We start from the raw sequence: 138,100 nt of genomic DNA, 5'->3' as shown, positions 1-138,100 counted from the left end.
CACTTTGCACCCAAGGGCTGGGGAGAGCATTGCCAGGGGTGGGCTGGGGGCTTCCATGGAAGGTCAGCTTCTCAAGGGGGCACTAGTTGAGAGCTGGAGACAGGCCTAAGGAAGGAGCGGCAGCGTCCTCGGGCCTCTCCACCGGGCCCCACTGCTGGCAAGGAGGCAAGTTAAGCCAGGCTGCCCACCTGACCAGGAGAACTGCCCTAGAACCCCAGCTCCCTTGGAATAGAGAGGGTGGGTCCTTCCCTAGGGAGCCCAGCAGGGCAGGGAGGGAAGCTCTTGGGCCTAGGGAAGGGGCCGTGCTGTGCCCAGGTGTGGCTGGTGTGGCCTGGGCCTGTTAAATGTCTGTAAGCGAAGGGACACTCCATGGGGCCTGGGATCCTTGGGTGAATGCATGGCCCCTAGCCCACCTTCCTCTTTGTACAGAAGAGGAAACTGAGGCTCGGAAAGGAGCAGTCACTTAGCCAACATCACACTGCCACCCAGCTCCCTCTCTGAGCCCCAGCTGCCTCCTCTGCCTCCCAGGTGGGGAGGCCCCCCGCCCCATGCCAGGTGCCGCGACCTGGGTCTGGGGCGGGCAGCAGAAGCTCCATGAGGTGAGGGGGCAGGGGGTGGGTGGCGTCCTCAGGCGCAAGGCCAGGCTTGGGATCCCATGGGAGGAAGCCGCTGTTCTGCCTGCGCAGGGAGGGGAGCCTGGAGGCAGGGAGGCAGCCGGCCTCGCCACCTGGCAGCCGCATTCATTACCTTATAAGGTGCTTTCTCCTCTCCCTCCAGCAGCGTGGGTTGGACAAAGAACCCGGTGGGGCTGTGGGTGGAGGGGGTGGAGCCAGCTCTCCCAGCCGCGCCCTACTCACCCGCCCAATGGCACCAGGGAAGCCCTCTCTGGGGGCCGCAGGGTCCGATGCAGCCCCCTGGTCTGTCGGAGAAAATCCACCAACCTAGGAGTGCCTGAGGACCCAAGCCTGGCCTGGGAGCCAGGACACCCGGGTTCCCATCCTTGCTCCGCAGAAGGCTGTCCATGGGCAGTTCAGGGTCCACGTGCCCTTAACCTGCACTGCTTCCTCTCACCCCCAGTTACAGCCACTCTGGCTGTCCTGCCCCTCACACTCACAGCCACCTGTGGGGCAGGGCCAGGGGTCTGAAACCACACTTCCTGTCTTTCCCTGGGGGCAGTCGGGCCTGGCTTCCCAGGAAGGGGCTGCCCTCAGGGCCCCAGGCCTCCTGTCCCCGTCCAGAGAAAGCAGGTTGCCACTGCCCCGGAGACCAGCAGGGCTAGGGGTGTCTCCATCCTCAGAGGCATGGAGGCACCTAGGACCCAGGCCCAGTGGCTGCCCGGGGCCACAGAGCTGCTCATTCACTTGACCCTGCGGGGCTCCTGCCTGACCCTGAGTGAGGGGCAGTGTCAAGGTCTCCCAGTGATGGGCTGCACTGAGGCAGAGGGCCGGGGCCAGGCCACCATCACTGATGCACCAACACCTGGCACAGGATAGGCCACAGCGGATGCCCAATGAGGAGGTTTAAGGCCAGCTGGCCACTCACTATCTGGGTGACTGTGGGTGACTCTCTGCCTCCCGAAGCCCTGGTTTCCTCCTCTGTAAGGTGGAAGTGATAGTTCCCTCAGCTCACAGGGGTTGTACGGGTCCACTGGGTTAACGTTTTGGATAGTGGCACATAGTGACCTGCAAATTACCTGATTGGACAGCTAGGGGAGGGTCAGTGTGTCCCCCAGGGTCTCTGGCTGTGTCTGTGGGTGCCAAACCCCCTTCCAGCCCCTCCAAGCCCTAACTGGAGGGAGCTCCAGAGCACAGGGCCCTCGTCACCAAGGAACACCTGAGAAGGGCTCAGCACATCAAGAAAAAGGCATGCGGACGGTGCCCACACCAGGCAGGGCCCTCTGCCACAGGTCCCTGTGTCCAGGCCCCAGAGCGTGGCTGGCTGTGCATGTGGCTGTGTGTATGTCTGGGGTGCCGCCAGGCCGGCTGGACCACACCCTGGTGACTCAGGGCTGCGGCATGCATCCTCCTCGGCTAGTGGGAGAACACAGCCACCAGCTCAGGGCCTCGGCATCCAGCCTGAGTCACACGCAGACACACCCAGCCAGGTGTCCCCATGCCTCCTGGGCCGGTCCCACCCAAGGGATAGTGAAGTCACCCCCAACCTCCTCCTGTGGTGGTGGAGTGGAGGCAGCCCCGCTCACTCACCACAGGGGCATGCCCAGGGCAGTTGGCTGACAGGCAGGAGCCAGGCCCAGGGAAGCCTGGAGGTCTCAGCCCAGACCAGGAGCACCCTTGCTGGGCCCCCAGACTCCAACTCGGCCCAGGCAGCAGAGAACCAGCCCCTCGGAGCCACCGGCTGGGCCCAGGATCCTCCTAGGGTGCTAGACTCAGAAGGAAGGTAATGGAGGAGAGAGGAGAGGCCCTCCATGAGGGCCAGGGGCCCTGGTCAGCCTGGGTCATGCTGTGGATACAGCCCTGACCCTGGGCTCCCAAGTCTGGCCCTGAAATGTGTGGGAATCATGACAAGGTGAGAGGCCTTCTGGTTACCACTACAGTTAAGGCCAAGCGAGGAGCCGGCCCAGTTTCCCTCCCTGGACCTGGGAGTGGGGTTTGTCAGGAGAGGGGCTGGGTTAAGCACTGCCCCCTGCCCGCCCCCCCCCGCCCCCCCCCCGCCAGCAGCAGCAGCTCAAAGAAGGAGCTGAGGCTCCCAGTCAAGTGTCCAGAGTGTGAGAGGAAGCCATGGCAGGAGGTCAGGGAGCTGGCCAGGGGGCGGGGGCACTGCATTCACTGGCAGGGAGGAGCCCCAACCCCAGGTCCAGCCCGGAAAGACGGGGCCCCTGCTTCAGCTGATCCCCAGGCCCTGGAGAATCAGGGCTCAGGTGCAGAATGTTGCCTCCTGGGCCCCTGCCTGGCTCAGAGGGTGGAGGGGGTCCTGCCACCACCTGGGGCCAGAGGACCCAGACTCCAACCAAGGCCATAGCTGAGAGCAGCCCACCAAGAAGGGAGAAGACAGAGCCAGCAGGGGCACCACAGGCAGAACAAGTGGATCCCCAAACCCCCAACAGACCACACCTAAACCTAACATGGAAACCCTGAGCCAACCTGAGCCCAAACTGTGCCTCCTGCTAACCTGTGCCTGCCCCCGACCCCTGAACCCCCTCTGATCTGACACTGCACTAACCCCAGCCCCAACCCCAAATCCGAACATACCCCAATTCTACCCTTCACCACCTTCACTCCAAATCTGGGTGCTTCCCTATGCCCACACCCTACCCCATCCTCCAACCCAGCCCTGAACCATCCCATCCCAAACCCCGGCTCTGACCCGCACCCACTCTCAGACATGCCCCAAATTCCAGCGTCAGCCTTACTCCTGCCCCAAACCCACAGCATTCCTGCAAACCCTGCCTTCCCAGGCCCTACCCGAACCCTAATCCCTATTCCACACCCCTGCAGCACCCCACACCCTGCCTCTACCCTCACCACCAACCCTACCCTAAGCTCCCAAGCTCCCCACAAAGCCACTTCTACCCCTACTGCCCTCATTGCACCCTCCCCATGTCCACTGACAGTCAGGGACCTCTGCTGGATCCGGGTGTGCTGGGAGCATCAGGCCGGGCACAGACCGGAGCAGTGGGTCAGATCCCCCATGCCTAGGCTGGGAGTCGAGGTCCAAGGGCAGGGGCAGGGGTCAGGACATCCCCCAGGCACAGCCCCTGCACTCAGGGCTCCCGGCGGCCCCTTGCGTGCACCATATGGGGGTCCTTCAGACCCCGGGCGGCCCTAGCCTGTCTATCCTGCCAGCAGGGATGGGGGCAGCTCAGAGCAGTCTGGGTACCCACTGCGCCCACCCAGCTCAGAAACCCACTGCAGTACAGCCCCAGCCCACCCTCTACCCTAGACCCTGGGGTGCCCACACTTTAGGGCAGGGAGTCAAGCCTAGGTCCCTGGAACTTGTGCCAACATCCCCAGGGGGCCCCAGCACCCAGCCCCTGCCCCTGGTCTAGAGTTGGAGTTGAGGCCCTCCGTCTGTGGTCTGGGGAAGAGGGAGCAGGGCTGGCTGCCTGGTTTCGGCCTCCCCTCCCCTCTTCCCAGGCCCCAGCTGCATTCCCAGCAAGCCAGGACCTGCTGCTCGGGAAAAACAGGCGAGCTCAGCTCCCTCCTCCACCCAGCCCCCACAAGGGGGCCGCTGCAGCCAGGAGCTCTAGGCTGAGGCCTTCCTGCCGCAGTTTCTGTCACAAGACTCCCCAGGACCCCTCTCAGGCAGGCCCAAGGGCCCCAAACTCCTCAGGCCTGCACAGCCTTCCCTGCCCACTCGGCCCTTACATCCCAGAGGCCCTGGGCCCACAGCCACAGGACCATCCTGAGTGGGTCCCTTCCTGTCAGAAGGCCCAGCCTACAGAATGGGACAGCAGGGAGCTGTGGCCCCATGCCCCCCACCAAAGTGGGCAAAGGAGACCCAGAGAGGTCCCAACCCATCACCTATCACCCAGGAGGGTTGGCGTGTGGACTCCCTTGCCCCACCTCAGGCTGGGCCAGTCCAGGGCTCACCCCAGAAGCCTGGATAAGCATATGGGGTATCTGCAGGCAGTGGGAGCTAGGGAGAGGCAGGGGACTCAGGGCTGGGTATGGCAGGGCCAGGCCCCTGGGCCCAGAAAGTTTCTCCAGTCGTCCAACCTGATTCCTTACAATGCAATCCAAGGGGAGTTGGAGGTTTCCCTCATCTCCATTCCTCCAGGTGCCAGCCAGGTCGAGGCCCAGGCAGCTCCGGCCTGGTGACCACTCAGGTCACCCACCCCAGCTGGTGTCCCTGGCCTGGCCCTGTGCCCTCTCCCGTCCAGTCCCCATGCGGGCAGAGGGACCCAGCCCTGCCTGCTCCCGCGGTCCAGGCTGCCCAGAGTCTTCCAGAAGCTCAGCTCTGCCATGGCACCATCTCCTCTGCAGACACCTCTCCTGGCTGCCTGCGCCCCAGGAATTCCCTGCAGACCTCATCACTGGCAGTCAAGGGCCCCCACAACATGCCCACCCACCCTGGCCACCTGACCCCCACTGTTCTCCACCCACCCCTGCCCTGGCCATGCGGGACTCAGATGCTCTCCAGAGAGGCCCGGCAGTTCAGCCTCCTGGCTTTTCGGGGCTGTCCACGCTGGGAGCGCCCTCACCTCCACCTCCCTATCTGTCCTTCAAGCTTCGACTCAACTGCGCCACCGCCCCTCAAGAGGCCTCTGCTGGTTCCCTCCTCCTCCGTAAGGGGGCGCACCTTCTCTGGTGCCCAGACCACTGTGCTGTCTCGGATGTCTGTCCACCTCCCTCCCGTCCTGCAGCTTTCGGGTGGGGCTTTGCGATGCCCCCACCTCTCCCTCCCTGGTGCTGCACGCAGGAAAGGGGGCCATGATTTCAGGTGGTCTGGGCTGACAATTCCATCCCGCCCCAGCCGCTTCAGAAAGCTCCAACTCTTGTGACATTGGTGTTAGTGTCCCCATTTACTTGCAAAGACACTGAGAGTACAACACGGTAAATGACTGCCCCTGTGGCAGAGTGGGAATTAGACCTCAAAGCCCACCCTCCAAAGAACAGAGGACCTGCCCCAAGTGGGTGTGGACGTGGGGTCTCCTGGGGATCAGCCAGGAGGGGTGGGCAGGGCCAAGGCCAGACTTTCAACTTAGTCCTTGTAACCCTACAGTGGGGTCCTCAGGCCCGGGGGGGGCCAGCTAGGACCCCAGGGCACCTGCACCACAACCCGTAAGGTGAGCGACACCCTGCCCTACGCCCCCTTCAAACACACTCCAAGCCGCATGCGCAAACCCAGCTCCCGTAGCCCCGCCCCCACGCGTCCTCGCCCCGCCCCCGCTCCCGGCCTCCGGCGCCCACACCCAGACCAGCCAGACAGGCTGCTCCCGCCCAGGCGAGAAGCTCCCCGCCCCCACGGGGAGCCGGGGCAGGGAGTCCGTGGGGCAGCAGCGCCCCCAGCTGACCAGTGCGGGACAGGCAGGGCCCGGGCACCCAATCCAGGCCCCGGGATCCCTACCCACCCTCCGTTTTTTGACCTTCTGGAGCCCCAGGGCCAAGTCAGAGGTGAGCGAGGAGCAGAGAGGAAAGGGCAAGCCTGGGACCGCGTGAGCACAGACACGGAGGGGGAAGAGCAGAGCAGAGGCAGATCCTGTGGCTGGAGCCTGGTTTTCCGCTTCAGACTTGGGGATGGATTCGGCCAGGCCGGAAAAGAGACTACCAAATGCATCTCCCAGATTCCTGGCACCCGCGGATGGGGAGCCCAAGACTGGAGCCACCGGGGAAGACAGGTCTGGGAAGGCGGCTGACGGACTCTTCCAGGACATGCTGCCTTGAGGGACCTGAGGGACATGGATGGAGACCCGCAGGAGCTAGACACTCGCGTCTGAAGCCCTAGAGAGTCCGCGGACATGGCGGGGAAGCAGGGACATCCGTTGCAGCGCTGTTCCCCTCTCTGGTTTCTGACCCTGTCCTTGGGCAAGTCTAGTCTCAGGATGGCCTTGGTGTGGACAAGCTGCCCCTATGGTCCCTTCCTGCCCTTGCAGTGGCCGTTCCTGCCCAGCCCCTCTCCCCCGAGCCTCAGTCCCTCAGAGCCCTCCTGAGGACGCACGGGTCACGTTAACTGTGTTTATGGAGCCTCGCCAGCCTGTGGGGCAAAACTGGCCACTCTGACACCAGTATCCAAATCAGAGGAGCCCCAGGGCCCCACCTCTGTGTGGCAGGGCCTTGTGCTGTCCCCTGAAAGTCCCCTCAGTTACTTCCAGGGCCCCCAGGGATGCTGTCTTGCATGTGGGCAGGAGCATGTGGAGGCACACTGCCTCGGGGTCTCAGTGTCCTCGGCGGCCAGCATCCTCAGTGAGCGCTCTCCTCCAGAGAGCACCCCCGTCCTCCGCCCACAGCCAGCTGAGTCCTCAGACCCCTAAGCCTTACAAAGGCTGCGGCAGGGGGCTGAGGGGGACGACAGGGGGCAAGGCTTCCCTTTCTAAGCACCTTGCTCCCGAGGCCCCACTGTTTAGGCCCAGAATCTCAGAGGCCTTCGAAAGTGAGGCTCCTTCATCCTCTGGGGTCTATCCCTGAGCCTCTCTCTCTGAAGGGGCCCCACGGCAGTGCTCCAGGCCCGTGGGACCGACACTAAGTCTGCTGCCCCCACTGTCTCCCTCCCTCATCTCTCCCAGACACCTCGAGCACAGATCTCCACCCTTTTCCCCCCACCCGGACACCAAATGCACCCTATATCGTTACTGTCCCTTATACTTTACCATATACTCTGTGCTATATACTATACTATATTTTCTATTAGTCCTATAATAAGGAAGACTGAGGAGGAGCTTTAAGGTCAGAGAGGTTAAGTACCCTGCCCAGGGTCACACAGACAGGTAGGGACAGAGGCACATCCAGCCCCAAGCATTCAGGGTGATATACTCAGGCATAACGCCCTCCGGGACCTGCTCCTGCCTGGGGTCCTAGCAAGCAGCAGCAGGCCCGGGGGTGTGCAGGCCCACACTCTCTCACCCCTGGCTTAGGGCTCGTTGTTCCCACAGTTCCCCAGGCCCCCAGCCTCCCCTGCCAGCTTTCCCAAGCCAGCTGCATGGTACCTCTTCCCTGAAGCCTCTCCCTCCTTCTCCAGCCTGACCCCTGGTGTGACACCTTTCATCCTTCATCATCTCATCAACACGGAGCACCTGCTCCTTTCTAGATGCTGCAAAAACCACGCGGGCCAGCCCCAGATGCCCCCATGGAGCTCACGTCCCAGCGGGATAGAAGGACCATGAACACACACGTACATTTGTATGTGTTGTTGGGGCCTCTTCCCGGGGGTGAACCACGCAGCTGCCCGGGGCCCCGCGCTCAGTCCAACGCTCTGCTGGCCTGTCTGGGAATTCTCAATGATTCTTGAACCAGGGGCTCACATGCTCATTTTGCCTCCTGCCTGCAGACCATGTACCAGTCTTAAACATAGTATGCTAGGTGATAGTTGCTGTGGAGAAAAATAACAGAAAAGGGGAATGGGGTGACGACAAGGAGGAACCGTAAATCTAAACGAAGCGGTCAGGGGAGGCATCATGGGAAGCGCTGTTTCGTGAAGACCTGAAAGAGGAGAGGAGCCAGGCGTGCTGTCTGGCGAGGGAAGGGCAAGGACGGAGGCCCCGAGGTGGGAGGCAGGAGGCCAGCGCGGCCAGAGGAGAGAGACAGAGGCAGGGCCAGCAGGAGGTGAGGCCTCAGAGCCCCAGGGCTGGGTCAGGACTTGGCTTTACCATGAAGGAAACAGGAGAGGCTGGAGACGCGGGAGCAGGGAGCCGCCGTGGTCCGACTTAGGATTTACCGGGACCCCTCCTGCAGGCAAGGCCAGAACAGGGAGACAGCTCTGACACTTGACTGGGACCCTGTTACTCTTCTTTCTCCCCAGTAGACCCGGTAGACTGGGGGTGGGGAGGGAAGTGGAGGCGTTGGGGGCGATGCCCAAGTGTCTGGTTTGGGGACCCAGGTGGGCAGAGGAGCCTTTCCGCAAACCAGGACAGGGACCATCAGAAGAGGGCAGTGTGGACAGGCTGGATCGGGAGATGAGGGGTCCACAGGCTGCAACTTTCACCTGGGAAACTGACCGCAGGCCTGGCCAGGATCCAGGGTCCACCCACAGACACCCACCCCCAGCCCCACACTCAAGCTCCTCCGTTCCTAGATATTGATGGAGAGATAAAAGCCAGGAACTGCCTCGCCGTCTCCCCCTCCCCTCCTAGCCCCCTCCTACACTCGAGGAAGCCTTCTCCCCCGACCCCCTCAGCTCTGCCCCACCCTCCCTGTCTCTCTCACACCCTCAGGAAGATGATGGCTCCAGCAAGTTCACTTAGAAATAGGACCGCCAGCCAGGGCCACCCAATCCAGCCTTGAACCAGGGTCCCCTCGGCAGCATCTTGTGATGCTGCGTCCTGCTTGCATGCCTCCAGGGCCCAGGAGCTCACTCCCTCACTAGGAAGCCCTTCCATGCTTGGACAGCTCAGACTGTCAATCAGCCGCCATTCACCTCTCTGTCAGTGCCCACCTGCTCTTCTCCTCTGAAGCCACATGGAGCACAATGGCTCCCTTCTCTGTGTGTTGGGGGCCGGCGGAGAGAGGAATAGCTTCCTAAGCTCCTGTCCTGTGCCGGGCACTGGGGATGCAGAGGTGAGTGGCAAGCCGTGGTCCCTGCCCTCAGGGAACGTGACAGGTCCCTGCAACACCAGTTGAAAAGGAAGAGAACAGCAAATGTCAGCGACACTTCTCTGTGCCAGACACTGTTAGTTTATGTGAAGTAAATCATTTAGTTATCCCCGAAGCCCTCAAAGTTGGGCTCTGTTGCTACCGTTGCCTCTGCAGTCACCCCAGAGTCCTGTGGACGCTGCAGTGGAGCAGAATTCAACCTCTGGAGCCCGCGCTCAGAGGAGCAGGCGGCTGGAATTAGCAACTAATTCTGCCTGTTTTGAGCATTGACCAGAGTTTCACTTCTCATTTTAAAGCGTTTCTCTCTCCCATCATCTCCACAGTACAAGATGCCTGTTCTTCCCAGAATCTCCCAGCAGTTGGCAAGGGGCATGGTCCGGGGCCGCCATCTAGGAGCAGAAACGAGCATTGCAGAGGTTTAAGCACAGTGCAGCCGGTGCATCTCACAGGACCTCTAGGACCAAGTGCAGAAGAAGATGCTGTTAGAACGTCAAGCCCCAGCCACCTCCCCCAGCACACGTGTGCCCTGCAGGACTGCACACGTGACCTGCTTCATGCAGCCACGCATCAGGAGACAGCTGGCTCTAGAACTGTGTCACTAAAACGCTGCTGTTTCTCCTGGGTCCCAAGTCCTTTTCAGTATGAACGCAGGTGACTGTAAGCATTCTGAGACCCAAAGCTCTGACAGGCTCCACCCGTCCCTGCGCACGGTTAAATCCTGTTTCTGGAGCGAGGGATGCATGTGAGGAGCGTCACACGCAACGTTGGCAACGCTCTCTTCCTTAGGCTGGGGGGTGCGTACACAGATAGTCACTTTATTATTCTTTAAACTTTGTTTATAATATTTTTAGAGATACGAAATAGTTTACTTAAAATGTATTACTTCTTGAATGCCCAGTGTTTGAGACCTACAGTTGTACAGAGAACCCACGATCAGCCACAAACAGCCCTGGAGGGGAGGACCGCAGGGAACTCTGTCTCTGGCCACACACCAGCCGCCCAGAGAATAAAACCAAGCCCCGAGGTTGGGAAGCCGTGTCCTGAGAACGCTGCCCCTTGAGCTACTGAAGTATAATGTGCAGGAACTACAACAGGCTTTTCCTCATTTGAAAAATACTTAGTAAGCACTTACTGTGTGCTAAGCACTATGTGAGGTGCTGGGAATCCAAAAGCGAGCTGGAAGCGGCTCCTTCAAGTGGAGAGCTGACTCTATATTGGAAATGAGTCTTGACCATAGACAACAACGGGACGAGATAGAGAGCAGGAGATGTCATAAGAGGGACAAAATGATCACTTCCAACTTGGAAAATCTGGAAAGGCTGCCTGGAGGAAGAAGCATAGAGCTGGGTCTTTAAAGAGGGCTAGCATTTGGATTTTCCGGAAGGAAGACCCACTCTACAAGAAGAGAACAGTGTCAGGAAAAGCCCAGATGGAGGGATCCAGGGGAAGTTTTGGAGAACAGAAAGAAGGAGATGGATTTTGGTAAAGAAATCCTGGATTTTCAGGCTGGAGAAGAAGCTTAGTTCCCCATGGCAGGCCTTGAAGGAGTTTAGGCTTGACTCAGGAGGAGTGGGGAGCCATGGGAGGTATTTGAGCAGGTGAGTGCCCACCAGAGTTGCAGCTGTGTACTTGGGTGGTCAGAGCAGGGAACAATTAGAGGCAAGGAGGCCATGAACACTGACCAGTGAGCTGACAGTGGGCCTGGGCTGGGGGGGTGAACAGAGGGAGAAAGGAGCCCCACCGTGGGTCTGTCTCTGTCAGTGAGTCTGTCCAGGGTGAGGAGTCACTTGCAGACCCTTCCCGGGCCAGAGGAGGTGGAAGTTCACCAGCCCAAAGCCGAGGATGCCGTCCCTTTCCTGCCTGACTCCGTCTACCCAACTCCTAGTCCCCCTCTCTCAACGTTCTTCTCGCACCCTCAGCCTCGTGCCACCTCCAGTCTTCCAAGCACCTCAGAGAGAGGCAGACATTTCCGCATGCCCTGAGACCTGGGGCCCTGAGACCTGGGGCCCTGAGCACCTGGGGGCCTGAACACCTGGGACCCTGAGCACCTGGGGGCCCTGAGCATCTGGGACCCTGAGAACCTGGGTGCCCTGAGCACCTGGGACCCTGAGAACCTGGGTGCCCTGAGCACCTGGGACCCTGAGCACCTGGGGGCCCTGAGCACCTGGGACCCTGAGCACCTGGGATCCTGAGAACTTGGGGACCCTGAGCACCTGGGATCCTGAGCACCTGGGGGCCCTGAGCACCTGGGACCCTGAGAACCTGGGGGCCCTGAGCACCTGGGGCCCTGAGCACCTGGGGCCCTGTGGGGGCCCAAGAGAAGCAGGATGAGAAGCTCAAGCCTCAGCCTTGGGAGCTGCCATCTGGACAACCAGAGGCGGCTCTGCGGAAGAGCTGGGGTCTACATGGTGGATGCTGCCTATGCCCTCTCCTCCCGCCAAAAAAAGTCTCCCACCCATCTACCCGCCCAGGACTGTCTCCCCACAAAAGATGCATTGCTTAGATCCAAAACTTTAGTCCTGGTGGTGGATTGAAGGGTGGCCTCCAAAATATATGCCCACATCCCAGAATCTGCGAATGTGCCCTTATTTGGCAAAAGTATCTTTGCAGATATAATTCAGTTAAGGATCTCAAAGTGGATTATCAAGGTGGGTCCTAAATCCAACAATAAGTGTCCTTATAAGATACAGAAGAGGAGACATGGACACACAGAGAGGAGAAAGCAATGTGAAGACAGAAGCAGAGAGTGGATTGATGCAGCCACAAGCCAGCAGTGACTATTTCTATACCGATGCACAGAGAGGCTAAGTGACTCACCCAGGGTCACACAGCTTCCAAGGGATGGAGCTGGGATCAGTGCCCAGGTTCTGCCTCCGCCCTGAACCATTGCAGGGGCCCCTCCCATTAGCTAAGGGCTGCCACTCTGCTTCTCTCTCAACATTGCTCTGCTTCCTTCTTTCTGAGGACAGCCTGTAACCACCCCTTTCTGCCCAGCTGCCAGGAAACTCAAGTCACCCCTGACACTGAATATAACAATGGGACCACCCCTTGTGGCCACCAGTCTTGTTTACTTCCCAATTAAGGGGCCCTGGTTTTCCATTTTATCCTTCATGATAGCCTGCTTCGGCTGATAGAGAATGTGGCAGGTGACATGTGCCAAAGACATGAACGTCAGCCCAACACAGAGCTGAAATGCTGGGCCCACAGAAAGCAGAGATTGCGAAAGGCTGACCAAGTGGCCACCATGCTGTGACTCTGCCTCAAGGCAGCGGGAGAGACAGGAAACCTGATCTGTCACTATCTGCAGGAAGCAGCCTCTCTTCTCTGCAGGGACGAAGTTTTCCCTTATAATAAATTCTGGTGAAAATTGCTCCCACGAGCCTTGATAAAGGGAACGCTGAGGGACGCCGTGGACTGACTGTGTCCTGAAAAAGCATTCTTGCAGTAAAAGGAAAGCATATTTCATGCGACTGTTGGCCAATGCCAAGGGCGGTGTGCCAAGCAACACCCGGGGAGGGGAGTCCTCCAGGAAACAGACCAATGTGGTCCAAGGTCAGGCTATCCCGGGGCAGGACGGTCAGCTCAGGGCCAGACCTCGGAGACTGGGCCCACGGGACAGCTCGGCCCTCCCAAGCCGAGCCCTAAAAACCCTCCACCGGCTTTGGTTCATGAGGAAATGTTTGTTCCTCCAGGGCAGCGTCGCGTCCTTTCTTGTCTGGAAGCCAGCTCCTGGCTCAGTGGCCCCAGTGGCCAAGCTGGTACAAAGGTGGGCAGATGGATGGTTGGGGCTGGCCCCCACAGCCCCTGCCTGGCCTGACAGACACTCGCTATGTCCCCTGATGTCTGCTCTTCCCTCTGTGGACGGAGTGGGGCCCTGATATGTAGTCAGACATGAGGCGCCCCTGATGTTTCCCGGCACCCTGGCAGCAGGGTGTGGCCATGGCACTGAGGCTGGCCGAGGGGGTGTGGGTGGAGGTCAGGAGTTTGACCTCCACGTGAGGGGCACGCCTTCCCCTGCCTTGTCCCCTCCTGCTGGCTGGAACCCAGAGGTGGTGGTGGCAGGTCAGCTTGGATCAAACTTGCCATCAGCCTGTGAGGCAACAGGACAGAAAGACCCCGAGACCCAATTCTGTGCAGCTGCTGTTCCCATGCCGGAGGCTCTGACTTTTGGTCCGAGGAACCCTGGCTCCATCTTGTTCAAGCCACTGTTACCCGAGTCTCCGATGCAGTAAGTGAACGGAGAGCCTGATACCCCGGGAGAATCCAGGAGTGAGACGAAAAGCCACCGCCTCTCCCCCGTGGGCACTGGCTCCAACCACGTGGCCTCCCCGAGGCTGTTCCCCCCTCAGCAGCTCCAATGGCAGGTCGGCTGCTCCTCCTGGGCCATGCACCGTGTCTGGGGCTTTTCACATGTCACTTCATCCTCACAGCGCCCCTGCAAGGGACTTACTATCCCTGTTTTACAGATGGGGAAACTGAGGCTCAGAGACATGACCAAACCTGCCAAAGGGCTCGGAGGGCTGCCCGCTCTAGAATCTTGGCTCCCGTCTCAGAAATGAGAAGCGTTGCTCACCTGCTTAGCAAAACGCAGACTCTTCTCCCAGCAGGAGGGCCCGAGTGTGTGCGAACTGCCTGGTACCCTGCCCGGGGTCTAAGCTGAGAGCCCCAGGTCTGGGTGACAGCTGTGACAAGACTTCAGAGGGAAGCCACTCCGCCTTATAAAGGGAGGAACGTGGGATGGGATGGAGGGAGAGGGGAGGAGAGTCGGGGGGGATTGAGAAGACTACTGAGAACAGGGGCAGGACGCTGCCCCCCCACACACACACTGAATTCCAGTCACGTCCTCCAGCATCACAGAGCGCTGGGGATGGCTGGACCTCTCGTGGAAATGGGTGAGAACGCCGAGCCCTGTGCGGGGGCCCTCAGGGGCGGGGTGGCCTGGGCTGCCGTCTGCCACCAGTGGAAGGGCAGGCCTGGATCCTGCTCTGTCACCGGGACCTTCCCGTGTCGGCCAGTCCATCGGCAGGTCTCACAATGGGTGCCTGGGCTTTGTCCCCACGGCAGCCCGCTGAGTGTGGGGCTGGCAGGGCTCCCATGGAAGGGCCCTCACTGGGCCACGAGCCCAGGCTGCCATCAGCTCCCGCAGTGTTTCAACCCACCCCCAACTTTCTGGCAGAAACAGCACCCATTTTGTGTTCACAGGGTCTGTGGGTCAGGGGTGGAGCCTGGAGCCTCAGCGGGGAGGACTCGAATGGGTGGGGGGCTCTGACATCTGGGGCTGGAATCATCTTTCCAGCTTCTTCATTCACACATCTGGACTGGATGATTTCAGGGCTGGCCTTGCTCGGAGGCTGTTCACAGGGCCTCTTCATGTGGCTTCTCACAGCATGGCAGCTGGGTCCCAGGATGGTGTGTCCAGAGAGCAGCATTCCCAGAGGCCTAGGCCAATGCTGCCTGGCTTTTTTTTTTTTTTTTTTTTGGTGTGGAAGACTGTCACTGAGCTAACATCTGTGGCAATCTTCCTCTATTTTGTATGTGGGATGCCACCACAGCATGGCTTGATAAGCAATGTGTACAGATTTCTGTGCCCGGGATCCAAACCCGCAAAGCCCAGGCCACTGAAGAGAAGTGTGTGAATTTAACCACTATGCCACCAGGCCGACCCCTGCCTGGTCTTTTGTGACCTAATCTTAGAAGGCACATGGCATCGCATCCACTGTCATCTACTGGTGAAGCGGTCACAGCCCACCCAGTTTCAAGGGGGGGGGGCCATAGGTCCCATGTCAGTGGGAGGAGGTGAGAGAGTCACCAGGTCTTTCCACAGAGGGCGGGGGCTAACAGAGCAGGGACGCCCTGGGCCACTGTGTTTCACCAAGTCCATCCTGACTGGATGCCTGGGAAGGCGGAGCGGAGGGAGGAAGGGAGGTCTATGGCCCTGAGGTAGAGTTGGCCAATGTGGCCATTCAGCCAGAGGCTGGTCCTTCCTCGAGCTTCTGCTTCACCTCCCCCCACCCCTCCTACACTCTCCCTGCCCCCATCTCACCGGCTTCTGTGAAACAGGCCTTCCACCCAGCGCTGTACCTCTGAGGTCCCTCCCCACCTCACATGCCCCATCCAGGGGGCCCTCTCTTTTAGAGCCAAGGGCCCCAGAGATCTGATTTGGGAGCAGATTCAACATTCTGTTTTCATGCATTCAAACCAGCCTCCCCTGTGTGCCTACTGCACCGGCAGTGCAGAAAACAAAGCACTCCAGGTGTAAAAAGGGACTCAACCCAGGTAATTAGGTCCTCATAAAATCGTGGGTGGAGGCAGGAGGTGGCCATGGAGAGGGGGGAGTCGGGAGGCCTCCAGTGGGACAGGGACAGACCAACAGACCACCCTGTCCACCATCCACAGATCAGCAATCCCTGCAGCGGACACTGCCGCCACCACGACTACCGGCTGATGCCCCGGACGGTTGTGACCAGACGCTGGGACACAAATGCCAGACACCAAGGCCAGACACCATCCCCATCTCCCAGCACCTTGCTGGTCAGCAGAAGCAGTGGCAGGAAGATGGCCTCCACTGCACCCCCATCTTCCGGACCCTGCACCGGCACATCTATGCGGGGCACCCGAAGTGCTCCGGCTGCAGGGAGTCTGAGAAGTGTGGTGTCTGGCTTCCGGCCTCCGCAGTATGGAGGGCACATCGAAGGAGCAGGGAAGGGATGGCGGGATCTGGTGCATGAACCCAGCACGGACCTAGGAGGCAGGGATTCGCTGGACCTGATCCCTTCTCTGGGGGCGCCAGGGCAGAGCTCTCTATTCTCTGGGCTCCCTCAGAAGGTGGAGCTCTTAGCCCCCCAGCACATGGCCCTGGGTTTATTTTCCTGCCATTGCTTTGCCACCTCGAGAGGCATCGATGGTGGACCTCTTGGCCTCAGCAGCTGACGTCCTCTCTGCTGGAAAGTAGCAGGAATTGGAGTGACACTGGGTCCCTTTGCCATCGTGTCCCTTAAATCTCCCCCAAAGGCATATTTACTCCATATGCAAATTTGCTTACTGAAATGTTTGCTGTCTACCTTACAGGAAGCGCTGGGGGACGGGGCTTGGAGGAGGGGGCTGCAGTCCCGGTCGTCCCCGCCCCCAGCCCTCCGCTCTCCCCAACAACGGCAATGACGGGAATCCTCCCATCAGTTTCCTTTGCAGGATTCCCACTAGAGGGAGCTAGAGACCCACCAGTTCCTTCTCAGGTGGCTCCAGCCTAGATGACTATCAGAACATCCCCCTGGGACTAGGAGTTCAGACAGATGAGATTGTGGGAAGAGCGTTTCCACATTTGCAAGGCGCCTGTCCTGCTCCGGAGCCCATCCGGTCCCCATTATTCTGTCTAGAATCCTTTACTTCTTCCTGGCCCCCCAGGGCCCACTGGAAAGAGAAGGAGAGCACCGCTCTGGGCTGGATTACCTTCCTTGATTCAGAGCTTCCCTCTGGGGAAATGAGGGGTCTTTCACCTCCCCGGCACACTCTCGGGGTGCCTTGAGAGCCTCTACCAGGGAGTTTAAGCTGCGATAAACGGCCTCCCTCACTCCCACCCGTTGCATAAGTAAGGGGTGCAGGCGGGTTCGGGGAGCAGGGTAGGAGGAAGTGTTCCAGGCTGTACCGCAGCCTCTGAGACGCCTCAAGGCTGGAAGGGCTGGCGGCTCAGAGCAGGAGCGAGGAGACAGAGTGGCTGGAGCTGGGGTGGCGGAGGGGGCAGGGGAGGGGGGTCTCTTTGATGGGCTCCGCAGGCTCGACCTCCCCAGATTTCTCCATTATGCAGCTGTGGACAGAGGTTGCCCTTCCCTGAGGCTGGGGGAGGGACAGAATGGGGTGCCCGGCCAATGTTCACCCACTCCTACTAACCCTCAGGGGAGAGTCTGGCTTTGTGAGGCGCTGACTCCTCCATGGGTTCCAAGGTGGGCAAAGACCATGCCAATCCCCCACCAGTTACAGGGTCAGGCTGGGAATATATGAGCCGTCTGGGCGGAGGAGAGTTTGGCTCTGGGTTCCTCAGAGAGTCGCTTCCCCCGCTCCTAGAAGACCCTCCCAAAGGCTCCCTCCCCCAGTCGGGGGCCTGGACCCGGGAGCCTCAGCCCCGGGAGCTGCTGTACCCCTTTGGGCCACACGGGGGCACCAGTCTCAGGCGGATGCTGTGCAGCTCGTGACTGGAGAGACCACAGACTCCCAGGCCTTGACCAGCTGAGCCGGAGTCAAACCAGCCCTGAGGTCCATCCTTCCTGGCACTGGCCAGCTGGGAGCTTCATAAACCCCCTTTCCTGCCTCACCCAGTGTGAGCGAGGTGTGTCCTTGCAAAGGAAAGCCTCCTGCTAAGTTTAGGGTGCTTCTCAGGATCGTGTTCCCCAGTCTCTCCTGACCCCACCCCAACCCCCTACCCCGGCGCCCCCTACTGGGCTAGGCCAGGGCTGCAGACAGGAAGGAAGCACCTCTGGACCTCACAGAGAGGGGCAGGCAACTCAGCAGCAGGGTGCTAAGTGCTCGAGTCAACCCGTGCCAAGGGTGTTAAGAGAGCGCATACTCAGGTGTGTGGGCCTGGGGTGCAAGCCACAAAACGCTAAGCAGGAGCAGTGTTTGAACCCAGCCCAGGTTACGCAGGTAAACAAGGGGCTCCAGGCTGCAGGACCAAGGGTGCCCAGGCGTGCAGGCAGGAAGAGTCGACACAGGCAGGGGGCTGCGGGAAGCTGGGGTGGCTAGAGCGGAGGGTGCGTGCGGGGACAAGACGGGAGGGGCAGCTGGACAGGTGCATCCAGACAGGGTGGAGGTGTAAACTGGGTTAAGGAGACTGGACGACCCCGGAGGTTTGAGGCAGTAATGTGAGCTCAGAGCAACACTGTCCAGTAGAATTTTCTGCAGTGATGGAAATGCTCTGCATCTGCACTGTCCAAAATGGAAGCCACTAGCCACAGGTGGCTATTGAGTACTTGAAAGGTGGCCACTAAGACTGAGGAACTGAATTTTTTAATTTAATTTAATTTTAATTAATTTCCATTTAAACAGTCACAGGTGGCTAGTGGCTACGATACTGGACAGCACAGCTCTGGAGGAAGGACGGGAAGGGGGATGACTGGAGGCAGGGACGCCTGTGGAAATGGTCCAGGTAAGCGAGGAGGGGGGCCTGAAGACAATGGCAGAGAAACGCAGAGGATGGCATGGACGTGGAGATGGTTAACAACTAGAAGCAGGAAGTAGTCTGGTGATGAACTGGGGGGCCCTCGGAGGACTCCCCCAGGGACCTGGGTGATTGGATGCTTGCTGAGTCATCACTGAGAACAGGAACCCAGGACAATAGGCATGGAAGATATAACAAGGTCAGTTTTGGACGTGCAGAAATTGACATGCCTTGGGACATCCAGGTGGAGGCATGTGGCAGCCCATGGGTCAGCTTAGGCCACAGATGGACTTTGAATTGTCTTGCATCATCTTTTTTTAATGGAACCTACATTTTAAAATCAGTTGAATTTACATAAAAGTCTAGATTTCCAACTCCTCTTGAAAAACCAGAAGATCTGACACCATCGGGACTGAATTCCCTCAGGCAACAGTCACCTGGGGTCCCTCCCTTATAGGGGTCCCGCCTATCCCTGTGGACAGCATGTGGACCACCCCGATAGTATATTTGGTGTTGCAGTAGACTGTTTCAAAGGAGACTCCCAACCCCCACCTCCCCATCCCTCAGGCCCGTTTCCAATGACTTTGCACTCCACTCATCAAGAGGTGCCATCTCTGTCCCCTTGAATCTGGGCTGACCTTGTGACTTGCTTTGACCAAAGGCAGCAGAGGTGACACTGATTGATTTCTTAGGACCCAGCACCATGTTAAGACCCTCAGGCTAGACTACAGAATGAGAGACCAAGAGGCGAGAAAGACACCCAGCCAGTCCCCACCCCATCTGAGGCACCAATTGTGGGCGCCAAGGTGTCCTGGCTCCTCCAACCCCAGGGGAGCTGCCCAGCGCCCCCCTCGGAGCCCTGCCCACCTGCAGAAGCAGGAGCACATAGCAAACCAATGGTGGTGTTTCAAGCCACCACAATTTGGGGTGGTTCGTCGTGCAGCAATAGAAAACTGAAACAGTCGTCAAAAATGTGGGATGCACAAGGTTACCCAGAGAAAGAGAGAGTGAAGACAATGCAGGGCAGAGCCTAGGGTGAGAAGACAGAGAGGCCGTCCTGCAAGGGCAGGGCCAGATTCTCTCTTTACAGCTTTGAGACTTGTCCATCGTGTATTTTCCGCATTAACTTTGATTTCTTAAAATATTGTGCTAAAATAGTCCTAATCTTGATTCCTGAGTGTTTTGTGCTCAAGGCAAGGACCTCACTGGACTCGCCTGTGTCTCGGCCTTGGAAGAGGGAGCACACACTAACCCCGCGGGCACCTGAACCCACGGACACCCAGGGAGCTGAGATCAGGAGCCCTGTGGAGGCCAGGAGGCCTGGGAGCCTCAGAGGCCAGCAGGTGAGGGGTGGCTCCTTCAGGCTCCGGGAGGGAGGAGCATCTGAAGAAAGAGTCGGCACCCAGCACCTCTGGAGGCCAGGCCATGACGTGACCAGCCCCACGGGGGTGGCGGGACACAGGTGACCTGGATGTGCGAGGGAGAGGCCCCTCTCTGAGGGAAACTGAACTCAAGAGGAAAGAAGTTTAGTGAGAAATTTTCAAGTTAAATTCTTCCCAAAGGGTTACTTACTTTTTAATAATAAAATAGTTCCATAAAGAATCTGCTCATTGCCATCATTTTAGTCCAGCCCCAGAGCCAACTGGACCACCTCCCACCATAACCACAGGGGCCGGAATTATGACTCAGAAACTAAAGCGCAGCCTGTAGAGCCCACTCAGACACACCGAGGCGAGCTCAGATGCGGCTGGGGAAACACGCCCAACCTCCCAGCCAGCGCCACCAGCTTCCCCGCAGCCGCCCGGCTGGCCTCCCGGCTCCTCGGCTTGGCCTCCGGTCCCTGCTCTGCAGCCAAAAGCCCAGGCCACTGACCCCAGTCTCTGGGTCAGTGCATTTCAGGCAACAAGGTCACTGACCCACTGTAGAGATAGGTCAAACCAAAGCACACAAAATAGCCCTTTGAGGAACGGGCTTTCTTGCTGGTGACAGCCTCGCTGAAGGAGACCCAGCCAGCATTCATGGCGTGGCATCCGTCGCGTGGCAGGAACCACAGAGCACAGTGAACGCTGGGTAAAACAGTTGCAGCAGAACTGAAATTCTGGGATCACATTTGCATCCCGGATAAAGTTCTTGAACATATTTGGCTATTGCTCCCTGTAGAGGTTTGTTTCACAGAAGGAGTGGTTCCGAAATGTGTTCTTTAAGACACTCTTTGGGGAAAAAGTGGATTTAAATTTAGCAATGTGGCATTACAGTCCTTGGAAATAAAATTAATTTTATCCTGTTGTTCTGACAAAGTCAGGGAAATGTACTATCTGAAGTGGCATAATTTTTTCCAAAACTTTTCTTCCCTTCGAAAGGGAAGATTTTAAGCGACGTTTCCCAAAGTATATTTGTTGGAACGGTGGTCCCATGAGATGCTCCATTTAAAAAACAAAACAGGAGGAGGAGGAAGGGGAAAAAAGAATTCCTGGGTCAAAGTGGCTTGGAAACCCTCCTTGCCTCTCTTAGCTTCATTATCATGTTGGCATATTAATGCCTCTTAAAAGAACTGCCACAAAGAAGCCTGTTTAACTTTGCTTAACACAATAATCCCCAAACAGATTAGACCATGGAACCCTTTTTTCAAGTAACACCCATTAAAGCCCATTGAGGTGAGAGCACCACGGAACCCACTTTAAGAAATACTGCCTTGGGGCCGGCCCCATGGCATAGTGGTTGGGTTGGCATGCTCCGCTTCAGCAACCTGGGGTTCGCAGGATCAGATCCTGGGTGCAGACCTACACACCACTCATCACGCCATGCTGTAGGGGCATCCCACATACAAAAGTGGAGGAAGGTTGGCACAGATGTTAGCTCAGGGACAATCTTCCTGATTGACAATGGATGTTAGCTCAGGACCAATCTCCCTCACTAAAAATAAAGGAACACTGCCTTCACCCCTGGGGAGGGGAAGAGGGGCCATCATCCCCTGCTTTCTGCCAAATGGTTTTGGAATATTCATCATTTCTCTCAAATGACAAAGGACAAAATATTGTTTCTACTTTTAATTCATTTCACCTACAATTCCTGTAACATTTGGTATCTGATAAAGACATTTTAAACAAAAAGATACATTCAAAATTGGGAACTATCAGTGAGCGAACTGTTCCACTCGCCAGCCACCTGTGCGTTTGAAGGGGCTGGTTCTGCTCTCCGGCTCCATAACCTCTGGAACGCCCTCCCAGGGCAGAGCCTGCTGTGCAGATCTTCAACCCACCACACAGGCCGGTCCCTCTCCTCCCAGCTTGCCTACTGGGAAAAACCGAGCCGATCCTTTTTTGCAAACCCATGAAAAGTGGTGTCTAAAGAACGGACGGTGTCGGTGTTGAAAGCATTTGGGAGTTCCTTGATTTCCTCACAAAACTTCATTGTTGCTAAATCCGAAGATGAGCATGACAATATCTGCAAGTCTTTCAACCTCGCTGTTGTCTCTCCACGGCGTCCTTCATGCCAGCAGCGCATCACAGGATGCGCTCCAACGTGCCTCACTTAGCTTCTAGCACACTTCTGGGAGTGAACACGCATTTTCCCGAGAGAACTAAGGGGCTATGATGCATTTATAGTTTCTCTCTCCTCCCCACCCTGTGATCAAAGAAGAAATTTAAGGGAGGATGCTATTCATTCAAAAATATATTTCCTAAAATAGACATATATATATATACTTCCTAACGGCCCTCAATGTGCAATTAAAGAAAACAGCAAAAATCCCTATCCTAATGGGGCTGACGTGAGAGCAGATGGCTCAGCAGAGAAGTTTCCAGCTAATAGGGTGGATCTTATCATGAAAACCAGTCCGAGAAGGAGGCAAATCTCCCTTTAGCCAGGTGGTTGTTGTGCAAGGACGGGGTCCAAAGTCTGACGGCAAGAGGAGGGTTTACACAGACCATCACCTGCGAATGAAGAGCAGCTCTTGGGGCGAGGGAGTCCAGGCTGCCGGGGAGGAGAGAGACCCTGGCAGAGAAACGGAGCGGGGGTTGAAGCCACCAGCATGTCCCCCTGTGGAAACAGCAGAGGCCCAGCCTGAGGTTGCCTCCATGACAGCCCCCTGAAGCCTGGGGTGGCAGCTTAGCAAGAGGCGAGGTGGCTGTGCGAGGAACACAAGGGACAGTGAAGTGAAAACATTAGGGACCCTCCGGCGGCACCACGAGCGAGGCAGTAAAGTCGAGTTGCCCGCACGGCTCTGGAACCCTAACTCGATCCTTCGCTAAAATACCTCCCGGGCCTCCAGCAAAGTCCAGTGTGTTCTGGGCCAGGGGAGGGTGGCAGCCAGGGACAGGGACAGTGTTCAAGAAGAAGCTGTCCCACTTGCTGGCCATCTGCGGATTCTTGGATGAGAAGAGCACCCGCCAGCAGTCACCAGGCCCGAGAGCTCATGGGACAGCGGTCAGCCCTCCCTCCCAGGGTGTGACAGCACTGCTGGGCGGCTCTCCCCGCCCAGGGCCCAGGTGCCATCATGCCTGGCTCACTCGCAGGTTGGAGCAGAGCACAGTCTTCAGTGGCTCTCTGCAAAAACGCACGAGAGGCACATGGGCTGCCTCTCCACCAAGGGCCAGGAGCCTGGGGTGTCTGAGTTCTCAGTGCTTCCTGACTCCCAGCTCTCATCACGGTGTCCTCACTCCCTGGGCCTCCTCGCTGTTCGTTCCTCAAGTACAGAGGCCAGCTCCTTCCTCAGGGTCTCAGCACTTGCTGTTCCACTGCCCGGAGCGCTATCCCCTACGTATCTCTATTGATCTTTCTCATTCAGGTCTTTGCTCAATGTCACCTTCTCGGTGACACCTTCCCTGATGACCCCACATAAAATCTCAACCTTTCCCCACACTCTCCATGCACCCTCCCTGTTAGATAAAAATGAAGTTACACTGGAATAGGATGGGCCCCTAACCCAATAGGACCGGCGTCTTTCTAAGAAGAAAGAAAGTGGAGACAGAGGCACACAGGAAAACACCACAGGATGACAGAGATTGGAGTCCTATAAGCCAAGAAACACCCCAGAGTGCCAGCAGACCCCAAGAAGCAGGAAGAGGCAAGGAAGGGCCCCCAACACACTGTAGAGGGAGCGAGGCTCTGCCCACGCCTTGGTCTCGGACTTCGGGCCTCAAGAACTGTGAGAGAATACATTTCGGGTGTTTTCAGCCACCCAGCTTGTGTGACTTTGTTAGGACAGCCCAGGAAATCCAATCCACCATCCGATATCATCTATTTTTAAATAACATATGTGGTTTATCATCGGTCTCACCTCACAAGAACGCCAGCAGCACAGGGCAATGATCTCCATCTGTTTTCTTCACATCTGTGCTCTCAGTGCCTACTGCAGTGCATGGCACATGATAAGTGTTTATAATATTGGTGGAATGAATGAATTAATGAATGAATGAAACCTGTCACGCCTCCACACCCAGTGAAGACTAGCACCCGGCTGCTGATCTGCCTCTCCCTCCCCACTCCAGAGCACCTTCCATGAAGGATGGTAACCCCGCCAGCACCCTCCCCTTCCATGCAGTTCCAGTCCCCTGCCGCTCCACCCTGCCTGAGCCACCTGCACCCTACCCCTGAAATTTGATGTCACCTGGAACTGTCCCATCTGGGCTGACGTTGGGGCTGGACCCAGGATCTGGCTATGTTGGGTGCAGACATCTCCCAGAGAAGCTGTTGGCATCCAAGAAGTGAGAACAATGAGGACTGGCCCAGTGGCACAGCAGTTAAGTTTGCACGTTCCGCTTTGATGGCCCAGGGTTCACCAGTTTGGATGCCAGGTGTGGACATGGCACCACTTGTCAAACCATGTTGTGGCAGGCGTCCCACATAGAAACTAGAGGAAGATGGGCATGGATGTTAGCTCAGGGCCAGTCTTCCCCAGCAAAAAAGGACAGTTGGCAGCAGATGTTAGCCCCAGGCTAATCTTCCTGAAAAAAAAAAAAGAAGTGAGAACAATGGTAGTCAAGAAGAACCCAAGGCCTGTGCCCAGGGAGCAGCATCCTCCCGCAGCGCTGAGGGTGGAAGATGAGCTGGGTGGAGAACAGGAGAGGGACGGGAAGCAGAGCTGGAGGGAGCCAGGGGCAAACAGCTCCAGACAGAGGCCACGAAGCCCAGGCTCCCCTTGTTGGGTGAGCAAATGAGTGTGGTAGAGGGCGGCCAGCTTCGAGGAGCAGGGCCCGGCCTGAGATTCCTCTCCATCCTCCTCTCCCAGGGCCCTCTGTAGAACTCGACCCTCCATTCACTCAACACATATTTACCGAGCACCCTACTATGTGCTGGGCATATGATAGTCCCTGGGGGAGCAGGGGAGACACACACAGTCACGGGCCTGCCCTCACGGAGCTCCCAGGGGACTAGTCATGTAACTAAAACATGAAGGGGGCCTCGCAGGAGCAATCCCAGGCTGCTGTGGGAAGGCCTGACAGGGGCCCCAGTTAGTCTGGAGGAGGTCAGGAAAGGCTTCCCCGAGGAAGGGACCCCCCCAGACCTGAAGGAGAAGGGGCCAGCCAGGCAATGGGAGAAGGGGCAGGAACAGCTTTCCAAAGGCCCAGAGGACACGATGGAGAATGGCGAGAGACGATGCATGAGAGGGAGCAGAGACCCTAGAGGCAACAGCTTGGGGACCGTGTTTTGGACTCTATGCTTTGAGCAATGAGAAACCATGCTAGGGAAGGGGGAGACATTAAACAGGAAAGTGGCTCAACAGCATATTTTTTTTTAAAGACCACTCTGGTGACTGGAGAATGGGCAGGCTGAGAAGCACTGATGGACATGGGGGACCACGTGAGAGGTGACGGAGCCAGGTGAGAGGTGATGGAGCCAGGCGAGAGGTGAGGATGGTGGCCAGGGGGATGGAGCAAAGCTTCCTATATTTGGTGCTGGACTGGCTGTGGAGAGGAAGGAGAGGGAGGAATTGAGGACAGCTGCTAGGGAGGAGGTGGTACCACACACCGAGAGCCAGCACATGCCAGGAGTGAAGATGATGCGCTTGGAACAAGGCTGCCCTTGCCGAGAGCCTCCGTGCTCTGGCCCGGCCTTCCTCCCCGACACACCACTCCCTCCCGCTCCCTAGGGTCCTGCGGCCTAGCCTGCTTTCAGCCTGCAAGCCGTGCCAATCACATTCTGGGGCAGGGCCTTTTCACCTCTTGTCTCTCTGGCAGGAACACCGTGCCCCAGCCCTTGGGTTGGCTGGATCCTCCTCCTAGGTCAAGTCTCGACTCATGCCACCTCCTCGGGGAAGCTTTCCCTGACCACCTCCACCTAAAGGAGCCCCACAGGTCCCCATCCCCTTGCTCTGCTGTATTTTCTTCTTAGCACAATCACTATTTGCAGTTACCTTGTGTATTTGTTCACACATCCATCAAATGTCCCTTCCCACCAGAACGGAGGCTCTGGAGACAGGGACATCTCTGCCCCGTTTACCACGTGCACCCTGCACCTGGAGCAGTGGGTGCTCAGTAAATCAGCATAGATCGGACCAACAGGTTACTGCAGCGCCCAGGAGCCAGGTTAGGCTGGGGCTGCAGATTCCAGAGCCTGGCACAGGGATGGCCATTTCAGCTCCAGGAGGGGGGCACCCAGAGCCAGAGGGCATGTGAGCACTCGGGAAAGAAAGAGGAGATGCTGGCTCAGGACCCTCAGAGAGACGTGAGACAGGGACGAGCTGGGAGCCGGATCCAGCCAGGCAGGGGCTCTGGAGTCCAGGCTCCTGAGTCCACATCATCTCCGGAGTTTCCTGAAGTGGGTATTATCCTCATCCCATTTCACTAAGGAGGGAGAGGATTTCGGTCACCCAGCGAGGGGCAGCCCCAGCATGTGGACTCAGCATTGTCCTGGAACTCAGGGTCTCAGCCTCTCCTCTCCTCCTCACCAGCTTCTGTCGCAGAGGGGCAAGCTGTGAGGAGGGGGGCCGGCAGCGGCAGGAGGGGCCAGGAGACCTGAAAAGCAGGTGGGAGCAACCAGCCAGGGGCTGGAGATTCTGACCGCTCCCGCAGAGGGAAGCCAGGTTGGAGAGGGGCGAGGGGCGAGCAGAGCTGAGGACAGGGACAGGACGGGTCGTGGAGAAGATTGGCCGCAAAATGAAGTGAGACGGGGGTGGGGGGGGGGGAGGGTGGTAACTGGAGGAGCCCCGCAGGCAGAGGAGGGCTATTTTAAGGTGGAAGAAACCCGAGTGTGGTTTTGAAGTTGGAGCCAGCAGAGAAGGAGCGATTTAAGAGGCGTTAAGAAACCCAAGAGGAGGAGGACACTCAGCGCCCCAGGAGTGCGAGGGGTGCCGAGGGGAGAGCGCATCCTTAGGGCGGGGACGCAGGGAAAGCCCCTGGCTCCAGAGGAAGTGCTGGTCCAGGTCTGGGGACAGAAGTGCCGGCGCCTCTGTTCTGTGGGAAGTCAGAGGCGAGCGCATCGGAGCAGAATGCAGGGGAGGGTCGGGGTTTGAGCGCAGGGATGGTTTGCATCACTCAGCATTAGGAGAGAGAGCTGGCGGGAGCGGGCGTGGGTGTGGCGAGGGTCCAGCAGGGCTGGGGGCCAGTCTTGGTGCCACCGGTCTGCCCAGGGCTGGGATGTTCCTCCAGAGCACGCAGCAGCCCGGGTGCAGGTTCCAAGAACAGAGAGTTGCAGCCATCAAGGGCTGAGGTGCCACCAGGAGGGCTCGGAGGAGGAGGGCAATCGGGCAGTGGGCAGGAGCGAGGCTGAAGTAACACACCCCGGACTCTAACTGGGGGAGGGGAGTGGGGACCGGAAGGGGCTCAGGGACAAGGAGGGAGCAGAGACGGATGAGCTCAAGGGACCATCATGAAAATGTTTGAGAACAGAGGGTGTGGCCAGAGAGCACAGCAGTATCTGAAGCAGGGGGTTTAGAGACTGGTAGTTCTGAGCCCTGTCAAGGTAGACAGGCAGACAGACAGACAGACGACTCGGAGGGTAGGGGGGTGGCTGAAGTCTAAGTCTGCTGAGCTTAGAAGGGAAGCCAGTAGCTGGGGAGTGGGATGTGTGCGTTCCTTTGTGCCTGCTTGTTTGGGTATTTATTGTTTCATTTTGTAGCCTAGCTGTGACGTGTGTGTGGGTGAAGCACTCACACAGGACAAGGGAGCGTGCGACAAAAAATAAACCCATCCCTATACACACACACACACACACACACACACACACACACACACACACAGCCCAGAGGGAAGCCTGTCCCCACCAGCCTCTGTTTGGGGTTCCTTTCTTCCTCTCCCCCTGAGGCAGAGCTCCCCCGCCCCCAAGCCTCTGGCTGCAGGCCTCTTCCCAGGCCCCAGAACTGCTGGGGGTGTGGAACCTCCTGGACACCCCTCAGTCCTGAAACCCTTTCTTCACTCCCCGGCTTCCCCCCCCTCCCCACCCCCGCCCTGCCTGTAAGCGGTGGCCTCCTGCAGGGTTGCATGCAGCAGGTCACCCCACCCCAACCTGAGCCATTCCCACAGCTCCATCTTCTGCCTCTAGCAACATCATGGCCCAGACCTCTCTGCTGAGCCCCAGGCCCATATGCTAATCGTCCACCTGACAGCGCCCCATGGATGTCCCTGCTGTGCTTCAAACTCAACACACAAGAACTGGGCTCATCACCTGCCCCCTGCCTGTGGCCCCCTATCTGCAGCAGCCATGACCCCGGCATCTGTTCACCCCAGGGCTGAAACAGGACTAGATTTGGTGAGGAAACATGCCCCTCCCTTGGGCCCTGTGGTTTGGGGTGTCTTGACACCCCCCCACTCTGAGTAGAGCATGTGACTGAGGCCTAGAACATTCCACACTGACAGCATAGTGATTCAGGGTTAGCAGAGTCCAACAGGCCCAGTCACAGCTGCTCCCAGGGTTTGGCCTGAGTGACCTGGGAGATGCCCCCCTTTCCTGAAAGATTTGAACCTGAGAGGCCCTGATGCCAACACTGAGCCTCCCCTGGCGTCTGAAAGTGAAAATATGCACACTTACCGTGTATTCGCCCTGTGCCAGGTGCTCCATACCTGTGAACCTCACGTCATCCTAACAAAAACTGCACTAGCTAGGCCCTGCTTTTCCCCCTTTAAAGAGAAGGGAATGGAGCCACAGAGAGTTAAGCACTTAGCGTGAGTCACACAGCTAGTGAATGTGGTGCCAGCACTCAAATCCAGTGGTGCGATTCCAAGTCCTTGCTCGACCACTAGGCCACCCTGCAGAGGCTGACACAGGTGAGCAGACCAGGCCATGGAAGGGAGGGACGCAAGGCCTGCTCTCATCGACTGAGACCCGAGTCACTGAGCCCAGAGACAGCCCTAGGCTTTCCAGGCACATGTTTGGGTTACACGTTTGTTTGGGTTTCCAGTAAATTCAGACCAAAAAAGTCCTAACTGGTAACACATCACCTGGGTGGGCGGCAGGCATCCCCACTCCCTCAGTGACCCCGCCCTGGCCCCTGGCCTCCCCCCGCCCAGACTAGTCACCAAAGCCCGAATCCCGGATATCCCTGGGACCTGTCCCCTTCCTCTCCATCCTTGTCAGGGCCCCTAGCATTTTTGCCAGTTATTGACCACAGCCTCCTTGCTGTCTATCTACCTCCGTCCTGCTCCCACCCCAAGATGTACCCCCCCAGGTCCCTAAGGTCCAGATCCCACCAAGCCACTTCCCCGGCTTGAAACCCTGCAGGCACCTGGCTGCCCCCAGGGTAAATTCTACTCCTCCTCAGATGTCCCCCCTCTGGTCTCCTCTCCCTTCACACCCCTGCTTCCAGAGCAGCCTGGCCCCACCCCCTCTGCACCTCTGCCCAGAATGTCCTTCTCCCACTCGGACGCCGCCTCCTCTACTAGCCCGTCCCCCTCTGCACTTGGCTCCATCGATGCTGGGCTCCTCCAACTGTCGACTTCAACTCAGTGTTCTGAGCAGCTCTTCCCTAGACTGTGAGCTCCCGGGGGCAGGGACTCTGTCTCAGTCACCTCCTCATGCCCAGCTCCCAGAGCACGCCTGGCACACAGCAGTCACCCAGTAAACACTCACAGAAAAGATGAACAAAGGAGGAGTTCCCAGGAACAGGGTGGGAGGCTCTACTCCTCTCCTCTGGGGACGGTCAGAGTCAGGGAAAATAATAACAAGGTCACGTGGTAATTACAGCGTAGGAAGCCTTTTATCTACAGTCAAGCACATTACCTATTTGATCCTTACAATGACATCATTGCCTCCACTTTATGGACGAAGAGATTGAGGTTCAGGAAGGTTTACAATCTAGAATTAAGTGCACACGATGACAAAATTCACTCCATTTCAAACCCCCCCCCTCGGGGCTCAGGCTGGACTCCTGTCTGACCCCAATATTCCTGCTGGATGAAGCGGTGCTGTTGCTCACGTGGGCCACAGGGGGGCAGCCGAGTGCCGGCGTGAGAGTCACCGTCGGCCTCACCTCCTGCCACCCTTAGGAAGATTTGGATCCGGGAGTGGAGGGGAATAGCCGCCACTGAGGAGAGACCAGGGGAGAGGGGCATGGCTGGGCTGCTACTTCAGTATCTGCCAGACACAGTTCAAACTGGAGTGGGGGTGGAGAGTCAGGAGCTGGAAACATAGACTGTATACCTAAGCTTGCATGACCAGCCACAGGAAGTGATGGGGCATTGCTGGGGCACCCAAGACCTCCAAATGGGTGACATGACCCACAGCCCTCAGCAGGGACATGTCACTGGCCTGTCAGACCACAACCACCCTGCACCAGAGACAAGACATGTTCATGTCCCCCGAGGCCCGGTGGGCCGGGGGCAAGGCCAGCGTCTGCTGCACCGAGCATCCAGGGTGTGTGGCCACTTCAGTGCCCAGGACACACAGCAGTCCCCCAGGGGCTTTCATTCCTGAAGCACGGACCTCCCGGACCCACACCCATGAGTACTTCAGGAGGCTGAGTGGAGCAGGTGAGAGGCAGCAGCCGAGTGCAAGGGTCCCAGGTGGGAGGTCATGCCACAGTCCGGGTTTCTCCCAGTCTGTCATTCGCACCGCGTGGATCAAAGGCAGCAGGAGTTCCCATGGCAGCAGGCTGGAGGGAGAGCTGTCTGGGGGACAGACCACGCAAGGCTCAGGAATCTGTAAGAGATCGCCACCCCCATCTTTGCTGGAAAGGGAGCTGTGCCATGTGGAAGCCAAGGAATAAACTGGATAAATCCCCAACAGCCTTTTCCAGCTGAGGGTGAAACTCAGGGGCTGGAGGAAATTTAGGCAAGATCTCCACCCACTGTCGTCCCAGCCTTTCCCCCACGGATGCTGCAGGCTGACAGAGCTTGCTGAGGAGCCAGATGCCCAGCCTCATCCCCCGGCTCTCAGCCCTGCACCCATTCCCCCATCTCTCACTCCAGCTGGAGCCTGAGAGATGGGCTAACAGCAGCACCCATCTTTTTCTAAATTTTCTAAATTCTTCTTCTTCCCACGCAGTCTGACAGCCTTGACCAGGGTCAGAGTTCCATAGCAAGCATCTCCGCATCTTCCCCAGGAACATCGAGGTCCCCAGCGCACGCCACACTCGGCTCTCCAAACACAGAGCCAAAGGGACAGCAAAGGCAGGAAGTTGGATAAAGAAAGCCTTTGCCTCGCCCCAGCCCTGCCTTGGTGTGAGAAGAAACCATGATACTGGAGCCACAGCTCCTGCCACCACCAAACCTCTCTGTGCCCCTGCCACCACCCGGATTTGATCTCAAAGGCCAATCTAAAGTCATTGCCCTTGCCTCTGATCCCTCTTCTCTGACCGCGGGGCTTTTTCTCCATAGATGTACATTCCAGCTGACCCCCCCCAGCCCACCCCCACCCTCAGGCTCAGGCCAGGAAAGCTGAGCCCGGCTGGCTGGGGGCTGCTGCCGACCTCTGGAAGACTGTCCCCAGCAGCAAGAAGGGATCTAAAAAGGCCAGTGGAGAATCAGGGACAGGAGGGAGGCAGGACACAGGGGTTTGGGTTCCAGTCTCAGAAACCATGCGCCAAATGTGTGCGTGAAGATTCATTCCTTTGGGGACGGAAAGGCCATATTTTGCATCAGCATCTCAAAGAAGGGGAAAGGGAGCCAGACGGAGCAAGAAGGGCAACCCAAGGGAGGCCTTCTCACTCAGGGATGCCACCCCCAACCCCTGAGCTCGGGATCAGGAACCCCGGGGTGACTTCCAGCTCTATGTGTCACTTGAGAAGGTCACTTCCTTCTCTCAGAGCTTCCCCATTTGTAAAATGAAGGGTTCCTGGTGGACATGGGGACTCCTCGGCCCCAGCTGGGGAAGGAGAGGAGAGCACAGGGAGAGCAGATGGAAAAGCAGCAGAATGTAGGCGGCCACGGGGTAGATGACCCCAGATACCATAGAGAGAGGGAGTTCCCACCCCTCCCGCAGGACGCGGCAAAGGAGGTGAGGAATGTCCCCAGGCCCAGCCCATGGCCCTTGTGCCAAGAGCAGTCACACACAGACACACACAGACACTCACACACACGTACCCTCACCGCCCTGGACAGCCCTCTCTCCAAGGGGGGGGGTGCGGCGTCCCGGAGGTGAGAAGTCCACGGCTCAGCGGGGCCAGGATGGCACGGCTGCCGGGATTAGCACCAAATCCTGGGCTGCTCCACACGAGGATCACCCGTCGTCAGCTTCACAGCTGCTCAGCTTCAGCCGCCTGCCCGTCGGCCCCCCACCCCTCACCGGCCCCTCCTCACCTGTGCCGACTCCCTTCTCAGCCGGGAGCTGGGCCCCTGCCTCTGCCCCTGGCAAGCAGGGAGGGGCTGCTGCATAGGAGGGACAAGGAGGGTCAGAGCCACCCCCAGCAACCAGCCCCACTCACAGAAACCTCCCAGGAGCCTCTAGGTATGACGCTGGACAGAGGAGAAGGACAGTCAAGGCTTCCCCCCACAACCCCGGCTCTGCCCGGGGTGGCCTTGGCCTGGAATTACCTTGTCTTAGGCCACCCAGGCCCTTCCTCCAGATGGTTCCTGTCCTGGGAGATGCAGAGGCAGGAGGGCCAGATGGAGCCCCCACAGCCAGGAATCCTCAGCCCCAGCTTCCTGGAGCAACGAGCTCCTGAGGCCCCCCAGCTGTTGGGAACCTTGCCATCTACACCCCACCCCCCAAACACACACACACACACACACACACACACACACACACACACACACACGCCGACAAAGCTCCTTGCTCTGGGCCACAGCCCTCTTCACAGCCTGAGCAGGGGCTAAAGGAGTGGGTCCCAGCACAGCAACCCATCGCCCAGGGTCATCCAGACCCCTGGCTCCGGCCTAAAACACTACCGCACTCCCATCCCCGCCTCAAGGGGGGCCGCAGGGCAGAATCTTAAACCCCCTCCAGGGGCGAGGCTTCACGAAGGAAAGGAGGGGGGGGAAGCAGAAGCCGAAGGTCTGGTGTGTCCGTCTCTGTGGCCGTGTGTGTCCTCAGCCTCTGGGTGGAACGGGCCACGGGGTGGGGTCGTGGAACCAGGGGGGCTGGAACTGCGGGTCGCGGCGCGGGGGGTGGGGAAGAGAGCCCCAGAGCACCCCTCCTCTTTGACCCGCCTGCCTCCCCTCTCCCAGTGACACCGTGACCGGCTCTTCTCGAAAAAGGACACGCTGGAGGCGCCGCTGCGGGAAAACCGAAGGCCGAGGAGGGAAAGGCAGACTCCGCACACCTGCGGGAGCCGCCGCCCCCGGCCGCCCCGAGCCGGGCCAGAATCGCCGCGCTGAGCCCCTGGGTCGGGCGGCTCCGGCCCTGTGCCCGCCCCCGCCGCGGCCGCCTCTCACCTGCGCGGGCGCGGCCTGGGGAGGCCGGGGCGGGGGCCTCGCTCCGCAGCAGCCGTCGGGGCTCCCGGCGGCCGGGCGCCTACGAGTCGTCGTCGCCCCCGCTGGCGCCGCCGGGCTCAGCCTCGCGGGACGCGCGCCGCTCGCGGGTGGGCAGCGCGGCTAGGCCCTGCGCGCGGAGCAGGAGGCCGCCGCCCAGGAACAGGACCCCGCAGAGCACGAGCAGCGACAGCACGCCCAGCACCGCCGCCTGCAAGGCGCGCGGCCCCTCGGGGGGCTCCGGTGGCGCCCCCGACTGGTTGCAGCAGGAGCTCAGCCAGGCGGCTTGGGCCCCGGCGTCCGCCTGCGAGCCGTTCATGCTCCGGCGCCGGCTGCCCAGATGTGCGCGGCACCGCCAGATGTGCCGGAGCCCGGGACAGCAGCGGGCGGGCGGCGGATCGAGGAGGGACCCGAGGGGCGGGTCCCAGGCGCCCTAGGCCCCCACCCCTCGCGCAGAGCGCTCAGGCTCTTCCAAGACAAAGGGCTCCTCCAGGGTGGACTACGGGGCGGGGCCGGGGTATCCCTTCTCCTCCCAAAGGCGCACACACCCGTGCATGCAAATCTGGCCCGTGCACCCAGCCAGCCAAACCCAGCACTCTGCCCCTTTCCTGGCAAAGGAAGTCAAGAGGTAGCACCTCCCTCAGAGCCCTGAAAAGATCTGCCAGGCCCCACCCCGAGTGCTGGCAGAGGTGCTGCCCCGGACTGAGCAAGACCCAGGACAAGCGAGGGCGATCCCCATTCCTGGGCTTTCTGCCTGCGCCAAAGTTCAACACTGCGAGGTGGCCCAGGCGGCCACTGGAGCAGGAGGCAAATGGGGAGGCTCCTGACCTGAGCGATGCCCTCCTTCCTCATCCATCATTCCCTTCAGAAGCCTCCACTGACTGCACAGCAGGGAGATGGACGCGCGGGGGATTTCACCACCGACCCCCACACCCTTGCTCAGGCCCCAGAGGTCAAGGAGAGTTACAGAGCAGTGGGAAAGCACAGATTTGAGTGCCCAGGACTCCTGAGAAAATCACTGCCCTACCTCTGGGAATCACAATGCCAAAAGGGCTGGAGATGTTGCTGAGCTGTCCACCAAGGGGAGCTCACTAACAGCCGGATGTCCCATAGCGAAGCCAGGTCGGGAGAGTGGAGCAGATCTGGCTGCAGAAAAGCAGAAAGTCTGGGGAAGCTGGGACGGAGGGAAGACTTCCCAGCACAGGTCTCCTGACAACTCCTGTAGCAACCTTGAGCTCTCTTTAAACACAAAGTCACTGCCAGCAAACACCTGTATCAGCCTCCCTCTCAGAAGGGATCAGCTGATGGCCAGCTAGCAGGAAAGGAAGGTCCCTCCGCAGGCCAGGTGGGGATCACATACCATCAAGGACTTGCTGGGAATGGGCCTTTCCCGTCCCCAAACCCCTGAGAACTCCGGAGTTCTCCAATTCCCCAACACCCCCAAGACCAAGGGCAGGACATCATAAAACCTGTCACGAAATGCCACTTGGCCTACAATGGGAAAAATGTGCAAACACTTCCTGGCCGTCCTGGCTACCTACCTGCTCCAGGACCACGGGCAAGACCCCATTCCACCACCCTACCCTCATTTCTCCCTCTGCACCCCTCCCTACACACAGTGCACTGAGTCTGGTTAGAACTGGCCCAGATGTAGCCAAAAGGCATTACAAAATATGGAATAAATCAATGAAAAGCACACAACAGAGTTCACTGATTGCGAGCATGCTTGTGTAGGAATGAGTGTGAGTTACCGAAGCAATGTCCTCAGAACCAGCAAGCTAGCCCAGCCTGGAAGAAGTGTCACCGGACACCAGTCTCAAACTGGCCAATCTCCCGAGAGAGAAACCCCAAATCGAATGAGCTTTCTGATACACCTGGCGGCCTTTGTGTGCCCTATGAAGACAGAGAAGATATTCTTTGGGGCTGTCATGAAGCAAGACCAGATAACATAAAGGCCAGGGATGTCACAGCTTCCTTAGGAAGGGAGGAGAAACAGCACAGTCATATCCAAAAGCAACAGATCCTGATTCATGGGACTGACCACGGCCACACGTGGGTGGGTGACACTTGCTTATGTGAAAGTCCAACAAAGTACAACATCAGTCAGTTTTCATCTGTCTTTAATCCCATCTACGCATTCCCTTCATCTTGGAAGAATGCCCTCAACACACACCTGTGTCCTCACAGGTCTGCCAGAAAGTGTGGACATTTCAGGGTACAACACAAGCCAAGGGAGAGACGGCTTGACCCAAACTCACATTCTCAGCTTTATTCACCACCCTAGCAGATGGCTCTTCTGTACAGTGGAGAAGGAAGCAGGACCCCACAGGGCTGTGGGGAGACAGTGGAGGCCAGACTTGACCATCAGCAAAGGTTAAGAGAATGACCAGATACTGGTGACCACAAAACAAGGAAGCCAGGGGTGGCCATTCCAATCTCATCAAGGACCTGGAGCAGGTTCCAGAGCCCCAAGGGCCTAACAGTACGATCCCTAGAAGCCAAGGTCTGCGAGCCATCAAGGAGCACCCAAGGCCCCCGAGAGGCCTAGAGGGCAAGGGTGTCTTTGATGAGCCTGCGCATGGTGGTGGTCACCGAGGTGCCCAGGGCGTCGGTGATCTGGAAGGAGATCTTGTAGAGGTAGGGCTGCACGTCCCGCAAGCCAGTGTCGAACACGTTGTCCACCTCGGACTGCGTGGGCATCTTGGGCAGGTACTCGTGCCGGTTCATCACCTCCACGATGCTGATGATCTTCTCGCAGAGCTTCTCTCCCACCTTCTCCCGGCAGATCTGCCGCTCCTGCTCTGTGGCCAGGGCGACCACGTGCACCTTGACCGTCCACACTTCCCAGGGGATGCACTCATCTGAGAAGGGCCAGCGGGACTTCTTCTTCTGATAGAATTCCAAGGACATCTGCCCCAGCCCGTCGCCACCGGAGCTGCGCAGCGCATCCTGGGGAAGGAGGGGCAGCGGGTGAGCAGGCCAAGACCTCTGCGGAGGTCCCCCCTGTGAGGGCCAGCTTCCTGCGCCCCAGGGAGCCAGGCTGTATTAGTCCTTCAGAGAGGGGAAGGAAATGAGACCCAGAGAGGGTAAAGGACTTGTGTGGAGTGACACAGCAAACTGCCAGCCTAAAATTGAGTGGTTCAGGCAAACCAACAAAACGTCTCCTTGCCCAACTCCTCCAGCTTTGGTCAGAATTGATGTTTTCTAACGCTTATCCTGGGCCAAGCACTTTACACACACAATCTCACTCGCTCCTCTCAACAACTCTATGAGGCAGGCATATTACCTCCATTTTATTGAGGGAAAATGAGGCTCAGAGGCACTGGCCTGTGACTTGTGGCACAGTAACTTGCCAAAAGTCACAGACTAGTGACTGGCTGCGTCAGGGTTTGAATCCAGACTGGCCGGTTTCAAAACCCTTGATCTTCACCTTTACATGAAGGGCCCTGCTTCTGCTTCCACAACCCCACTCTTTGGCCCCCATCCTTCCAAACATTCTCCAAAATCAGCTTCTCTCCAGCCTCTCCTCCCCAGGTAAACCCTATCTACCTTCTCCACTGCCAGGAAGCACAAGCCTTCTACTTCATTCACTTGATGACAACCTAAACTCACAGTCCCTAAAGAAAAGCAGGAGAGGGCACTCTAAAGCCCAGCGGTCCTTGATTAGAAGGAAGGAAGCCAAGGAACAGAAAGGGCAAGGGAAAGGAAGGACAGACCAGCCCGGGCTGCTTCCTCTCCTCCTCTGAGAAGCAAAGGGGACCATCTGGTCCAATAATTTTGCCTTTCCCCCTCATGGCGGGGGAGGGGGCCCACCCTCCTCCTCCTCCTCCTGCTCCTCAGGCAGCCGGGACCCTGAACACCTATCCATCTGAGCTGGGACTAACCCAGAGGGTGAGAATGCTGCCCTCAAGTCCTGAACTGCCCATCAGGGAATAAGTCTCTCCTTGACCGACAAACCAAGGTCGGGTGACTTTGACTGACAGTAACAATGGCTAACACTTTGACAATGATTCATTTAATCCTCACAGTGCATACACCCTAGAGGTGGGTACGATCAGCATCCCAACTTTACATACAGGGAAACTGACGCCCAGAGGAGCAGAGCCACTTGCCCAAAGTCACACACTTGCTGGGTGGCAGAGCCTGGCTCCAGGGCCCATCCTCTCAACACTGCTCCTCCGGCCTCTCACAGGCATCTGGAGCACAGAGCCTAAGACCGGCGGCCTCCCATGAAGGGGACGGGAAAACTCTTACAAATTCCTGGGCTCGGGGGGGGGGCCTGGGGGGGGGTCCACCCCCTGCAATGATCACACAGGGCCCGGCAGTGCAGGGGCTCTCCGAACATTTGTGGAATGAAAATCAGACAGACTACCCTACTCCTCTGACTCCAGAGAAGGTACCTTAAAGAAAAATTCCCTTTGTGACTTTAAAATGTAAAAAACACCCACTGGATGGGGCTGGCCCCGTGGCCGAGTGGTTAAGTTCGCGCACTCCGCAGCAGGCGGCCCAGCGTTTCGTTGGTTTGAATCCTGGGCGCGGACATGGCACTGCTCATCGGACCACGCTGAGGCAGCGTCCCACATGCCACAACTAGAAGAACCCACAACGAAGAATACACAACTATGTACCGGGGGGCTTTGGGGAGAAAAAGGAAAAAATAAAATCTTTAAAAAAAAAAAAAAAAACACCCACTGGTTGAAACAGTGAAACACAGCAACACTGAATGAAGACAAAATTAAAAACAACACCCCCATGCCCACCGAGGTGACCAACATCGGCAGGCTGGTGTGTCCCTCCCACCTGTCCCCACGCCCACACAGGCACATACAAACACAGGTCACGCTGCCCAAAGGGCCGCTCCACTTGGATGGCGATGGCCTGAGCCCAGCTATCCTCCCTTGGGCGTTCCACATGGGAAAGGCCCAGACTGACAAGGCAAAGTGGAAGCGGAAGCCGAGAAAAAATGTCAGCAGAAAGAGCTGTGGAGTCAGAGAGAAGGTGAAGGCCACAGAGGCAATGATCACCCTAGGGACCTGACCACCAATGCTACGAGGGCTTCCTGTTCTCATTCGCTGGGTAGCTTTTCAAGCCCCCCACCTCACCCCTGCCACACACACAAGCCCCCCAGAGGAGCTCAGAACACACCTGTTCCTTAGAACCTGAAAGAGCCCAACAGGCACACCCAGGAAGGGTTAGCTGGTCACAGCAGGCACAGTGGAAGGGCAGTCGTGGCCCGCGCGGTCCGCCCACCGAGCCACACTCCTACCTTGAATTCCCCGACAACCTTGCGCAGGGCGCGGTCCAGCTCCTCGGAGGAGACGCGCACGTAGGTGAAGTCGATGAAGTCACAGTCGACATCCTGGGTGCCCACGGTGCCGATGGAGTAGGTGCCCTCCTTCTTGTAGTGGAACTTGCCCGTGCTGCGGTGCAGCAGCACCGTGTGCAACACAGCCAGCATGGCCTCCTCCACCTGCCGCCCTTCCACTGACACCTCCAGCACCTCCGAGCGGCAGTTCATCCTGCAGCCGGCAGCCCCCGAAGGTGGGGGATCGGAGTAAAGACGGGGAGCTTCACCCGACAGGGGTTGCCCTGTAAGAGGGATGAGGTCTGAAGGCTGCCAGCTTCTGCACGACCTGCATGTCACCTGCTCACTTCTGTCCAGGCCCAGCCCAGCCACTGCCTCTACGGCCCTCCTCTACATGGCACAGCACAGACCATCAGAGAAGCTCACACTCCCGGGATCTGAGATGGGGGAGCTTCCAAGTTACCACTCCAAACAACCGGCCAGGGTTCACGATGGTCTGCAGTGCAGTTCACGCCAATGCTGACCGGCAACACCTGCCTGGCTCGGGCCGTCCAAAGGCAAGCCCAGCACCTGCCCTTGAGAAGCTGCCGCGATGGAGGGGAGACGGGGACTAAACGCCACCACAGTGGCAAGACTACAAAGCGGGAGCGAGAAGAAAAGGAAGACTGGAGTCTGGTTTCCTGGGACCTTGAATGACCAGGTCAAGGCAATGGCCTCTGTCCTGAGGGCAGTGAAGACTCAATGCATCATTGTACCAAGACCAAATCTGTGATCAGGAAGTGAACTCTGGCTGACGAGCGACGAACAGCTCCTCACTATTCTGGAGTCACGAACTGCTCTGAGAAGCCACGGAAAGCTAAGAAGACTGGGCTTTCTAACCTGACTCACACACACACACACACACACACACACACACACACACGACACCTCCCCTATTTCCAGGGCCAGCCACAGACTAGGGGAAAAACTTGCCAATTTAAGGCAGAAAGGCTGGGCAAGGACTCCAGATAGAGGCGACTACAGTAATGGCAGTTACAGAGGCAGCACATGGGATGTGGGGAGTGAAGCGCAGTGTGGGGGTTTTCTTGTTCAAAAGTCCTGGGTTGGAATCCCAGCTCTCCCATATTTTGCTCTGTGACCCTAAGCAAATCACTCAACCTGAGTCTGTTTTCTTATCTGTAAATTTCGACTGTGGTGAGGATTAAACAAAATGACACATGAAAAACAGTAGAATAGTGGTCAAGAGCAGTGCCTCTAAAGCCAGACAGCCTGGGCTGGAACCCCAGCTCTGCCACTTACTCGCTGTGTGATCCTGGGCAAGCTGCTTAACTCCTATGTGCTCAATTTCCCCAATTAATAAAAAGGGGACATTAATAGCGAACTTGAAAAGATTGTCTCGGGGACCGGATGAGTTAGCATCCATAAAGCACCTAAAGCCATACCTGGCAAGTGGTAAACAGCAAGCTTAGCTGCTGTAACTCATTATCATATTGATATTGCTAAGATGACGCAAGGCCACATGCCGGCACTGGTGGCAGGGGTGGGAAGGAAAGAACAGACCTGAGAACCAGAGCTCGGGAGGTAACTGAACACGAGCCCAGAGCGAGAGCGACTGTCCAGTTTCTCAGCTGAAAGTGTTCAGCTCACACATGTCCCCTGACGGGGCACTCACTACCTCTCACAGCAGACCGTTCCGGCTCGAGTCAGCTTTGTCCAGTTGCTCCTTCTGCTGAAGGAAGCTGGCTCGTAGTGCTTCAAACCACTAGTCTCTGTTTTGCTATCAGGAGCCTCTGTCGACTGCTCAGACATCCAGCCAGCCTGGCCCCTCACCTGCCGGGTCTACCTGTCCTAGAGTCATCTTTTCACGGGGCTGTCTTGTCTTTCCCACTAGGCAGACTTCTTTGAGGGCAGGGACTGTATGCTATTCATCACTGGAAACTCAGTACCTGGAACGTAGTACAAAGTAACTGCTCACTTCATCCTGACCCAGGAATTCCAGGGCCTTCCAAGCCTTGCTGGGTTGGTTTCTCCTATACTCTCAGTTCCACCATGGACTGGGCTCTCTGGGTCATTTCTGCCCTCTAGACTAACTCCATCCAGCAGTTTCCCATCTAGAGACTCCCAGCTCTGGTCCAGCTCCCCTTTCTTCCACAACTGCCCCCTCTTGTGTCCCCCACACACCTTCAAACAGGACACACCTCGCCTCGTTTTGGCCCCAAGCCCAGGCTCTCCACTCATTCTCAGTGCTATTCCAGGCTCCACTCCTCCGGGAAGTCAGTACCACCCAACCCCAGCCTCCTTCCCACAGCAGCCACCTTCGGTCTGGGATGAGCTTGTCGGTCCCCTCACCCCCACTCCTGCCTCCGCCCCCGGTGAGCTGGGCAGTTCTCCAGAAGAGGGCCTGGGAAGTCTCGTCCCTCTGGTCTCCCCAAGGCGCCGGTCTGCAGAGCACAGGGACAGGGGCCGAGCGATGCCTTCTCAGAGCCAGGCCAGCGCCCTGGACACCCCCATCCCCATCTTACGCGTATAGGCTGGAGCTCGGATCCCTCAGGCTCGGACCATGCCCTTCGTCCTCCTCACGCCCCGGTACGCCCTCCGCAGGTACGCCCTCCGCAGGTACGCCCCAACCTCCGCGCAGGCGACTGAGCGCAAGAGATGGACTAAAAGCAAACACAGAGCGGTAGCTATTCGGCCCGGCATCAAGAGACTCCGGCGGGACGCAGGAAGGACTTCCCGCCCGGCTCCCGTTTCTCCCGCCGCCACGACCCGCGCACCGCCACGGTCCAGGGACGGTCTCGGGGGCGGCGCCCCGCGCGGAGCCAGCCTGGGCTCCGAGTTCGAGGCGCGCCCTCCCTCCCGCCGGCCCGGGAGCGCCCGCGCCGCACAGGAGACGGGGGCAGACACGGAGAACGTTCCCCTACCTCCCGAGCCTGCGTCCGCACGCCCAGCAAGTACCCTCCCCGCCGGCGCCAGACCACCGCGGCGCGAGGCAGCACCGGCACCGGAAGCCCGCGCCCCGCCCCTGAGAGCCGGCGGGTTCCACCTGCTCACCGGCCTCCGGCGGGGGCGCGGCCAAGCTCGGCCGAGCCCTGACACCACGGCAGCAGCCCGGGCCGCTTGACATTCACACACGTGGACAAGTAGGGTCACATGATGCTCTAGGATTTTCAAGCTACCTTTTTATTGATATCTCTCGGATTTTAAGATCTGACGGAGAGAAGTATTCCCCCCCCCCATTTGGACGAGTCCATTCCCTCTCACCACCGAGCATGTTGTTGTATTTCGGCTGGAACAACTCACTTCCGCCATAGAGACGAGAGGGAAGGAGAGGCCTGATGGGCTCTGTGCTGCCTCCCCAGGCTGAGAGGAGTCATCGGCAGCGAGCCGGCCCCTGGGACAGAATCGTGGACTCCAACTCTGGGCTCAGAGGCCTGGAAGGGGCACCAATCCACCAAGAAGAAGGGCATGCTATTTGGAGATGGATCCAGGCCAGTGTGCTGCATGACGCTGAGTGGATGGCAAAACTTTAGTTTGTCCAATATGCGTAATAGACAGGATTCCTGCAAAGATGATGGAGGAGGGGGCTTGACCTTACTCTGTATCTTCACACAGGAGCATTGCTTGGCGCTCTACCGTGACGGATCTGGTGACAGTTCTTGTAAGACTTGTAATTCTGCCACTGCCTATGTGTCCTTCTTGATGTAATTCATCCTTTCTGATTTCTTCATCTGTGAACAGGGAGCTGTTGTGAGGATCAAAAGAGGTAATTCATATGGAAAACCCTTGTGGACTAAGTGGTATACAAGTCTGAGTGCATTTTAGTGCTGTGTAACTTCCTGGGCGCACGTTTGGTTCTCCACGTAGATTGTAAGTCCAGGGCAAACAGGGGTTCATCAGTTGCTCCGTTAATACCCATAGAGCCTGGCATGCCCCCAACCCCAACAGGAGGCACTCTTGAGGTGTTTACTTGGGGATGAAGATCTCATTTTCCTGCCATACACTTTCTCTCCCAAAATAATAGTAGTTAACATTTATCGAGTGACATAGAAAGGACATTGTTCTAAGTGCTTTATATATATCAATTAATTTCAGCCTGATACCAATCACTCCTACAAGGAAGATAAAGGAATTGATGCTGGGAGAGGTTAAGTGACTTGCCCAAGGTCACTCAGTAAGTGCTGGAGCCTGGGGTTCAAATGCAGGATTCCTTACCACGGCAGAAGTTCTCTTTCTGGACCCTCCAGCCTGACCGTCCCAATGCGCTGCCATTGTCCAGTACTCCCCTCCCAGCACCTGCTCTCTTGCCTTGATTAGCAGCATTTGCTGCCTTGCTACTATGGCCACTTTCAAGCTACAGGACATCACTGAATGCAGAGTCCAGAATGAATGAAGGATGACACTTTGATCATCAGAGGGACAATCGGCTCTCGGGTACCATCTGGCTCCAGCACATCACTGTCACCTACCCACCCTTTAGCTTTCTCTCTCCCATCCAGCTCTTCCAAACCCCCCTATACAACCCCTTCTTCCAACTGGCCTCACCTCCAACTGTTCTCCATCTCTCCTTCCTCCCTGTAGTTCTGCCCTTCTGCAGCCTTGATCTCTGGTCTGTCGCTTTCCCAGATGTGGGCACCTCTCCCCAGGTAGCCACGGAGTACCCCCAAGGCCTGGGGAAGGAGAAAGCTGCCTGCCTTACACACCAGCAGCCTCTTCTGTAGCCTGGACTTAACTGGGACAGAATCTCAGAAGAAAACATCCAGAGGGGAGAGTCTGTGAGGAGCTGAAGGGCAGGGAGCAAGGGGGATCAGAACCAGCCCTGGGGAGGGGGAGGAACCAGAGCCCAACTCCCAGAGTCTGCCAGGGGGCGAGAGGAGTGACTGATGTCCCTATCCCGACACACTGGGTCTCAGCGCCCTCCACTGCTACTCTCCTGACATCGTCATCATTGCTACTACCAGTCACTGGGCCTTACTAGGCACCGTGCCAGCACTGCACATGCGCTATTGTGTTGATTTCTCCAGCTACCTTTGAAGGGAAATATAATTTCCCCCCAATTTACAGATGATGAAACTGAGGCTCAGTGATCTGTAGTGACTTGCTGTGATGGCTAATTTTGTGTCAACTTAACTGTGCCGCAGGATGCCCAGACATTTGGTCAAGCCCTGTCTTGGGTGTTCTGTGGGGGTGTCTCTGGATGAGATTAACATTGGAACCCTTAGACTGAGGAGAACAGATGGTCCTCCCCAGTGAGGGTGGGCCCCATTCAATCAGTTGAAGGCCCGAATAGAGCAAAAGATCTGACACTCCCACAAGTAACAGCAAGTGCTCCTGCCTGACTGCGTTCAAGTTGGGACATGGGTTTTCTCCCACCTTCAGACTCAAACTGAAGAATCTGTTTTTGGGTCTCAAGCCTGGCACATTTGGAACTACTTGGATGGAAACTACACCATTGGCTTTCCTGGGTCTCCAGCTTGCTGACTGCAGATTTTGAGACTCGTCAGCCTCCATAACCACGTGAGCCAATTCTTCCTAATAAGTCTCTTTCAATGTATACACATCCTGTTGGTTCTGTTTCTCCAGAGAACCTGATGACTACAAGGCCACACAGCTACTCTCTTCACTCCCCCAGCCTTTTTACCCACTCTCGTCCCTACTCCAAAGCTCGCCCTCTCCATGGAGGCTCTCCTGCCTGAGAGGGAGGCTGACCCCTCACCTCTCCCATCTCAGGCCCAGATGCTGGCCAGTCCTTGCCTCCTCTTACCTCTCTGAGTCCTCACAGAGTGGTGCTCATTGCACCTCAGACCCTGAGTTCCATGCCCATCCGGGTGGTCCTGTCAGGGAGAGAGGGTCTTGGCCAAAAGCGTGAGACTGTGTGGAATGAATTCTCTCAGCCTATGCCACTTCCCCTGATGATCAAGATGTAATCATTCATTCATTCATTCATTCAGGCCACATGTATGTAACTGTCCACGTACCCGGCCTGTGGCATACCAAGGTGGACAAGTCACAAGACTCGGAGGAGTCTTGGCTCCTCCAGAGCCTCATGGGGGAGACGGCCCGGGAGATACACCTGGGCCAGAAAACACGACAGATTGTGTGGGAAAGGGCAGCAGGTTTTGCAGAAGCCAGAGAGGGCCAGGATGGAGGCCACTGCTGTCATCCCAGAGAGAGGCCTGGGCCTGGAATAGAAAGTGACACACTCAGAGTGCAGAGGAGTCCCAGGCCCTGCTCCCAGCAGGTTGGGAGGTGACTGGGCACCACAAAACAAAGTGAGACGGCGGCAGAGACACAGGAGAGCGCGTGAGGAGCTGGGCGGGAAGCAGGTAGTGATTCCAGGAAAAGTGGGACTGGGGGGAGTTCTTCTGGGGAGGTTTCCTGGGGAAGCGGAAGGAAAAGAGCTCGGGGGAGAGGTCCTACAGAGGGCTGTGGGTGGAAACAGAGGGTTCTGAGGGAGGAGAGGCAAGGACAGAGAGCAGACTTCTCAGTGAGAGCCCAGGCCAAGGCCAGCCAGGCAGACAGGCTACCGGCTGAGGCCCTCCCAGCCACGCCTGCAGCGCAGGCCTGTGGAGGGACATCGAAGGCCAACCCAAGACTTGGGAGTAGGCAGCTGGCTTTGCAATGGTGAGTGTGGTCTCAGATGGCCCCACCCCATCCTAGTGTGTGCCCCAGGAGAGCTGAGCCCTGAGGCTGGCCCTGCAGGCCACCCCCAGCCTCTCCAGAGCTGACCCCGGTGGCGTCACAGGGAGTGACTCAAGCCAGAGCAACAACAATGAGTGGGACTGACGTCAGGCTGGGGGCTCCTGACGGTCTTCAGCCTGGCTGGGGAGCCAGCTCCCTGCCTGCTGACCCTCCAGCCTGGCCAGGCCGCAGGGGTGAGGAGGACCAGCTGTCGCCTTCTGACATCTGCCCCCTGGGATCCTGGGCAGGGGCTCCTTCGCCTCCCACCCTTTCTGGGTTGTCACTCCCAGCCCCCCTCCTCTGAGGCAGAGGAAATGGCTGGGCGGACGAGAGAGTGGCAGAGAGCGTGAGAAAGAGGCGCCTCCCAGCCCCAGCCTCATCAGGCAGCCTCTAGACCTGGGCCAGGCGGGAGGTGGCGCGCCTGTGCCTGTTCTCCTGGGGGATGTGGGAATCTGTCCTTGCGTGGTACGGAGGGTGCTGTCTCTTTCTCCAGGAAGGTCCATAGGTTTGTCTCTCTGACCAAGTTGGAGTGAGCGTGGGGCTTTATGTCTGTGTCTGACCCTCAGGGGTAAGGAGGTCGTCTCTCCTTCCTGCAAGGTCTGCGCATCTGCTCCTCTGGGACACGTGTGTGCATCTGTTGTTTGGGGCAGAGGATTCAGTGTGACTGTCCTTATCGAAGGAGAGGGCTGTTCACCCACCCTAGTTGGGGGGACTCCCCACCGACCCCTGGGGGCTGCTCTTGTGTCCTGGTTTCTTGTAGGTCTACCTTCAACATATTCCAGTTACCTGGGAGGGGACCCAGGACTCCTGCTTGGTCTCGCCCAAGGCTGGGCTCCCCGGATGGGGGCCCCTTGCTCTGATGTGCCCAGATCAGGGCAGTGATGGTCAGCACGCCACCGGCCTGGCTTGCAGCTGGGCACTGCTCCCTGCTAACGCAGCATGTACCAGCACAGGGCCCCCCCGCACTCCCCTCCCGTCCCAGCTGCCACCCCCAGCCCCCGCGGCCGTGCCAGGCTTGATTTATGGTCCTGAGTAGGAGCTGGACAGTGCCAGCTCCTGGTTCAGACCTTGAAGGAGACCTCAAGTGCCCCCCACCTCGCCTGGCAGGGTCAGGGCCCAGCAGGCAGCGAAGAGGAGCCAGGGTGGTGAGGAGGATGACTGGAGCATGAGCCTAGGCGTGGGGGGCAGGAGGCAGAAGCCAAGGCCAGAGCCTCCACGGCCCCATAGCCCTCGGGCCAGCTCTAAGTCCAGCTGGGGCCCCTGGAATGAGCTTCCTGTCCTCAGATGTCCCTGCTCTGTGGGGAAGGAGGTATCGGGGGTGGAGAGGGGTTTTCCTCGGCCTTGCACGAACTCCTTCCAGTCCTCACCACAGGGGGCTGGAATTTCAAAGTCCCACAATCCAGCCTAGGCCTTACCCAAGTGCCCGCAGAAGCCGGAGCCTGGAGCAGGGGTGGAGGCCGAGCTTTGGGGCTGGGTTCTGGCTGCTCCAGGGTAGACAGAGCAGCTGCCAGCAGAGCTGTGGGGCTACAGGGCCAGGCCCAGACAGGGCTGGACGGTGGACAGACAGAGGCTGACCCCTTCAGCCTCATCTTCTGAGGTGGCCCTGGGGTCTCTGCTGCAGGCAGGGTCTTGAGGGGGCTGGGGCTAGTCCAGAGTTAAGCTAAGACTCCCCAGGAATCCCCAGGGCCAGCTCTTACGTGAGGGGGACCCAGTTGTCCCTCAACCAGGACATGCCCAACACAGCTACCTCATGAAAGGACGTCACTAGCAATCCGCTGACTGTCGGGCCACCACACAGCAGCCTCCCACCTCTGACAGGCTCCCCTCTGCAGCCAGAGAGCCAGCTACCACACAGCCGGGGATGCTGGACGCTCAGAGACAACCGCGTGGCACCGTACAGCTCAAATACAGAGTGGTTGCCTGCGACCTTCAGAAGCTTCTTGGCCTCCTTGAGGCCAGCCCTCGCCATCTCCCTTCTTAAGGCCCAAGCCCAGGTGTGGGACAGCTTCCTCCATCCCTGGCCCCCGGGAAGAGCCATCAGGCACAGACCCCTGGGGTGTCGAGCCTCTACTCAGACCCTAGACCTCAGAGCCACCTCTCCTCAGTCACAGTGGCACCTCAGGGCTGGGGAGGGGGCCAGGGCCTCTGGGCACGGGGCCTAGCGTGGGTGGGGTGGGGGGAGACAGAGAGGCAGCCTTCCTGGGTCTCCATATGAGGACAAACAGCAGGCTTTGAGGCCTCGGAAAATCCCGCCCGGGATTCCAGGCTCTGCCGGCGTCACTGCCTTTTGACTATTGTCCCCGTCGGAAACGGGCCCTGCCCCCGGCCAGCAGGGACAGAGCGACCATTGTGAGGCCCCACCGGGCTCAATGCCCCCTTGTTCGCCCTCCTGGCCCCTAGCAGGACTCGGAGGCCAGTTCTTCCAGTTGCTCAGTGGAAAGAAGGGGCCTGGCCTGGGGCTGCAGCCCTTGGGTGGGGCAGGGCGGGGCAGGGCGGGGCTGGAGAAATTAGCCCCCCAACCCTGCACCCCAGTCGCCAGAGTCCTGGAAAGGAGGAAAGGAGCCACCATCCATGGAGCTGCTTCTATTTACAAGGCCTGGGCAGGGAGACCTAGTGGTTAAGTAGTTGGACACACCCAGCTCAGCAGCGGAGAAGCCAAGTGACCTTGGGAAAGTCATTTCCTTTCTCTGAAATGAATTCTCCTCTTGAGTAAAAACAACAGCTATTCTTTATTAGATGCTCGCTATGTGCCCGGCATTGTCTGGAACACTTTGTATGCATTCATTCACGTAATCATTATAGCAACTTTATGAAATAGGTACAATTATTTTCCCCATTTGTGGAGGAAGATGCCAAGGCACAGAAGGATTAAGTAACTTGCCCCAAATTCCACAATGAGAAAGAACTGGAACCAGGATTTAAACTCAGGCAGTCTGGTTCCAGAGTCCTTGCTCTTTCCTGCTCTGCTGTGCTGCCTGCCTGTGAGGTGGGACGACCACGCTTTCCTCACAGAGCGGTATCGAGGGCTAGAAATGACGAATACTGTACAAACAGGACCCAGTAGGTGGCGGAACACCATACACAGTAGCTATTGTCATCACTGTGGACTTAGAGATCTGTAGGGACCAAGAGTCTCCATTTCCCCACCCCACTCCTGACCCTCAGCCCCTCCTCAAACACTTACGTGGTCCTTTTGCCTTCCCCAAGGGGCTGCCCGGTGCTCCATATCTGTCTGTGCTAAAGGCAGGGACATGGGAATGACCCAAAGAAAGAGGGACTCAGTCTAGCCAGAGCTGATGGGAGATTTCCCAGCAAGCTCTGCTCCTGACCAGAATGGTGCCACCAGACTCACCTCCCCACTGAACAGATGGGGAAACTGAGGCTCGGGGAGGAGGAAGGGCTTCTTGGGGAGCAGCATGGAGTCGGAGGCAGGGCTAAGAACGGAAGAGCTCCTGAACCCCGCCACCCCACGCCTTGCCAAGTGCTGGGGCTGCGACACAGGCTCACTCTGGGGCTCTGGAGGGGGTGCCACGGACAGATGCTTGAAGTCCACACACTGCTGGGATGACAGTCACCATGGGTCAGCACAGGGCCCAGGACTCCCCAGCCCACCCACACGGGGACCCTTCAGAAGGCTGGGGCTGCACTGTCTTCCCAGAACCCTATGAGGGCATGTGGCCAGGGGCTCCTTGGGGAACCTGCAGGCTGTGGCTGGAGCCCTGGCGTAGGCCCTGATTCTGTCCCACTCTGAAGCAGACCCTATTTTGATCAATCCCCAGCCAGCAGGGGCTGCCCCCATCCAGCCAGTTGCCAGAAACTGTGCAGATGGAGAGTCAGGGGTCCTGGGCCAAGGGCTGTGAGGAACAAGTGTGAGGGGCACTGCTTTCAGGGCTCCTACTGGTTCCTCAAGGAGGAAACGATGAGGCTGGACGGGCACTGAGCAGAGTGAAGGGGACTGGACCCCGCATGGTGACCAGCTACCTTGGGCCTCAGGTTGGGGCTGATCTAGGTTCTTGTTTCTCAAAAGATTGGCCCCCAGACCACCTGCATCACAAGCAGCTGAGTGCATGGCAAAAGTAGACTCCTGGGCCCCACCCCTCACCAAACCCAAGTCCCTGGGGCAGAGCCTAGAAATCTGCATTTAAGTCAGCTAAGCAACTGAGAGCTGGGGGGGTAGGAGAACCTATGCGGGGCACTGGGGCACAGGGAGGGGCCTCAGAACAATCGTCTTGCCAAGAGGGCAGGGGCCACCAGTAACCTGGGTCCTGTGGCTGGGGCGCTAGGCGAGTGGGGAGGAATGTTGAAAACAGGGATGGAAAAAAACTGACAAAGTAACAGTGGCCGCTAGCGCCATTCGGGGCCGCCCTGTCCCCAGCCCCGTGGTAAGCACCACACACACTCCTGTGATCCCAGTGGCAACGTGAGGCGGGGTACGCCCCTTCCCTGTGTTGCAGGCGTGGAAGCCGAACCGGAGACCATCCTCCCAGGTTAGGAATGGGGACGGCCAGAGCAATGCTCATCCCTCAGCGTCGGTGTCCGCGCAGTCTCCATCCTGGAGCCAGGCCTGTCATTAGAGGCTTTCTGCGGAGCAGCTGCCATTACGATCCAGCTTTTACAACTGAGTAGACTGAGGCCTGTTAGCTTAGGCTACTGACACCCATGATTTACGGGGAGCCACCTCTGTCTCTGACATAATGACGGGGTGTGCGGGAGGGTATCAGATAGATGGGATCCCAGTTTCAGCTACATGTCTATTTTTTATTCAATATATTAAATATATTAATCAGAAAAGTCACATACTATAAATCCAGGAAAATACACAAATATAAATGTCAGAATCTGTCATTTGTCTTCCTCCTAGAGTAAGTTTATGTACATGTGGAAGGAGGCTGGGAAGAGAGAGCGAGGAGGAGGAGGCTGGGACAGGCCTGCCCAGGCTGCTGGGGGCCCACCCCTCCCTCCTAACCCCGACTCCCACCTCAACCTCTTCCTTCCCGTATTTACAGCAGCATTTGGCTTATTTACAGCACGGTGGTGTGTGTTAAAAACGGTTTATCTTACAAAAACATGAAGGCCAGGACCGGGCTTGGGGGGTAAGACATATAGTAGGGGTCACCCTGTGAATGCACTCCCTTCCCCAGGGCGTGAGCTCCCTGCCGATCTCCCAGAGTGAGTGGCGAGGCCAGCCAGTCTGCAGCCCAGACCAGGGGGTGGTGGTCCGTGGGGGTCTGTGGGCCATGGGCGAAAGGCACGTGGGGTGGTGTATGAGCATGCACACACAGTGCACGCGCGTCCCCGGGCTGGGGTCAGAAGGGCAGCGTGTCCATAAAGATCTTGTCGACGATGGGTGGAGGGGGCACCAAGTCCTCCAGCTTGAGGTAGAAGATGCGCTGCAGGCCCTGGGTGCACAGGGTCCGCAGCTCGGGCAGCTTGCCCAGCAGGCGTGACAGGCAGCTGGCCGGCTGGGGCTCACCCGCCACGGCCGAGACGTGCTCCTTCAGGCAGCTGGCGATGCGGTTCTGCAGCTCCTCCACCCGCCGTGGCTCCTGCAGCCCGTGCCGCTCTGAGGAGGGTGCAGGATTAGCCACACATCTGAGGACCAGACCTCCCCCGAGACCCGGCCCCCTGCAGGTCTCTCAAACTCCTGCCACTGACCTTACGCTTCACTGGCTGTTTTTGCAAAAGCATGTTCTCACACATGAGCCCACTGCTGATCCCCATCAGCAGTCTAGGAAGTGAGTAATGCTCATTACCCTCATCTTCCAAGGAAGAAACTGAGGCCAAAAGAAGGTAAATGACTTGCCCAAGGTCACAAAAAAGACATAAAATCCTAAGCTTGGCTTTCTGACTCAGCCAGTGGGTTTTTTCCTCCAGACTCTTCCATTCTGAGAAGCCCTGGAGCTGAACAGCAGTGTTTTCGAGGCCACCCCCAGGGAAAGATGGCCCCAAAACCCACCACTCATTCTTCGCCCAGAGTGACTTGGACTTTATCCTATATAGTTGGGTCCCCTGTGAAATTTAAGTAGAAAAGGGATGGGGGCAGGTTCTGGTGCTTAACAAAATAAGAAGAGAGATCTGAAGAGCTCCACATTTAACACCAGAGTCACCCTGCGCCGCCCGCCCCCCACATAATTCTATTTACATAAAGGACACAGAGGTGCAGCCAGCCTGTGCTGTCAGAAGTCAGGGCAGAGTGACCCTGAGGGCTGATGAGGAAGATGCACAAGGAGGGGTCTGGGATACTGGTCACGTCTTGATCTCAGTGCTGGTTACACAAGTGTGCTTAGCTAACGAAAATTTATCCTTTGTGCACTTTTTGTGTATAATAAGATTCAGTAAGATTTTAAAGACACACCAAGACCCTACGCCACACATGACACCATACAGTCCGGATCTCGGGTAGCCTGGGATAATTCACAGACTGGCGTGGGCTTTGCAGTCAGACGCAGCTGGACCTGAACTGCGGCTCTGCCGCCCACCAGCTGTGTGGCTCTGAGCAAGTGCATGCCCCTCTCTGTGTCCAGTTGCCCTCACTTCACAATGCAGGGGCCCAGGAAGTGCTAGATGCCAGCCCGCTGCAACTTGGGACGGTGCCCTCCTGAGGGCCCAGCTTGGTGCTGGCCACTCACCTGTGATGAGGACAAGCGCAGAGAGGCAGGCGAAGGCAGGGACGTCGACAACCAAGCTGTGCAGGGACCGGGAGAAGGCCAGGATGCTGTCGATCCAGTCGCCAAAGCCGCGGGCGCACTGCAGCCGGTGCAGCACCAGGCCCGAACAGAAGATGAGCTTACCCTCGGCCGGCTTAGACCTGGCAGGTGGGACGCAGACGGCGGTCAGCAGGGCTCGGGGGCAGGTGGCAGGGGAGGGGCCGAGCGGACAGGGGGCAGCTCACCGGTAGGCCAGGCGGAGGATGAAGAGCTCCAGGAAGGCCGAGTCCAGCAGCAGGTCCTGGTCGCCTGGCGAGAGTTCGGCAAAGCCGGGGATCTTCTCGGCCCACTTGCGGATCACCTCCAGGGAGGCGGAGAGCAGGTCGTAGAACTGCTGCACGTCCCCAGCGTCCTCCTTGCCGAAGTGGGGCAGCACCAGCTCCTGGAACTAGAAGAGCGGTCCAGCTGGGTCAGCACCCCAGAAAGCGCCCGCACCAGGGCCACGGGGCACAGCCGTGTCATGTGCTCAGATGCCAGATCCCGGGGAAGAGAGAGTGGGACCGACAGTCCGCCCACGCTGGCGCTCGCCAATTCTCACATATTAACCCAGGCCCATGGCTGCTGGAAGGAGCACATTTTTCTAATTAGCCACCCACCCGAGGGGGCACATTTTCCCATCTGGTCAGCCCAGAGGGGGCTCCTCATTTTGCAACTTGTTGGACTGGAGGGGGGCCTTTTCTAACGGGCACAGAGGCGCTGGATGTTGGGAGGGTGGGCCTCACCTTGGAGTAGTCCAATTTGGCCGTGCTGGGCCCCGAGTCCAGGTGCGCCCGGACCAGGGAGGTGAGGAGATTGGCAGGGGAGGCATCAGGGGGCTGCTTAGGCTTTGAAGGGAGCCGTCCCCGCCGCCCTTTCAGGCTGTCTGTCCGGACAACTGCAGAGAAACAGGCGGGGGGAGGAGGGGACTCAGCGCTCGCTGTGCACACCCATGCTGGGAAGTACCCCCGAATCCAGACCTAGAGCCCCGGAGAGCCAGCAGACCCGACAGGGACCTTCCCGCAGTAAGCCAGGCAGGTGGACTGGAGATGGGGTGGAAATAAGGTCCAGGCACGGTCTCCCCTGCAGCCCACGGGCACAGATGTCCAGGGGCCTCTGCCTGCCCCACCCGCCTCAGGCCTGCCTGTCCCTGCCGGCCGGTCCCAGCCACCCACCTTCCTTCACCATGCCCACAGCCAGGCACTTCTGGAAGCGGCAAAACTGGCAGCGGTTTCGCCGCCTCTTGTCCACAGGGCAGTCCTTGTTAGCCAGGCAGATGTACTTGGCGTTTTTCTGTACTGTGCGCTGGGGGGGGCGACACGGAACAGGCTGTCAGAGGGTGGGGTGGGGAGGGGGGAGCCCAGGGGAGGGGACCGTCCAGATCCTGCTGCCATCGCAGACAAAAGCTCTCTCTGTTCACAGCTATTTTTCTAACATTTGGGTGGCAGGGGAGGGAGAGATGAAGGGGTGGGGGGAGGAACAAGAAAGTCTTGGGGACATTGGGGGTGGTTTCTGCCTCCAGAGAAAGACCCTCAGGATGTAAGATATGGGGCAGGGGCTCCCCAGCAGCCCAGACACCTGTAGTCCTTAATGTGCCTGTGTCCACCTGGCCCTTCCCTGGGGCAGACAAGAGAGGGCCAAGGAGGGGCGGGGGTGGGGACGGAAGCTAAGCAGGCACCCAGCACTGGGACAAACACACAGCCTGTTCCTGGGTCCACCCCCAGCCCTCAAGCACCAAGCCTCTTCCCAGGTCTTTTCATCTCATGCCAGGGACACGAGTGCCCTTCCCACCAGGACCTTGGGTGGGGGAAGGACAGGCAGAGGAAAACCAGAGCTGCCACTGGAAGCTCCCCTCCTGGGCAGCGCTGTGGCCGGCACCCTCTGCCCACACCTCACCCCTCCCTCCATCTCACTGCAGTGTCACTTGCCCTGCATACTCCGCTGCAGGAGAGGTCCCAGCCCCCTGCCAGCTCGGGGTCCCCAGGAGGGTGGCCCACGTGGCATGCTGCCCCCTTCCTGAAGGGCAGGACTAGCTGGGAGGAAAACCCAAGAGAGGCTCCCACAGACCCCGCTGGGATGACAACAGCCCCTCCGCACTCCTCATGCAAAGCCGCCCCCAGGCAGCCCAGTACCTTGAAGAAGCCCTTGCAGCCCTCGCAGGTGCGGACGCCATAATGCTGGCACGAAGCGTTGTCCCCACACACAGCACAGCGGCCCTCGCTTCCACCCGGAGCCCCACTTCGGGCCTTGGCGGAGGTCACGGGCGCATCCAGCATCCCCGAGCCGTCCAGGTGTGGAGAAGTGGGCACCAGGCCTGGGAAAGCCGCCGGCATGGAATAGCTCTCTCCCTCCCCCAGCTGGTGGGTGGCCTGCGAGGGGAACAGCTTCAGGGGACTTTGGGCCAGGCTGGGGCCCGTGGGAGGGCTGAAGGAAAAGAAGGCCGGCGGCTGGGGGGGCCCAGAGGCCTTGGGCAGCTGCTCTGTCCATGCCCGCAGGCCTTCATAAGTCTGGCTAGGTGAGAAGGGGCCGAATGAGCCGTCCCAGGGAGAGAGCTGGGGCGGCTGGAAGCTGGGCGTGGAGGGTGACGGGGCTGAGCAGGGACTGCCGTAGTAGTCAGAGCCGCTGGAGGACAGGGTCTCATCCAGGGGGCCGCTCAGGGTGCCGGGGTAGCAGCCGTACACCTGGAAGTCCTCGAACTTGAAGGAAGCAGAGGCGGGGGAGGTGGCTGAGGACGAGGACGTGGAAGAGGCCGAGGAAGAGGCTGAAGAACAGGGCTGGGCTGTCCCCGGCAGCTGGTAGAGGAAGGTGTCAAACTCCCCTGTGTACCCATCCATGAAGGTGCTGAAGCTGGGCAGGGCGGTGGGGGCCGCCTCGGCGCTGGCTAGGTCCATGGCTGGCTTGCTGAGCTCAGGGCTCAGGGAGTCGCTTGCAAGGTGGTCACGGGGTCCTGGGCTCGGTGCTGGTGTCCCATATTGGGCTTGAATACAGGGCATCTCTGGAGAGGGAGGAGACCAAAGGGGTGGGAAGGAGTCAGTGAGAGAAGCCTGACCTCTGAGTATAGGCCCTGAGCAGTCAGGTGGCAGGAGTCGCAGCCAGACATGGGACACAGGCGTTAGGGCCACGGCCCACCGAAGAACCCAGGAATCCTGGCCCCTGGCCCGAGCACCATCTCGCCCTCCATGTCACAAAGCCCTTGGGCAATGGCCCAGTGGAGAGTGGGCTCAGTCGGAAGGCCAGCCACACCCCAGGCAGCCTGGGAACCCTGGTGAAGGCATCCAGCCAGCATTTCTCTGCTGGAACAGGGGGAAGCTGTGTTCCTCCAGCCCCTGCCCTCCCTCAGCGGGTAAGGCATGGGTAGTGGCTGAGAGAAGGGTGGGTGGGAGAGGCAGCCACGCAAAGCCTGAGCCCAGGCCCCGGGAGCAGATATGTGGTTTCTCCAACCTGGCACTTGTGGGAATATTCCCAGGCATGGCCCAGCCTCTGCAAAGCCCCCTCTCCTCCTCCCTCCAGTGCCTGCGGAGAAGGACACTGTGAAAATGGAAGAGGAGCTGGGAGTGAAGCCCCAGCCGCCTAAGAAAGTGGCTTAAGCAGCATGGAGTCTGTCCCCCACTCCTGCCCGCACCCTGAATACTGAGCAAAGGCTGCAGATCCCACGCGCACCACGGGCCTTGCCATCTGGGGATGGGCAGCCACTCTGTACTGCCAGGGATGCTCCCAGAAGCAAAGAGAAAAGGAGCCCAGGCCCCTCACTCGGTCCCTGGCTCCCCAGGGGATCGGGTAACCTGGCTGCAGACATTTAAAGGCCATATGCTGGAGAGAGGCCGAGAGGGGGCAGGAGGAGGAGGGATCAGCCCCCCCAGACTTCCAGGAGAACAGATAGTCCCTAAGAGAAATTTCTCTGCTGCCCCCAACACTTTTTTCCTTGTTATTTTTATAAGAGAACTCTGAGAGTCCGGCAGAAGACTTGAGGCAGCTGTGCAGGGAGGAGAACGGGCCCGCTGGTGGGTGGATGGTGGGCATCCTGCCCCTGCCCAGGTCCCCCCACTAGAAAGTGTGCCCTGAAGAATTCAGCAGCTCAGGCAAAGGGGCTTACACCTCCCAGTCCTGAGGAGCCTGAAGAAGCAGAGATAGCATCACACAGGGGGATCCTTAAGTTCGCAGACTGGTCAAAAACTAACACGGAAGAGGCTCCGGGACAGTTTCCCATCCCCACTCCACGCCTGGGGTCTGCACAACTCTGGCTTCACCAGTCAGGGAGGGAGGCTGGGTAAGAAAGCAAGCTGGAACAGAGAGTGCCATCATCAAGGAGGACAGTGGGAGGGGGCAAAGGTTGGCACTACCTCCTGGCTAAGAGCCCAGGGAGTCCTCTGGTCCTAGCCTTTCTCCCACCTGCATGGGCCCTGGACAGGGCAGCTGCACCCCTGGCCTGACACTCCCACAGTCAACCCAGACAGCAGAGCCCCTCAAGCTCTGGCCCCACCCTCCCAGTGGTGCCCGTCCACAGGCATACAGCACCTGCGAGATAAGGGTGGCCACGTCTGCCTGCACTAGGACAGCCTGGGCAGGGATGGGATTGGGGTGGAGGAGGAGAGGTGGCAGCCACGCAGGGCTGGGCGTTCCAGCCTTATTCAAATCCTGTTTCTCCACTTGGACGTCCCACATCCGGATCAACCTCCACTAACCTATCCCCCCCCACTCTGCGCAGGTACTTAAGGACAACGCAAGATATGGACCTACATCTAGCCTGGGGGCGGGGGGGGGGGGGGGGGGGGGGGGGAGCCGTCCCACAGAGAGGAGGAAGAGGCGGGGCTGAAGGAGGGAGCGGGGAGAATCCGGCTTCAGGCAGGTCCTGGCAACAATGTGGTTTGCACCTGTTACACTGAGCAAGCCTCAGACTGCACCCTACCTGTGTGATCCACCAGGGACTATGGGCAGGGGGATCCTCCATAGTACCGCACCAGAGACTCCAAAATTAGCACCTCCCATCGAGGATCCCCAAGGACCAGGGTTTCCACATCACACACACACACACACACACACACACACACACACACACACACAAGATCCAAGCTACAGCCAAAACAATCTTCCTTGTGCTTCCAGAGACCCTGCTCCTGCCCCTAAGAAGACTCGCTTATTCCAGGACAGCAACATCTCCTCCACAGTTCAGCCACCAATGCTGGCCATTTATTTCCTTCAGCAATCCAGAGGTCTCCCAAGACAGTTCTGGCAGAAACTTCAGGCTAGGGATCCCTGCAAACTGAGCCACAACCTCTAAATTGTTAAGAAAACAACTAGGGCCATGGGGAGGGGAACTGACAAGCTGGAAGGAAGGAGATCCTTTTGGAAATCCAATCCTGTAGAAGTCGGATGGATCCCAGCATCCGAAGCCCTGCGTGCCTTCTCCCCCACTGTACTGAGACCCCCATTAGCACCTCGGTGCAGGGCGCAGTGTGCCCACTTAGGCACCCTGGGAGACTGAACTCCCGCCAGCCTCCTACTGGACAAGTCCCCACTCCTGGCGCCAACCCTCACCCCCTGCGGCTTCCACCTTGCACAGACACTCCCCCACACCCACCGCGCCCAGCAGACTCCAGTCCGATCTGGGTCCTCATCCCGTTCCAACCACTCCCCCGCAACACCAGAGCTGCACCCTCCCCGAGCCCTCCCGCATGCAGCCCCTACAACATCCTTTCTGCTCGCGCGTACACCCATCTCCTTCATGCAACATCTCTAAAAACCAAAACAAGAGTCCTGCTGAGACGCACGCTCCCCGCGGGGGCACCTACCCGGCCAGCTCCTGCTCCCCCTGCCCGGGACCAGCGCCCCGAGTCGCAGCCTTGTCCCGCGTGCGCTCCGCCGTCCTGCACACTCCCCAACTTTCGCAGCCTCCGCCACTGGGGCTCCCCGGCCGAGCCCGACCCTCCTCTTAAGCGCTCCGTGACGCACGGGGAGGGGCGGGGGCGCCGCTGACGCACGCGGCCCGGCGCGCTGTGGCCATACAAGGGCGCGGGGGGCGGCGCGGTTCCGGCGGGAGGCGGCCAGGGGGAGGCGCGGGCCGGGGAGCCCGAGGGGGCGGGGCGAGGGGGGCTGGAATGTCTGCGCGCGTGACGCACGCGGGGTTCCATTGACGCAGGGAGCGCGGAGCGTTTGATCTATAAATAGGCCCCTCGCGCCTGCCGCGCCGGCTAAAAATAGCAGCTCGCGGACTCGCGCGGCTCCCCCCGCCGGTCCTCGGACCCGGCCCGGAGCCCCCAGGGCCCGAGAAGAGGGCGCTCGAGAGCCCTGCCGCGGGGCTTCCCCGACGAAGAGCTCACCCTCCGGCTGCTCCCAGGAGCCCCGGCCGCGCCCGTCCCTCCGGCCCCGCCTTTGCACCCTCCCAAGCCCTTCCTGGAGGCCTGGGGGTCGCCCTCTGCCGCTGCTAGGCGGCCAGGGCAGGAGTAGGGCTGGCAAGTAGGGAGTTGGCCTGGGGAACCAGCGCCCCCACCTTAGGCCAAGGAGCAGCCTGTGCACTTGACCGGTCTTCCTCAGCACGGTCTGGGTCTGAGAGGCTGCCCCAGGCATGTCGATCAGAACCCTACACCCCCCCCCCCCCCCCCCCCCGCCCCGGGCTTATTCCCTCCCCCCAATTTCCCATGCAAAGTACCTTCCGGAGGGCAGGGGTTTGCCAGCCCAAGATGGGCCAATGGGCTCTGCTCCACTCGCTGAACTTGATTTCTCCCCAGTCCCTTACAGGGTGAGTGCACCTAGCTGGGAAACTACCGAATTTCAGAACCGGGTGGAGCCTGAGAAATCTTTTCGAATTTGTGCCGACTCTTCCCCATTTTATAAATAAACAGGCTCAGAGAAATAATAGTACTTGCTCAATGTCACACAGCGAAGTGGCGGCACACTGGGGAGGAACCCAGGGCCGCTGCCTGCCTCTCTAAGGGCTCTCTCCCCGTCCACGATTAGGGAGTACCCACACTCCCGCCTCACCTCCAGCACCTGTGGGCAGAGCAGCTCTGAACCGCCCCGTGGAGGGGGAAGGGCCTGCCAGGGCTGGATCCGAGCAAAGACCAGCCTGCAGCCACCTGGAGCCTTCTCTGGTCTGGCTGTCACCCCTCTACCCCGATTTGCCTCAAGCCTGGGGAGCCCTCACCAGCAGGTAAGAGAGGATGAAAGAAGGGCTATATTTAGAAGGAGAAGAGAGCCCCCCTACACTGGGGCTCCGCCCAGCCCCCTTCTCCTCTGTAGGTCAACATGAAGCATTTCTGCTCACTGAGCCTGCAGCCTGGACCCCACTCTCCGCTCCTCTGGTCACCCCACAGCACTTCCCTCTACCCTTGAGGCACTTCCTGCCCCTCACTTCCGCCCTCCCGTCCCATCTCAGGTTTCCCACACCCTTGTCTCCAGCCCCCACTTCTGCCCACTCAAAGGTCCCACCAGCATCTCCAACTTGATCCGTCCCAGACAGAGCCTGTCATCGCTGCATGCCCTGCCCGCCACCCCATCGCTGCTTTTGATGCCCCATGCGACTTGTCACTTTTTCCTGAAACTCTGTTTTGGAACATCTCTTGGATCCCCCGTTCCTACTGTCAGCTACAGCCCACACCTCACTGGTACCTGAAGGAGCAGACCAGTGACCTGCCCTTGTCCTTGCCTACACTCATTAACAAAACTGCCCCTTAACAATCTTGTCTTCTCTTTCCAAATCCCACTGTCCACCGCAGATAGCCTTTTGTTTTTTTTGAGGAAGATTAGGTCTGAGCTAACAAATGCTGCCAATCCTCTTTTTGTTTTTCTTGCTGAGGAAAATTGGGCCTGAGCTAACATCCATGCCCATCTTCCTCTATTTTATATGTGGGATGCCTGCCTCAGCATGGCTTGACAAGCAGTGAGTAGGTCCACGCCTGGATCTGAACCAGGCAACCCCGGGCCACCGAAGTGGGACGTGCGAACTTAACCGCTGCCACCAGGCTGGCCCCTGGAGCAGTCTTCATGTAACACCAATCTCCTTTAGTGATCTAATTAGAACCTGCCATTGCTCCCGTGTCACAGCATGCAACCTCAGTGTGGACCAGGCTCCAGAGAGCTCTGGCTTTTCCCAAACCATCTTTCAGAGACTCTTCAAGGCCTCCTGGGTGAAGGTGAAGCATGGGCAGGATAAAACAGCTGGGACCCCTCCAGGATCTCCACCCCACTTCAGGCAAAGTTTTGTTTTTCTTTGTCTTGGGCTTTTGCATAAGATTTTGCTTGGAAAAAGCATGCCACAGCTAAAAAAAAAAAAAAAAAAAGGGATTGAAACCACTAATATAATTCACATGCTCCCATTTTGCAGATAAGGACTCATGGGTTCCCAGAGGAGCTGCACCTTGCTCAGGAGCACACAGCAAGTCTGGGCTGCTGAAACTGGCCCCAGCCATGTCACGGACTGCCTTCCCACCCAGCCCCCGACCGGGTTCTGGGACGCCTCCCTCCACCTCAGCAGGGCCTTCCTCAGGAAATAAAAACGACTTTAATATGTCAGCAAAAGATCAATAGTATTCCCTCCATCCATCACCAGCAAAACAGGTGTATTATCTGCAGCTTGACCAGTCTGTGCTCCAGCCAGCCATAACGGTTCTTTGAGAGCGGAGCCAGCGTGAGCCCTGGTACCCGCCTTCCTCCCCACCACTCTCCATTTGTAAAAAGCAACACAGCCCATCCCTACTGTCCTGTGCAGTCAGCCCACCCAGGAACCTCAGACAGCTCAAGTGTGGTGAGGAGCTGTCCAGGGCCCAGGCTTAAATCTCTAAATCTCATCATTTAGCCTCCAGAGCTGTGCCTGCAGCCCAGGCCCCGCCTCCCCGGGTGTTCCAGGTTGGAGGCTGCTGTCTTGCTGGAGGGTGAGGCAATGGCAGCTGCCACCTGGCCGTGCTTGTGGAGGCGGGGACGCTGGGGGGTCTGAACACACTGCACTCTGAAAATAAGTCAATAAGGAGAAAGAGGCAGAGTCCCTCTGTGGAAACGCAGCCAGGGCCACCCATTCAGGCACCCATGTGGAGCACCCAGCCTAAGACAGACGGGAGAGAGGCAAGAGGGGCTTGGGGACCCCTCTGCTGGCCAGAGGCCCTCTGGGGAGGGTGGCCTGGGGCTCTGAAAGGGGTAGGATTTGGCTAAGGTGGAACTCTGGGGAAAGGCATAATTGATGCAGATATTGGGAGGCCTAAATAAGCTGGTCTAAGGTTGGACAGAGACTCCCGAGGGACAGCCAGGTCCAGCCTTCAACTGCACGATCAGAAGGAACAGCCCCTTGAGCGGCCACACAAGGCTCCCACAGCGCGGCCCAGCCACCATTCGGCTCTCATCACCCGCGGCTCCCTGCTGCCCCCATATGAGGACCTTGGGCTAAACCCTCCCACCACCCACTGGGCACCTTGCTCCTCTTCCTCTCTTCTTCTCTAATCCTGCTGATCCTCCAAGACTTCAGATCATGGTCCACTCCCATGGACCAGCCCAACTCTTAAGAATAAGCACCTTCCTGGAGGGTGGGGGTCATGAGGAACACCAATCAAGGGTCAGACCTCTGCCCAGGGCACTCCATGTGGCTTCTTCCACTTAATCCTCTCCCAGGCTTCCAGGTTTGCAATCATGACCCGCATTTTATAAACAAGGGGATGGAGGCGGGGGGGCAGGACTCTGACTCAGGTCTCCTAACTCCCAGTTTTGTCCTGGACCCACTGCCCTCAACTCTGAACTCCAGAGGCTGTGGCTTCTGGCCCCACAGGCCTGGACAGTGTCCCACAGAGCCAGGTACACACACAGCCTGTAAACAGCAAACAGCGGTGCCTGTGAGGGGGGTCTCTGGTGGGACCGGAAACACTCCAGTTCCCCATCCAGACGATGGTCACCTGGGTGTGTTCACACTGGAAAAGCCATCAAGCTACACTCTTAAGATTTCACATCTATGATTTGTACACTTTTCTGTTTCGTATGTTATACTCTCAGAAATAAAAGTTATACGTAAATAATATAAAAAAAATATAAAATAAAAAATAGCCACACCTAAAGGGGAGAGAGATAGTTACTCAAATGGATGCAGACAGTGCTGGAATTGACTGAATACAAATTCATGCAAGTGTGTGTTCCTGAAATCAGAGAAAAACAGTGGCTGTTTCTCCTTACGTATTTGTTCTAGCAACAAGTACTCAGTACATCTCCAGACAGGAGAAGCTGCGACATCTGACACTAGAAAAGGTCCTCACACAGTACGTTTTCTGAACCACTCTCTAGGCCGTTGCCCTTCAGTCAAATCCTATGGGCCCGAGGACTTATCTCGCGCTCAGACCCATCCCTCCCCACCAACATGTGCACATGAGGGCAAGGCCCTGTGTCCCCCACCTGCAGGGGGACCCTTCGTGCACCCCCAACAGTAAGTAGCCCAGGGCAGGCCCCAGAAGGGCACCTGGGTCCACCATCGCTCCCCAGCCAAGAGGGCGAGTGTGGAGCGGGGTAAGTGGGATGGAGGAAGTGGAACCGCACAGGCCTTTCCCACGCTGCCCCCGCCTTGGGCTGGCCCCACCGCAGCTGAGCAGAGGGCAGGAACTTGCCCTACTTTTGTCCTTTTACCAGACCACTCCCCTCGACAGCGTCCACACCCTTCCCGCAGGGTGGGCAGAGGGAGCGAGCTCTGCCTCCTCCCACGGAGAAGTGGCCCCGGGAGCTCCCCCTGCTCAGCCCCAGGACCTACTGCCAGCCCTGACCCGGCCACTTCCTCTTCCTGCCCTGGCAGTGGCCAGGGGGATTTGTGCTGTGGCCAGGGAAGCACTGCCTACGGCCTTGGGGGGCCTCCCACTTGGGGGGACCACACTGAAAATTGGCGATGTAGGGTCAGGCCCAGGCCCTGCCACGACCACGTGTGTTGTTACCTCCCTGAAAACAGGCTCCCAAGGACGCGGGGAGGTCAGTCGGTGCCCCCCTGCCCCCACCCCAGCCGTCAGCAGAGGCAAAAGATGGAGGAGCTCTCAGAGGCATCTTTGACCAGGAGCCAGCAAGCCTAGTGTGTGACCTGTAGCCAGTCCTTGCCCTCTCCGAGACCATTTCCTCAGTGGCCTGACGCAGACAACATTGCAAGTCCCTGTGCTGCGAGAATTCAGTTTGTTAACAGAAGGCAGAGGCCCAACAGTGTAACAGAGCACTATCTGGGGGCCGGGACCCCAGGCCCCTCCAGCGGAATCTTGGGATGGCAGGGAAAGGAGCTGGGGGAGCCAGCACCCCCTTCTTCAAGAACTAGAGATAAACAGTAACCCCATCTCCCTCTCTCCCCCTCCAGGGCTGAGGGAAAGGAAATGAGAGTGTGCCTAGAGATGTGACTCCACCCAGCCGCAGGAAAATTCCAGACTCCGTATGCAGCAAGTGCTCAATTAATACTGTGAAGAAAGCTGGTTAATTAAGGAGGTCAGGCCTCTCTCCACAGAGGTTATCTTCAGTCCAGTGATTTCTTGACCCCCACGCACTGTCAGCCAGAAGGAAGGAACAGACAGCATAAAGGAATAAGATCAGACTTCAGAAAGAACAGCCAGACTGGAAAACGCAGCCAAGATCACGGAGCTCCTTTGGGAAAGGCTGGCGGGCCCTAACTTGCACCCTCCTCAAGTCTCCTTCCGTGCCCCTCAGGCTGCTCAGCTCCTGGCCAGCTCCCCTCTCCTCCACCCTTGGAGGGTCTCCCAACCGCCCTGTAGCACATCAACACCCACCAGATGCCCCTGCCCCTGCCGCAGGTCTCCACCCAGCCTCCTTGGGCAAAATTTCAAATTCCAAAATAAAAACCCTCTGATAACGAGCCCCAGCCGGAAAGACTGATGTATTTTCCTATTGTTAAAGTATTTTTAGTCGCAGGCTCTGGATTCGTTTAGAGACTCACGTTCAGAAAGGGAAAAAAAATTTTTTTTGAGAACTGAGGAGAGCCTCCCACGTCAGGAGCTGCCACTTATTCCAGGCCGGGCCGAAGCCCCTGGCTCGGGGCCCGCGGAGCGTGTTTGTGGCAGGCTGGTTGGCAGACTCGCCAGATCTCGCTCCAGCCCTGCTTCTCAGGCACCAAAACCAGCTGGGAAGCCAGGCACGGAGAGCAGGACAAGGCTGAGGGCTCAGGGAAGCCAAACCCCGGGTTCAGCTCCCTGGTCCCAACCAGCTTGGGGACCCAGGGACCCCATTCAGGGACCAATGCTGAGGTTCCATGACAGACACCAGCTCACTCTAGCGTCCCTCCACGGCCAGAGCAGACCAGGGCCTGGTCCAGGCCAGGTCGACAAAAGAGAAGCATCTAGACCCTGCTGGAAGTCTCCGAGGAAGGAGAGAGATGGCATCCCCTGTCCCATGTCCCCCGGTTCTCAGTCACCAAATGTCGCAAGTCTGACTCCCATGATCCAACTGTGGCCAAGCCTTTCCTCTCATTCCTTGGGGTGGTCGGCCACCCCTGCTTCCCCACGACCCCCACCTCTGCCCAAGGCCAAAGAAAGCACAACCTAGACAGTCACAATGGAAGAAGATCCAAACAGCCCAGCTCCCATGCCTTGGTTTCCCCATTTCCAAGACTCACCAGCTCCCTCCTCACGATCTGCTGACTCTCAGAGATGCTGGACGGCTGCACCACGGGAGAACCCCAGGGTTGGTTGAGGGCCCTTCCTGGCGGCCTCAGGGAGCCCTGCGGGAAGAGATGTGACTGCCTAGTTAGCCCGTCCTGCCTGGCTGAAGCTGTGCACCGGCTGAGCGGGCTCAGGACGCGGAGCCGTCTCCAAGCCAGTGTGTTCTCCTCTGTTTATATAGCCGAAACCAGAGCCGGCCTCTGGGGACAGGGGGAGCTGCTTCAGGGCCCTCTTGGCTGAGGCCTGACTTTGGCCCAGGTCAGCAAGAGCCCAAAATAGTCAGCTGACGGGAGCCCCAGCGTGAGCGTGACCCTGGGCCCGTGCCCAGGCCTGGCAGACAGGTGCCCACGTCACAAGACCAGCAGCTCTAGCACTCATGGGGCCCTGGTTGGCAGCCCCTTAGGGTGGCCTTGGCAGTGTGTCTGGCATGGGAGTTCCACCCAATCGCCACCATCACCCAGACAACAGGGTAACACAAGGAATTCTGTCCCCGGGGACTGCTGTGTAGTCCTTCCCAGAGGGAAGGCTGGGTGCTTAGGAGGCTGGGTCTGAGCTGAGGGTAGAGGTGGGGGCCAAGTGGAGGGAAAGACACCTGGCCCACTGCTGTCATCTTCACTCACGTGCTTCCCAAGTTCAGCTCTCCGGCTGACCAGGGACACTGGGAATTCCTCTCCCTGTCCCCAGCCTGAGGTTGGTGGCACAGAATCTGCTGTCAGCAGGAGCCGGTGCACACCCAGCCCAGCCCCTGGAACAGGAGGCCCTGCTTCCCAGGGCTTGTCCTCCTGCCACCCAGGCTCGGACTGGATACCCCATCCTCCCCATCCCAGCCACCTCTCTGGGACTCTCTGCTAACTCCACACGAGGCAGCAGTGTTTGGGGGTCTGGGGGAGACCCTCAGCCAGCTCTTGCTTCATCCAGGGACCTTTCAAGGCCTGAGCGGGGTTGCTGCTCAGAGATGGCCCTCTGTTCTGGGAGGAACCCCAGGGTCCCTGTCCAGGGTGCCAGGTTGAACTCCAGCTTCCTCAGGGAAACACAGAAGCCAGGACTGTGGTGCCCTTGGCCCCATCCCAGTATCTCAGGCCCCCAAGGAAAGACCTGGTGGAAATCTCATTCCCACACTCCACCCCTCACCCACTGATCAGCTTGTACCTTCTCTGGAAGCATCCTCAGGCTCTACTGTCCTCACTGTAGGACCTTAAAAGTCACTTCTCCTCCCTGTAACTCAGTTTCTTCATCTGTAAGAGGAGGAGGTGAGCTCAATGGCCGAGGATCCCTCTGGCCACGGCTACAAGTCCGAGGGGTTCCCTATCAGGGATGTCGGATGAACAGTAGAGAGTCCGTCCCTGCCCTTTGTGAGCAAGAGCCTCCCCATTCACAGAGGCACCCCCCCATACCAGACCCCACTGGACTTAAAGGCCTGACATAGTGGGGAGGCGGTGGTCCCCACCCTTTCAGGGAGGGATGGGGTGGTCTTGGCCTTCCCTCTGGTACAGTGTCTACACCCTAGAAACAAGTCAGCTTCCCATCCCCCAAGTGTGCCCCACTGCACTCCCAGCCTTGAGCTCCCCAACCCCACCCCTGCGGCTTCCTGGAACCAGGCACATGCTGTCATCCCCCACCCCCACCCCCCATCCCCTGCCACCAGCCCATGTCACCCGGGCCCAGAGCCCCTCAGCCTATCCGACTAAGAAAATCAGGCTCCTCCCTTCCCCACCCCTGCATCCCCCCCCACTGAAGAAATCAGATCTCCCCATGCTGAGCGCACCTCGCCTGCCACCTCTGCAGGGCTTCCCCCTCCATTCCCCAAGCCACATCCGCTTCAGGCAGTTCCACACCCACCTCTGCCCCCAGCCCCACCTGCTCGGGGGCCCAGGGGGTGTACAAGGGACAACAGCAGAGCACTTACCACTCTGGGTGGACCCACAGACCTTGGACAACACTCAAACCATCCCATGGGCCTTCAGGACACCACAGAGGGGCCGGGGCTGGCCTCTGTCCATGGTGGAAGCCTCTGTAGAGGGAGAGTCAGTGTGAGGGAGGGGACACCAGCCAGCAGGACTTTCCCTGGAGACAGCACAGCCAGGAAACAGCAGTAGGAACAAGGGCAGGACCCAGGCCACGAGGAGGGGCATGCCAGCCCAAGGACCTCCCTGGGGTGGGCGTCAGAGCCTGGAGGCCCACACCCCAAGCAAACAGCTCTTGGGGATATAGGGTGTGGCCAGGAGCTGCCAGCAGCATCTGGCAGGGTTCTCAGGGCCATGGAGACACATGCCAGCACCCAGCCCCTCAGCCTCACACCCCACTTCTGGGTGGGGGTGCCTCAGTCCAGCTCTCAGCCTCGTGAGGTGCACAAAAGGGCATTTTTTAGACAGAGAAAAGGGAGCTATCGTGAAGACAGAGCAGAATACCTCTTTATTCTTAAGGGGCTCCAACTCGACCCCCAAAACCTCAGAGGCCCCCAAAGGGCAGGGGCGCTATGCCCCATCTCCAGGCAGCCCAGGCTTCTAACCAGAGCAATGGGGCCTCTCAGGAAACCTGTGACGGGACTCCAGTCCCAAAACGAAAAGGCCCAGCTGGGAGGAGAGTGGTTAAGAGCAGGATGCTGGATCCCAGATTGCCCGGGTTCAAATCCTGGCCCCATCACTTGTAACCTTGGGCAAGTTACACAACCTCTCTGTTCTCTGTGCCTCATGTTCCTCATCTGCAAAAATGACAGTCTGTAACGGACATCTCTCGAATGCACAACAAGGGGGTTTCCATCAGGCTTACAATGAGTTAATATGTATAAAGGACTGAGAACAGGGCCAGAGACACACATGTGATATCATTATTAGCAGAAATTACATGAGGACACACAAAAGCTAACCCTAGACCCTGGTTCCTGTCCCACGCCACTTCTGGGCACCTGGCCTCTCCTTTTGGAGCCAACTGTGTGCACCACCCCTCCAGCCTCTTCAAGGGCTCCCCTACGACCGTGCTGGTTCCAAAGCCCCCTTCAGCCAGGTCACCCCAGACCCCACATCTCTCCTTCCCTTTTCCCACCCTTATTCAGCCCTCTCCCCTTTCCACTGGGCCCCAGAGTGAGGACAGGACTTCTCTGGCTGTCTGGCTGCCCTTCAGGCCAAGATGAGGACTGGTAAAGAGAAGCAGATGTTTCCATGATGGGAGGCAGAGGGAGTAAGGAGGAGGGCATCGGAGGGTGGGGGATGGGTTTCCTCGCCCTCCTGACCTCTGCCCCAGGGTCCACAGGCTCAGGGGAGCTCCTGTGGCCCACAGTACCCGACTCTCCTCTTACAGAGCTATGAGCACCCTTACATCCCTGTGAGTATGATGGGAGCAGGGAGTGAAGGCCACAGGAGAGAAGGAGAGAAGGGTATTCTGGAACATCTGGAGGTCCTCCAGCCCCAAACAGTAGGCAGGGTCAGGCTCCAAACCCGCCCCCCACCGGCTACACCTGCCTCCTAGAATGACACTGTCATCTTCCCATACCCCAGAAATGGGTCTGCAGCTGGGCCGCAGGGACCCCCCCAACCCTCCCTTTTCTCCCCACCAACCCACAGCTGAGGAGGAAGGGCAGGGAGGGCCAACCACCTCCTGCCCCAGCCAGGCCCAACCTGAGCGCCTGGGTCTTCCCCACCTGCGTCGGAGAACCGGGGCCAGAGTCAGGGACCCAGCTGGTGCCCAGAAAGTGACTCCTAACATCTCAGAGCAGGAATCTGATGCCATCTCCCGTCCCAGATCAAAATCGCCTACTCAGCAGCCGTTCCACAAGCATTTACTGGGGGCCTACTGGCAGGGAGGCCGTGAACAACGGGAGACCCAGAAGGAGCAAACCAAGGTCCCTGGGCCCCAGGGGGTTATGATGGAGGAATGAGTCAAGGTCAATCACAATCAGCACTGTGCAAACCAGAGGACAAACCAGGGGCTGAGTGGGCTGGAGCAGGAGACAGTGATGCCCCCAGCGGGGTGGGAGCATCCAGCCAGACTTCAGCACCCAGCTCCTGCTCCCCCTCCTTGCTGTGCTCCAGCCCCACGGGCTCGCTTTCCGCACTCAGGACCGCTGCAGTGGCTGTTCCCTCCGCAGGCAGTCAGTGCCTGGGATGTCTGTATGGCTAGCTCCTCCTCAATCGGGTTTCCATTCTCATTCCACCTCCTCAGACAGCCTCCACTGCCACCCCACAGGAACCTATTTCTATTATCTCCACAGGACGAACGCTGCTGCTTTGCTCAGTTGTCCGTCTCAGTCACTGCAGAGTCTCCCATCTCTGACACAGAGCTCAGCACTAGTAGGGCTCAGCAAGTAGTTGCGGGATGGAGGAAAGGAGGACTTATATATGCACGGGCACAGGGCAGGAGGAGAGCTGGCCAGTCACTTGGAAGGAGGTGGAGAGGACATTGCAGCTAAGGAGCTGTCCCTTGCGTTGCAGGGTGCAGCCAAAGTCTGAGGGTTCTTCCCTACGCTGAGTCACAACCCGGACTCCAGGAACTCCCAGCCCCGGACCCCAGCTCTGCTCCGGGCCCACCCGAAACCTCCTTCTCCTCCTTCCTATCAAGCATTTGAGTCTTTCCTTAACTAAACCCCTCCTTGTAACAGGACACGGCTGACAGGCCCTCTGCAGTCCTGCTGGCCTCCTGGGCATAAGCTCTGTATTGGCCAACGTGCCCACCCAGAAATGGGCATATTACTATTGTTAACAATAACAGCAGCTAATATTTGTTGAACACCACGTGCTAGATACATTACTAAGCACTTTACGTGCATTTTCTCATTTCAGACTCACAACACTGAGAAAGGGTTATCATGAACATTTTACCAATGAGGGAACTAAAGCCCAGAAATGTTAAGCAACTCACCCAAGATCACACAGCTAAGAAGCGGCAAAGCTGGGATTAGAACCCAGAGAGCCCCACCAGGGAGCCCAGGGCCAGCTGTCCCTCTTCCCCAGTTGGACCTGTTCAGTGGGTAGAGGCCTCAGATTGCACAGCCAACACCAGAGAGCAGGTGGGAAGCCCCGGGCCCTGGGTTCTGGGCTTTTGAGCCAGGCACTGACCCCTGAGCTGACTTTCTAACTTCAGGACACCCTTCAACATTTATAATACAACACATTCATCTTGTTAGTCTTGGTCCATCCTTCTGCCCAGTTGCCATCATTTGGGATCTTGATGGTGTCATACCTCTCAGCCCTCGGTCACGACAAAGAGATGGCTGGCTTCCCTCATAAGTCTTCATCCAAGTCACTGATCCAAACATTCACTGGAGTGGGTCTAGGACCAGCCCGCAAGCACCGCTGAGCTGCTCTCCAGGCTGTTGTCTGCCCCCTCAACCCATCAGCAGCCTTTGGGCATGACTGTTGCGAATCCACCTACCTCTGCCCAGCCTTCCTTCCCCACCATGCTGTGAACACTAGCCCCAAACTCAAATTCATATTCACTGTAAACCACGGTAAATGTCGCCTCTGCAGAATTTCTAAGCCCCGGTCGGCTCCTGACTCCAGGAGACCCTCCCCAGGCCCGGTTCCTCCACTCAGTCCCAGGAAAGGGTTGCCCCGGGCAATTCTGGTCCCGGCTCGATGTCCTGGCAGCTGAGCTCCCCAACTCCTGGAACCCGTTCCCCGCAGCTGGCTGGGAAATGGAAGGAATTTCTCCAGCCTGGCCACCTCCAGCGCCCCTCGCGGGCCAAACCCCACCCTTGGCGGGCTGGGGACAGAAAGCGCTGGCCGCCGCACTGGGGGCCGACTCGGAGCTGGCAGGATCCGCTGGGAATCCAGTCCCTGTCCCCGCGCCCCGGTTCCCAGCAGGACCCCCAGCGGGGCCTAGCCGCCCCCGTGCATCCGCGGAGACCCCACTCTTCCCGGGCCTCTCCCGGGGACCACCGCGCCGCCTCCCCGCACGGCCCGCTCACCTGGCCCGGCGCGCTCGGCTGGCCTCTCCGCCCCCGCCTCCCGGGGTCGCGCGCCCGAAGGCGGCAGCCGCTCCTCTCCTGGGGGCCCATGCCGGGGTCGGGGTCGCCGCGGGGCCCCCGCCAGTGCCGCCGCCGCCGCCACCGCCACCTAGCGCTCCCGCGCCGCGCCCCCGCCCGCAGCCCCCAGCCCGCAGTTCCGGCCGCGCCGCGCCCCCCGCCCCCGCAGCCCGCGCCGCCCGGCCCGGCCCGGCGCGCCTCCCCCGGCGGGCACCGTGACGCGCGCCCATTGACGTCTCCGGAATCCCGGCGGCGGCGGCCGACGCAGCCTCATCAATGGGCTAAAAATAGCGGCGCCCGGAATAGTCGCGAGCGCCCCGCCCCGCGGCCCCCCCACCCCCGGGCCGCACACCCCGTTACATAATCCGGCCTGCGGCGGGGCGACCGGGCTCGGGGAGCTGTTTTGCAGGGGAGGGTTTTGTGGCCTGGCTAACCCCTTCCGAGGCGGCAAACCTGGAGCTGGGTTATACTTAAATTTACCCGGGGCTTCCCCTAAGGGAGAGGTGGAAAAAGTGAGGCCCAGAGACGCGCGGTAGCGGCCCGAAGTCACACAGCAGTTAGGCTGGCTTGAGGGACAGGGCCCCCGCCCTCTGTGCCCTGGGCACCCCCACCAGCATCGCTTGGCCTGCGTGCCATCCCAAGGGCAAGGAACCCAGCTAGCGGGGTGCCCAGCTTCCACACAAGAAGGCAGGTTAGAGAAAGAGGACTTCTTGGGAGGGTGAAATTTCTCCTGAAGAGAAGCGTCCCTAGAGGCAGGTGTGCAGGCAGGGGCCAGGCCCTGGTGGTAGAGTCACTGATCTGGCTGCTCCCATACTCTGTGTGACCTAGGGCAAGTCACTGCACCTCTCTGAGCCTCAGTGTCCTTACCTATAAAATGAGCATGCTAATATGATCCACCTTTTCTGCTTATCGGCAGGATGGATAACCGGTGCAGGTGCCGTGTACACAGCAAGCACTCAGTTGTTCCCCTCGCTCTCCTTTAGGAGTCTGACTTCCCCCATCCACAGAGGCTCGCCACAGTGGCCAGGAAGCCGTGAGTGGCCCACCCTCTTCTGAAGAAAATTCCAAGCACAGGCCTCCCCAGGAGGAAGCTTGGAAGGTTTCTGCCTCCCCCCGACTGGAACACTCGGTGGGAATGGGAGCACTGTCTCATCCTGAGCAGACCCTTCTCCCCTGACAGCGGCCCGCTCAGGAGTGGCTGGTTCAGGCAGGCCAGGCCAAGCTGGAGCAGTGGGGCCGGGATCTGGCTGAGTGGGGTTGGGGTGACAGTGTCTGCTCCTGTACCCATCAAGCAGGACCAGTCCTGCGCTCGGCTGCACCAGCCACCAGCCCCTGCTCGTTTCTGGAGCCACCTTAAATCACCAGCAGGCTGTCCAATGCCGGCACCCAGGCCAGGCCCACGCAGCCAAGAATCTCCTCTGCATTCGAAACTCCTAAAGAGGCCCCACACCCCAGCTCAGCCCTCATTCCAAGGGCCACATTCCTCTCCCCGGCCCCCTGTCCACCCCCAGAAATCCTTTTCTGGACCTGTCCTAAACTCCTACGGCAATCGGAAACCCCTTTCTCTCGTTCCTCATAATGATCCCAAGAATCTCTGGCTTGTCTCAAAATCAACTTCTCAGAACCTTGACATTTCTCTCCCAGATTCAAGTCTTAGGCTGATCTAGAGACAAAGAAACCACGGCTTCAAAAATGGCAAAGTGGGGGTAGCCCTGGGCCGGCTGCTTCCTCCCCCACCCGCTCTTCTTCCTACCCCAAGACTTCTTTCCAAATGGGCTCTTTAAAGAAGCCACTACCCCCTCTTTTTCTTTTTCCAGAAATCTAACTTTTGAAATACATTTTTAAAATATTTGCCTGTGTAGGAGAAATACATTTATTTGGACAGGAAGGATAAAAAAAAAAAAAAAGGCTCAGTTACCAGTTTTTCCATGAAGGCTTCCAGCCCACAGAGGTCTCTCCCTTCTATAAATACGTAAGCACAACTTGGCTTTATTATATCCTGTCCTGTTTTATAATGAAGTAAAACCTATATTAAAATATGTAATGCTAAAACACACACACCTGTGTGGCTCATGACAGCAGCGTGAGGCACGAGAGGGAGCACAGGCTCCAGAGGCCTGAGATTGAGACTGCTTCCAACCATTTCCAACTGTGTGACTTCAAGGAAGTTACTCACCTTCTCTGGGCTTCACTTTCTTTATTTGAAACCTCAGGATGATAACATATCCATCTCACAGAGTCATCATGAAGAGTGCATCTTTTTCTCTTATTTATTTATTTATTTATTTTGAGGAAGACTGGCCCTGAGCCAACATTCATGCCCATCTCCCTCTATTTTATATGTGGGACGCCCGCCACAGCATGGCTTGATAAGTGGTGTGTAGGTCTGCGCCTAGGATCCGAACTGGCTGCAAACTTAACTGCTAGGCCACCAGGCCGGCCCCGTGAAGAACGCATCTTTGATAGCAGATAGAAAGAATGCAGCAAGGAGTCTGGCACGTAGTGACAGACCTGCCATTTCCGTGCAGGAGGAATTGGGGGAAGGAGGGCTGGGGACCTGGTCTTGAAGCTGTACATGCATAGCACTCACCACAGCTTTGCCCAGCTGGTGTGTTTATTTGGGGCCTTGAGGAGCTGCACAGATGATGGGGGCAATGTCACCTCTTAGTGTCATTACGGATGTCCAGTGAATTTCAGCTCCCTTATTGTCTGCTTGATCCAGGTCACTCAGCTTGTCAGTGGCCAAGCCAGGACCACAGACCAGAGCTTCCGACTCCCAGACCGGGGCTCTCTTTCAACCCACCGTCTCGTTCCTTCATACCTTCCCCTCCTCTTTCTACACAAATTCCAGGAACGACAACACAGCCCCTACTGCAGGTAGGAAAACCAAGGGGAGAGGAGGTCAACTACTCGCGTGGCCGAGGAGCTGGGACTAGAGGGGAAAACAGACACTGCGGCCGGTGCTGTTCCACATCCTGGGAAGTTCCTAAGGGAGAAGGACAAGATCTTCCTGCAGAAAGCTGGCTCCTAGTCTGATTGGGAGGCAGGACACAACAACAGTTATAAAAACATTGCCAGAAGGGCCAAGAGGCAGCCTCCAAGAGGCCTTGAGCTGGCATTGGGGTGGAATCTAGAGGGTTAATCTGACAGGCCCCATGAGAAGAAGGGAACATGGGGCACAGTGTGAAGGGAGAGCCAGGACCAGGAAAGGCAGAGAGAAGGGAGGGCCTCGCCTGGAGGAGAAAGGCTGACCCGAAGCTCATAGGTATGGGGCAGAGGCAGGATTGAGGTTCTGGGGATGGAAAGCCCCAGGACCCACGACAATCAGCCAGACCCCTAGTGGTCCTCCCCATATGGCCCTCCATCTCACAATAGCAGAAACCCTTGATCCAACCACACCAGTAGGGGAGGCACCATTCCCTCACTGGGGCGCGTGGGGGAAAAGGATGTCAAGGGGGTTCCCCTGCCCATTTGGGCCCAAAAAGACCTCCATTGCCCAGGCCTGGCCCTCGATGAGGAGAGGGGCTGTAGCGCGGATTCCCTTCATGATTCCTTTCTTTATCTTGAGGATCAAGAAATACTCGACCGGGGTGCCCCCACCCCTCCCCAGGTTTAGGAGGAATTAAAGGGAAAGAAAGAAAAATGGGGGCACAAAGACCGGACCTTCCTGGGGCTGTCCCAGGGATCAGGGGCCTTCCAGGGACACCGCCCAGATGGGGTTACATGCTCTGCATTACATAAGGATGAGGCGGCCCGCTGGGTGCTTTTTCGAAGCGCCTCCACATTTGCTCTTCCCTCGTTGCCATGGGAGGCAGTCAGGGCCGGCACGAAAAAGTGGCCAAGGTCACCAGGCTGGAGGTGACAGCTGAAATGAACGCCAAGATCTCCCCTAAACGCAAGCCAGGCTCTTTATTAAAAACAAACAGAAATCTTCTGTAACTCATTTTTTAAATTGCAAAATCAAACAGGCTCGTTGTAAACAAATGCAGAACCGCGTGATTTACGAAGTGAGAGGCCGGCCCGGCACTCCCAAACGAGCAGACTTCGGTAATCCTCCGCTGTCAGCTTCCAGATGGCTCTCCACGTCGCCAGAGATCGGATCTGGCCCGGCGGGCCCTGCCCGAGGGGCCGGGCCGGAAGGATCAGGCAGACCCCGCCGCCCGCCGCGCCTCGGCCGGGCCCCCTGCGCGCTCCCGGGGGCGGCCGCGCCGCGCCGGGTGGGGCCGGGGAAGCCGCTACGTCACGGGAGGGCGGGGGCCCGCGCCGGCGGCCGGGGCCAGCCAGGATTCCATTACCTCACCAGGCGGCGCCGGGTAAACGCTGCTGCAAGCCATTGGCTCCCGTGCCGCCCTCCCAACCAATAGCACGAGAGCATGCAAATCAGCCACCGCTGGCCGCTTCCCTCGAGTCTGGCGTATGCAAATAGACGTCTTAGCGTGGATGAGGAAGAGGGGTCTCGAAATCAGCAGGGGCTGTTTGCGGACGTGCTGTCGTAAATCTGGTCCAGCCAGTCCTGAGGGGGATGGAGTGTCATTAAGGGTCAGCGGCCTTAATTCTTGAACTGTCTTTCCAGTTAGATCCCAATTCTTAGAGATTCAGTGAACCTAAGAAATGGTGCAAAAATTATTTAGGTCAACTTGGAAATGAGAGCAAGGAAGAAATAAGACATAAAGACACAGAAAACTGGAATGTACTTTGGAGAACACCTAGGTCAACGTCCTCGCTGAGGACACAGCAAAGAACAAAACAGATACAGCTCCTTCTCTCCTACCCGGCTCCTTACAGCCCAGTAAGGGAGACGGATGTGAAACCATCTTACAGATAAGTACTAAGTGGCATAAAGAGAAAAGGAAATGCAGGATACCAATGAGATAATTCAATGGGGAGTTGTAAATTAGACAGGGGTGGTGGATAAGGGAATGCTTCTCCAAGGAAGCAGCTTTTTTTTTTTTTTTAAAGATTGGCATCTGTTGCCAATCTTCTTTTCTTTTCTTCTCCCCAAAGCCCCCCAGTACATAGTTGTATATTTTAGCTGTGAGTACCTCTGGTTGTGCTATGTAGGATGCCGCCTCAGCCTCCAGGATCTGAACCGGCGAAACCCTGGGCCGCCAAAGCAGAGCGCAGGAACTTAACCACTCGGCCACTGGGCCTGCCCCAGGAAGCAGCTTTTAAACTAAGGAGTGTCTGTGGGGTGGGGAGTTGGGGGAAGAGCCAAGTGTTCCCGGGAGAGGAAGCAGTATGTGTGGAAGCCCAGAGGTGGGAAAGGGCTTGGTTCCTTCGAGCAGCAGAATAAGGTGAGTAACTAGAGCCCAGGGACTAAGGGAGAGTTTCGGGACATGGGGCTGGAGAGGAGTCCTGGGCCAAATGTGTGCTAGGCTCTGGCTAAGTACTTCTCTTGCTTTGTCTCTTCCTTCTTTCAACAGCCCTCTGAGGTAGGTACTGCTTAGTATTGAGGGAACAGATGTCACACAGCTGAGAAATAGCAGAGCGGATCTGTATCCGGGTTGGTGTGGCCTCAAAGTCTGTGCCTTGAACCCCTGGTCATTGCCTCCCAGATTGGAGTCTGAGGTTTGGAGTGGTGAAGTGATTTGCCCTGAATGTCATGGCTTGCAACAGAGCCAAGCCCTGCAGAGAGGTCTGCAGATTTTTCACTGTGCTGTGAAAGGACACAGGGACAGGGAGAGTAGGGAGGGCATGGAAAGAAAAGGTCCTCTTTGCCCAGACCTTGGGGTTTGCTAGAACTTAGGGTTTCCTGGAGTGGAAAGAGGTAGACGTTTTTAAGCATCTGTCTCTGGGGGTGTGCTGCTGGTCAGCAGGCAGCCCCCTTGGAGGGTTGCTGGGCCTGGCGTGCCAGGGCAGCCCGGATTAGCTGGATCTTGCGTGCTATCCCAGTTGCCTAGCGATGCTGCTCCTCCGGCTCTCACCAGGAGAGCCAGCTCTGGTTACGGGTGATAACTCCCCGGGGTTGGGGGTGGGGGCTGGAGAGACATGGAAGCAGGCGGGAGGGCACAGGAAACCAAGCCTCTCTCCGTCCAGGTTTACCTGGCAGTGGAGTGGGTACCCCTTAGCTCTCTGGCATACCTTTGGGCCTGTCTCCCCTGTGCCCGCTCTATGGCCTCAGAAGTCCAGGGCGCACAGGCACATGGGGAGGGTGGCAGAGGCAGGGGCAGGGCCTTTCCAGGGAGTGCTGCTGCAGGCGTTTGGAGGGGAGCCCTGCCCTGACAGCTGAGCACCGCGAAGAGCAGCTCTGCCCTCTCCACTGGGCGTCACTGTGTGTGGGCACCTCCTTGGATCCAGCGGCCCTGAGGGTGGTGACAGAGTGGGCTATGACACAGGAGACATGCGGATGGAAGTGGAGTGCAGCCCTGGACTAATGGAGCCTGCAGCCTTGTCACCCTCCCGCCCGCCCCCTGCCCCTGCCAGCAGCGCCCATCCTGGCCCTCATTTCTCTGGCTCTCTTAGCAGAGCTCCCAGCTCTCCCTGGTGCTGGCTGCAGAGATCCCACAGTACTTTCTCTGGCAAGGCTCTGGCTCCCAGCACCCAGGGAGGTTGCAGTGGGTGTGGTGAGGCTGTGAGCTGCCCTAGCCACTCAGGCTTCTGAGTGGGATGATCCTTCAGACACTCGCACCATAAATGTCCAGACGCAGAGTCACTTTGGAACTGTCCTCTGCAGGCCAGGCAGAGCCTCCGCCCAGGGAGGGCCGGGTAACCTGATCTGCCAGCAGGCACTTCAAGAGGACCTCAGGTCACTTCAGAAGGAGTCAGCTGATGCTCTTGGGGACCATTCATCATGCCCCCAGCCCAGCCCGGCACAGCCATGGCTATTTCCAGTCCCTAGGTATGGGGCAGCTTATGTAATAGGCTGGAAGCCAGGGACTGGGCTGGGGGCACTTGTGACAAGGGATAGGGCTGCTCCCACCTTCCACTGTGAGGCCAGCCCCTCAGAGCCCCAGTTCTTTCTGTGGAGGACTGTGCATGGGGGAGCTCACAGGCTGGGTGTGATGCTTGTGGACAGCCTGGTGTCTACCAGCCCACTTTGTGCTTCCTCCCTCCTAACCTGGCCCAGAAGATGGCTCAGCCTCCTTCCTTCCGTTTGAGGCCACCAAGCAGCCTTTCTTTGGTGGCCTCACCCACTCAGCCCAGTATGGCCTCCCCTGGCCCCTCTGTGAGAACCCTGTACCCATCTTGATGCCCCTTCCTAACTCTGGTGGGGACCGGAAAGCATCGCTTGGTGGTGAAGCAGGTTTCAGATAACGGTTATTCACATCATGGCTTTGCAAGCTCACTGAGCCTCAGTTTCCCATCTGAGAAATGGAACCATAATATCTCCTTTCTGGTGTGGTTGTGACTATGAGGGCTTAGGAGAACATTCCGGGAGGGCGATTGCTCAGTCTATCTGTGTGGCCTCAGGCAAGTTATTTCAGCTCTCTGTGCCTCAGTTTCTTCATGTGTAGAATAGGGGCAGTAATACTACCCAGATCCCTAAATTGTGAGGACCCGGTGAGTTTCTCTGCATAAAGCCCTTCAACGGTGCCTGGCACAGGCAGCACCGTCTAAGTGTCAGCTATAATTAGACGAAGTTTGCAGATCATTTTCCCCAGCCTTGGCTCCTAATAAGCTCTTGGTGAAAGGTACTTGTTATTTTTAACCTCTTTCTCCTTCACTATTTTAATCCCCCTCATAAACCCACCTTCAGTCCGCCTTGCATTCCCTCTAAGCTCTCCTCTTTGGTGGCTAGTCTGCTGCCACGGCCAATAAAGGCATGCATAAATTATATTTGTCTGGTGTTTACATTCGCGGAACATTTCACACCCTGCTGTCTGGGCCTCCCAGCGAACCCGTGAGCGAGCGCCGAGGCCTGTGTCACTGCCCTCATTTTGTAGAGCCCAGGACAGGGTGTGATCTGTCCAAAAGCATCAGCTGCTAAGGGGTGTGTCCAGGGCGCCCGGCAGGGTATTCCGACCTCGGGCACCCGAGTGCAACGGAGGATGCGGCCAGGGCATGCCAGCTCCGCGCTGCCAGGGCAGATTAGCGCGGGGGGCCCTCCTGCTTCCGGTCCCAACCCGACTGAGCGCCCACAGAGCGGGAGGAGACAGGCCTGTGGGCCTTATAAATATCTCCCATTCCAGCTCCAGCCCTGGGAGACCCCAAAATGCTGTGTGGTGGTGCCCTCTACTGGACGGAAGTGGCCTCTACTGGGCTGCTGCCTCTGAAGGGAGAAAGGTGAGCGGCGGCGGCTTTATTCCCATTCACACAAAGATCTATCCAGAGCCTACTACGTGCCAGGCAGTCTTCTAGAAACCACAGAGGTGGGGGAAAAAAACCTCAGAAAGTCCCCAACTTCCACGGAGATACATTGGGCGGCAGGCACACAGATAAAAACATACACAACATAATGCCATGTAATGCGAAGCGCTATGAAGAAAAACAGAGCAGGTAAGTGGCTAGAGAATGACCGAGGCTGCTCATTACGAAGGAACGGTCACAGAGGCTTCTCTGAGGAGGCCACAAGGAGGGAGAGACCCCAGGGAAGACAGGGAAAGGGCCCTTATCTGGGGAAAAGGCCAGGGAGGCTGAGGATGAGCTCGAGGGCACCGAGAAGGGGAAATTCTGGGTGTGCAGGAGGAGTAATGAGACCCATGTGGCCAAAAGCAGTGTTGGGGAGAGAGCGAGCTCAGAGAAGATCTCGCCCTTTCTTAGCGTGATGGCACATGTGGAAGGGAGAACACATGGAGGAGGGAGCCTTGCATGCTCCAAGAATCACGCAGCTAGAGAAGAGTCCTGTTCGAAACACAAGCACAATAACATAATCAACACACACTGAGCTGGCTATGCCTGGGGCCCTAACACAGCCTGGCAAGTGGGTTTTCCTGGCATCAGAGGAAACTGAGGCTGAGAATGGTGGAGTTACATGGCTTGCCCAAAGACACAAATATCAAGTCACAGAACAAGGACTCGAATCGGGTTTGTGTGACTCCAGAATCCAGGCTTTTAACCATGACTTGTGCACTGGGAAAAAGAAAAAGGCAGGACATAAACAGCATGTAAAGTATGGGTGACATTTGTATTAAAATACACAAATACGTTTATATATGTAGAAAGGAAGACTGAAAGGCAGTACATCAAAATGTGATGCTCTCTAGGGATGAATTATACCTCTCCTTCCACTGTGGCCCTGGGACAGGGAGAAAGATGTTGCCCCCCCAGAAGGCGGAGAGAACGCCCTTAGCATTAACAACCGCCACGTCTCATGCTCAGACGCTCCCTTTAGGGTAACAAAGTGTCTTCTTTCACGGTCCTGCATTTGTCTTCACAACTGCTGTTTCCCAAGGAAGGAACCCGAGCCTCAGGAGGCTGCGACTCTGCCGCAGAAACCCTGCAGCATAGCTGGGACCGGGACCGACATTTACACATCTGAGGTCCTCCAGGGGTCAGGTCAAGGAAAGAAGAGAGATGGCTGAGAGCTCAAGGAGGGTCTGAAACCAGGCGGCCCAGGGGGCTGGGCAAGGACGCGACGACGGGGAGGTCGAGCAGTTCCCGAGTCTTCCCAGCAGAGGGCGAGGCCGCCCCGAAGCTCCGCGAGCCTGCCCAGGCCACGCCCCCGCCGCGACCAGCCCCTCAGGGACCGGGATGCCGCGAGGAGCCCCTCCCCCCGATTTTGAAGGGCCTGTGGGGCGTGGGGATGGAGGGGCGGTGGATGGGGTAGGGCAAGGGAAGAAGAGAGGACCCGCAGGCGAGGTTGCCGCGGAGACGCTGTGGGCGTCTACGATGGGGTCGAGTGTGCTGGGGCGCGTCTGGGGCCGGGAGAGGGGGCTGGAGCGAGCGGGCGGGCGGGCGGTGCGGAGCGGGGGTGGGTGTGTGCCAGGAGAAGGGCCCGGCGTGGGCGCGGGAGGCGGCGCCGCGTCTGTGGGCCTTCCTGAGGCGGCGAGATTTGCTGCTCTGGGAAAGTGGTTACTCACTCAGCTTTGCCACCTGCTTCCCTCCCAGCTTCCAGTCAAACACAACGCAGAGTCCCCATCTCCACCCTCACCCGTTAGTGGCGGCTGTCCCCCCCCCCCCCAGGCTGGAACCTGCCTCTGCACTTCAGCCCTCAGCCTCAGGGTGGGCGAGGGTGGGGAGGGGGGTGCCCAGGTGACTGCCCTTGGTACACGGGACTGGCACCCCCACCCCCACCTCCCTTCAACCAAGTCCAGAACTTGAAGGTCAATCTTGCAGCCGTTTGGCAGCTCAGCTCGTGGGGCTGCTCCCCCAGCACCGCCACCAGTCAGATCTCCCCGTGCTGACTTCCAATACCGTGTAGACATGAACCCCTACTCAACCCCAGCCTCCTCCCCCGTCCCCTCACCCTTGGGCATTGGCTACACCCAGTCAGCCAGCAGGTCCTGGGTTCTTGTATTGTGTCCCCACCCCCAACTCCAACCACATTGGGATCACAGATGTGTCGGATGGGATCTGCTTGCCCTCCAAGAGCTCCCACTCTGTGGGGGAGAACACATACCAAAACTTACAGCAGGAAGCAGAAAGTGGTTCTGTCCCGGTGGGAGGCACACATCCTCCGCTTGCCGAGAATGCCAGAGATGACACGACCTCAGGGGGGGCCTGACTTCTGTCAGTATTTGGAACACCAAGGTTCTAGGTGGGAGGGAGCTCAGAGCTCTCTAGAATCATCTTCATTAAACATCCATCACTAAATCTTTATTGAGCATCTGGGGCATTTTTAAAAATACCAGTTCTCCAGAGCCCCCCAGAACTCCTGAATCAGAACCGTAAGGGTAGGGGTAGGATGCTGTCTGCCGTTAAAGGCCCCCCAGGCGATTTGTTGCTGTGGTTGGTAACCACTGGCCTTGCATTCACTTCACCAGAGACCACATTCCTCGGAGAGTGTGGAGTTTGAGCCGAGTCTTCAATCAGAGCGAGATTTGGAGAGCTGAAAGTGGACCCTGGTGGCCTTTCCCTGGTGGCGGGAGAGGGGTTGCTGAATGGACCTGCCCGCTGGGAGGGGGGCTGTTGAGTGACCGTAGGGAAACAGCTGGAAAAGAGGCCCAGAGGGGCCATATTTGCACACTTTTTACCTTTTGCATAGATTTGTGTGTCTCTATTTAAGACTGAACTCCAGGCACGGGACATTTCCTGAGGTTCAGGAGGTCTCCCTTACGGCAGCCATCCTTGTGTCCTGCCGTTTAGCGAGTGTGCTTCCTCCCCGCTCCCCTGCATCCCCTCCGCGCGCCTTCAGACCACGTGGGCTTCCCCGCAGAGAAGATGTGTTTGGTATCTTCTAAGTTCTGAACTCGTCCGTTCATTCGTTCAGACGTACCCACCTTCCCTCAAGGCTGTCTGAATGCCCACTCAGTGCCAGGCACAGCAAGGGCGGCAGGGAGCTCCGGCTGGACTGTGCGATTCAGAGGAGGCTCCACTGTGGGAGAGTCGGGGCAGGCTGAGAAGGGGCTGGAGGGGTGGGCTCTGAAGAGGGAGAGCTGCCTTCACAGCTCCTTGGCGGATGCCGTGCCCTACCTCTTCCCGGGCTCCAGCTCAGGGCTGAGAGGTGCGGTGTCCTGAGGTCCCCACCAGGGGTCAGGCGCGCCCGCTCTACTCTCCAGTGTGCGTCAATCTCTTGGCTGCTTTATTCTATAGAGGAGCCCTCCGTGGTCCCCTGCCCTCTCCACAGCCCCGTGTTCCTTCCTCTCTCGCTTCTCTCAGCTCATCACTCACTCCTTTAGGTCATCCCATCCAGCCGTCAATGCAAGACCAGGCAGGCTCCCAGCTAGATGGCCTGACGTTTCTCCTGACTTTTGGAGAGTCCCCGAGCCTCTCTCACTTCCCCAACCTCACGAGTAACTGACTGGTGAGCAGAAAGTGCCTTCTGCTGTCTCACCTCTTCTCCTCCTGCTGTCATTCAGCTCAAGTTCTTTGGTTTTGTCTCCAGGCAAAACGGGAGTGTTTATGGGTTCATTCTTTCTCACAGGTTTTCTTATGACGTGTCAACAAAGCTCTTCTCCAAGCCCAGGCCCCTTTTGTGGCCCCCAGAACCCATTCCTAAGAGCCCCCCCCCACTTTGATGGGAACGTTCTCACCTTACTCCAGGACAGCAGCACCCACATCCATGGAGCCTTGATCCCTCTGAATACCTTGATCTCCTCCCCCTTTTGCTATCTGGCACATCCCAGACCCTGCCCCCTCAGCTCCCACCTTTCAGATACCCTCCTGGCTCCCTCCCACCTTCCCTCCGTGCAAGTGAAGCCCCCAGCTTTGAGAGGTTCAGCTCCTTTAAATGGTTCCTTACCATCTGGACACTGTCCTCACACACCTTCCTCCAGGAAGCCCTCCCTCTCCCAAGTCTAGGCTCTGCCGGGGACCAGCTGTGCCACCTTCCCCTCTATAACTCTCTGTTTCTTCATCTGTAAGATGGAGACAGTGATACGGGGCTCTCAGACATGCTGGGGGGCCTGAGCTAGGTGATGGATGTGAAGTGCTTAGCACAGTACCAGCACATGGGAGGTGCTCTGGGAGAGTCCCCTGTCCTTTTCTTCAGGTGTAGCTGCCACCCCTTCTGTCCCCCACCTCCAGCCTGCTGGTAGGAACCTGCCCTTGTCTCTGTACCCTGGCTGCTTCCTCCTCCCCCGCCGTCCCGGGGCAGAGGGGGAAGAACCGGGACCCAGGGGCATGCAGCCACCATGCTGAGGAGACGGGGGCTGAAGCGGGGTTCCGTGGGGACCTCACACCAGAACTCCACCTGCAGAGTTGTGTCCTCACTCTACCATGCACAGTGGAGTGGAGTCCCCTCTCCTCCTCCCTGGTATTATTGGGGGCACCTTCTGGCCTGAGGGGGGAAGGACCCCCACAGAGCCCCTATGGCTTTGAGAGGAGCAGAAGGCTGGTGGGAGGTGACGGAGGGGCGGCAGGGCAGGGGAATACCGACCACACAATATTCCGAGCCCCTGCTCCTTTCCCATCCACCCCCACCCCTCCACCAAACACGATCCCTGGGTTAATTTTTAGCATCGCAGCTCGCACATTAGTCACTCCCTGTCACCCACCTACACGGCAGGAGGCTGCTGTGCTGGTGCCGTCATCCCATCAGCTGAGAGGTGGGATCCAGCCCCGCCCTGGGCACCCCCTCACCCTCCTCTGGGTGCACACAGCCAGCCAGGAGCCCCCTTTGGGTGAGGGCTACTGACCTCACTCCCAAGATTAGCTGCATGGGGGGTGAGGGAGGAACAGGCTGGGAATCTATGCCCGGAGGAGAAAGCCAGGGAGGCCCTTGCAGCCCCCCGCCCCCAGTAAGGTGCTATGCCCATGCAGCCGGTCTTCTGGCAGCCCTGGGCTCTGGGAACAAAGGTGCGAGAGGGCCCCTCCCCTAGACCTGAGCCCTGGGAGCTGTTGTTTGTCATCGCTGCACAGCAGCTGTTCAAACACAGAGCTCAGGGAAGCTCCATTTTCTTAATCAAATGTCCTTCCTCCCCAGGACCAGGGCAGGCAGGGCTGCCAGGTGCAGGTGCCCCACTGCAGCCGACACCCAGCCCTGAAGGGATTGCACAAGTGGGGTCCACAGATGCCAGCTACAGATGGAGCCAGGGAGGGGCCTCCTCTCCCTGGCCCCAGGGCTGAGATGTGGGGAGGTGGTGGTCACCCAGATGCAGGGTGGCCCCAAGGAGGCATTCTTGTTGATTGAGCACCCTCGGTGCCAGGCTGTTAAGCCCTGGAGATACAATGTAACAAGGCTGAGTTTCCTGCCTTAGGAAGGCAAAGACAGATTCAAACCAAGTCACTATAATTACCAATTGGAAGTAAGTGCTATAAAGAAAGAAAAATAGAGGGCTCCAGATAAAGAATAACAGGGACAGGGAACTACTGCTGATCAGATCAGGGATGTTTAAGCTGAGACCTGAGGATGGAGGAATCAGTCTTGCAAAAAGTATTTCAGGCAGAGGCAGGAGGAGCTGGGCATACTTGAGGAAGCGGTAGAAAGAATAGTATGGCTTAACTCTGATAAGTGACATGGAAGGAGAAAAAGTTTGAGCTTGAAGAGAGACGCCAGGACCAGAGCCTGGGGGGTCTCTTGTATGGCATCCCAGCGTGCTTGCAGAGGTTGTACACTGCACAACGGCTCCCAGTTGCCAAATTGTTGGGCCTGTGTGATTGCTGTCAACCCAGAGGAAGAGATGCCTTTTTGTCATTTGTCTACCCAGACGCACGACATGTTATGGATAGGCCATGGTCAAGAATTTGGGTTTTATTCTTTTATTCCAGGGGAAGCCATAATGGGTTTTAAACAGTGATCTGATTTCCTTTTTGAAAAGACGGCCCTGACTGCTGTGTGGAGAAGGGATGGTCCGGGGGCGAGAGAGGAAGCAGGGAGTTCACTCAGGAGGCAAGTGCAGTGGTGCAGGAGGGAGCGGGTGGGGTTTGGCCTGGCTTCGGGCAGCTGCCACCTAGACCTCTCTTACAGCATCCCTTGTGTGCTGGTTCCTGCCGGGGAGGAGCACTGGCGCGTGAGTCTCGAGTCTCAGGCCCAGCTCTGCCACTTCCTTGCTGTGACCCTACAGAGGTCACTTGCCCTGAGTTACCTCAAAGAAGGTAGGGCCCACCTCTTGGAGATGCTCTGAGCATGTGCTGTACAGTATTTATTGAGGTTCTACTATGTGCTAATATTGGGCCAGAAATCAAGCAGCAAATCAGACAGAAAAGGTCCCTGTGCTTTGCTGTAAGGCGCGTGCCTCTGGACTGGAGGGGTGGGCACAGAACGAAACCCAGAGAAGTCAAGACAGTTCCAGATGGTGATGAGCAGCGCGATGGAAATAAAGCAGGGCTCTGTCCCAGTGAGGGGGTGACTGTTCTAGACGGCGTGGGAAGGCCTTGGGAGGCAGAGCTGAGGAGTGAAGGAGCCAAGTACAGGAAGAGCAAGTCAGAGACCCCGAGGGGGGGATCAGAGGTAGACCAGGTACAGCAAAGCGGCCAGAGCAGGGAGCAAGACGGAGACAAGAAACTGAGGCAGACGGGGGCAGATACCCCAGGACAGGAGCCAGAATTTTATTCTGGGAGTCCTGGGAAACCACTGAGGGGTTCCAGAGCAATGGGGTGGTCAGTGATTGGGCCTGTCACACTTGGGTGGATGAAGGCTGAGGCTGCCTCTGCAGGAGACCCCTGACCCGCGGAAGAGAGGAGGCCCAGCATAGTTACTTACGCAGGGATAGCTAAGGACTTTAGCCCAGCCTTGGCCTCCACCTGCCGTGGGTATTTGGGAAGGACGCTCAAGATGCACTCAGACAAGAGGCCCAAGCTCTGCAGAGGGTGTGGGGCCTCCTTCAGGCCCACACATGTCAGTTAAAAATCCCTCAGACGATCTCCCTGGCTGCGGGCTCCAACCAAATAAGATGTAAAATACAGTGTGCGCGCGCTCGCATGTGTGTAGTTGGGAGGCGGGTGTGTGATGGAGTCAGAGCTTGCCCGAGCCCAGTCCTCCCCTTCAGGCAGTCACCACACTGACACGGATGCAAAAAACCGGCAATTTTATACAGTTTGTGGTTCAGAAGCAACAATATGCAAAACGGTGGAACAGTCTAGGCTGCCCCCACCCCACCTGGCCATGTCCATTCCTGTCCCCCAAGGGGTGGAGAACCCAGGATCCCTGGCCGGCAGGACCCGACTTAGTTACAGGCCCCCAGGAGGGGCGAAGCCCTTAGGGGTCAAGGCCGGGAGGGAGGGAGACCAGCACCTTAGACCCGCTCAGGGGCCCACTGGTTCACTGGAACTGTGTATGTGTGTGGAGGCTGAGGGAACCACCGACCATAAGCTGTTTCTGCTCCAGGCCAAGGGTGGGGAGCAAGTAAAGCTGAGGAGAGGGCTTCGTGGGATAGGGTCCCCCTCCGGAGGAGGAGGTTACCTGGATGCCCCACAAGGCACTACTAACCCAGACGTAGGATGGCACGCCCCATATTTGGCCCCCGAACCTCTCCCAACCCCGAGCTGGCCCACGTCTCTCCTGCCCCCTCCTCCCGCTGTGGCTCGGGGAGGAGCAGAGAGGTCTGACGCCCGGGCACAGGAACCCCGCCGGCGCGCAGGGGCGGCGAGGACCCTCTCCCCGGCTCCGGGCTCCTGGGGTCCCCTGGGCGCGCTGGCCCGCCCCTGGCTTGCCCCGGCAGGAACGAATAAATAAATAAATACCTCCCCCGCCCGCCCCTACAGCTGGCTCTCCTCCTCCTCCAGGGAGCGGTTGAGTCCGGGGATGAACTTGAGCAGCCGCCGGCGGAAGCTGCGGTACTTGGTCTTGCGCAGCCCGGGCCCGCACAGCGCCTGCTCGCGGGCCTCAGTCCAGAGCGCGCCCGGCGCGCCCCCGCCGCCGCCGCCCCCGGGGCCCGCGCACCGCACGCTGGCGCTGCGGCTCAGGGCGGCGCGGCTCGGGACCTCGGCGGGGCCGGGCGCGCGCGCAGGCGGCGGCGGCGGGGGCGCGCCGGGCGGCTCGGCGCCGCGGAAGAAGCACGTGTGGTAGACGGCGTCGTCGGGGTCGCCCCCGGCCCGCCGCGCGCCCCCGCGGGGACCCCCGGGAGCGGCGAGCAGGGGCCCGAAGGGCAGTGAGCCCGGGAGCAGGCCGGCGCCATAGAGGCAGGAGCGCACCGACTCCAGCGTGTCGTAGATGCTCGGGTCCTTCACCACCAGGCCTGCGGGGCACAAGAGGCGGGCATGGGGAGGAGCCCTCAGCGTGGCCCTGAGGGAGTCACAGCCCTGAGCCCCACTTCCCTCATCGGTACAGCCGGAGTCATATACTCAAATCCTTATGGGGCCCTTTATGACACAAGAGCCACCGCGGAAGGGATGTGAAACAAGTTCTTTGAGCCTCAGTGTTCCCATCTGTAAAATGGAGATGATACTATCTAATGCTTTCGGAGGGCTATTGTGAGAATAAACTAAAAATGGGGGTGCACCAGCCCCAGGCAGTGCGGGACCCAACGTGGCAGCTCAACAAGCCTCGCTTCGCTCCGGAGGGGGAACGAACCCCCCAGTTCTGAGGGGGAAGCACTGGATGGGGTACCAGGAGGGGCGCAAGTGGCCCTTTGCACTGCAGTCTACTCACCGTGCACCAGCCGCTGTTCCTGCACCATCAGGGACCTGTATTCTCCCCACTTCTCATACAGGGTTTGCTGCAAGAGACACCCCGCCTCACCGTCAGGGGCTAGCAAGAAACGAGCAGGAGGTGGGCACGGACTGAGGGATCGGGGAGTCCGCGGAAGAAACCTTAAGGTTAAAAGGAGGTTCGGACAGATAAATGACCCCCTGACAAAGAGCGGGGCCTGCCGGGGCTCGGGCTTGGGAGAGGAGGGTGGAGGCGGGACACGATCCCCTGCTTTACCTTGAGGTACTGCAGACGAGCCTCCAGCTCCGCCTTCCGAATTGACGTCCCGTACAGCGTCTCCAGCCTGAGGAGGTCAGAGAATCAGACGCTAAGTGGGCCGCAGGGTGCGGAAACGCCGAGAAAGGCTGAGCTCAGGAATCCTCAGGGACCGCACCTGGACATACCTGAGAACGTTGCCAGACGCCTTAATGATGTCAACGATCTCTCGATGCCGGATGCCTTCCACGTTCAGGCCATTGACGCTGGCGATGGTGTCCCCTGCCAGGCAGAGAGGGGGTCAGCATCCACTCCACCCGGCAGGACGGAAGAATTCCAGCCCCCTAGCCCAGCCAGAAAGGGGAGGGGTAATCACCCCACAGAATACTCCTGAACTCCCTCCCCCCACTCCTCATGGTTCTGGGGAGACCATGTTCAGGCCTAGCACCCCAGCATAGGGGCCAGGGCCTTCCTACCCCCACATGGTCACCCCACACTCAGGAAGCTCTGTCCTCAAACGCCGGGTCTGCCCCCAGAGTTGGTTATTTCTGTCCAGCCCACAGGCTGTCATGAGACCCAGCAAAGACAGGAAGGGGGCAGGGTGAGTAGCACCCAGCTGGGAACTAAAGCTGGTCCCAGGCGCAAGAGGCCTCAGCTTCTGATTCCCTGTGCCACAGCCGCCTGACTTCAGGCAGGGCAAGCCACCATCTCTGAGGGCTCATTTCCCATCTGAAAAAGGGGGGTGTGGGTCCCTGCTGTGGCTACCTCGGTCAGGAGGGACAGTGATATGAGCTACTTTGCAACGTTGTAATAGACCACTTAGCCACGGGGGGGGGGGGGGGGGTGCTGGTGAGTGGGAGGGAGGTAAGGGCTCAGGGGAGCAAGGGTGATAGAATTGGGGAGGTCAATTCATACAGTCTCAGGCTGCCCCTTCCTGGGACCTGGGGACTCTGGATTTGGCCAATCCCAAGCTTCTCCTGCTGGAGGCATCACTTCCTTGTTAGAGGAAGTAACATAGGTACCCCAGAGTTGGGCCAGGTCGGGCAGGATAGGCCCTGATCCCCAATATAGAGCAAATCTAATGGAATGTTGCCCCTTCCTCAACTCTGCCCATGCTGGATTGCCAGGAGGAGGCAAGACAGCAACAGCAACATCTGGCACTTCCCCAGCCCTGGCTCTATGCCAAGCGAAGCCCCTCAACACACTGTGATGTGAGAATGTGTTACTGCCCCCGTTTTGCAGATGGGACTGTTCGAGATCACACAGTAAATGGTAAATTTGCCCAGCTCCAAAGCCTAGATTCTATTCATTCTTCTTTCTGGCCTTCTCAAAAGAGGAGGAGAAAGAGGAATTGATTTCAGAAGAGATTCCTCACCCCCTCTGCTAGGGAGTAAGATCATACTGCCTTCCCAGAGCCCTGTGTCCTGGGCTCAGGCCCCACCTGGTGTGAGCCCAGCCAGCTGGGCAGGGCTGGACTCATGAACCCGGCAGACAAAAGTCACCATCTCCACACGCTGCTCCTCCCGGTGGTGAAGGCCGTACGTCTGTAACAGACAAGGGGACCCTCAGCCCAGGGGCAGGGTGGGGTCCATGCACCCCTCAGACTGGCCTCCGACCTCCTCATTCCCTCTGCACTCCGCTTCTCCTACCTGGATCTCAAAGCCGAAGGTCTGGTTCTCCTCCTTCTCCAAAGTCAGCACTTTCCTGCAGGAGACACATCTCATTAAGACTGTCAGGATTAAAAGGAGCTTGGCGGTCCCAGAGCATGGCCCTCCACGGATGCCGGAGTCTGCTCCAGAACATCCAGGCTGGGCTCACTGTCTCCAGTGACAATGCACTCTCCTCACAGCCTGTTGGAAAGTCCTTCCCCATACCCAAGTGAAATCAGCTTCATCGAACCACAATCCAGCCACTCAATCCAGCCTCCGTGGGGAAGAGACACTGGAAATGACCGGCCCCGACGGGGTGGCCGAGCTGAGTTGTTCAGCCATACCCCTGCTTTCTAGAGAGCCCCAGAGGACCACTCACTGATGAACTGAGGCCCCAAACTCGGCCCCAGCCTGGAGCCTCCTCTGCTCTCAGCCTTAGGGAGAGGGCTGGCCCCACCCCCAGAGGCCAGTCACGAGGCTCAGCCCAGACCACAGCTGCTCCTCCCAGCTGCGGTGGGGCCAGCCCACCAGATGTGAGAGCTGGGGGGAGGGGAGCCTGGAGGCCGCCCCTTCCCGCACTGAGGGCCTGCCCACTGGACACAATGGTCTGGAGTCGCTCCAAATCCTCGCCTGCTGGGGGAGTCCAGAGTTTCCTCTGCCCCCTCCCACCCCCTTCCTTCCCGCCCAGCCAGAGGCAGAGTTACAGCAGGCTCCAAAGGCCCCTTCAAGTCTCCCAGCCTCAGAAAGGCCCTGGAGACCCAGGTCCCCAGCTCCCAGCCTGACCCAGAAACCCCCCAATGCTGAGCAGCAACTGCCAGCCCCACCCCAGGTCCTCTCCACTTCCAGCCAGGCCTTCCCCCTCTGTCTGTGTTGGGGCAGGGAGCAGGGCGACTGAAAATTCTGTGTTTTCTGGAAAGGTTGGTGAACTTTTTCTGCAAAGGATCAGATAGTAAATATTTTAGGCTTTCTTTTTGGGACCCATTCCGGCTCTGTCCTATATTGTTCTTTGTTTTTATTTTTACAACCCTTGAGAAATATAAAAACAACTCTTAGCTCAAGGGCCAAACAGGCCAATCTGGCCAGCAGGCCATAGTCCAGATCCATTTTAGAAGAAGCCAAGCCCAAATCAGGCCAGGACACAGGCAAAGTGGGGCCCGAGGTTAGCACCCACCGCTGCCTCATCTCAGATCCTTCCTAAGGGGCCACCACAGGAGGGGACCAGCACAGGACTCAGATCCTGGAGGCAGCCACAGCCAGACTCAAGCAGCTGGACACAGCTTGGCTGTGGTCTGGGCCATGGGGGTTTCTGGGGTTGGGAGCCCTCAAGGGAGCCCTGAAGACTTCTCCTACTCCCCCACTTCCCAGATCCAGATCTCCCCAGGGAGGGGTAACTGGCAGGCACCGGGGGTGGGCTGAAGAGCACCTGATGACTCAAAAGTTCCTACCTCCTTTCTCTGCCACCCCCTTCCCACAGCCCACACCCTCACCTGCCCGTCACTCTTAGCAAGGGAGCCACGCTGAAGGGGTGGGAGAATGAATCCCCCTGGCTGGGCTCAGATGCTGTGTCGTGCTGCCCCCCACCCCACCCCAGCACCCCACCCTTTGGGACCAGGGCAGGGGCTGGGATGGCGGTCACTTACCGCTGCTGTTCAGGACTTTGGCTGAGATTCTTCCAGCGGAATCCTGAGCCCTGGCGGGAAGACAGAGACTCAGGAAGGAGCAGATGAGAGAGGGGCTGTCCTCGAGCAGATGCTGAGAGCCTTCCTCTGGGGGGGTCCCTCACCTGGGCTCCAGCCCTGGACCCGGCACCTCCCTTCCTGCTGCCTGTCTGTCCAGGCCCAGTTCCGCACCTGCTCTGGTGCTGGTGTAACTATTTGCTGAATGCCACTCTCAGCATCTCTCCACAGCTTCCTCCCTAGGCTTTCCCCCCTTGACGGGGACTATGGGGACATAACAGTCCTCCTGGGTTCCAGATGCCTGAATCTCTAAGCCCTGTGCCGGGTCCCAGGCCGGGAGTGGGACCTCTAGATAGAATAGCCTCCACCCCAGGGTGTAGGTCTGCAGGGGCTCAGATATTACTCAGAGGAGGGCAGGGGGCCCCTGGGCTTGCTTATCAAGGCACTCAGAGTCCTCCAGCCAGTTGGGTCTCTCCTCCTAATTTCTCAGCCACAGACAGTAGCTTGGGGGGCCTTGGGTCAGGCGTGCGGGTCTGGAGGGCCGGCAGTCCTAGCCTGAACATGGAAAGGCAGGGGACAGAGGAGCCAAGCCTCTCTCCCAGGACCAAGTGTGGATCCCAGATGCTGGTGGCCAGCTGTGCCCAGCTCCACCTGGGTCTCTGACATTGTCATATATTTAGTTGCTTTCTGGGACAAAAACCTTAGATCTCAAACTTGTCCTTAAGTCTCATTAGACATAAGGACAGATTGGGAGTTCTTTTTTGGGGGGGGGGAGGGATGTGAGAGTTCCTGCCTCTTTAGGGCCCTTGAGAAACTAAAGCAGTCTCTCCCTCCCTAAATTATTGATCCGTGGAAGAATCCCTGTCCTGCACCAGCCCTTGTCCTTTGGGCCCCAAACAGCCCACGGCCGTGCCGGTCAGTGCCCTTGTTAACCCTCCCCCTAGGCTGCCCCAAGGCTAAGAAGAGAAGGGGGTTCTCTTTCTCTGGAACCAAAGATTGGCCTCAGGGGTGGGGACGGTTCCCAAATGGGCCACGGAAGAAGGACTGGGCAGCATAGAGAGACCCCTTTGTCTTTCTGCCCGATTTTCATAAAATGCAAATTCTCAACAAGCTGTTCATTGTGTGGGGGGGGAGCCAGGGGCTAGGGGAGGAGGAGGGCGGCTGAGCCGGGAAAGGCCACCAGCCTCCTCTCCTTAACCTGGGCCCGGCCCCCCCCCATCCCTGTCGGGCCGCAGGAGGAGCCCCGCGGAGGGGGCGACAGAGGGCGGGTGCGGCCGGCATCCTTCCTGGCCCGCGGGCGCCCTGAGACCCCTCCCACCGCGTCCGGTCGCGGCTGCAGCCCCGGAGCGGTGGCCTCGCACCCCACAGCTCAGACGCAGGGCACGGCGGCCGGCCGGAGCCGGGGCATCCGGGCGTCCCCTCGAAAGGGTGAGCGCTCGGAGTCAGCGGCGCCGCACGTACTTCCTCGGCCAGGGAAGGCACGCGGAGCGTCCCCGCCCGGCCCTCCCTCTCCCCCGGGCTCTCGGACCCTCATCGTGTCCGGGCGAGCGGAGGGACCCCGGCCCTAGGCCTCCCTGCCCCAACTGGAGAAGCCCAGGCGAGGGGTCCTGGGGCCTGGAGACTCCCGGGCGCGGGGGGCTGAAGGCCAGACGGAGCGAGCAGGAGAGAGGGTGCTGGGGGGGTGGGGGGGTCAGGAAGGAGGGGAGCGAGACTGGGCGCGTGGGGCGCGGAATGGACCGGCACAGAGATCGGGGAAGGCGGGGATCGGGCGGGGGGTCTTGCGCCTGTTGAGAACGGGGCCCAGGGGTCTCAGCAGGTTCTGAACGTGTCCGCGGGGGTCACCGGGGAGGGCTCGGTGGACCCCGAGGGGAATGTTCTTGGGGTCAGCGGGGAGATTGGGGTCAGCAGGCACAGACGGGGGAGGCTGCGGGCTTGAGCAGGTCCTGGGGAAGGGACACGCGAGGGGACCGAGAGCTGGGGGGCGGCGGGAGGTGGCGGGTGGGGTACGCACCTTTCGGCGGGGCAGGGTGCCCCCAGACACGGCAAGCGCGCGGTACAGCTCGGCAGGGTGATAGTCCTCCAGCGCCGCGTACAGCTCGTCCCCGGGGGGCCCGGGGCTGGCGGCTGCAGCGGGGGGGCTCGAGGCCGGGGTTGGGGCCGGAGCGACTTCCGAGTCCGGAGCCCGGGCGGCGGGGTCCGGGGTGGCCGCCGCCTCCTCCTTCTGCTGCAGCTTCCTGAGTCGGCGGAGGGTCATGGCTCCGGCGCCCCTCGAGGCGGCGCTCGCTGCGCGCGGCGGGGCTGGCGGCGGCGCGGGGATGCCAGCCGGCCGAACGGCGGGTCGCCTCCCTTTATAGGATTGGAGAGCGGGCGGGCTGGGGGCGGGCGGGGAGGGCCTCCGGTGGCCTCGCCCCCAGCGCAGGAGGCCCCGCCCCCGGGGGGGCCGCTTCTCCGAGCCCCGCTCACAGCGCCCGCCGCCGGCCAGACCGGGAAACTCGTGGTGGGGACCTGAGCGCTCGACGGGGGTAGAACCTAGTCGCGGAGGCGAGAGGGACAGGGCATCCCGGAGCGGGGCCAGGGGTCTGCATGATACCTGGGGGATGCGGGTGAGGGGTGGGGGTGGGGGGTCTGTGAAGGGGCTTGTGCGCGATATTTGAAAATTTAGGGATGGATGGCTTTGGAGATTCATGGAATCTGGTGGTGAGGGGACAGTAAGGGGTCATTGTGAGGGGATTTGGAGGCCCAGGGGAAGATTCTAGGAGTCTAAAGGGGAGAGAGCGCGCGGGGCTGTGCACCCCCAGAGCGGCATAGACGGGGGAGGGGGGAGGTCCCCGAAGGAGGGAAGAGATGCCTGAACTGACACTGCAGAAGCCCCCACGCAGTGACAGGGCCCAGGATTTCCCCTTTACACAGCTGCCATAGAAGAGTCGAAAGAGCCTGCCTCCACTTTCCATGTCAAGGGGAAAGGGAGGAGGTGGAAACCCTGAAGCAGTCGACTTCATTCTGGCCTGTCCCCTCCGAGGGTCCGGAGTGGTCCCTCCTGGATAAACCTGTGCTCATCTCCTGATGGTGGAGCTCAGATACCCCTTCCCAGCAGGTCCTCACCGTGGGGCTGACTCATGGGGAGTGGGATGTGACTAAGTTGAGCAGGTGCTCAGGGTTGGGGGGTGGTGCTCAGCCATTCTCTGGCCCTATTTTCAGGACCATCCCGCAGGCTAAGTTTCGGTGGCTGCCAGGCCACGGGAGAGGTGGGGATGGCCCAGCTGAAGTCTCTATCGTCAGTGGTACCCGAATAAGAAGTGAGAAGAGGAAGTGGAAGGCCAGGTCTGGCGTCTAGAGAGTGGCTAGCCACCACAGGACGTCAGCACCACTGGCTGGGGGTCCATGTCCTGACATCGACCACGAAACAGAGGCTGGGGAGGCACAGTTCCATCTGTCCCCTCCTCCTCCCGTCTTCCCACATCTGTCTTATGCCTTTAGAGCTGACATTTATTGAGCATTTGCCATGTGCCATACACACTGTTCCGCATGTGCTTTTACATACATGTATTAACTAATTTGGTCCTCATAACAACACTATGAAATAGGTACCATTATCATCCCTTACAGATGAGGAAACTGAAGCCCAGAGAGGTTAAGTAACTTGTTCTAGGCCACTCAGTGGCAGAGCTGAGAGTCAAACCCAGTCAGCCTGGTTCCAGAGCTTGCAGTCTAACGGCTATGTGATGCCGTCTTCTTCAGTCCTTCATTCTTCCTACATTTAAGCTCTGCACCGTGCCAGGTCCTGGCTAGGCTCAGGGGTTACACAGGCTCTTGGTCTGGTAGAGAGTGGGACATGTGCTGTATTAGACGGAAGGCATGAGGGCTCCAGAGGGGCTGGCGAGGCCAGGATGTCTCCTGTCCATCTCAGTTCACCTGTCTGTCTCAGTCTCCTCGCCTCCTCTGTCTGTCTTCTCCCCACCCCCAGGCCCCAGGCCCCAGCCCCTACAGGAGGTGTGGGTGGGAGGGGTGCTTCTCCACCCCTCAGTGATTACACAAGTCCAGATGGCAGGATGCTTGTTGGGTGGGGGGCAGGGGTGGATTGGGGACTGCGGGAGCCAAGAGCAACCCTCTTAGTGCCTTCCTCCCACCTCCCCCCCTTGGCACCATGAAGTGGCCATCAGCTGAGGGGCCGAGGGGGTGTCGGTGGGGAAACATGGGACTCTATTGTGAAGCATTAGCACAGATGGACCCCTGGACCGTCTGCTGCCTGCTCCTGACAGACGGCATCTGTGGTGGGGGTGGGGGTGGGGAGGCGAGCAGAGGTAGGAGAGGCAATGGTTTCTATTCTCTGCACTCTGGTGCTTATCCCTGAAGGGACCCACAAGAGGGCAGCTTGTTTGTAAAGCCTCTTCTGGGAAGGACCACCGCCCCACCTATCCCAGAGGGTTTCCTAAGAGGCACCTTTGCCTGAGACCTGGAGAAGCCGACCGCACGGGTGTCACAGCACCTGTGTCTGATGGCCCTCTGGGGACATTCCTCCTTCAGGCTGACATGGAGGCCGTGATTCCCCTCAGTGTGCAGAGGAGTCTGCCTCCCCGCATCCAGGTGAGAGAACACCACTGGAGAAGTCGTAAAGCCAGGCAGAGAGCCCTAGAGAATCCCAGAGGAAGAGTGGGCCCAGGAGGTGCAATGTCTGTCAGTTCGTCACATGATTTCTTCAAATCCTGGGATTTCAAAGCCAGAAAGGGCCTTGTGGTCTGGAAACGATACCATGTGGTCCAAGCCCTCATCTAACGGAAGAGGCAAACTAAGGCCAGGGAAGGAAAGATGGTGGCAAAAGGGGCTTGAACCCATTAGATCCCACTAGATGCTGACTCCAGGGACTTATTAATTCAGCTGCTGGTAGCTGCTCTGAGAGCTCAGAGATTCATGCCTGCTTCCTCCTCCCAGCCTCCCCAGTTTCTCCAGCGAGGTGATGGGGAGCCCAGGATGCCACACGATGGGGTGGTGATGCCCTCTGGTGGCCAGGAGTCTCTCGGTGGAAAATCTTCAAGCCAGACTTTGAAGGGATGTCTCCCTGGTGGCAGACTCCACCTGGAACCCCGGCCGGGTTTACAGATACCCCACAACTCCTCTCCCACCCAGGGGTCTGTGTTCTACTGAGATGGTCCACTTTGGTCACCGAGTTCTGGAATCTCACACCTGTCCTGGTTAGGAAGTTGTCTTTGATCTCAGCCAGCGCTACTCTGCTGCAGGTGCAATCCATCAGGGAGAGGGCAGAGAGCTGGCAGGCCTCCTCAGGGCAGTAAGTGTCACCGCCGGATAGTGCACGAGGCCCTGAAAGCTTTGCCTTTTCCACCCCTCCAAGACTTCCTCCTAAGCCCGAGTCTCTTGTCTAGCATCTGTTCTCATTCTATCCTGGGCAGTCCCTTAAAGATGGGGGGGAGGGGCATGCTGCACGCCTCCCGCACCCTCATACTGGGACTCCGCCCCCTTCTGTTCTCCTCCCTCAAGGAAGCCTCTGTGCAAAAGCCCCATGGCTCTGGCTCCTCAGGCATCTGCCATCAATCTGTACCTCACTCCCCAGCTCCCCGGCTTTGGCTTCCTTTTGCTCCGGCTGCCCTGGCTCCCAGCTGGGGGATAGGGCTTGGTCTGTGGTGGGGGCACAGACAGCAGGGGCTTGGCTCATGTAGATAAGAAAGACCCCTTCTCCTTGGGACAAGCCCTTGCCCAGATACTTGACAGTCAACAATCCTCCACGGAGTACATGGGAAGAACTGAATCTTGCCCCCACTGACCTGCTTAAGCCCTAGGCTGCCATCAGAAAGTCGGGGCACTTCGGGGAAGAACGCCAGAAGCTCAAGCCCCTCTGGAGTCTGACGCCATGTCAGAGCTCTAGCAGCATCATTTCAGCCCAGCCCTGGAAGGGGTGAACAGTTCGCTGGGGCTTCTCTCTGGGTACTGCCACTGGTTCTAAGCTGAGGAGGTGGGAGGGAGAGTGCCAGGGACTCAGCTGGCTCTCTGGTCAGGAATGAGGGGCTGGGCCCCAGCTGCATGACACTGAGGGAGGCATGGACAGCCGGTGGGCAGCTGACTGGGCAGGGAGTGGCTGTTTTTCTTAATGGTTCCTATTACCAACAGTTTCCACGGGACAGTGTCTGTGTGTGGTACTGGGGCCCAGGGGGGCCTGGCAGCAGGGGGGATCCAGACAGCCCGGAGACCCAATTCTAGGGGGTCTGGGAGTAGGGCCAAGGTGGATGTGAGAGTTTACTTGTGTTGGATATGGTGGCCTCTGGGTCTAGTCCCGCCCAGAGGCCAGGGACCATCTTGCCTCTTGGGTGGGGATGGCAAGGTATCTCCGACTTGAACAGGTTAGACTGGCAGAAGGCAGGCAGGGTAACTCTCCAGCTTTCCTTAGGGCAGCCACGTGCCATTCCTAGGACATAGCATGTGTATTATTTTACCCACCTCATTTAGAACAGGTACAGCTAGCTAGGACAGAACATGACAGCTCTGCCCAGGTCTCCTCCCTCCCGGCAAATACAGCTGCTCTGATGGCTCATCCCCAGTTCTTCCTCCCAGGGGACAGCACTGTGCACCAGGCTAAGATTCTCCCGTTTGCTCCACACTGAAGTCAGATGCCCTCTTTCCCTCACTGTTTGCACCTGATCATGCCCCGTCCCCCTTTCCTCCAGCTGTCCCTCTACCACCACCACTGCCTCCGAAAGTCAGTACTGTGATCTCCCCCAGACTCAAACAGGGTCGCATCACTCCCCCGCCTAAAACCCTTTAATGGCCTGTTCCCCACATCAGGAATGACACCGAGGTTTTAACTTCTGGGACAACTAACTCCACGGAAGCATGCTGTTGAGGAAAACTTGGAGATCAAGTCCAGACTGAAGGGGAAAATTACTGATTAGCACAGTCTGAGGTAGCTGTCCCAAGGGAAGTGATAGCATTGGTGGCCCCCAGAAGCCTTGACTTCTCAGCATGACAGTTCCAACAGACCCTCTGTGCACCCGGCTCCCTTGCTCTAGCCATACTGGACATCTGTGGTTCTCAAATGGTGGGCGGCACACTGTTTTTGACCAACTCCCCCCCCCCCCCCCCCGGGTCAGTAGGCCAATGTGTACTCCAAAGTAGGTGACATGTCACCTCTCTCGACCTCAATCTCCTGTCTGTCCTGTGTTCCCAGGGCATTCTGTGTCATAGCACTTACCTCACTCCGGTAGTTATCTATTCACTGGTCCATTCCACCAGGCAGGGAGCCCCTGGAGGGCAGGGACACGTCATCTGTGCTCCCACCGCACGTCGTGTATTGCCCTGTAATGGGACTTCTCAAAATCTCCTTCACTGTTCTCTGTACAGGTCCTCTCTCCATCCTGAAGGGCAGAGACCAGATTTTCCCTGCATTCTGCCCACTGCTTCACACACTGTGGTCGCTCAACAGATGCTTATCAAAGAGAGCCCAGTCTATCCACTGTTCCTGAAACCTTCCTACCCAATTGGCCCCCAGCCTTTGCTCCCAAGGAGCATTCCCAGAGGGACCCGGGGCTATCTGCCACATTCCTTAAATCCCACTCTGTCTGACCATGGGATGCCCAACAACTTTCAGGGTATGGTGCCAGTTGTCTGATCAAACACTAGCCTAGATGTTGCCGTGAAGGTATGTTTTTGATGTGATGAACATTTAAATCAGCAGACTTTGAGTAAAGCAGACTACCCTCTATGTGGATGGGCTTCATCCAACCAGTTGAAGGCCTTCAACGACTGAGGTCCCCTGAGGAGGAAGGAATTCTGTCTCCAGGCTGCCTTCAGAGTCCAGACTGCAACACCAATTCTTCCCTGGGTCTCCAGCGTGTCAGCCTGCCCTGCAGATGGCAGACTTGCCAGCTCCCACAGTTGTTGAGTCAATTCCTTAAAATTATCCATCTGTCCATCCATCTATCATCCATCCATCCATCCAATTAATTCTGTTTCTCTGGAGAACCCTAATACACCATTCCTGGCTTGATCCAAAGCCTTCTCCCGCCCCCAACCTTCATTATGCATCCCTCACATGTTCCCGAGTCTCTCTTGAACTCTATGACTCTACTCCAAATTTTGTTTTGTATTTAGCAAGCATGTTCTCCAGACTGTAAAGTTTAGAAGACATGGCCTGGGAGACAGAAATTGAAGAGGTGTGAAACAAAAGCCCAAGTGATACGCCATTCAGATGAATTCGGGTCTCCTGTGTCATGGGTCTTACAAATGTGAAACGTTGTTACTAACCTTCAAGGGAACATGAAGAGGTAGTGATTTTCAAGAGTTACTGCAATCCATAGCCTAGTGAATTTTTAGGTCCATGCCTGGCAAGAGGACATTCACTGGATGGCTTTTAAACTGGGTTGAAATTTGCTACAAACCACTTTACCTTTCTTTCCCACAGACGGGTAGATCAGCGACGCGGCAGCCCCAATAATACCTTGCCACTTGAGCGAGGTACTCTGGGTTCTGCTGTTATCTTTGTCCATGAAAGAATTATGGCCAGGCACAAGGACAATTTAATTAGCAGCTGAACCCGGTTATTGGGATATGTGCCAAACTTAAAGCCAATTTCCAGAAGTGTTACTTGATTTTCCCCAGCCTAACAGTCTCAAATGGGAAAACAATGGAAAATTCTGAGTGACAATTAGCATTTTAAAACATTGACAGGGAGCTGGCCCCATGGTCGAGTGGTTAAGTTCACGCGGTCTTCTTTGGCAGCCCGGGGTTTCACTGGTTCAGATCCTGGGCACAGACATGGCACTGCTCGTCAGGTCACGCTGAGGCGGCGTCCCATATAGCACAACCAGAGGCACTCACAACTAGAATCTACAACTGTGTACTGGGGGGCTTTGGGGAGAATAAAAAAAAAATTTGGCAACGGTTGTTAGCTCACGTGCCAATCTTTAGAATATTGACAGGCTGGAGCAATGAGCAGGTTTTTTGGTAGAATTTAACGGGGTAGACACATAGGGTCCTGCACATTAGTTCAAAATACCAACTGCTCCTACACAGGATGGAGGAAGGAAGAGGTGGCTGGATTTCACTCAACCCAAGCCAATTAATGCAGTCCTGGGAGGTGACCTGCAGGTGTCAATCACAGTCTGGGACTCTTGTTCTGGTCTGTGCTGTCAGATGATGCCTGGATAGGATGTCAGGTGCCCTTTCTGGCCCCAGGTTCTAGCCAGGTTCAGCGGAGAGCAGCCGGCCTGGGGGGAAGAACATGGAACCATGGAGGCAGGAGGGTGAGAGGCTAAGGGGCTGCAGCCTGTGGTCATACATTCTGGACTCAAGGCCTTTTCTACCCCCATAAGCTACGTGGGCAATTTATTTGACTTCTCTAACCCTCAGTTTCCTAATCCATAAAGAGAGGACAACAATGCGCACCTCATATGTTGTTCTAAAGATTAAAGCAGTTGACACAGTCATGTGTTGCTTAACGACGGGGATACGTTCGGAGAGATGCGTCGTTAGGCGACTTCATAGCTGTGCGAAATCACAGAGGGCACTTACACAAACCTAGATGGCGGAGCCTACCGCACACTCAGGCTGTATAGTACTAATGTTATGGGCCCGCTGTTGTACATGCTGTCTGCTGCTGACTGAAATGTCATTATGCGGCACACGACTGTATACATAATGCAAATTTTGGTGCATTCCTTAACACACAGTAAGTTTTCAATAAGTATTTCCTAATATTAACTGAAGAAACTCTAACCTTTGCCAACTTCATGATAACATGACCGCTGCCTTCAAGTATTTTAAGGGAGCTTATATGGAAGAGAGGGGAGCAGCTTGGAACCGCCTGTGGATAGAAGTCACATGCAGGCTGCCCAGTTCTACGTAAGGAAGAGCTTTCTATGGCGCAGATGGCTGGCAGGTGGAAGTTGTGGTCCTGAGGTTACAGCATGTGGCCCACAGCCACCTGGCAGGGATGCTGCGGGGGAGTCAGGCACCTGGTGGGTGGTGGACCAGACCTCTAGTGCCACCTAAACTTGAGATTCTCTGATTCTAGGACTTGCTCTCTTGGGTTCCCTCGGCCTGGAGACAGAGAGACACTCACAGCCACCCACATGCTGAAAATACCAGAGTAACCTCTGAAGACTCCCACTGAAGCAAGCATCCCCAAATTCATTTAGACTCAACCTACAAGGGGTAAAGAAAAAACTGAAGGGAGTCAGGCTGCCTTCGAGACTAGGCAGTTTGTGACTAACCAGGATCAAGACTCTCTTTTGTATAAAGAGGGAAAAGGTAAAAGACGAATATAGACAAAGCCCGAGACAAGGTGTCGTCTGTCTTCTGCTTACTCTCACATGCAGGCCGTCCCTCCGGGAACAGCGAGGATCGGCCTCAGGAAGGCCCGCGACATTCAGCGCACAGCTCCTGCTCGGACAAGGTCGGCTGCAACTGCGCTACCACCAGCGCCCGGCCGGGGAGGGCGGGAACGCGACCTCAGAACATCGCCCATTCCCAACCGCTGACAAACGCCGGGCAGTCAGGCCACATACGTACAACACATGGCACCAGAAAAGCTCTGTGAATAAAACTTTAATAATGTACAGCAGAAATTGGACAGGCTCATTCTTATATTAAAACAAAAAATTTCCTATATTACAACTTATTTACATTTGCATACTGAAGAGGTAAAGTGTCTAAGTGGCTATTTTACAGTCCTTTCTAATAAAATGTACAAAACAAACAGAAGTACCGAGAATGCCGTTCGGGGGCCTTGATGGCGACGTTAAGAACGGGCTTGGACTTGGTCTGTGAATCCAGAGGAGCAGGTAGCCCTATGGATCAGGGTTGGCCTCAAGGGGCCAAAAACCACGGCTTTAGGCTTAAGTTTCTCCCCAACTCTCTAACTCCTAACTTTTGATGTTAAGAGTGGCAGGGGTGGGGGCGGGAGCTTCCCAAAAAACTGCTCAGTCTTCCCCAGAGGTGGAGGAGCTAGACTGCGTGTGTGGGGAGGACAGAAGGGCCACCTGGGGAGTGGGCCAGTGGCTTGGGACTCCCTGGTCCAGGAGTGTTGGCAGATCCCAGAGGCTGGTTGTGACTGGGGCAGGAGTCTAAATTCCATTATCACCTAAACCCACCAGGTTCTGCTGCAGGGCGGATAGGAGGGGCGTCAGCAGGGGTGGGGAAAGAAGGTCCCCCAATGACACAATTGGTGTTCAAGGGAAATTAGTCAGTAGCCAGTAAATTGGCCCAAAGGATTAGGGGACGATGTCCTCTAATGCAAGGACAGAAGCAATTCACCAGGAAAATAAATAGCGAGGCAGCACGGGGAGACGGTGAGAGCAGGGAGAGTGCTGCCCTCCTCAAGCTTTGGCAGAGGCTTGCTGGGCTGGGGGTGGGGGTGCTCTGAGGCTGCAGACAGACTGTGCCTCCCTGGGGGCAGGAAGGGGGCTCAGAATGAATGCCAGGATTGGGGTCTCATTGCCCACGGTTTCTTTGGTGGAAGGGGGCGGGCGTCCCCGCTCCTCGGTGGGCTTCTATAAGAGCAATCACTCCAGGCGCAAAAGGCTCTCGGAACCGACTAAGAAAACTTGGGGTCTCAAAGCAGGCACCCCCCACCTCAGATTAGCTCCTTCTTCAGGGGTCCAGGAGCGGGACCCACGGCTGTCCTGCTCCCACACGTCTTCCAGTGGCTGCACTGTGCCTGGCACCCAACAGGCACTCAGCAAACATTCGCTGAATAAAAGCCTGGAGGAGAAGGTGCAACCCGCTGCGCAACGCACAGAAGGCTAGGATGAGGGCAGAACCACTCGAGGAGCGGGTGGAGGCAGACCCCAGGGCAGAGAGAGATGTCACCGCCGAGGGGCAGGCTCAGGGACAGATGCTTCCAGTGTGACTGAGCTACGTGCATTTGATTGGAGCGTTTTTTTGTGGTTGTTTTTATCGGGATTTCTTTAAAAACGAATAGATTGAAAGGTAATCATCACACAGAGATGGTTCTCCTTTTATAAAAACTTAACAACATTAAAAAAAGTTAAAATCCAGACCCTCCCAATAAAATTTAAAAAAAAAAAAAAACAACAAAAACCAAAAAGAACACAAAAAACCAAACCACTCCAGTTAAAAGTTATGGCTTCAAAGTTATCATATACCTAAGGTACACTGACCAAGCCGCCACCCGCCGCGCTTCTTGACGTCGTTAAACACCACGCTCAGGTTAGGTAACAGGTTCAGCTCGGGCTGTGCCTTTAGCAGGGCCCCTGCAGTGGACGCAAGTCTCACATCTTCCCTCCACCGTGACCAGATAATCCAGGAAAAGACCCATGCAGACGCCTCCCCCCACCCGACTCCCTCCCCACTCCTGCCCCCCTTTCCCTTCCCCACCCTAAACCCACCACCACCAAAAATATACACTGCTGTTTCCAGAATCTGGGATATGAAAGACAGATGTGACATTCCAATCTGAGTTCCCAGATCTGGGCTTCAAATTCCTTGGCCCTTCCTTGATGCTGTTGAGGACGATGCCCTTGGGCTGGCTCACTTCCCATGGTTGCTACTGACCACAACACCCAAGACTTCCCCCAAGATTCTTTCCCTACCCGTCCCACCTCCCTCCCTCACACGTGGACCCCAAAGCCTGGCCTGCCATGGACAACTGGGCCAGCTTTGGTTCCATGGTCTGAAATGGAGAAGGAGAGCTGTGTCAACAGGGGCAGGCAGAGCAGGCTCCTGGGAAGGGACTTCCACAGTGGCCTGGGGGTTCCGGGGCAGGGAGGGGCCCCAGGGAAACCAGACGCTGCTCGCTACTGAACAGAGGCACCAGCACGCAGAGACGGCTTGACAACCACACTCCTGACCTGCACATGCACAGAAAGCTCAAGCAGGTAGTGCGCACCTACACAGACACACACACGTGTAAGGGCGTGGCACGGACCAGGCACAACAGGGACGCACCTCAGCACATGCACACACGGCTGGACAGACAGGTGGAAGAGTCCGTCTCCACTGGCAGTCCCTCCAGACATCCGTGTGAGGGAGGGCAGCACGCGGCCCAGGGCTACCTGTGAGAAAGGCTGTACTTCCGGTTCCTCTGGGCCACCTTGGTGTGCTGGGCTCGGTCCCCAGAGGAACACGCTCGGTGCTGCTCAGCACTGGCAACACTCAGCTTCCCCTGGGCCCTCCCGGCCACCCGTCACCACTCCTGGCTACAGGCCAGATGCACCAGGTTTTGCGGGACTTCCCACTACGACCAGTTCAAGTCGTGGCATCGAGTTCTCCACACCATCCCCTCTCAGAGTCTCCATGCCATTAGGAGGTAAATATAAAAGATGTCTGTGTCTCAAACCCAACATGGGAGTGAGCGAGTCTCCCGGGCTCTGTCCCTCTTGCGGGCCAGCGCTCCTGGCCACAGAGGGCTGGGCAGAAACGAGAGGTAGGCCTCCATCGTACGCTCAACATGGCAGCTGTGTGTCGTTCTCGCTGCCCAGGGTTGCGTGTATGCGAGGGGAGCAGGTTAGATCTTCACATCTTCCTGCACGCTGAGCTGTGAGAGGGTCTTCTTGATGCGCAGAGCGGTCAGGCGGGCTGCGCCGTTGGCGTACCAACACTCTCGCATCATCTTCCCCATCACCCGTAAAGCCTGCACACAGAAACCCAGGGCATCAATCCGACCCTGCCCCGTGGAGGCCTTCCTGACTCCTCGGCTCCTCCTCGCTTCTTGGTGCCATCTGTCAGAATCTCCCTACCCCTGTGACCCCAGGGACATGCTCTGTAGGCTTCCCGCGCCCCTGGCTCTCCCCTCCTTCAGGGACAGGCTGTGCGGGCAAAGGAGAAAGCCGCAGCCTGGAGAGGGCAGACCTCTGCAAGTACCGTCAGCTACCGCCCGTCAGCTGGGTGACCTTGAAAGAAGGAACTGCAAACAGCCTGTGATCTGAAAATCCTTCCTGTTGAGTTTGAGAATCTATTTTTATGATTGTTTACCAGTTATTTCTTTTAAGTAGCAGCACACGAAGCAGGCCCAAGAGGACACGCCCGGGCATGTGCACACACACGGCTGGAATCCCATGGCCCGCAGGCAGAGGTGCGGGGTGGGGTTGGGGCGGGGGGTGAGGCAGCACAAAAGGAGCCCCGAAAAGCAAGCTCATCAGAGGCAGAGCTACAACGCCACCGCCTGGATGGTCAGGCCAGGGGGTGGATGTGGAAGGTTACCAAGGACTGCTACCGGCTACTGGGGGCTACAAAGCTCCTGTGTCCTAGCCAGTGGGTTCCAAAATTCCTTCTAACAGTGGAACTCACTTTCCAAGAGCAGTCCGAGCAGAAAAACAGCACTGAGGGAAAAGGCCGTGGGGCGGGGGCAGAAAGCCCAGTTCTTTCAGCCTCACCTTCATCCTGAGGTAAAGCCAACCTCACGGCTCCAAGGAACCTGGGGAAAAGGCTGCTCTACGACACGCGGGCGCACCACTCAGGCTGACACACTCAGCTTGTTCGGAAGGGCTGCACCGCCCTCTGGTGGTCACTCCACAAAAGTGGAGCCGGGGAGGAGCCCAGGGCCCGCAGCCCAGCACACGCAGCTGCCCTCATGGCTCGAGGACCCAGACTCCAGGCCTATTACGAGTCTGTATCACACATTTGTCCTCATTTCAATCACTTCCACCGAATGCTGTCCTTTCCCCACTTCATCTGCATCTCTCCCAAATTCAAATTCTCCACGCCCTCCTTGCCTCTTCCGAGTTTAGAAAGGCCCCCTCCCTCACAGACACGTCTTCTCGTGGGGCCCGCCCCTCACTCTTCTACAGCCTCACGGATGCCTACTTCAGGAGCTTAGCTCATCCTGCGGCTCCAGAGCCATTCTCTAGTCAGACAGGTCGAACAGCTCCCGCTCGGCTTTTCTTCTGTCTCTTGGTGACCACCTCTCTTACCTGTGTCTTGGGGACCGAGCCTTTTTCTCTTACTAGGCTGTCAGCTCCAAAGGCGACCCTACAGCACCCAGGACAAGGGATGGTGGCCCCTCAGGGACTGGTAATAACAGCACATAGTAGCACATAAGAGCTGACAGGTGCAGAGGGTACCCCTGGGGTTGGCCCCACTGTCGGGAAGCCCTTTCCTAAGGCGAGAAGTCAGGCAGGTGGGAAAGTCGCAGGAGGCGGAGGAGGCTCCTACCTCGTAACTCTGCCACCAGTTGGGGATGTTGGGACGGAGCTTCTGGTCACATACGACCTTTCGCATTTCCTCAATGGAAGGGTCAGAGGGCACTAAGTCGTAATATGGCAGCTGATATTCTTCGTGGACTCCTGAGAGAAAAGGAAAGAAACATCCACTGAGTTAGCAACAGGAGGAAGAGGTTACTCAAACGCCACCACCACCGCCCACACTGTGACCTGGGAACACCACGTCCCACTAAGAGGAGCTAGGGCTCCCTGCAGAGCTTAGCCTGTTCTAGGTGTGGACAAGACACACACCAGATTAGCCAGGAACATCTTTCTCATACCAAAAAGCAAGGAAGCTATCAGAGATTAGTGAGGTCATGTCAAAAGCTATCAACTCGAAAAACTCCCAAGTGGCCAAAGATGAGATAACTCAACAGAAACAAATGTTTTAAATCTACCAGTTCATGATACTAAAGAACCAAAAAAAAAAGCCCCTCAGTCACATTTGTAGGATGATAGGGAACAATCTCATTATTTGGAACAATTGATAAAGAGATGGAAAGAGTTAAGAATTTTCTCTGCCTTTCCTATTCAAACTATACATCTTGGTAACCAAATAGACAATTAGGAGAAGTTTCTCTTCTAGCTAATACATGACGATTGACAGAAGCACAATATTGGCATTTTTCAACGTCTAATGAATTAGAATTTGGACAATGATCTTCGATGGCCGTTCACATCACAAAAAGAGAGAGAACTGGCGTTATGTGCCTTATAGCAGGAGGATTTTGGGGAAAAAACCCCAAAAACTATGTATACACGATTATAGTTACAAGATGTAACTATCATAGGAAATTCACAGGAACAGAAGAACATGTGAACTTCAGGAAGAGGCAATCAGCAAAATCTAGACAAAAAAAGTTTACAGAACAAACGATCTGGATTCTCCAAAAAAGAAACTGCAGAAGAAAAAAAAGTAGAGATGGAGCCTGTGGGTTATAAAGATTTAAGAGGCGTATCAATCAACTGCAGTGATGGACAATATTTGAACAAACTGTTTAAAAAAAGATCAGGAGACAATTGGGGAAATCTCAACACTGACTGATGTTAAAGGATATTAATTAATGTTCATTTTTTAAAGTGTGGTAATAGTATCATATTTTTTGAAGTCCTTAACTTTTAGAGATACAAACAAATATTTTTCATGATAAAAAGATAACAAAAAAAAATCCAATGTAACTTTCTCCTGCTTTTTTCCCAGGAAAAGTCCTGCTGTACTGAGCTAAGGGACAGATTTTAAACAGAGGCTGATTTGGTAACTATCTAAGGGGAGTTAGGAACTTCTGCCCCGGCCTCAGCCTGTCGGAGTTCGAACCCTAGGTTATCAGCCCTGTGACTTGGGACAAATCACCTCACCTCTCTGTGACTCCTTTTCTTCATCTGCAAAACAGTGACAATAACAGTACCCACATCACAAGCTTGTAGTAAAGATTAAGTGAGTTTATACATAGCAAGTGGTGAATAAACATCAATATTATTGTTACAGGGGCTGGCCCCGTGGCCGAGTGGTTAAGTTCGCGCGCTCCGCTGCAGGCGGCCCAGTGTTTCGTTGGTTCGAATCCTGGGCGTGGACATGGCACTGCTCATCAAACCATGCTGAGGCAGCGTCCCACATGCCACAACTAGAAGCACCCACAACGAAGAATATATAACTAGGTACAGGAGGGGCTTTGGGGAGAAAAAGGAAAAAATAAAATCTTTAAAAATATATATATATATATATTATTGTTACATACTTAGCCCCAATTTCTGGACAGTCGGAGAAAGAAAAAATTAACTTATTCACAGTTTAAGACTTGTGTGGCCAGAGTTTTCTTCACTTGTTTTATCTGTACAAAACGATCAAAGTTTAAGATGCAGAACTTTGTGATGAATACCTGGGTGCTTCCGCCATAATCTGGATCTCACTAAACACACAGATGGAAAAAGGCAGTGATGCACAAAAGGGCTCTGCAGGGGGACCCACCAGTTCTTTCTAAGTCAACCACTCCCTGACCTGGAGCGTCCGCCATCAGAGATCAGCAGCTGAGCGCAGGCTGCTAGCGGTTCCTGACCTGGATCGCGTGGCAGAATACTCGGCAGTCATCGTAAAATACTGATGTACTAAGCTGACGATAAAAAATGTTTTCTGCTAAATCTGATACTATCTTTTACTAGATTCCGACACATATGCACAGTTGTAAATGTCAAAGATTTAAGAAAAAATTATAAGAGAAAAATTCATTTTGAGAAAATTCTATGCGTTAACAAGCTTCCTCCAGCAAACTGAGACGTTACCACCATTGTTTTGTCAATGAAACCCCAGGGCTGCCCAGGAACACGGCCTGAGAGCTGGTGTGTTAGGACATACCGCTTCCCGTGCATGGGAGACCCCTGCACTAGTTCTGTGCTGTCCTACCAGGGCCTTCCCACCCTCTGTGCACCGATAAAGAGAATGCGTTTAAAAAAAAAAAAAGCCAATGAGCCTCCACAATGGTTACCACAACGTACAACACTATTCAACAAGCCTTAGCGCGGCTGCCTCCAAGGTTCGTCATCTTTCATGAGAACCCTGAGTGCGATGCGGGCCCGGGCACCAGGCATCCGACAGGCTGTAAAAAGAAAGGAGGCAGTAAAAACACCAGCATCCTCGGTGATCAGCATTCTGGACTGGGAGGCAGGAGAAAGAGAAGGTATAAAAGGAAGGTACCTCCAGAATTGCATCTTCGTGCAATCTCCCAATAGACGAGCCCGAGGGCGTAGATATCCGCACACTTGAAGGAGTCGAAGTGCTTCGTGTTGATGGTTTCGTCGAGCACTTCAGGGGCCATGTATCTGCAGCAGCAAAGGAAACTCTATCACACACAGATGACGGCAATGCCTCTCACTCCAAGTGCTGGTTCAGGGGCTCTGCATGTAGGACAGCACCACCCCGAGAAAGCCCCTTGGGGAAGGGACGCTCCACTCTCTTCACTGCAGACTCCCACATGTTCTGGACTTGAATCTACTAATGCTTCAGCACAGGTCTGCTGACACTAGACTACTCCTATTTGTACCTCTATTTTTAAACCATCGAGAGTTATTTCCAGCGTGTTTTGATTTCTTGGCAGAAGTATTTGTGCTGTGGGTGGCAGGGCAGTAACAGCGCATGCTATCTGGTTGCTACTGGGGTCTTGGACTTTATCGAATGCACCCACAGTGATGGGCTGAGGTGAATTTCGAGCGTCCTTTGTTATCTGACCTGACTGCAGATACACGAACACTAATTCCAGAGTCATCAAAGGGCCCTCAGTTAGTCAGTACCACTCGAGCTGCTCCCCCACACAAAGGCAAACCAGGTGTCCCCTCAGGCCTCCCCCAGGGCCTGGGGTGCAATCACTCAGCTAAAAAGGAAGGGAAAAGCAGCAGCACAGGAGTGCACTCCCTGAGATTCAGCAGATCAACAGACCTCCTCCTCTGTGCTATCTAGACAGTTCTGTCTCCAGCTGCTGAAGTCAGTCCACAATCACAACTCCTTACTTCACCTCGGGGTGAAGTGGGGGGCAGGCCCATAACCCTTAAGAGTGCCCCAGTCTGCACCCTCACCTACATCTGCTCTGGCTTGGCAAACCACGCTCCCTGCCTCCTCAGCGGTCTCTGCATAAGCCACCCCTGCAGGCAGCGCCATTTTCCCTCGTCCCCCAGCCGGCCTGCTGTCCACCCCCCTTCCGAATCTTGCTCCAGATTCTCTTTCTCTGCTGCCTCCCCTGCCAAATACCACCACCATCTACGCGTATGCAGTCCTACGGGGCTGTGCTCTTGGCACCTGTGTCTGTTCAGTGCAAGCCGCACAGTCCCGTGTGGGGAGTGGGCGCTCAACTCCACCTCCTGCTGTCTCAGAGTGAGGACCACACCTCCTTTCCCTACAGGCTCTGCTCCTGAGCAGATGGGACAGGGCACGTGCGGGCAGCTCACTACAAGTGCAGGGCAAGGGCAGAGGCCTTCCTACCGTTTGGTTCCCACCCTCTGGTTTGGGGCAATGTCAATGGTGTCGGTGACCGCGTCATGACGGACAGCCAGGCCCAGGTCTGCGATGGCGCACATGCCGTTTTTCTTCACCAGGATGTTCTTTGACTTCAAGTCTCGATGAGCAATTCCAGGCTTCCCTGGCAGGGAAAGAAACAGGGATCTTTACAGAAAGATAGTATAAATGGTAAAAGCATGGACTGTGCAGCCAGACTGGGTGGGTTCGAGTCCTGGTTTTGCCTCCCACTAACCCATAACCCTGGAGAAGCGACTTAACCCACCTGCACCTCTGTCTTCTCATCCATAAAATAAGACTAAGACCAGTACTTACTTCAGGGGAATGTTGTGAGGATTAAATGCACTCACGGAGGTGAGTAAAGAGCTTAGCAGGGCATGTGTATTAGCTAATATTACTACCAATACCAGCACGACTGCCCTTCCCTGAACGAGTGTGCTCCAGTCCAGAAAAGCTGCCGTGCTGGCGAGGTTCCCAGGAGACTGCTAACATCAGCACAGAGGCTGGCAACAGGACCACACTCGAATGCTGGCTGTCTGTCCCGGTCAGCAAGAGCTGCTGCCCTGGCCGACCAGGATTCAGGGAGCCCAGCCGCCACCCCAACAAGATGCAGGGCCTCAAAGGGCTGATGCTGCACTCAACCAACAAGGTCGCTCGAGGCGTTGCTCCTCCAGGAAACCTTTTGCGAGGGGTCAGGCCCAGTGTTTTCATCCACCCAGCAGTCTTTGAGCCAGCTCTCCCCAACAATGAGTGTGAAGTGACAAAAGTGAAGCCCCTGCTCGTTAGTCTGGTTAACCGTCTTAGTCCCATTCCTTCCCACATGCGCTGCAGACTTCTGAGACCTCACTCAATAAACACTGGCTCACCAGCCAACAACTATGCAGGCCATCGAACGACAACTGAACACTTATGTCATGGAGTCCCGGGGGGCTCTGAAGACAGGTGAAAAGAACCCCGAGACACCTCTTGTTCACACTCAAGTAAGGCTGAGACCACAGTTCCCAAGGTCCAGCTCCAGCCTTCTCCATAGAAAGGAGTTCTGGGAGCTGAATCAGGATGGCACAGGCTTCAGGGCTACCCACCTTCCCGGGCCCTCAGCTGGGTCCACTCACCTTGGGTACCCACGATCTCCATGTGCAGGTGCGCCAGCCCACTGGCAGCAGACAAGGCCAGCTTAATCATGCCCTCAATCGTCACGGTGTACCGGTTGAGATAATCGAACAGGGAGCCGTGCTCATGATAGTCCGAGACGAGCCACAGCTGTGTCCAGGTGCCATTATCTGCAGAGGACCACAGAGAGCTCTGGGGAAGGCGTCCCCGCCAGCACAGCGGCCAAGGCGGGAACGAGGAGTGTGCACAGCACCAACCCCAGCCAGGCTCCTGACGCCCACTCCTCGCCTCCACCCCGAGGCTTCCTCTGTGCCCGTTTCACTGACAGCTGTCCACCAGATTCAGGTTCCAGGAAGGACAGAGGAGCAGCATCCTTTCTTACACCTGCTCCCTTGTTTCCTGCAGGATTTCCTGCAAGGCTGCAGAATTCTGAACAGTGCTCCATTACGACACCAACTGGAAACTGAGGCACCCAGGAGGAGGGGCAGCTCATGCTCAGGGAAACAGGTAACATCGTGGCTACACTGCTTTGATCCTGACGAGACCTGCTCATCTACTTGTTAGCGACCACGACGAGACTCCACCACTGCCCAGGTCCTCCTCTGCCCCCCAGCACCTTCTTGTGCCGTTTCCTCTCAGCCCCTCACCCTGACCAGGCTATGAGCTCTGCAGAGCAGGAAGGAGCTCCTGCACACAGTACTGCATTCCAGGCCAAAAAACGCTTTTCAAGGCACAAAGAGCACACTTCCAAGGATTCCAAAGAGGTCGTCTCATGCTCAGAAGAGCCAGGGAAAGGTGGAGCGCCCGCACTTTCAAACACTGGGGCGGGGGGGAGGGGGGGGAGATGGAATTCGCGGGGGAGAAACCAAAACCTGGTAAACTAATTAGGCTATGCTGCTGTTACCAGGAAGGCTGGAAATTGCATTGGGATCTCCCAAATTCCAGGCTGGTGCTGGTTCCAGGACACTATAATAAATGTATCATGTTAAAAAAGCCAGGACGATTTTCTCCTCCTGCGGCCCTAATGTGGGTTCTGACAGCCAGCTTCCTACTCACACGAGTGGCCAGAATCAATAAAGGGAGCAGCTCCTGGAAAAGTACCAACGTTGTCTTCTCTGCTGTGAACAAGGTCCACCCGACACCCCTCTCCCACGCCCGCCAGGCGAGGTCTTGAGGACCTGGGCAACAAGCCACAAGGGAAGGCATCTCCTGATCCTTTAGAATATCACTCTTCCCTTTCTTCCCTTGTGTACGAGTCCAAGACTCTTCAGCTTGGGGGCAGCTGAGGCCACTCCAACCCCCCCCAGCCACATGAGGAACGAGCAGTCTGCTGTTTTGTAGGAAGGAAAAATATTTAGCACCCTCTGTAGGCTGTGCAGACCTTCACTTCTAGAAATCACTGCCCCAGGAGCAAACTGTGTCGTGGCTGCCAAAGACGCTTCTGAAACGTAAACCCATCAGCTCGTCGTCCTCCTGACTTGCGTGCACCACCTGCCATGTGCCTGCTGTCCCCTCTTCCTGAGAGCGGTGAGGGCAGGGCCTATGTCATGATCTCACGTGTGATTATCCAAGCAGCTGGCAGAAGTCCTGAGCCACAGCAGTCAATAAATGCTACTGAATTAATGAATGAAATTTCCCTTACTACCCACTATCTCATAATAGAACACAGTCGTCTCAAAAAATCCCTTCAGGGGCCAGCCTCGTGGTATAGTGATTAAGTTCACGTGCTCCACTTCAGTGGCTCGGGGTTTGCGGGTTCACATCCCAGGCATGGACCTATGCACTGCTCATCAAGCCATGCTGTGGCAGTGTCCTACATACAAAATAGAGGAAGACTGGGACAGATGTTAGCTCAGGGACAATCTTCTTCAAGCAAAAAAGAGGTAGATTAGCAACAGATGTTAGCTCAGCATCAATCTTCCTCACCAAAAGAAAAAAAAAAGAAAAGCCCTTCACAATCTGGCCCCCACTACCCCTCTGACCCGTCCTGCTGTCACACAGCCATGCCAAGTTACTGGCAGGTTCCCAAACACACCTCTTTTGTGTGTGTGTGTGTGTGTGTGTGAGGAAGATTGACCCTAAGCTAACATCTGGGCCAGTCTTTCTCTATTTTATGTGGGTCACTGCAACAGCACAGCCTAACGAGTGGTGCTAGGTCTGTGCCGGGATCCGAACCTGTGAACTTTGGGCCGCTGAAGTGGACCGCACAAACTTAACCCACCACACCACTGGGCCGGCCCAACACACCTCACCTTTGTACATGAATCTAGAGTGCCCCTCTCACTAGCTTTTCTTCCTGACCAACGCCTGCCACCTCTGCCTCAAGCTCAGGTGTGACCTCTCGGACCCCCATTGCACCCCCAATTTGTGCTCACTAGAACAGGTGGTTGTTTGGTTACTTCCCACAATCAATCGTTAATTTACTCGTCTCTTTGCTAGTCAGGGAGGTCCTCACGAACGAGGACATGCTGGGCACACAAGAGAGATTCACAAACTAAAGCAACACTAGAGGAAGAAGAGGAGGAAATAAGGGGCTTCCGGAACCAGCAGGCCAAAGGCTGAGCCCAAGGCCATGAGGCAGCAGGTCGGGCAGCACGTCGGGGGAGGCAGGCTGTCGCTCGGCTGCTGCTCCAGGCAGAGCTGGGTTTGCTGCTGGCGCGTCACAGAACGTGGACGACACGCTCTTCTGGGGCCATCCCTTCCAGGCAGGGCTGAGGCCACAATTCCTCATTCCAGTTGTTTTCAAGGAAAACTTACTGGAGGCCCTGCAGGGACTACCCTGAGGCGGGCTCGGGAGCGTCGGGGAAGGAAAGCGGGCAGGTAGGGAGAGGCCTTTATCTCGTTTATCTGCTCAATAACCGCTGGCTTGCTTGAGAACCTGGGTTTCTACACAAGCTTTGTGCAGAAGACACGTTTGAAGACTGTCACCTCATTCAGACTCTCTACGGGCGACAACTCTGAAGGCAAACAGAGCTGGCTGTCCCACAGCTGTCCCGCATCCCCAGTCGCCCCTCCCTCTGGGCTACTGTGGGCTTTGGGATCCCCTGGATCCAAACCGAGCCCTTTACCTTTGTTGTCGGCAGCGATGAAGCCAAGGATGTTTTCGTGGCGCAGCATGACCGTCTGGTATATCTCGGCTTCCCGGAACCAAGACCGCTCTTCACGAGAAGAGAAGATCTTCACAGCCACGTCACCACCCCTCCAGCGGCCGCGCCACACTTCTCCGAACCGGCCCTTGCCAATGATCTCCTGTAAGACGATGGTTCGGGCCACTGTGCGCTGGACAAAAAGGGGCAACCCTGTGGGTGGAAGAAAGAGGAGAGCTGATGCAGTACACCTGCTAAACGTTGCACCTCTCACTCTCACTGATACGCTGGCACAGCCCTCCCCACCGGCCTCATTCTACACGGGTCCAGGACCATGGAGAGCTGCGGCCGCCTGTAGCACGTCCAGGTAATCCAGGCAGCCAGCAACCAGGCCAGTGAACGCAGAAAGGGAAATGCGTACCATTAGCTGTTCCTGATCTAAGCGATTTCTCCTCTAAGCTGGGACGGATGATAGATTGAATATAAATGCCTGACCAGATTTACCAACTCTGCAGCCAGCTTCCTGCAGGCCAATCCACCCACACCTGCTTTATGCTGATGGAGGAGGAAAGAGGGCAGAGAAGACAAAGTGGGAGCTTGAGCGCTGGGAGCCGCCTTCTGGCTGCTCTGCTCATCAGCCACGAGAGGGCAGTGCTGTGCGGCCCATGGAAGCCAGACAGTGGTCCGAGCACACAAGGCCCCCACCCCTTTCCAGAGATCAAGTCCTGCTGGGGGTGGAGCTCCAGATGTAGACCGGGACCACCCACGCTTATTCTAGGACGGCTTCTACTGTCTTTATAGCACCCATTTATTGCCTCGTGTGACCCATTCACAGTCTCCGATCTATCCAACCACCTCTCCATCATGAGCGACTCTCAACTCGCACCCCCTCTCCCTGGCCAATCAAACAAACATGCTCCTAATCCCTCCACCGTTGTGTGGACGTGAGCTCCCATTCACCGTGCAGACACCCATCAGGCAGATATTGTTGTTACCCCAACTACAGATGAGAGATCTCAGGCTCATAGGGGAGGTTAAGCAACTCATTCGAACTGAGACCAGCAGTAAGTGGCAAAGCAGGGATTAAAATCTGGGACTGTCTGACTCCAGAGTTTATGCTTTTAACTACGACAGTACAGAACCACCAAAACATCTCCCAAAGTAGACCCCTCCTCGCCACCCACTCTGTGCCTGTCCTAGTTCTGGCCCTTCTGTAGGACCTCCAACCAGCCTTTCCGCCTCCCTCACCCTGCTCCTGCCCTGCACACCCACACACGGCCCCGCCTCGCCGGCCTCCCTAACAGGAGGCTGGTAAATGAATGAATTCATCCTCCACACCACGGCCAGAATTCCTTCCACAAGAAAATATGAAGCTGTTTTCCCACACGAAGACTTTCAGTAGCTGCCTCGCCCCTCAGGGGGTACAGCATGGCACCCACTGTGCTCTCTGTCTGGGCCAGCCAGCCGCTCCTGCTCTGGGGCCGCTCGCCAGCTGCCATTTCCCCAGACACACGCTGAACTTTCATGGGTTTTCCTTGGCCTGGAATGTTCCCTGCCCTCTTACCTCCCTAAAAACTTCCAATTCAAGTCTTCGAGACCCCTTTAAACCTGTCCTCCCTTGTGAGACCCCTGCCAGAAATCCCCGTCTCTCCCAGCCGACCCTGGCTCAGCCCCTTCCTCCTCTTTGTTTACTCGCATCCCTCAGAGGATGGTCCACAGAGATTTGTCGGTGTGGCTCAAAAGTCACATAAGCAGCAAGGACTTATTACTTCAAATCCACAGTATTAAAACTCCAACACCTTGGAAGCTCCTGACATTCTGAATTAAAAGTGGACTAAACCATCAAGAGAGAAACAGGTATTAATGATGTTACTCTAGATGACTAAGTAACCGCATGGACCTTCCCTAGCCTCAGCTAGTCCTGATCTTAAAAAAAGACTCCAGAAAACCTGAGCTACCCTCCTCTAGCAGCAAATCAAGTCACAGAGTCAGTCACGCAGTTCTAACCACTGCCCTACCTCTTTCAGCAAAGAACAAGCCATATATTTTCTGTCTTCCTAAAAATATGCAGCTTTTAAATATATCCATCACTTTGGCACTCTCTACTGCAAGAGCTTAATAAAGGCAAAACCACTGAAATTCAGGAGATGTCACAGCTCAAAGTACTCCGTGTGTGCAAGGAGGAACGTCTGGCCATGACTGATGGCATAATTCCCCTAGAGAATAGTCTTGTCACATGGCAAGGAAACATACATAACATGCATGAAAATGCCACAAATATGATTCTGTATGTTTTAGCTAGAATGGCAACAGTGACCTTTGCGGGTGATTTTTTTTACAAGAACAGAATATCACCATCACTAAAGTAATTGTTTATCTTCATAAAAAGACTCTTCTGAAGTCACGTTCACATTTAACAGCTAGCTGAGCTATACCCTGAGACCTGAACAACCCAATTCCTTTTATCCTAAATGCTGGTCTCACATCAAGGTCCACTGTTGGGTTCGGTTCCCTCATCTAAGAAAGACTTGGTTATCAACAGGCAGTGCAGGAAATGGTGCTGACGCCATGCTGGAAGCCAGAGCTGCCTTTATTTTAACCCCCACCAAAAAACCCCTGGGCAACTGGTACCAGTCAATGATTCACCAAGCACCAGCTCTCAGCTTTACTCAACGTCCTTAAACTCCCCTTGGGGCTGCTCGGAGATCAATGATTAGCTGTCACCGCCTCATAGGAAGCCGACGCTCTCCTGTTTCTCAAAAGGGGCCCTTACATTGAGCACTCCACTGCTCAGGTGGAACCAGGTGAATTTTAATAGACGTACAGGTACAAGACTCGAAGAGTGGCAGGGTTTCTGGAATGGAGAGATTCGCACTTGACCTTTGGAATCTGGGGAATGAAAGATTTTCTGTGAACCCATTATCTTATCTTATTGCATATCAGACTCCAAAAGAAGGGGAATTATGAAACCAAATGACTCAGAGCTGGTAGAAACAAGTGCAAGGCCAGGCCTCCTCTGTAAACGCAGAAGCAGGGATGAAGGCCCACAGCAGACACGCCGCCTGAGGAACTCGGTACCTGAGCCAGACCCTGACGTGGAGAGATCGTAGACGAGATCCTGGAGCGTCTTGTCCTTGGAGAGACACATCTCACATGAGGGATCTTCCATGTCCAGTCTCTGGCGGTTGTGATAGACGCGCTGATGATAGTTAATGACAAGGAAAACAATGATGATGATGAGAAACAGGAGGAACACCGGGCCGGCAATAATGCCTACCAGCTCCACGGGGCCCCACATGGAAGGGTGCTCAGGCTCCTTGAGGTGACCTGGGTCGAGTGAGAGAGGAGAGGGAAAGAACAAAGAGTAAAACAAGGGAAGGCTGTGGGCTTGTTTACCCCCAACCCTGCTCCAAGTGCCGATGCCCTTCCCTCTCCGTGGGTTCACGGTGCCCTGGATCTTTCTGGTCTGCCTGGAAGCTCTCAAATTCAAACCTCTCTAGTTAAGGTGTCCTTTGCAACAGTCAAGCCACAACCCACTTTGTAATTTCACAGCATTTCATGGGACCATTCCCTCCTCAGCGCCCCCAGACACATGCCAGGGTCTACTCTTCCACTTACAACAGCTCCTTTAAGCTCTGCCCATCTCTCTCCTTCTACTCTGACCTCCCCAGTAACGTCATCTAAACAGCAGACATGCAAAGGGGTGGCATCTAATACTTCTCAGTCTCCATCACTGTCCTCCTCTTATTCTAGCCCCTCTTCCCATTTTGCTGTCACCCTCACCCCAGCAGCTGCCTTCACACGGCTCTGGGGCTGTCTCCTTTGGGATCAGTCCCATACCCTCCCGTGCGGACTACTGCCTGGCTCCTCCACTCCTCACCAGCTGCCTATGGCTGCTCAGTCACCATCCAAAACGCAGCTTTCACCTCTGGGACCAACCTGATGATCTGTCTCCCTATCCTCTAATCTACACATCTGACTTGGGAGGAACCCCATCCCTTGTCACCTTGGGGAACTGTTTACCTATCATCAAACCAAGGGAATGAGGAAGAGCAGAGAAGGACAAATGACGTGGGTGCCCTACCTCCAAGAGGAGCCAATAGTCCGACAAGGGTGTCACTCACCACTGGGCACCCTCAGGTCGATCCTGTTGCAGAAGTCAGTGTAGCAGCAGTGGGTGTTACGCAGGTCTTCGGAGCTCAGGCAGTAGAAGGGCTTCCCGGCGGGGACCAGCTCCACTTTGGGGATGCAGGTGCGCACGTGGTGCTCCATCCCATCCAGGTTGAAAATGGAGACCATGCAGGCCCCATCTGTTTCACACGTGTAGTTGGCCTGTAGGCAGCTGGTGCACGCACACAGCAGAGCTGCAGGGAAGGTGGAATGCACAATAACGTCAATGGTGAGAACTGACCCCAGGTCCTTTTCCAGACTTACAATATAATCCCTTAGCATACTTGACGCTCCAAAGCAAGGTGCTTTTATAGACAACTGAAGAGGATATCGTCAATTGGGCACATTTTTACCTGTTTATTCAGCTCACAAACAAGCCTTGCCGGCCCCCCATCTTCCTCTAAGTGCTCTCTATCACGCCTATGAGAAATAGAGAAACTAGCTTTTGAACTTAGCCTTAGACTTATTATAAATTATTCTGTGGCTGGGAAAGAAGTTTTCCTTTAAATTTAGATGCCTGAGGATGAAAGGAAGGCACCTTCCCTTTGGAGAATATAGGACACCGCCTCCCCGCCCCCATCCAAACCACCTAGGGTTCCTCGGAGCCATCATCGGCCCCATCTCCACAGGCACTAGGCCCGCCCACGGTTTCCTGAATGCAGTATGCCGGCTCTCACACATTCTCCTGCTGCAATGCTTTTTTCCTGGCTAATTCTTATAAATCCTTTAAAATTCAGCTTAAACGTCACTTCCTTTGAAACGCTTCCCCTGACTAGTCCAACATCATCCACGGCTGGTGCCCCTCTCAAAGCATACCCCCGCAAAGAGGATGATATTAGCGCCCCCTCCTATGATTATTGAGAGGATTAGACGAGCTAATGCATAAAAAGTGCTCCATAAATTCAACCCACTCTGAAGGGCCCTGGATATCACTTTAAAAATATAACATATATATATATATATCTATTTTTCAAATAGGTTGTGTGTGCAATGGTCTCTGGGACTGAGTTTTGCTAGGCGTGTATTACACATAAGTGTGCGCTGTTGACAGGAAATTACCGTAAATGAATTTGGCGCCTCGGAAAGCCAGTTCGGCAGCCCTGGAATCTGAAATCCTTTATTTATCCGTCTAACAAGAATAGCGCAGACAGCAGCAGTTGGTCCTCCCCAACACTGTCTCCCACAGGCCTAACCTAGCCCTGACCTCTTCGGATGGGCAGGAGTATGGCTGTGGCCATGACGAGACTTCAGTTGGGACCCACAGTGCTGAAAGAAGCATTCGCCGATCAGGGGCAGAGGTGACAGGGCCCACCCGAGCCTCAGACTGGACACTAAGTGAATGTGGTCTGGATACCCAGTGGGAATATGCTCAGACTGGGGCCCCTGGAGAAGAGATGTCGATGACCAGCCCCATGACAAACCAGCCTGTCGCAACTCACCCTCCAGGCTGTCAACGGTCTATCTTGGTCTCTCCCTCCAATACACTGGAAGGCATCTCTTGGCTTTTCAAACCCAAAGAGAGATTCTAAATATCTCAGTGTCCAACCCCTCCTTCCTCAGGCTCTCTATAAATGTCACAATCCCTGGCCATTCCCACCCAAGCAACAAAGGAGAGACGGCGCTGGCAGGTAACGGACAGTGTGGAGCTGCACTCTCGCCAGTCGCGTTTTCTCCCCACGTTTGACCAGACCCCTTTCTCCCGGGAGACTTCCAAAACGCGTAGCTCCTGCCGGAGGGTCAGGCAGTTACACTTTCGAGGCAGGGCATTTAACCAGGTGCCCTGCGGACTAGGATCCAAGCCATAAAGGGAATTTTAAAAGCAGATTCGTCCTAAATTTCGATTCCAACCCTTTTAGACACAAGAAAGACTAAGGAACCTCCTCATTTTTCCTCCCAAATACCTTGATTTGCTCCTCTCTCACTCTTCTGGCTAACTTAAATTTACTTCTGAATCTCAGCACACTGGATCCAAACCTCTTTTACTCACACTGGAGTCCTGACTGTTAATCCAAGAAAACTAATGCCCACGCCCCTTGGTGTCCGTGGGGACATTCAGGCACAAAGGGGTTCCCCGTGGACTGCACCCCTCTCCATACATGTGCTGTGGTGTCCAGCAAAGAGAACAGCAACGGGTCTATTTTGGGAAGCAAGACGGGAAAACGAACAACTCCAAGAGGGCTATTCTGAGCACAGTGGGACACGCAGGCCAGACCCGCAGCCGCCTTTCGAAAAAAAGCTCACTTCAGAGTCGGTCAACTAGCAGACAGGAGAGCCAGAACCTCTGGCTCCAGATACTGATTCTTCTTTCGTTGGTTCACGGCCTCTTTCACAGTGATTCATTCTGGAGAACGAACACACCCACACGTGGCTCATTATTTTTGGGAAGTACTTAAACAATCTTGGTGTAAGACAGGAAAGAACAAAAGTGGTGAAATCTGCTAGACAGGACGAAGAGCGGAACTGGGAGCAGGGCCATGCGGGTTTGTGATAAGAGACTGGGCAAGTCCCTGGATCTCTCTGAGCCTCAGCGGGTCAACCAGAAAATACCATTTCGCTTACAGAGATGGTAAGAGGACAAGCCAAACATCCGCCTAGTGCTGTGGGGACTCTGAGAAAGCCTCTCTCTGCACTTATCTGTGCACATCTCTGCAGTTCACAGAGCGAGTGAGGAGTCTGAAGAAGATCCATTTTAAGATAACCCTCACCACTGCCCACGCCCCAGAGGAGGTTCCCTTACTATCACTAGAGTCACAGTGGGCTGTCACGGCAGGGACAGGCCCGAAAGACCCAAGCCTCAAATGTCAGCTCTCCCACTAATCAGACGACCTTGAGCAAGTCAGTGACCTCCCTGCACCCGGTGTCCCAATCTGCAAAGTGGGGCTGTTAACAATTACTTCAGAGGACTACGTAAGAATTACACGAAATAATATATTTAAATAGTGCTCAGCAAACTGGTGCTTGATACATTTTAATCCCTCCTCTCAACGTAAAACGCAAACAAACACGCACGCATGAACTGTGTCTCTTTAACTAATTAGGAAGTGGCAAGTTACGGCAAGACCACAGCAAGGAGGTGCTGTGGGGGACTCTGCTCTGCCGGTAAGTGGCCGTGTGGCTTTGGGCAAGTCACGCAACCCACCGGACCTCGTTTATCTCCTGATTAACCAGCAAGAAGAGACCGGACTAGATGACCTCTAAAATCCTCCAGCTGAAAACTGAACCGAGCTTGCTTTTAAATTCACATTGTTTAGATCACTGATCCAACACTGGGAAGTTCTGCTTTAAATTTTATATACCTTTTTCTGCATTTTAAACACAGACATCAGGGCTAGTTTTCTGTTAATATTCATTTTTCATTGAAACTAAATAAATGATGATTACAAAAAAATCTCAATTTACTGTAAATTTACTCTTAAGACTACATCACAAACCTAATTTTGATTTCTTTGAAAGCTAAATCTGGGCTAATGATAGCAGCCATTCGTGTGATCTGTTTCATACTGACTCACCAGGTGAATCGGTCCACATGCGGCTATAAACAAGACACACCGAAAACTCTCCAGACTCCACAACCAAAGAGTTACGCGGGAGAAACAGCATAATCAGGAAAACCAATCACAGAGGACCAACCAAATCACTCTACACACAAGCTGGTTAAACAGTGGTCAGGACAAGGGGCAAGCCCAGTGGTGCAGTGGGTAAGTCCCTGCACTCCACTTCAGCAGCCCGAGGTTCATGGGTTCAGATCCTGGAGCAGACCTAGCACCACTCCTCAAGCCACACTGCAGCAGCATCCCACATAAAACAGAGGAAGACTAGCACGGATGTTAGCTCAGTGACAATCTTCCTCTCTCTCACACACACACAAGTGGTCAGGACGAAATTCCTGCCAGCCCAGCTTTTGTTATTAACAAGTCAGTCAAACCTGAACCAAAGACAAAACCACTTTGGCAGGATTTGAACATGGTACCAAAACACGATTAGCACGTGGTCTGTAGTAGGATGTAAATACAAATTTGATTTATGAGAGAGGCTGTGTTCTGAGGAAGGCTGACAAGCCCCAACCTGGGCAGAGCGTCCAGCTGCATGTTATGGGGGCACTAACACGGCCAGGTCTCGGCAAAGATGACCTCACTGCAGAGGGGCACTGGAGCGGGTTGGGTCTGCTCTCTGACCCACTGCACACACTGGGTGGACACTCAATGAGACCCGGCTCCCTGAGAATTCCCAAGGACCACCATACAGGGCTAACCTTAAGGCCACTCAGCCCAGTCTCCTGCCTCAGACCACATCCCAGAGACAGGGTGTGGGAGAGCACAGGGCAGTGGCACCAGCCTCAGAAGGCAGGAGGCATGCCGTCTGTCCTGGAAGGCAGAGGCCCACAAGAGTTCTAAAATGGCTTAAGACGGGCCGGCCCTGTGGCTGAGTGGTTAAGTTTGCATACCCTGCTTTGGCAGCCCAGGGTTTCGCTGGTTCGGATCCTGGGTGCAGACATGGCACCACTCGTCAGGCCATACTGAGGCAGCGTCCCAAACAGCACAACCATAAGGACCCGCAACTAGAATATACAACTATGTACTGGGGGGCTTTGGGGAGAAGAACAAGAAAAAAAAAAGACTGGTAACAGATGTTAGCTCAAGGCAAATCTTTAAAAAAATATATATATATATAAAATGGTTTATATCTACAGTATTCCTGATTTTCAGCTTCTATGAATTGCCCCTCAGGGATAATAAGATCATCTCGTGGCGCACTGGCCCGTTGATGTACACCACACTGTCTCCTCCAGACTTCCCTGGGCCCCCTTCTAGTCCTACGGTGTCCGAGGCTAGTGCCCAAGCCAGCCTGCACCACCCTTGCCCTTCATGACTTTACAACTTGATCATAAACTGCCTCTCAGCCCTCCAGATGACAGCATCCATCAGACAGGCCAAACTGACAAGGGCCTATTACAACCCATGATTATTTTAATTCTTCTTCCCCAGACCTTATCCAAACTCCCTACAGCTTCCTTAGGATAGAACAAAGACCACGACTCTATACAACTCTGTGATCCTGAATGGCCAAAATGATCTGAGAAAAAACAAAAAAGGAACGAAGTTAGAGAACTCACACTTCCTGATCTCAAAACTTACTACAAAGCCACAGTTATCAAAATAGTGTAGTACTGGCATGAGTATAGACATATAAATCAAGGAATAGAATTGACAGTCCAGAAACAGACCTATACAAACAAACCTATAGATCTGTAATCAACTGATTTTTGACAAGAGTGTCTAGTACATTCAGGGGGAAAGACTAGTCTTCAACAAATGGTGCTGGACAACTGGATATCCACATGCAAAAGAAAGAAGTTGGACCCTTACTTTACACCATATACACAAATTAACTCAAAATGGATCAAAGACCTAAATATAAGAGCTAAAACTTTTAAAAACAAAACAGAGGTAAATCTTAGTGACCTGGGATTTGGCAGTGGTCTCTTAAGTATCACACCAAAAGCACAAGCAACAAAGAAAAACAGATAAACTGGCCTCCATCAAAATTTAAAACTTTTGTGCATCGAAGGAAAACATCAAGAGAGTGAAAAGACAACCTACAGAATGGGAAAAAATATTTGCAAATCACATATCTAACAATGGTCTAATATCCAGAATATGTAAAGAACTCTTACAACTCAATGACAATAAAAAACAACTAAAAAATAGGCAAAGGACTGGAACAGACATTTCTCCAAAGAGGATACACAAATGGCCCACACGCATGTGGAAAGATGTCCAACAAATGCAAATGAACTTGAAATTTAAATGCAAATCAAAACTACAATGAGATACCACTTCAGAGTCACATACGAAAATAACAAGTGACAAGCATAGGTGAAGACTTAGAGAAACCGGAATGCTCACACATTGCTGGTAGGATTGTAAATGGTGCAGCCACTGCGGACCACAGTTTGATGGTTCCTTGATAAGTTGAACATTGAATTACCATATAATGCAGCAATTCCACTCCTAGGTACGTATCCAAAAGATTCAAAACGAGTGTTCAAACAAAAATATGTACACCAATGTTTACAAAAGCACTACTCACAAGAGTCAAGAGGTGGACACGACCTAAATGTCCATCAAATAATGAACAGATAAACAAAACGTAGTATATTCACAGGATGGAGTATTATTCAGCCATAAAAATGCATAAACTACTGATATATACTACAATATGGATGAACTTTGAAAACATTATGTTAAGTGAAAGAAACCACATGTTGTATGATTCCATTTATACTAAACATCTGGAAAGCGTATTAGAGGTTGTCAGGGGCTGCGGCGGGGAGAGGACGGGGAGTGACTGATGGGTTACGGGTTTCCTTTGGGGTAAAGAAAAAGTTGTGGAACTAGACAGGGCGGATGGTTCACACGACGTTATGAAGGTACTCAATGCTACTGAATTGTACACTGTAAATGGTTAAAAATGACAAATTTTGTTACATGTGTTTTACCACAATTTAAAAAATACCATAAGTCTTTGTAAAACAATATGTATAACATAATCTCAATGACAAAACCCAAAAAACCTAACACACGCACAGGAAAAAAACCTAGAGGTACAACGTTCTTCAGACCGTGTCCTTCCTGAATCCCTGGGCTGCCCAAGATGTCCAGGAACCTGTGAACAGCGCGGGGAGGGGAGCAGTGTCCCCCTCCACACCAGGTCCATGCAGGTGCTCAGCACGGTGCCTGGCAAACAGCAGTGTGCGGAATAAGCCTCGTTAGATAAATCTCAGCCTCACAATTTGAGAGCAAAGGGGGCTCTGCTAGAGTGGCTCAGCATTTATCCATTTTATACATGTTTCTACACTTTTCATTTTTAAAAGGGTTCCACTGCTTTAAAAACACAAAGAAAAATGTCGTTCACTAACTACTGATCTAGACAACTGCCAAAATGTTTACGAAAATCCTGAATCAGGTTAAAAAAAAATGGAGGTGTGTGGCACTATACTGTCACAAGCGAGGTAAGGTTTGGTTCTCCTGAGGAGGGGTGTAGGGGGTGAGGTGGGAGGGCAACAACTAGGAACTGACACTGGACCAGCAGCCAAAGTTCCAACTAACCTAAGTGGGAAATCCTGCAGCATTAGAGTAAAGCAATCAGATGCTACCGATAAAAAAAACCCAAATTACATTTTCACTTTTTATAATCATCAAAATTAGATTTTTATTTATTTTTTAATTTTTTTGGTGAGGAAGATTAGCCCTGAGCTAACGTCTGTGCCAATCCTCCTCTCCTTTATATGTGGGACACCACCACAGCACAGCTTGACAAGCAGTATGTAGGTCCGCGCCTGGGATCCGAACCTGTGAACCCGGTGCCGCTGAAGCAGAGTGCGTGAACTTAACCACTACGTCGCCCGGCCGGCCCCAAAATTAAATTTTAAAAATACATCAAAACAAAAACTCTCAAGTACCCAAGAGCCATAATAAAGTCAAATTTTACACGTGTAGTTGGTGGTACCTAAAACAACCAAAAACTGCACTGGTAAAAAGCATGTATGAAAAAAATATAACTGACTTAATAAAGGAAGCTATTTGTATGAGGGGAAAAACCCACAGGTCTAACAATAAGACACTTGATAAGCCTGGTATTTAATTCCAATCTGGGAAAAGGTCTCGGAATGGGGTTTGCATAAGAGAAAGGTGTTTGGGAAGCCAGCTCCACACGCTACCTATTCTACAAACTGCCTTTCTGACATTCCGCTTGGAGACAAACCCAACCTAGAGAGCTGTTTAAACAAGCTCACCCTTAAGCCTCAGGTCTAGAGAATAAGAGCTTTGTTCTCCCTCCAAAGAGACGTTTGATGTTTATGCTAAGGAGACCTGTCATTGCAACTTAATTTATGGCTGACTGTGAATACCCGAACATCCAGCAAGGGTCCACCTGATGCCCAGGAGAATGTCGGCTAAAACTGGAATGAGCGGCACCATTACGATGGAGCGTGTCCCACGTTCCCAGGATCTAAGTGGACAGACTCTGCCGTCATATTCAGAACACCTACCAGTGATTTGGTATTTCTCCTTTACTTGCAATTATAATGAAAACGTAAAACTATTCTGTTTTCTTTCTTTGTTGTACTTAGACAGACATATTCCTGCCTCATGAGGGCAGGGAGGCTATTTACCAGTGGTATTCCGTATCTGCCTCCTGACCTATTTACTATGCTATGGATGAGTAGAGAGGAGATGCTGTATGTCACAGTTTTGAGTAGAAGAGGGAGAGGAATGGTTGTTTCAGGCAACTGGGACAATGAAGGAGGAAAAAAAAGCAGCCAGGGCTGAGAATAAAACTAATGAGGTTGAGATCAAGTCCATTTGGCTGGACTAAAATGGGTAGGTGGTAGAATAAACAGAGATGAAAGAGGTGAGGTAGGAAGAGAGATTATTATGTTCCAAGTAACTCACAATTGTTTGTGGCACTTTTGAGTGACTGGGATAAAAACTGTAGATACAGGAGATAATAAAATTACAGCAGGACAGAACTGGAATTATTTACCTTGATTTTGCTGAGAGGACGGAAAAGAAATGAATGGATTCAATTAAACAAATTTATTAAGTACTTAAGATACGCAAGGCTCTGTGACAGGACAAAGCCATATAAAGAATAAGCCAGCTCCTAGCACCACTTTCTAGGGGTAGAGGGTGAGAGGGGCGGGGAGCAGACAACTATAAATCTGTGTGAACCTCTATACTACCAGTGTGGACCAAAGAGAAAAGGAGAGAGGATGGAATTACTGACTGGGGAAGGCCGGAGGACAAAGAAGGTCCGACACTGAAGGATGCTGGATTTGGCTAGGTAGAGAAAGCCAAAGCCATGAAAAGCACAAGGCATATTAGGTCCACAGAAAACGGACAGATGCCACAACAATACCAAGGTTCCAGCCAGAGACAAGGGCAGTAAGGGAGACTAGGGCCAGATGAGACTGATTGAGATGCCAGGCTAAGGAGTCTGGAATTGATCCTGGAGGCCACATAAAAGTGGTGGAACCACCAGATGCAGAAGGTGAGTTTTCCAAAGTTAACCCAGCAGTAGGAGAGAGCACAAGCGGGAGACGGGAGGCAGCCCGGTTAGAAAATCACTGTGAGAGTCATCATAATATAGAGTGCAGTATTTAGACAGAGCACATGCCTTGAAGTCAGACAGACCTCAGGCCCACTGCTTAACCTCTCTACCCCCCAGTTTTCTCCCATGTAAAATGGGGATAGGAGTGCCTCAGAGAATAGCTGTATAGAGTAAATGATGTAACGCAAGTGCTCAGCATAACACTTAAGTATATAGTAAACATCCACTAAATCAGATGCTTTTATTACTACTGTCATCCCAGTGAATGAGAAGGGGTGGGAGTTTTTCGTAGTTCTGTGGTTGCTCCAACCAGCAGAAGAAAAGTCAATCTGTGTGTAAACTTCTAAAGGGCAAGGAGAGATTCTTTCCTCAGTATCCCTCTCAACATTCAGCTTGGTCCTGGATACTAGAAATGAACACTGACTGCATTCGATTCAATCTTAGCTACAAGTACAGAAAGTAACATACAAACGCACACCAAGACAATACAAAGATTTGGGGCAAGGCAAGTTCACCACAAATACTTACCAAAAAAAATACGCTTCAATACCCACACACCTCAACTCAAACATCCCAACCACCTAAAAACCTTATGTTCAAAACACCCATAATCTTCTCTCTCCTCCAAACACTCAACGAGTATCTAGGAAAAGGTAACCGGCAGTAGAGGGAAGCCACATGTGATCAAAGGATTTCTGTTCAGTGCGAGGTCCACCGACATGCTGGGGACCAGGTCTCAAGTACTCACAAGCCTATCTTGGGATATTTCTCCTACTTCCTTCTCCTCACGTCACCCTCTGACTCACCACACACACACATTTCAAAACACACCACCTATTTACTATCTCTCAGTTTCTGCAGGTCAGAAGTCCAGGCACAGCATGACTGGTGTTGGCCACGGCTGCTTTCTCATCTAGGGCTGGGACCGCTTTCAAGCTCACTGGTAGTTGGCAATCTCCACTGCCTTGTGGATGAAGGACTGAGGTCCCCATTTCTCTCCTTGCTGACAGCCAGAGACCACTCTCAGCTCCTAGCGTTGACCCACAGTTCCTGGCCACGTGGCCCCCACGGGCAATTCACACACGGATGTTTACTTTCTTCCAAACCAGCTAGAGCATCTCTGACTTCCTCTTCTGCAACCAGCTGAGAAAATCCTCTGCTTTCAAATGGCTGTCTTGGTTAGGTCAGGTCTACCACAAGTCTCCCGACCTGAAGGTCAACTGATTTGGGACCTTAATTACATCTACCAAATCCCTTCACAGTAGTACCCAGATTAGTGTTTGATTTAACAACTGGGAGAATATATGTGTATACCAAAGGCCAGGAATGGGGGGGGGAGGGGACGGGACACTGTGGTAGGTAAAATCACCTTATATTTTATTTTCTTATTATAGCTCTCAACTGCCAGAAGATAAGCTCCAAGAAGGAAGGCATTCCTGTCTCCTTTTGTTTACTGTTGTATCTCTAGCACCTGCAACAGTGCCTGGCATATGGTAGGTGCTCCATATGTATGTGTTAAAGGAATCTTTAGATCACAACAGTAGTACCCGATATACAGATATCTGTTTAGTTTATTTACAGGCTGGAAACGGGACTTCTAACTGTATATTAAAATCGTGGTTTACAGAAACCATTTAAGAATCCTTGGAATTCCACATAATTTTCTCTCCATTACAATTATTTGTATGGCTTTAATGAAACACAGTGGATCCTCACTATTCATGGATTTCATATGTGAATCTGCCTACTTGGTACAATTTATTTGTAACCCCAAAGTCAATACTCTCAGTGCTTTCAGTCCTTCGCGTACACGTGCACAGTGGTGAGAAATTTGAGTCGTCCGTGCACACAGTTCTAGCCGAGGCTGAACAAGGCAACACTCTGCCTTCCCGATTGAGCCCTCGCACGGTAAATACGCATCCTGTTCATGGAATAGTCACAGCCATGCTTTTTGCCTTTTCGTGGTTTTTGGTGGTGATTTCACTATTTAAAATGGCCCCCAAGAGTAAATGCTGTCTAGTGCTCCTAAGCTCAAGAAGACAGCAAGGCGCCTTATAAAGAAAACCCGTATATTAGATAAGCTTTGTTCGGGATAAGCACGCATTATAGTGCTGCTAGCCCTGAGTTCAATGTAACGTACCAACAATCTACAGCCACGCATTGCTTAACGACGGAGATATGTCCTGAGAAATGTGTCGTTAGGTGATTTCATCTTTGTGCAAACACCATAGAGTGTACTCACACAAACCTGGATGCGACAGCCCACTACACACCTAGGCTATATGGTACCGATCTTATGGGACCATCGTTGTATATGTGGTCTGTCATTGACCAAAACGTTGTTACACGGCACACGACTGTCTATTAAGTAGTGTCTTTAAGCAGAAACACACACAAAACAAGGTTATATACTGACTGGTTGATGAAAATGTCACCAGAGGCTCACAGGAACCTACCCCTGTGTTTCCCCTAGGAGCAATGGTTCAGTATCCAGTAATTCAGAGTTAGAGTCGAATTTATAGAGCTTAACTACCACGAGCACCGAGACTTCACTGAATTAACCCCATTTTACAGATAAAACAATGACGCTGAGAGAGACGTGAAATGGCAGGTCCCAGCGCACTCCAGCACATCATCCTGTTTTATCTTCTTCACAGCGCTCATGACTGAAAACTGTGGTGACTTATTTATTTTCAGTCTAAGCCAGTTTAGTTGTAAATTCCACGACAGTTACAGACTTAGGGATTTTTGCCCATCTTGTTCTCTGTCATTTCTCCATGCCAAGAACCACTCCAGGTAGATGCGACTGAACAAAGAAACGTCCCCTATGTAATTGTATAAATTAGGAATGACCAACACTTTAAACTGAAAGGCAGTTACTTTCATTATGTTAAATTCTAATTATTTAGCAAGACAAATGCAGGCTTAGGACTAAGCGGAGAGAGAAGAAAACCCGAAAAGACCAGCAGAGATGCCTGAAGCGCCCCCGTCTTTGAAACGGAGGGAGCAGGTAAGACGGCCTGGGACGGAAACTTCACAGCTAAACCACAGTTTGGCAACTCTACAGAGTCAGGGAAAGAAAGAAACACTCTGAAACGGTATTTTGGCTCCGGGTTCCATCTGTGCATGATGGAGAAGCCCGCAGGCAGGGAGAAGAGACAGGAGCAGAGATGGTGCGTCCTGAAGCCCAAGCGCAGGTCGGACCACACGTGAGACTGAGAACTGAGGAGGGCACACAGCAAGAGCAGGCGCTGGAACCTGGCCCTGGGGGAAATGAAGTGACATCGCAGGGGACCGCATCTGAGGAGCCCCAGGCCAGGCAGGATGATGGGCTCCGCATGCCTGTAGCACTTCCAGCGTCAGGGGGATTGACGAGAAAGAGGACTCTAGGATTTTCTTTTTATAAGTACAGAGAGGAGAATGAGATAAGATGCCTTTATGTCAACTCCTACTGTACTAGACAAATAACACAAGAATCCGAGACAAAGAGGCGGGATTCCAGAATTAATGTTCACTGCTGCTCCGAGCAAAAACTGAACAGTAAACAATAAGGATTTCAAAAGTAAAACAAAAGAGTCACTTCGGTATTCTAATTTAACCTTCAAAAATAAAGAAGATCTAAAGCACCATGAACTGAGAGTTGCGTTCCATCTCAACACCCTATGCCCCTGGGTTACTGCGAGAACAGACTCCTGCCATTCAACTCCTGTTTCAAAACGCAACAAGCGAATTCAACAGGACGTGCTGGAGGCAGCAGCGCGTCTCCTGTCTCCCCGTTTCCTGATTCACATTTTGGTGGCAAGGTTACAATTAGCTCACTGGTGGAGAATAAACCTATTTATAACACAGCAGTCCACCTGAAAGACACAATCATCTGAAAAGGCTTTTAGAGGAAGGTGAAGCGCAACCTCCTCCTGCCCTGACAGCAGACGCCCAAGGTCCTTTCGGATGAAGTCCTCAGTCTAACCTTCCTGTGTGCACAGTCGCCATTCCGGCCACTCTCAGCCTCCATGTTCTTATGTAACATTTACATAGTGTCATAAACATACCCAGAGTTGCGTAAGAATTAAAATGTTGCCAAACCAATAAAGCCCAAAGCAGGTCACTCCCTCCGGACTGGCTCTGATCAGCACAGGTATGCTGCCCGGTCCACGGCATGCGGGCCTGTCAGAAGACACAAATCAACTCGAGGAAATCTGAAACGGGTCCACCAGAGTGCACAAAGAAGAAATTAACCACACCGACATGTGCTGCTTCCAGCAATCCCAAGGGTGTGTGATTCTGCCCCATAAGATAAAAAGTAACCCAACAGTGCTTGTTCACTGAAGTCAGAAACTGTGTCTAAAAATACCTCCCGGCCAACTGGCTATCAGTAAGTCAGTCTCACAAAGGTCCCAATAAGAGCAACACACACTATTTCCTTAGTCTACAGAGGGAAAACTGAGGTAGTCGCAGGAAGCTTAAGTGACTTGTTCAAGGACAACCTGTCAGGGAGCGAAGTTCTGGGGCCGAACACCAGGCTCCTCCCTCCCTTTGGCTCTAACCTTTAACCACAGTAGCCATTTGATTATGTTTTAATCACATCTGTTCCAGGAGCTCTTTTAACAAAACTAACCAGAGACAATTCTTCTCTACAAGAGTTCACGTGCACTGAACTTCAAATCCACATCCACTCAACAAAATTACAAGTCTCAGCCAGAAATTAGACTTTTAGTCTGTTCATAAAAATTCAAAATGTTCCTATCATAAGCTCAAATGTCTCCCTCGTCGCTTTTGTCTTAAGTGAATGTCACGTTCTCCTGCTAACTGGTTCAATTATACATTTTTAAACAACAATGTGAAAATTCCAAAGCTAGGCCTTAAAACATGGTATACCAACCAAACGGATGCTGTTTATAACCTGGAACTCATTTTCCTTATTACTGACCCTTTGCTAAGTTGCTGTTAGTTCGCTAATTAATACAAACACCTATGCTTGCTGCCCTCATGTCACGTCCAAGGACCAGGCTCAGGGCTGCCAGGCTCGGCCACTCCTCCAGCCCACCTAGCGGAGCCCAACTGAGGAAATGCTGGGGAGGAAAGCAATCAACTTCTTGGTATCCCACAGCCTCTATTTTCCCAGAACTGACGTTTTACTTTCAGCCTTTTGCAACAGTGGTCTCTGTAGCATGCACTATTGGCAACTAGACGTGTCCCGGAAAAAACTGTAGTGTCTGGCCAAGAAGTTTAAAGGCCTTCGAGAATGTTTGCTGGACACACAACCTAATTTCCAATTTACCAAAAAAAGAAACCAACTCCCTATTATGCCCACCCATCCTCACCCCAACAAACATCCATTTCAGGAAGGTTACAAAAAAATGAACTCTGCCCCATTCAGAACCAGTTGGATTATCAATTAAACATTCTTAACTAGGCTCTCAACAACACGAAAAACCCCACAAACACGCCACCAAATCAACAGGAAAATGGCTGTTAAAGATCTCGGATATATTAGGGACAGGACAAAAATTCCTATGGAAGGAACTTAAAGATTTATTCATATGCATATAAAATGACAAACTTGAAGGCTGAGTCTCCTTATTTACTACCTCACTAGAGAAATAACACTATGTTACACATTTCAATAACATAGCCCATAATGAGGCCCAGCAAACATTATTCATGAAAGCCATTCTCTCACCACAAACGTCAGGCTGTGTTCACACACTTGCATCGTCTTCATCAGACCCTGCAGCACATTACCCACGCCACGGAGCAGCAGAGCCAGGAACACGCACGAGGTGCTTAACAGAAGCATTAGCCAGTAAACAAAGACCCCACTGCACAGGCTGCACCACTGGGAGGGAACATCAAAGCTGGAGATAATGAACTTGTTTTTGAGACTCCAAAGTGCGATGATGTCTTTTCTTGATTGTCTGCTTTATTAAAGAAGCCTGAATCCACCTGAGAATCATTATTTTTAGTGGCAAGGAGAGCCACGGAACATGCACTTGAGCTCCCATGGCTGGAAGGTTAGGGGCTGCTGAGAAGTCAAAGCAGCAGGCTTTGTACCTCAGGAGCGAACACAATCCTGATCGTCTCTCCCAGATCCATCTGTGGGTCAATAATCACTTCAATCTAACTGCCAAATATAACCTTTATCTGCTACCCCAATGCCAAAACACATCTGAGGCGAATCTCTTAAATTAAATATTTTAGGGTTTCATCTGCTCTTCTCAGCCCCCAAAGCCTCATAAACAACACACCCAGCTGAGTGTCCCACAGAAGGTTACCCACCTCTACAGTGGGCAGGGTGGGGGTGGTATCAGGGAGCAGAACGCCGTGGGGGTTGGGAGGTAAGGGGTGAGTGAGAGTGGAGGAGTGCGTGGGGGGAAGGGCTGGGCAGAGGGGTTGTGTGGGAAGGTAAGTTAAGTACTGACCAAGGGCCAGGAGACGGTCCAGTGGTGGGATCTTTAAATAATCTTGGGGGTTGGAGGCAGGTTCTAGGATTTCACCTGAAAAGGCATCCACAAAGTGATTAACTGAATGGGCCCCCTGGGGTGGGGTGGGAGAGGCGAGGCGGAAAGCAAATACACCTAGATGCAGATTAAACGTTCTGGAACCAGGTTTCCTAGGGTTAGAGAGATTCCAGAGCCAAGCTCCAAAAAGCTTTAGGGGCCTGTTCCGTCTCACTTCCTCCACACAGCTTCCACAGGGCGTGTGTATTGGAGGTGGGGGGTTTGCCCCACTGAACTTAAGGGACTGAGCGAAGGGGAAATGAGACTCCGTCTCCCAGAGCATTAGGGAGGAAGGAGAGGGAGGGGAAGAGACACCCCAAGTGTAGGACCCGAAGGAAAGGTTAGAGACCCCTTCCCCTATCATCTGAGGTGCGCAAGGCCTCTCAACATCAGGATACCTCGGGGAAGCAAAGGCTCCATCGCCCGAGCCCCACAGTCTTGGCGGGAGAAAAGGCGCCCCCCGGGAGCATCTGGAGGGAGGGAATGAAGACCCCCGCCCCTGGACAAGCTGAGGGGCACAAACATGATCTGCAAATCTTGGGGAAGGAAGCCCGCACTCCCTCTATGGAACATGGGGGTGCTGGGATCGCGACCCCCGAGAGCTCCCCGAATCCAGCTCCTCTTGGAAGGGGGCTCGGGTGCCCCGGGGCCCGGCGTGAGCTGGGTCCTGGCTGGGCGGCCGCGCCTCGGGGGTCAGGGGAAGCCGACCAGGGGTCACCCCGACTCCTCCGCGCCCCCCGCCCGGCCATATTGTGCGCGTGGGGAGGGGGCGCGCTGTCGCCAGGGGCCGCGGCGCGAGGCCTCGCCCTCGCCCGGCCCTCTCCATCCCGGCCCCCGCCCCCCGCCCCGGGACTCACCCTGGATACCCCGGGGCCCGGCCCCGCTGCTGCCGGCGAGCAGGAGGACAACAAGGGGGAAGAAGGAGGAGGCTCCGGCCGACTCCGCCATAGTAACCGCCGCCGCCGCCGCCGCCGCAGCCCAGCAGCGCCCAGCGCGCGCGCGCGCCCCCGGCGCCTCCCCTCCTCCCGCGGCCCCGCTCCCGCCTCCCTCTCCTCCGCCCGGCGCCGGCACGTGCGCTCCCGGCGGAGCCGGCGCCGCGACCGCCGCGCGCGCCCCCGAAGGGCGGGGCCGGGTGCGCGCAGGCGCCCGCCTTAAAGGGGAGTGTCCCTGTTAAAGGGATGGGAGGGGTTCGCGCCGCGGCCGACCTCGCGGGTGGGTGCCGAGCGCGGCGCGGAGGAGGCCGGGCCGGACACGCAGCCTCCGCCCTCTCCTGCACCCCACACAGCGCATAGTTATCCTATCTGTGCCGACCCGCTCTCCCCGGCATCGAATGTTCTATGAGTCCCGTGCGTGTTCCCGTTCCCTTCATCCCTACTGCCTAGCCTCAAGCCCGCATCACGTCCCACCGGGGTCATGGGCACCGTCGCCTAACCGGTCTCGGTGTGGAGAGCCCTGTGTGGCCCCCTGCAATCCTCTGGACGCACAGCAACCCGTGTGATGGAATCGTGGGATGCCCCTTTTCAGAGCACACCGAGGCTTTTAATGATAGTACTCAGTCTTGGCGAGGGTGCTGTGTGAGGCACTCTCCTTCTCCTGGTAGGTGGAACCCTTTTGGTAAACAATTTGGCATATGTATCAAATGCCTTAAAATATTCATACCCGTTGACCCAGAATTATCCCCTGTCTTCAAGAAATAATAGAGATGAGGACAAATATTTCTGAAAAATGTTAACTGTTGCATACTGATCATTGTAAAAAGCTGAAACTTAAGTAGGCAATAATGGAAGACAAAATATGACCCATCCATATGATGGAGCGTTATTTAGTAATTAAAAATTATGTTTATAAAAACTAAGGACATGAGAAAATGTTCATGACATGGTGTTAGATGAAAAAGCAAAATACGAAACTATTTACAGTATTTTAATTTTGTTGATTATATGTATCTGTTTGGAAGGAAAAAAGACTGAAAGGAAATGACCCAATATGATCAGTAGTTATAGCCAGATTAATTTTTTAATTTTTCTTTAAACATTTCAATATTTTCTAAATATTTTACAAATAGGTATTAATTTCAAATTTAGGAAAAAAAATACTTATAAAAGGTAAACTGAATTACCTGTATCTTTTTGGAAAGAGTTCACTATCTTTAGCTTGAGAAAGAGCTAGAGATCATGAAAAGGGCAGGTCTTTGGATCCAGAGTTCTGTGTCTGAATTCTCCTTTTCTAACTAACTGGCATGAAAACTTGGGCAAGTTTTTAATCTCTCTAAGCCCAGTTTCATCATCTGAGATCTAGGGGTGGAGCGAATGACCAAACCAGGGGGAGATTCTCAAAAGGAATCCTCACCTTATAAGTTGTCACCAACCCGAAGAACGCCCATCCTCACATCCAGAAAAAACAGGGCTGCAGACACATTCCCCAGACACAACTCACACACAAACACACACGTGAAAAGTAGTGCAGAGGCACTGTCTACAAGTTGGTCAGTGGAGCTGGATGAGTAAACACCTTATTTTTATACTGATCTCCCTCATCCCCCCACAGCTGAGCTCCCCCTCCCCCACTCCATCTAACTGGTCTCCTAAACTCTGCTCCACTCACCCTTGGGGCTCCCAGCTGTGGAAAACACAGCACTAGGTTACAGTGTTGGTTTCCCAGGGCTGCCAGAACGAAGTACCGTGAACTGGTGGCTTAAAATAACAGAAATTTATTCTCTCACAGTCCTGGAGGCTAGAAATCTGAAACCAGGGTGTCAGCACGCCCATGCTGTCTCCGAAGGCTCTAGGGAAGAATCCTTCCTTGTCCCTTCCAGCTTCTTCTGGTGGTTCCCAGAGTCCGTGGTGTTCCTTGGCTTGCGGAAGCATAATTTCAATCTCTGCCTCTGTCTTCGCATGGCCGTCCTCCCTCTGTGTCTGTATCCTTGTGTCCAAATTTCTCTCTTCTAACAAAGACACCAGTCATTGGATTAGGGTCCACCCTAATACAGTATGAGTTCAAGGGATTTTAGCTTATTTACATATGTGAAGATCCTATTTCTAAACAAGATCACATTCACAGCTTCCATCCAGTGAACATGAATTTGGGGGAACACTATTCAACACAGTGCCTTCACCTACCCCTCTGGTTGGGAAGGGAAAGCTGATCCCTCAGGAATACGTCTCTGAGGCCAAGGGTGAGGGAGTGTCCTTCCCTAAACCTTGCTAAGTGCTGCCACTGTGGCTATAAGACCAGGAGTCCCCGAGGAGACCTGTGGTTACTTAACTCCTAGAATGCAAGATCAGCCACATACCTGAGTATAGCCTGGGAAACCAGAATGGGTCCACAGACCAAATGCCAGCTCCATCAGCTCACTTGATAGCATTTGCCTTTGGGCAAGATCTGTTACCTCCCTAAACCTCTATTCACTCATCTGTAAAATGGAGCTGATGGTAGTGCTATCTCATAGAGATCTTGTGAGGATGGATGAAGACGTGGTATGTAAAGCATTTCACATAGTCTCTGACACATAGGAAGTAATATAAGAAGAATAGCTATGATGATGGTGATGATTTGACCTTTACTACAATCCTGTGAAGTGGCTGAGGCGTGTCAGGATGTGCACAATTTACGGGTGAGGCAGCTGAGACCTAGGGAAGGTAAGTCACTTGCCCAAGCTCGTGTATAATTAAGTGTAGAAGCCACAGCCTACCAGTCCTGTGCTGCTTCATCATCGCAGCATCTCATGCTTTCCCAGGGACTGGTCTTCAAGAGCCAGCTGAAGGTGGGAAATTAGACTTGATGGGGTTGGGGGCAGGGGTAGTAATATCTCTTACACCCTATTTCTGAGCATTTGGGGCATCTCCTCAAGTCAGACCTTTCCTAGATGACGCATCTGCCTTGCCTGAGCTGCATGGAAACAGACCACCCAATCTACATGGGCTCCCTCCCACAGCCTGGCTCTCCTACCC

General features: G+C 55.8%; 5 protein-coding genes and 3 long non-coding RNA genes across 22 annotated transcripts; 1 reads left to right on the top strand and 7 right to left on the bottom strand.

Moving 5' to 3' along the window:
- Window positions 1–21,394: 21,394 nt before the first annotated feature.
- On the bottom strand, window positions 21,395–33,594 carry SMIM41 (small integral membrane protein 41). 4 transcript variants are annotated; one of them, XM_070494867.1, is made up of 3 exons: window positions 33,099–33,594; window positions 23,963–24,299; window positions 21,395–22,392 (listed from the first exon to the last, which is right to left on the bottom strand). In XM_070494867.1, the coding sequence occupies exon 1, from the start codon at window positions 33,451–33,453 to the stop codon at window positions 33,178–33,180; it is 276 nt and encodes a 91-aa protein (XP_070350968.1). In that variant the 5' UTR covers window positions 33,454–33,594; the 3' UTR covers window positions 21,395–22,392; window positions 23,963–24,299; window positions 33,099–33,177. The 4 variants fall into 4 exon arrangements, with proteins under 4 accessions (XP_070350968.1, XP_070350967.1, XP_070350969.1 ...); XM_070494866.1 differs by having other exon boundaries at window positions 21,395–24,299; XM_070494868.1 differs by lacking the exons at window positions 21,395–22,392; window positions 23,963–24,299 and adding an exon at window positions 29,469–30,395.
- A 1,643-nt stretch (window positions 33,595–35,237) lies between these two features.
- Window positions 35,238–41,470, bottom strand: ATG101 (autophagy related 101). Of its 7 annotated transcripts, none has more exons than XM_070494861.1 (5): window positions 41,361–41,463; window positions 40,755–41,099; window positions 40,270–40,385; window positions 38,401–38,723; window positions 35,238–36,083 (listed from the first exon to the last, which is right to left on the bottom strand). In XM_070494861.1, the coding sequence occupies exons 3-5, from the start codon at window positions 40,295–40,297 to the stop codon at window positions 35,679–35,681; spliced, it is 756 nt and encodes a 251-aa protein (XP_070350962.1). In that variant the 5' UTR covers window positions 40,298–40,385; window positions 40,755–41,099; window positions 41,361–41,463; the 3' UTR covers window positions 35,238–35,678. The 7 variants fall into 7 exon arrangements, with proteins under 7 accessions (XP_070350962.1, XP_070350963.1, XP_014702936.1 ...); XM_070494862.1 differs by having other exon boundaries at window positions 40,789–41,099; XM_014847450.3 differs by lacking the exon at window positions 40,270–40,385 and having other exon boundaries at window positions 40,962–41,099; window positions 41,361–41,470.
- An 8,384-nt stretch (window positions 41,471–49,854) lies between these two features.
- NR4A1 (nuclear receptor subfamily 4 group A member 1) lies at window positions 49,855–64,666 on the bottom strand. 2 transcript variants are annotated; one of them, XM_014847445.3, is made up of 7 exons: window positions 64,360–64,666; window positions 53,933–54,795; window positions 52,976–53,105; window positions 52,547–52,698; window positions 52,010–52,212; window positions 51,747–51,925; window positions 49,855–50,680 (listed from the first exon to the last, which is right to left on the bottom strand). In XM_014847445.3, exons 2-7 carry the CDS (start codon window positions 54,791–54,793, stop codon window positions 50,424–50,426), a joined length of 1,782 nt encoding a protein of 593 aa, XP_014702931.1. In that variant the 5' UTR covers window positions 54,794–54,795; window positions 64,360–64,666; the 3' UTR covers window positions 49,855–50,423. The 2 variants fall into 2 exon arrangements, with proteins under 2 accessions (XP_014702931.1, XP_014702930.2); XM_014847444.3 differs by lacking the exon at window positions 64,360–64,666 and adding an exon at window positions 57,590–58,745.
- Window positions 64,667–65,519: 853 nt separating this feature from the next.
- On the bottom strand, window positions 65,520–70,447 carry LOC139041623 (uncharacterized). Its single transcript, XR_011497093.1, has 3 exons — window positions 70,308–70,447; window positions 66,312–66,416; window positions 65,520–65,640 (listed from the first exon to the last, which is right to left on the bottom strand). It is a non-coding gene; the product is annotated as an uncharacterized lncRNA (long non-coding RNA).
- A 3,807-nt stretch (window positions 70,448–74,254) lies between these two features.
- On the bottom strand, window positions 74,255–75,540 carry LOC123279993 (uncharacterized). The gene is made up of 2 exons (XR_006518494.2): window positions 75,407–75,540; window positions 74,255–74,968 (listed from the first exon to the last, which is right to left on the bottom strand). It is a non-coding gene; the product is annotated as an uncharacterized lncRNA (long non-coding RNA).
- A 10,311-nt stretch (window positions 75,541–85,851) lies between these two features.
- Window positions 85,852–93,354, bottom strand: TAMALIN (trafficking regulator and scaffold protein tamalin). Its single transcript, XM_044755723.2, has 8 exons — window positions 93,024–93,354; window positions 90,977–91,026; window positions 89,337–89,391; window positions 89,129–89,231; window positions 87,876–87,969; window positions 87,709–87,775; window positions 87,433–87,499; window positions 85,852–87,019 (listed from the first exon to the last, which is right to left on the bottom strand). The coding sequence occupies exons 1-8, from the start codon at window positions 93,264–93,266 to the stop codon at window positions 86,541–86,543; spliced, it is 1,158 nt and encodes a 385-aa protein (XP_044611658.2). The 5' UTR covers window positions 93,267–93,354; the 3' UTR covers window positions 85,852–86,540.
- On the top strand, window positions 91,034–103,051 carry LOC123279796 (uncharacterized). 2 transcript variants are annotated; one of them, XR_006518097.2, is made up of 2 exons: window positions 91,034–92,440; window positions 101,335–103,051. It is a non-coding gene; the product is annotated as an uncharacterized lncRNA (long non-coding RNA). The 2 variants fall into 2 exon arrangements; XR_011496813.1 differs by having other exon boundaries at window positions 101,031–103,051.
- ACVR1B (activin A receptor type 1B) lies at window positions 101,548–135,221 on the bottom strand. Of its 4 annotated transcripts, XM_070494103.1 has the most exons (10): window positions 135,008–135,221; window positions 118,497–118,736; window positions 117,451–117,699; window positions 114,355–114,585; window positions 112,516–112,616; window positions 111,289–111,478; window positions 110,144–110,300; window positions 108,866–108,990; window positions 106,130–106,260; window positions 101,548–104,609 (listed from the first exon to the last, which is right to left on the bottom strand). In XM_070494103.1, exons 1-10 carry the CDS (start codon window positions 135,096–135,098, stop codon window positions 104,484–104,486), a joined length of 1,641 nt encoding a protein of 546 aa, XP_070350204.1. In that variant the 5' UTR covers window positions 135,099–135,221; the 3' UTR covers window positions 101,548–104,483. The 4 variants fall into 4 exon arrangements, with proteins under 4 accessions (XP_070350204.1, XP_070350201.1, XP_070350202.1 ...); XM_070494100.1 differs by lacking the exon at window positions 112,516–112,616 and having other exon boundaries at window positions 111,289–111,456; window positions 135,008–135,214; XM_070494101.1 differs by lacking the exon at window positions 112,516–112,616 and having other exon boundaries at window positions 111,289–111,456; window positions 118,457–118,736; window positions 135,008–135,165.
- Window positions 135,222–138,100: the final 2,879 nt, after the last annotated feature.

The sequence above is a fragment of the Equus asinus genome, chromosome 22, assembly GCF_041296235.1.
Source record: "Equus asinus isolate D_3611 breed Donkey chromosome 22, EquAss-T2T_v2, whole genome shotgun sequence".
NCBI lineage: Eukaryota > Metazoa > Chordata > Mammalia > Perissodactyla > Equidae > Equus > Equus asinus.
This window is presented reverse-complemented; position numbering and strand designations above follow the sequence as displayed.

Excerpts from the sequence above, each read along its gene's own strand:
- NR4A1 (XM_014847444.3), bottom strand. The coding sequence starts at position 58,364 with ATGCCTGGGGCAGCCTCTCAGACCCAGACCGTGCTGAGGAAGACCGGT. Across the intron at positions 52,699-52,975 it reads TGTGGGCATGGTGAAGGAAG|TTGTCCGGACAGACAGCCTG; the intron begins GTGGGTGGCTGG and ends GTTTCTCTGCAG. Across the intron at positions 52,213-52,546 it reads CCAAATTGGACTACTCCAAG|TTCCAGGAGCTGGTGCTGCC; the intron begins GTGAGGCCCACC and ends CCGCTCTTCTAG.
- TAMALIN (XM_044755723.2), bottom strand. The coding sequence starts at position 93,266 with ATGACCCTCCGCCGACTCAGGAAGCTGCAGCAGAAGGAGGAGGCGGCG. Across the intron at positions 91,027-93,023 it reads GCACCCTGCCCCGCCGAAAG|GGCTCAGGATTCCGCTGGAA; the intron begins GTGCGTACCCCA and ends TCTTCCCGCCAG. Across the intron at positions 87,020-87,432 it reads GGAACAGCGGCTGGTGCACG|GCCTGGTGGTGAAGGACCCG; the intron begins GTGAGTAGACTG and ends TGTGCCCCGCAG.
- ACVR1B (XM_070494103.1), bottom strand. The coding sequence starts at position 135,098 with ATGGCGGAGTCGGCCGGAGCCTCCTCCTTCTTCCCCCTTGTTGTCCTC. Across the intron at positions 117,700-118,496 it reads CGACCTGAGGGTGCCCAGTG|GTCACCTCAAGGAGCCTGAG; the intron begins GTGAGTGACACC and ends CACTCGACCCAG. Across the intron at positions 104,610-106,129 it reads ACTGGTGGCAGAGTTACGAG|GCTTTACGGGTGATGGGGAA; the intron begins GTAGGAGCCTCC and ends TTCTGTGTGCAG.
- SMIM41 (XM_070494866.1), bottom strand. The coding sequence starts at position 33,453 with ATGAACGGCTCGCAGGCGGACGCCGGGGCCCAAGCCGCCTGGCTGAGC.
- ATG101 (XM_070494861.1), bottom strand. The coding sequence starts at position 40,297 with ATGACTCTAGGACAGGTAGACCCGGCAG. Across the intron at positions 38,724-40,269 it reads AGGACAGGTAGACCCGGCAG|GGCAACCCCTGTCGGGTGAA; the intron begins GTGAGGGGCCAG and ends TCCCTCTTACAG. Across the intron at positions 36,084-38,400 it reads AGGTTGTCGGGGAATTCAAG|GATGCGCTGCGCAGCTCCGG; the intron begins GTAGGAGTGTGG and ends CTCCTTCCCCAG.